This window comes from Lygodium microphyllum, chromosome 24, assembly GCF_053477565.2.
Source record: "Lygodium microphyllum isolate KBCC chromosome 24, Lygodium_microphyllum_v1.1.10, whole genome shotgun sequence".
NCBI lineage: Eukaryota > Viridiplantae > Streptophyta > Polypodiopsida > Schizaeales > Lygodiaceae > Lygodium > Lygodium microphyllum.
Window position 1 is genome coordinate 71,224,460 of NC_141158.1, and position 144,179 is coordinate 71,368,638.

A 144,179-nucleotide genomic window follows, 5' to 3' on the forward strand; every position below is an offset into this window, starting at 1 on the left:
TTCACCACAGAATGGGGAACCTATGCTTACCGAGTGATGCTATTTGGGCTCTGCAATGCCCCTACTACTTTCCAACGAGTCATGATGGCTGCATTTCAAAATCATCTACACGACTTTATTGAGGTATATCTAGATGACTTCTGTGTCTATAGTTTGATCTGTGAACACTGGGAGCACCTGGAACAATGCTTTGACCGATGCCGGGAGTATGGGATTTCCCTCAACCCCGACAAATGCATCTTTGGGGTCTCTTCTGGAGTCCTGTTGGGCCACATTGTCTCTGCACAAGGGATATCAACAGACCCTGCAAAAATCGAAAAGATTGCAGCTCTGACAGCACCCACCAACCTCAAACAGTTGAGGGGATTCCTAGGCCATGTGGGTTACTACAGAAGGTTTATAGCCCATTTTGCGACAAAGGCAACCTCCTTGCACAAGCTTCTGAGGAAAGATGCAGAGTTTACTTGGACGGACGAATGTGACAAAGCCTTTCACATTTTGAAGCAGTGTCTGATTGAGGCACCCATTTTGCAACCTCCTGATTGGACGAAAGAGTTCCATGTACACACTGATGCATCAATTGAAGGCTTAGGTGCTGTCCTTTGCCAGAAGGGCTCCTCGAAGTTGGATCAACCGATCTACTACGCAAGCCGAAAAGTCACTGATAGGGAACGGAACTATACAGTGACCGAGCTGGAGTGCTTGGCAATGGTGTTTGCCCTAGAGAAGTTTCGCCATTACCTCCTATCTACCCACTTTAAATTTTATGTGGATCATGAGGCCCTGTCCTTCCTGATGAACAAAGAAAATGTGAAAGGACGAATGGTGAGATGGCTCCTTCTATTCCAGGAGTTCGACTTTGAGGTGATTACTAAGCTTGGTCGTTCCCATGTTCTGGCTGATCATCTGTCGCGTATCCCACAAACTGCATACGAGGAGCAGGATGATCCAAACCTCCCTAATGCTTCCCTGTTCTTGGTAGAAACTGTCACTCCCTGGTATGCAGACATTGCCAACCTGCTGGCAACCCAACAGTACCCTCCTCGTATTTCTAGTCGGGAAAGGAAGAAGCTCATGCTAGAATCAGCCCCCTACACCCTGCTAGGCGGTGCACTGTACAAGAAAGGCAAAGATGAAGTGCTCCAAAGATGTGTTGCAGGAGATGAGATTGGGATTGTTCTGAAGGCTTGCCATGACGAGCCATGTGGAGGTTACTTTGCAAGAGAAGCTACAGCCAGGAAGGCTCTGCTAGCAGGATATTGGTGGCCTACCATTCATAAGGATGCCTATGATTATTGTAAAAGATGTGATGCTTGTCAAAGAATGGGGAAACCCACGAAGACAAGTGCCATGCCACTGCAACCTATCCTTCCTTTGAAGCCGTTTGAGAAGTGGGGTATTGACTTCGTAGGACTGATCGATCCTCCTACCAGAAGGAAACAGAACCGATACATCCTCGTATGTACGGATTATGTTACAAAGTGGTGTGAAGCTAAAGCCCTAAAGCGGGATGATGGTAACAGCGTGGCCCTGTTCATGTACGAGAATATCATCACCCGTTTTGGTAGTCCCTTGGAGCTGTTAAGTGACAGAGGCACTCATTTCCTCAACAAAGTCATGGAAGAGTTGACAGAGTTGTATAAGATCCGCCATCGCAAGTCCACTCCCTATTACCCCAGAGCCAACGGCCAAGTCGAAGTCACGAATCGCATCCTCTGCTCGATTCTGACAAGAACAATTGCCGCACATCGTCGTGATTGGGACGATCGACTTACAGAGGCCCTCTGGGCATACAGAACCTCCCATAAAGCAGCAACGGGACAGACACCTTTCCAGTTGGTGTATGGTACAGAAGCAGTTTTTCTTGTTGAACTGGAACTACCCTCTTTGAGAGTGGCTATCAAAGAGCGTTTGGGGGATGATGATTCACTGCAACGTCGTCTCCTGCACTTGGAATGTTTGGATGAAATTCGTAGGATGGCTCTCCAGTGCATGGAAGCCACGCAAGCTCGACGTAAGGCTTACCATGACAGCTTCATCAAGCACAAGGAGTTCAAAGAAGGTGATTTGGTCCTAGCCTATGATTCACGATTTGGCAAGTTTCCTGGCAAGCTCCAGCAGCGGTGGATGGGCCCCTATAAGGTACTTGCCGTCAACCCGAATGGTTCTGTCCAAGTGCAGACCATTGATGCCTCTGATGATCCCTTTCTGATCAATGGATATCGCCTGAAGAAGTACTTCCCTCCTTGGGGATCTTGACAATTACGGTCACTTGATCTTTTCCCTCGTTGGCACAGCACTGTACTTGTTATGATGCTACTTCTGATAGTCGTTCTTCAGCCACTTCTGATGAGGTGCACGCAACCCTCTGTCCCCTCAACTCCACCCTCCAGCCTTGATCTCTTATTCTCTATTTTCCATCAGCGACAATGGCGAGGTTGGTCTTGATACATGGTCTTTCTACCATTCCCTTGTTCAATTCGAAAGAAAAAAAAAAGAAAAGAAAAGAAAGAGAAGAAAAAAATATACATATCGGTCATGGGAGAAAAGGACTTAGGTCCCTGTCATGCCGACCTATCCTTTGAGAAAAGGAGGAAACACCCTCGGGAATAGGGGAAAACAAGAAAAGAAAAAGAAAAAAAAAAACAAATCTGTTATGAGAGAAAAGGAAGAAATTCCCTGTCATAGCAGGCCTCGTTCCAAGCAAAGGTGGTAAACACCCTTGGGCGGCAAGCTGGCTATGGAAAAGGTGGCAACACCCAGCAGTCCAGAAAGTGGATTCATTAATTGATATCTCCAGGATCCAATTCCGAAGCTGCCTCCCTTGGTACGCTGTGTCCTGGGTCTCTCTACAAAGTGACTACCTGTCCTCTAGCAGACGACATGTTCCTGTCCAATACAACGTTTGATTTGATGGCTACCTCCCTGGGAATGCCTCTTCAACAACTGATGACGCGATCTTCATCGACAAACAATAGAGTGACGTGAGCTTTCATCCTAACCGGATGGGGAAGTGAGTATGGTTGCCCTCTGTATCTATCAACAACGAGTGAGATAGAGGGTGGGGCGAGAGACCAGTCTTTTCCCTTCAAATCAAATGAGAGGTGAGAAGTGTGAATGAAGTGTTGCACGCACGGGATGGGCCTCTCAAAGCACAAAGCACAATTTGTTTCTATGCACTGCACTGTAAGGCTCCCTTGCCTTCCTTCTCGCACCGTATGCCGGCACAAGGCGGGATGCACTGTTGCACCATCAAATGCGCACAAGGCATACAACCTTTGCACAAGTGACCGTGAGGATTACATCAATGGGTTTCAGGAACAAGCTGCCCTTCTGTATTTATCAACAGAGCGTGAGACAGAGGGTGGGATGAGTGTGACTGGAGTTTCTTCAATCAATTACCGAGAGGTGAGATTGAGGGACGTTACGACACTTGGAGTTAGGTATGTTCCACTTTCCCTGTGCACCCCCGGGATGGGTCTTTACCGGCAACACAATACACGTCACCCTGTTCTGTACACTGCACTGTAAGGCTCCCTTGCCTTCCTCCTTGCACCTATGCCAGACGGGTTGGACGCACTAATGCACCATCAACTGTGCACCCTGGCATACTCTTTCTGCACCATTCCCCCTTGTTGATTTCTAAACCGGGTATGAGATATGGGTTTTAATCATTCTTCCTCGAGTGATATTAGTCATGGGACGAGTGACTGTTCTTTCATTTCAATTGAGTGATTGTGAGTTGAGTGTAGTATCCCTCATCCTCGACGAATTTCCTGTGATTCCTTCCATCAGCTACCTCCCTGGGTGCTGCCGCGTAGTCCCTGCCATGACGGACGTGTGCCGAGAAGATGCCTTGGTCCCTCCAGCACCGACAACCACACTGGACGTGCCATCGACACTCAACCTTGATTCTTGACGAAATGGGCCAAGTTTTTCTAACCCTACACCTTCTGTTTCTTCATGACGGTCATGTTTTAAGTGTGGGGACGTTAGTGGATGGTCTGCGGCGTGGTCCTAGGTCCTTGTTGCTCGGTTAACCCTATCCGTTAAGGTCTTAAGTGTGGGGACGCGTCCCTACGCGTCTATATTGGATACCCCTCTGCATATGCCTTAACCTGCTCATGCATGATTGCCATGACTTGCTTTTACCCTCATGGGATCCCTTCCCACCCACCTGGTTATGTTCCACCCACCCTTGGGGCTGTTCCCCTGCAGTTTTCCTTCATTCCCTGATTTTGCGGTCCTGTCCTGTGAAGGTACCCTACGTTCACCAAAGTCCCAATCCAACCTTATAGCCCTGTTCCTCCCTTTGAACTGATCATTTTTTCCTCTTACCTACCCCTGTTCTGGTGCACGGTTTTTGCATTATTAATTTTTGACACATTTTGCGCAATTTAGCCGGTTTCCCATGTGAACGCGCTTTTCTTGCTTCGGAACCATGATCTGACGTCATAGCCCTGACAACCACTTTTCCCCTGACATTTTTCCTTTTTATTCCGCATCATTCCGATACACGGTTTGTCCAATATTAATTTTTCGATTTTTTTTAACGACTTTTTCGTGCGTCTTTTTGACATTTTTCCATGTGAACCTACCCTGTTTGTATCGGAATTCCACTTTGATTTGACAGTCGTGTTCTCCGTGTCTTTCCCTACCTGTTTCCTTTTTCCTCCACCCTTTTTCGACTTCCGGATTTTTACTTATTAATTTTTAAATATGTTTTCGGGAGTATTTTTGGTGTTTTTCGCATGTGAACCCTTCCTACTTCCATCGGAACTGCGCTTTATCGTGATAACCCTGTGCCACTCCTTTTTGCGGACATTTTTCCTTCATACTGCATGTCATTCCGGTGTACGATTCGCCCGATGTTAATTTCCGATCCCATTTTCGGGTTTGTTTTTTGGGTTTTTCCCATGTGAACGCGTCTTATCTCCGTCGGACTTATGTTTTGATGAGATAGGATTGTCGGGCACATCTTTCTGCACAGTTTTTCTTTTTTCTACACCTCATTCCGATGCACGGATTTTTCGATATTAATTTTTAATTGCGTTTGTTGGTTCGTTTTTTGTGCTTTTTGCACGTGACCTCCCTTTACCCCTCCTGGAACTTTCGTCATATATTTTTATTGATTTCTCCCTGTCGTCCTGCCCACTTTTTGTTTTTACACTATTTCGTTTTGACGTCCGGATTTGGTGTTATTAATTTTTCTTTATTTTTACGTGTATTCGCGCGCCCATTTTGCGCGTGAACGCGCCCTTTTTCGATTTTATGCGTCTCCACGCGCCCCGGTCGTGTCCGCATAACCCGTACCGTCATCCCATCATCCTTTCAATCCCGTCACGGCAAATTTTTTTACCCCGCCCCGTGCATGTGCGCGGGACGGGGGTACGTACCCTTGTCCCTACCCTACCCGGCCCACCCCCTACCCTACCCTACCCTTGTCCCTACCGTACCCTGCCCACCCCCTACCCTACCCTACCCTTGTCCCTACCCAACCACCCCGCCCGCCCATTGCCCCTGCCCATCCCTTCCCCCCAACCGCCCGACCCCTTCCCTCCAACCCCCTCCCTCTCCCTCTTCTCCCTGCGTACTCCTCCTACCCTCCTCTTCCATCTCCTCCTACCCTCCTCCTCCATCTCCCTCCTCCATTCCCTCCCTCCCTTTCTTCCTCCTTTCCTCCTCCTCCCTCTCCACCCGCTTCTCCATCTTCCCCCCTCCTCCTTTTCTCCTCCTTCCTCCCCTCTCCTTCCCCTCCTTCCTCTCCCTCCAGCGCAGGCCGCTCGTCTCCGCCCGCCGCCGCTCCTCGCCAGCGTTCCGACCGCCGCCGTCGCCCCAGGCCGCCGTCAGACGCCCGTCTCCAAGCCCCAGGCCGCCGTCGCGTTCCGTCCCGCCGCTCCTCGCCAGCGTTCCGACCGCCGCCGTCAGACGCCCATCTCCAAGCCCCAGGCCGCCGTCGCATTCCGTCCCGCTGCTCCTCGCCGGCGTTCCGACCGCCACCGTCGCCCCAGGCCGCCGTCGCGTTCCGTCCCGCCGCTCCTCGCCAGCGTTCCGACCGCCGCTCGCCTCCGCCTCGTTCGACAGCCGCCCACCGCCACTCCTCGCCAGCGTTCCGACCGCCCGCCGCCGCCATCCACCTCCCCTTCCTCCTCCTCTTCCTCTTCCACCTCCTCCCTCAGGTTAGTGTTAACTAACTTACTTAGTGTTAACTAACTTAATTAGTGTTAATCCTAACCTAACCCTAGTTAGCTAACCTAACCCCACCCACTACCCTAACCCTAGTTAGCTAACCTAACCCCACCCTCTAACCTAACCCTAGTTAGTTAACCCTAACCTAACCCCACCCTCTAACCTAACCCTAGTTAGTTAACCCTAACCTAACCCCACCCCTAGTTTACTAACCCTAGTTAGGTTACTCTAACCCTAAGTTAGTTACACTAACCCTACCCTAGTTAAACTAACTTTAGCCTAGTTACACTAACCCTCCTTAGGTTAGTCCCCACAGACCTAACTTAGTTTACTACCTTGACTAACCTACCCTGACTAACCTACCCTGACTAACCTAACCTGACTTATCTAACCTGACTTGACTTAGTTAGACTAACATGACTTCCCCACACTAACCAGACTTAATTGACTTATTTCTACTTGACTTATTTGATTAACATGATTTATGAGATTTAATTCATTTCTAAATTAATTTTTCCATTTAAAAAAATTCAGAAAAAATTCTAAAAATTCCTTTTGCTTTTTGCCCATTTTTGGGAGTTTGTCCGCTGGCCATTACCTACCCTACAATTTCTGAAAATTAAATCTTTTCTAATTAATCCCCCAATTGCCAATAAATGTGGAAAATTCATTTAAAAATAGTACAAAATTCTCAAAAAATTCTTAAAATTTTCTCAAAAATTCCCCTCACCTCCCTTGCTCATTTTTCCTTTATTCAACCATCAATAATCACAACTTAATACCAGCAAAAAATAATAATAATATCAAAAATAAAAAAATATAATAAAAAAATAAAAAATAAACATAAACAACCAACACAAACCAAATCCACACATCTACTAAGGTGTTGTCGTTGTTGTTTCATCAGTGATCTTTACTTTTCCTTTATTGGATTCACTTCTTTTGGAAGACTCTTCCGTGCGCATTTCTGCATTACATACACACCCCTTCCAGGTATTTATTTTATGTGCTTTATTTATTTTTCTTTTCCCCCTTAATCACAAATTAATTGTTAAAATGAACCCTTTACTTCACCCACAGTTTCCACGCGCATTCAGGCTATACACACATTTTTTTTAATTAAAATAAACCTGCCGTTCACTTAGCACGCGCTACGTGCGCTACAGAGGCACTTTAAAATTTTAATTAAAATGAACCAGCCGTCACATGAGCACGCGCTGGCAAAAAAGTGCTCCACATCACCTTAATTTGTAATCAATGAATTGCATTTAGAGACCCAGTCGGGTATCGAAGTCCGGGAATCGAATAACTGCACCGCTTCACCTAATAATGGGTAATTTAATTTATAATAAGGAACCGCCGTTTTCTTGCTAAGGTTTATCACCTAATAAAAATTCACCCATTTTTAATAATTGATTAAAATCAACCCTTCATTAAATTAATTCCCCCCTCACTACACTTACTTTCCCTTTTTAATGAACCGTTTCGTGGGATGGGTATGCGCAGTTATTAGCGTTATTTTCCATGGTCCAGTCTTGGTTTATCCACGATATAGTCTTGATATGTGTCGGATATGGTATTGTTTTGGTTTCCTGTTTTTGTTACGGTTACGGGTACGGTATGCAGTTTTTTTTCTTTTATTGCCTGATACGGGGTTCTGGGTGTTTGTCTGATGCATCGCATGAAGCTTTCGGTCGCATTTGTCTCAAGGTCATGTCAAATTTTTTCTAGGATGTGGTTTGCTTGGGGTTAGTTGGTCGAGTCACGTTTTCTTATTTGGTTCTTCTCTTATCCTTGGTTTTTGTCTGTTGCTTTGCAGGCATTCTCCTTGATTGTCTGTGTTTGTGGTGTGTGTGTAACTATCTAAATGGCGCCTTCTCATGCTCCTCCCCCTATCCAGTACGTCCCACTAGTTAGTAGGTATTACTCTTCCCTACTTACTTTTGAGCCTCTCACGAAGGCGGGACTTGCTGCTTTTGTGGCCACTCCTTTTCCATTGCTTCCAGAGGATCCGTCATTATGTGATGAGTTACTGGCCTCTTACAGCAAGAAGACAGGACTAGTCCAGGGCATGTCTATGACGTTGACATCTCGAGGCTTAGGGAAGGCTCTGTCTTTACCCTCCAAAGGTGAACCTTTTGTGACCACTCGTCAGCTTTTCTCTAATGAAGAGATTCTCAAGCTGTTGCAAAAGCAGACAAGGGAAATCCTCGATGTTAAGAAGGTGATAAACTCTTCAGGAGTTTCCTTTTCTATGATCACTGATCCCGTATGGAAGACGATCTGTCAGTTCCTTCAGGACAGGTTTATGCCTGCCAAAACGCCATCCCATTATTTGTCCAAAGAGCTTTTCACAGCTTCCAGGATGGTGTTGAAAGGAGTTGCTATTGATTGGAGCACATACCTCCTCACTAAAATGGATCAGCATTTTGTTAAAGTCACCAGGGGTAATGTTACCAATGTCACGTATGGATCATATTTGTCTGCCTTCTTGACCTATTCAGGTTTACAGAAGACTGTGCCTCCACCTCCTCCATCAGATCCCATACCTCCTCCTCCACCTTCAGAAGAGTCAGAACCCATTGACATAGAGGATGATGATTCTCCGCCTCCCCTGGTCATACAGCGCAAACGCTTGAAGAGGGTAGCGGATAAAGCTCCTTCTGTACTTCCCTCAGTGCCTATCCCTGCTACCTCTAGCAGTGAACTCCCTGGGTATCTCACTTGTAATAACCTGTTCAGAGCACATCGAGAAGGATCCTTGGACATATTAGTTCCTTCCCTGAACAGTCTCGTCTCAGGAGATGCCATTCCTTTCCTCTGCAAGGATATTCAAAGTTCCATTGAGTTGTCAGTGACAGCCTGTGTTCAACAGCTGTACGCGTCTTTTTATGAGGAGCTCATGCAGTCTAAGGACCAGTTGCATAAGGCAACATCTGAGTTAGCTTCTGCTAAGGATACCCTAGCAGATTTATTTAAGCAAATGGAACAACAAACCCAACTGGTTGCCACCCAAAGCGATGAGATTTCTTCATTGAAGACCCAGTTACTCGAGGCTCAATCACAGGTTACTCGCCTTTCAGAGGAGAAGGAGAGGATGTCCAGAGAAGCGAAGGAATTCCAAGCTATCTTAGATGACAAGCTTTCAGCTTTACAGATGGCTAATGACACAGTGGCCAACCAAGCCTCCCAAATCCAGCAGTTGCAAGATCAGCTTGCAAAGTCCCGCTCTGCTACTCCAAGCCCTCATGTTCAATTGATTCCTTCTCTTTCACAGCAGGACTTGGCTGCTCTTCAGAGACAGGCTACTTTGTGCCCTCTATTCCAAGATAAAGTGGAACGATTGCAGTCCAGAATGGACTTGGTATGGTCTACCTTTGAACAGTTTCAGGAATATATCTTACCAAACCATTCTTTCTTTGTCCACTACCACTTACAGAAGTTGGTCTTCTACATGAAGCTTTCCACGATGGATTTACCTTTTCCAGAGGATGGCTGGAGTGGGGCTTGGTCTGCTGAGTTGTTGACAGAGGTAGTCAGAATGGTCTTTGAAGATTCTGTCATGCCAGAAACCATGTTGATGTCATACATGTATCTACGCGGAGATTTGTTAATTCCAGATGAGGTAGATATGGCATGGTATGTGGGGGATGTGGTCTTACAGGCTATTTTATATGTCAATCATTTGGAGTTGCGCATAGCTGACATGTTCCAGAGTTATTCCTCCAAAGTAGCTGATTGTCATGATAATTCGTGGCATCCCATGATTGATTCGGTGGTCCTCAATCAAAGACAAAACACAGCTCCTACCTTTGCCCAGAGTACTAATCAACTGAGGATGGATCTCTTAACCTATCTTTCCAAACATAATCCATTTGATGCTACCTTCTTTGATGCCTATCATCGACGATCTCTTTTAGGACCTTCTGTTCCTACCCTCCTCTATTACCAACAAATGGCTCACCGCTATGCTATATATCTTTCCCTTTGTCAATCTAATTCCACAATAATTTTACCCCTTCTTTTCCAACCTTCATTTTTCCCTCAAATTCCTATTTTCACTTATTGTTCCTTTATTGAGGATAGGGTATTTTCCCCTTCTCCACCCTGTCTTTCTCCCTCCATTAATGTACCCTCCACATTTCCTATTTATCAGTTAACACCGTTCCTTAGTGATTCCTTCCAAATTTCTGCCACTCCTTCTTTAACCTTTTCTTCCTTTTATGATTTTTCCTATCCTTCCCTACATCCACTTTCCCTTATTCCACTACCCTCTCCTAACACTTCCATATCTCAACCACCTCAGTTGGTTAGTGACTGTGATGGGTTTGATAATCAGATTTCGAGAAGACGGGGATGGAGTTCGGATGATTGCCTTACAGGACCATAGATTAATTGGCCAGTCATTCCCGGAGAATGGACAGCTTCCAGTCAAGCTTATCAGAACTATGTTCATTTTGCCCAGCAGTATTCACAGTCTGCAGATCCCTCAGTGAGATTAACTGCTCACTTTGCTTGGTACCTGGCGTATATGCATAGGCACTCTCATAATGATTCAAAGCCTATTCCAAAGTTGTGCATGAATGTCAATGTTAGCATTGATTCCCAACAGCTGGAGATATTGTATTTTCATGCCCTCTGTTTACCTAGCAGATACTTGGTCCTGTTGGAAAGGATGTGCTGTCTCCAATTTTTTCAAAATCCTCCCAAAAACTTTGTAGATGAATCCTTATCTATGGATCGATTCCGACAACATCAATCTTTTAAGAGGGATCATCTTCATTGATACCTTTCCAATGTATGGTGGAAGCTTTTTAATGTAAAACTCTCTTTTTGAAGGAGTCATTCAGATTTATGTCAAATGAACGTGGTGGTTTCCTATTGGATTTCGTGTACGAGCTACGTTTTGGAGATTTGTGGTGATGGGGTCGCGGTTGGAGAATTGAAGCAGATGCAGATGAAGAAGAAGCAAACTCTTATATCCTTTATAAATTTGTTGTGATTTTTAGTTTGATAAGAAGTGTTAATGTATAAAGAGTTTTCCTTTCTTTGTATTTTTATATCAGAAACAGGTTATAAGTTGGGGTCGTGGTGGATGAATTCTTTTTGAGAAGATATTGAAGATTAAAGTTGAGCTTTTACCTGAACTTGTATTCCCTTTTTCCTGGGTCGCGAGGACGCTTCCTTATTAAGTGTGGGGATATGTAGAGTGTTGAAATGACTTGTTTTTTGGCTGATTTTTGTTGTTTTTGAGAGCTGAATGGTTGATTTTATGAGATGATTGATTGATTTAGAAGTGGTTTGAGAATGTTTTGGATGATATTGATTGTGTTTTGGAAGATCATGATGTTTATTGGTGGTTCTGTGATGTTCTGATAGGTTCTGATAGGTTCTGTATACCTTCTGTTTTGGTCTGTTTTGTTCTGATGGTCTTCTGTAAGGAGGGATGGAGTATTGATTGATGAAGATTGAGATATTGTGAAAGTTTATTGAATGGTTTGTGAGATTTTGGAATGGTTTGAGAATGAGTTATGTGGTTTTGATGATCTTCTGTAACCTTCTGTAGGTCTTCTGTAGAGCTTCTGTCTTTGTTCTGTTCTGGTACTGTTCTGTAGACTGTTCTGTATGCTTCTGTAAGTGTTCTGTGGAATGTATGTGTGACTTTGGGAAAGTTTTCTAGCCTTGGAAAGAGGTGAATACAAGTGCAAAAGAGCTGAAAGAAGTGGAAGAAGTAGCTGCCAAAGACTCAAGTGAAGACTAGAGTAAAGTGACAGTAGTGAGCTATGAAAGGACACTGTAGTGGCTCTGGTGGCTCTGGTGACTCTTCATATCAGACATACCTCTTGGGAGGGGTATCCACGACCTAAGAAGGATTATTGAGAGTGATTTTTGAGAGACTGTAGTGAGGATATGATGTATTATTAAGGGAGAGAGAGAGAGAGAGTCAAAGATAGCCAATTCTACTGAAACAGAGTGATTGTATATGAGAGATTGAGAGAGAAGACTATGAAGATATTGAAGATGAATACTATGTGATGTATTTCCATTCAAAGATGGTGTATTCCTTTGCTTTCTTTGTTCTATTGATGGATTTTGTGAAGATGTTGAAGAATATGGTTGATTCTATTAAAATCCGTGGGAGATCTACATGATGCTGCATGAAGATTTGTTGTGCCTGGTGTTCTTTTCTTCATTGTGATCATATAAAACATGATAAACAAGCTTGTTGATGTTACAAGATAGATTTTCTTGCAAGAGAATTCCCTTTTTCTTGGTGTTCCTCTTGGGGCTCCATCTATCGATGTAGCACCCATAGCGGTGCCACCTGCAGATGGCTAAGCAAAAGTCGGAGTAACTGGAGTAGACGTCTCCATAGGTGTGACAAATCCTGGAGGTGACACAACTCCAGCAAAACGACAAGACGGAGACACCGCGTTCGTGCCTCCACAGCAACCACCTGAGCCGCGCTCCCTGGAACCGCCACGAGAGCGAGGAGTTGCACTTGTATCCCGTGCCGACTGCGGGTTCACTGCCTCCGTATCTCTACAGCATCCCCTTGACCCTAAAGCACTCTCTCCCTCTGGCCCAAGTCTGGAGCGTCGACCTCGTCTGCTCGAAACTGAAGCATCTGATCGCGCCAAAGTAGATCTAGTAGAGCGGCCTGACGATGTTTGAGACAGCTCCTGGTCTGCCATATCTCTGAATCTCACCATCTAATCTAGAGACATGCGCGTGAAGATATCATGCAACTCCTCATCGCTCATCCCTCGACTCATCTTGATGATCTAAGTATCCACAAGGGTCACCTGCACAAACAAAAAATGATGTTAGCATAATCAATTTAAATCATACAAAGCACGGTAATATAAATCTTAAAAAAAATCTCACTTAAAATGCATATCTTATGTAGCCTTATAAGCGATTAGTCAACGAATTGAGTAAGTGGATGCTCCAAGTATGAAGTATCCTATGGTCCCATGTCAATCTCCTGACTCCGCATACACTGGAAGGTCGATAGACATGTCACCACAAAAGGATGAGTCTACCTCGTTCTCAAAGAATTCTTGGACTCATGTATTTCCATCATTGTTAACCGATGCTAGCTCCTCTACATGCTCCAAGCTTTCGGCAGCCTCTACTCCTTGCAATATCGACCCCTCTATTTGCATATTGTCCTCATCTATACTTGGAACATCGCTTTGATCATATACTCTCACACTTCGGGGAGCTGAAGGTATAACATACCACCATCGAGGTTGTCGGGGGTTTGGATAGAAGATTACATGTTCACAAACACATACAAGAGAGAATAAACTATTGTGACATATACCAGCGCATTTTGTCAATATGCTCCACGTGAAAATGTCGTCCGTACGACCACGCTGCACTATATATCTTGTACTATACATTGAAACACTCAAATTAGTTGTCGCATATAAAATATAGATACGAAAAATCCTAAACATATCATCACCTTTGGACTATATCCCCTCAAGAATTCCCACTCCTCCATTGAGACCTCCACCCCTTCGCGAGACGCTGCGGTCAAAGCTCCATGCAACCATTGCGTTGACATGAACCGCGGCATCTCTTCCATGCCCTCGGGATATCGAATCGGTCGATGGCGCATACTACGTCGAAATTCAGATCACGTTTCCTCTCGATCTTGCCTAGCGATCTGGTACCTAGCGAGCCACATCTGCATAGAGGCATGGTGCAACATACAAAAGCGATTCACCTTCTTCTCCATTGCAGCATCCATTCTTTTTTCTACCCCATTTCCAACCACCACATCTCCGGTCAGTTTATCATCGTCCTTCAACGACCATAGCATTTTGTTGTCTGGATCCACCGTTGGTAGCCATTGTGAAATATGCACTAGCGCCTCAGACACCAACCAACCTTCAACCATGCTACCTTCTGGCCGAGCTCATTGTCATACAAAGCCTTTCAAGGTTTTCATGAAGTGCTCCAAGAAGAACATCCATCGCGTATGGACAAGTCCAGCAATCTCCACTTCATCTACAAGATGCACAAGAAGGTGGATTTATATCATGAGCATGCTGGTAGGCATGTATTTCTCAAAGAGACAGACCATCTCCACTGCTCCCCGCCTCACGAATTCAATAGAGGACGTATTAATCTCCTTCTGTGATATCCATTGCACCAAAGTCGACAACCTGTAAATGGCCCCACGTATTTCTGGAGGAAGGCATCCTGCAATCGCGATCGGTAGTACAAACTGCCACAAATGAGAAAGCATTATAAATAATGGCTACACTCCAAATAGCAAAATGTACACACCAATTACAATCCATTCGTAGTACAAACATGACATATCTTATACTAGTCATGGGATTTTAGCCCTGATAGTTGGTTGTCTTTAGAAAATGCAGACCTGAGAGAACGCATCATACCCGTCAAAGTACGGATAGACTTAACTACTTGCTTCACAATGCGCTCTTCTTTAGTGGACAAAACCCAAGAAGCACGAGGTAGTTGCACGCGACCATCAGCACTCGATTGCGGCCAAAGCATCTCCATCTTACCTACCTCCTTCAAATCCATTCGTGCCCCTATAGTGTGTCTCTTTCCTATGATGTGGTCCCATAGTAAGCTGCCCACACACTGTAAGAAGTTGAGCGCAAACCGAATGGGTTCACGCCAGGGAAGGTAGAGTCAATGTGGCTCCATGTGCATGAATCCGCTAATATTCGTTGAACTCCATCTATGGACCTATTCTGCACATGCCACTTTGTCAAGCTCACCATGCCGGACGTACGAAACATGTGGTTTATGCAGGGGATAAGCGGAAAGTGCCTAAGAACTTTTTGAGGGATGGTTTGTTCTTGCAAGTCCTGTCGATACCTGTGAGCACCACACTTTGGACATGTCTCCATAGTCTCGTATTCTCCTCGAAACAGTATGCAATTGTTGATACATGCATGGATGCTGTTGTAGTCCATGCCAAGCTTTCGTAAATCATGTCCTGCATCATCACGAGACTCAGGCATGGTATTTGCAAGTGGTAATATATGATATTTCAGTAACCTTAAAAAAATCATAAAACACCTTGAAAAAGCACAAATGTTTTTAATGATAGTGCCGAAAAGAAATCAACGAAGTGTACGTACAAGGTACCTAAAGAACTCGGTCACACTCCCATCGCTCCACCCGTATTTTGCTTGCACACTTAGGAGTGCAAGCAGTGTCTTCAAGCAAGATACTCGGCACCCATCATATAATGCTATGGATACTTCCTCTCTAAGCGGATCAGAAGTCTCGACATCCATGGGAATCAATGCATCGATCATTGCCTCCATCTCAGGCTCCAAGATTGTAGGTAGGTTTGGAAGGCTGCCTATCTCTTCTGGTATTGACGGTATAGATTGGGTAGTGCCTTCCAAGTGGTGGATTGACTCAGGCACTCCATCCATCGCACGCCCACGAACTCTTCTAATTGACCGCAAAGGATGCACTCCTCCTTGGGACGAGACATCACCTCCCTGGATAGAAAATTTGCCAGCAACACCCAATCTTCTTGTATATAGTATTCAATTAGCTTGCGAGTACAATGCATGATTGATATTAACTTTTCTTATCGTTTGCTGAAAATCCAAGATCGTCTGATCAATGATCTCAGATTGAAACTCGCCGAAGCGTCATACGTGTTCCATAGACAATCGACGTTTTCATCTAATTGCCAGCTTGCATTGAGAGCAAGGACATGGGACGCACTGATTAAGATATGCCTCGCGATATTGAATAACAAGACCTTCATCGTTTTCCATTTTGTCTACGTTACGACAAACAATTTGTTTTTGTTATCATTCTTTTTTTCTTTCTTAAATTGTTTGAGAATGGATTTCTTTTCTTGTAACTCAGCAAAAATTAACGTATGTAAAGTCTCCACCCACCCACCCACAGATTAACATATATATGTCGGAGTGTTTCCCATCTCCTGGTGTTGTACCGGACCTCGCCACCACTCTCTCTTTGTTTTTTATCCATTCATTATCTCCTCTCCTTCCATCTCTCTCTCTTTTTCTCTTTCTTTGTCATTATCTCCTCTCCTTCCATCTCTCTCTCTTTTTCTCTTTCTTTATTATGTTGTATGTTTATTCCCTCTCTCTCATTTCTTCTTCTTTTTTCTCTTCCTCCCCCCCTCATTTTCTTTAACGATCACGGCTACGACTACGATGAAGATCATGACCACGACTATGACTATGACTACAACCACAACAATAAATAAGAAAAAAAGAAAAAATTACTACTACAAAAAAAAAATAAGAAAACTAAACAACAATAAACAAGAAAAGAAAAAAATACTACTACAAACAACAACAATTAATTTTATTTTCTCTCTTCCTCTCCCTCTCTCATTTCCTCTCCCTGCCTCACCCTCTCCCTCTCTTTCTCTCTTTTCCTGTTAGGTTTAATGTTTTTTCTCTCTTTTTCTCTCTCCTCTCCCTCTCTCATTTTTTTCTCTCTCTCATTTCCTTTTCTCTCTTTCTCTCCCTCTCTCGTTCCCTCTCCCTCCCTCATGTTCTCCCTCTCTTTCTCTCTTTCCCTATTAGGTTTAATGTTTTTCTCTCTTTTTCTCTCTCCTCTCCCTCTCATTTTTCTTCTCTCTCCTCCCCCTCTCTCATTTCCTTTTCTCTCTTTCTCTCCCTCTCTCGTTTCCTCTCCCTCCCTTACCCTCTTCCCTCTCTTTCTCTTTTTCCCTATTAGGTATATGGGTTTTTTCTCTCTCTTTCTCTCTCCTCTCCCTCTCTCGTTTCCTCTCCCTCCCTTACCCTCTTCCTCTCTTTCTCTTTTTCCCTATTAGGTATATGGGTTTTTTCTCTCTCTTTTCTCTCTCCTCTCCCTCTCTCATTTTTTCTCTCTCCTCTCCCTCTCTCATTTCCTTTTCTCTATTTCTCTCCCTCTCTCGTATACGCTCCCTCCCTCACCCTCTCCCTCTCTTTCTCTCTTTCCCTGAGAGGGAGAGGAGAGAGAAAAAGAGAAAAAATATTAAACCTGATAGGGTCCCTCTCTCATTTTTTTTCTCTCTTTCTCTCATTTTTTATCCCTCTCTCATTTTTTTCTCTCTTTCTCTCATTCTCTCTTTCTCTCCCTCTCTCATTTCCTCTCCCTCCCTCACCCTCTCCCTCTCTCTCTCTTTCCCTATTATGTTTAATGTTTTTTCTCTCTCCTCTCTCTCTCTCATTTTCTTTGCTCTCTTCCTCTATTTTCCTATTATGTTTAATGTTTTTTCTCTCTCCTCTCTCTCTCATTTCCTTTTCTCTCTTCCTCTCCCTCTCTCACTCGCTCTCCCTGCCTCACTCTATCCCTCTTTCTCTCTTTCCCTATTAGGTTTAATGTTTTTTCTCTCTTTTTCTCTCATTTTTTCTCTCTCCTCTCCCTCTCTCATTTCCTTTTCTCTCTTTCTCTCCCTCTCATTTCCTCTCCCTCCCTCACCCTCACCTTCTCTTTCTCTCTTTCCCTGTTAGGTTTAATGTTTTTTCTCTGTTTTTCTCTCTCCTCTCTCTCTCATTTCTTTTTCTCTCTTCTCTCCCCCTCTCATTTCCTTTTCTCTCTTCCTCTCCCTCTCTCATTTCCTCTCCCTCCCTCACCCTCACCCTCTCCCTCTCTTTCTCTCTTTCCCTATTATGTTTAATATCTTCTCTCTTTTTCTCTCTCCTCTCCCTCTCTCATTTTTTCTCTCTCCTCTTCCCTCTCTCATTTCCTTTTGCTCTCTTCCTCTCCCTCTCTCATTTCTTCTCCCTCCCTCTCCCTCTCTTTCCCTATTATGTTTAATGTTTTTTCTCTCTTTTCCTCTCTCTCTCTCTCTCTCTCTCTCTCTCTCTCTCTCTCTCTCTCTTTCAATGTTTCCCTCTCCCTCCCTCTCCCTCTCTTTCTCTCTCATTTCCTCTCCCTCTCTCTCAATACACACTAATTATACCAAAAACAAGTAAAAGAGAGAGAAAATGCAAAAGCAAAGCAAGAATGGACAATACACTCCGCATAAAGGCTCGAAGAAGGGTTTGGCGGCTCCTCTTCGCCCTCCGTACACCTCCTTCCTCTTCTTCGTGAACGGTGGCGGCACTGGCGGTGAGAAGCCTTCTTTCTCCTTCTTTCTCTCTTTCTCTCCCTCTCAGCAAGATGGTCGCTCTCCCTCTCGCTCTCCCTTTCACTCTCTCTTTCGTGAATGCAGGAAAAATGACACGCTCGAGTTTCGGCCCGCGTTTTTTCCTCTGGGTACCGTCGCTATTAGCGTCGCATTTGCGACGCAAATAAAGACGCCGCTATTTGTCATTGCTAATAGGTGTCGCTATAGCCTCATATCCTTATAGTGCTAGATTAAATCTTGATTGAATTAAATATTGAAATATATAAGAATTGAGGAGCCCTATGCCTCCCCCAAGGATAGGTGCCGAATCCCCATACCAAGAGGGGATGTTTTTACCACCGCGAAAGCATGGACCGGCTCCGATGGCGAGAGGTCTCCCAGCAGGGATCGTATTAAGTAGGAGGTGGAAGGGTGCCAAGGGGGCTCTGGCTAGTAAATCCTTTTTCGCACCTAGGAACTACTTGATCCCCTGTATGGCCCGAGTTCTACTTGGGACACCTATGAACGCTAGTGGATTTGATCTTGGTGACGTGCAGATGCGCCGAATGAGGCAGCACATGACGTGCAGATACACCGGATGAGGCAACACGTGAAATTGTAATTTTTCTCCTATATGGGTGGGAGAATACACATTATGAAATATAATCAATGAATTGTTTTATTTTGATTGTATGTCCGTGAGTAAATTACGTAAACGAACAATTGTGCATATAAGGATATTAATTAATAAAGCTATTTTTATATGTTTCACGTAATGTGGTAGGTAATTAGATAACTAAGAACTTCCATAGAGGGAAGCATGTGGATGGATTCCCGACGAGTCCAATACTATGGCAGGGTGGTCTCGGTTAGCCAAGAGGTTTCCCCAAAAATAAACGCTAGAAACAAACTCTAGGAAGGTTTGATTCGTTGACTTACTTAGGGTTTGGTCTCAGAACCCGAACTGTAAATTATCTTAGGGGAAAGGTACGGCGGCTATGCCAGAGCACTGCAAGGGATTTTATAAATCCTTAGCCTGCTACTGGAAAAAAGTGTTGTACTCCATGAACCAAGGGTAATGGGGGCAGTTGCTCCTTCCGGACAAGAAGCCTCTCAAGGACACCTCCGGATGTGAGTTAGTTGTTGATAGCTGACTGTTAGGTCAATTAGGAACCTTCGGGTCGGTCCTCCATGGGTAACGGCAGGACGCTTCCCTTACGGGGTAGACCTAGGGTTAACTAGCCAGACAAAATCTAATCATTCTGGTTAGAGTACGGATGGTGACGGCTGGAAGATAAACTCTAGGTGACTACTAAAACGTTATCGTCACATAATCAAAGGTGGGTACATCACAAGCGCATTGGTTATTTTGCTTTTACTCGAATTTGATTTCTCAGTAGTCACATGAGGAGAGGGAAATCGCACTAAATGACTAACCACTTGTATCAAGGCTCGGATATCCAATGAAGAACTTGCAAAGAATAGCATTGTGGATGATCTTTCTAATGCACACTTATTTGAAATTTCCAAAAAGAAAAATCTTTATAAAGTAGACCTTACCCCATATTGGGCTGATGACATTGTCAAAGTCTTAGAAAAAAACGACCTGATCACCCAAAATAAAAGGCTTAGCTTTGCCGCCTCATGATCCAAGCACAACCCTATTAGGACACTTGTATAGGCTAGGCCAAGATGGCTTGTTGAGAAGGTGCATATGCAAGCATGAGATGGGGAATCAACTTTGTTAGGTCTTAGATAAGTCTTGCAACTTAGTATTCACAAGCTAGGTGTATCATTGTTGCAACTAATTATCTGACCAAGTGGGTTGAGGCCAAAGCTACTCAAATGAGTGATGCTAGGACAACATTGAAATTCTCGTGGAAGTAAGTAATCTCTCAATTTGACTACCTCATCAAGATCATGAATAACCAAGGCACATATTTTGTTTATGAGATGATCACACACCAATTGTCCACATATATGTTCATTCATCAAAAGTCTTCTCCCTACTATCCACAAAGCAAATGTCCAAGTAGAAGAAATGAAAAAAATATTGATCAATGTGCTAACCAAGATAATATAAAACCGCCTAAGGATTCTCTGTCCATAACTATATGGTTTCTTTCAGTTGCTATAAGTCTCATGCTAGCATAATACATGTGCCTAAACCATTCTACAGTTTTCTCTTGCATCAAGAGAACTCTTAAAACAATATTAGAAGCATCCACATATACATGAAAATGTAAATCCCACTACGGAGGTTGCAAAATGCAAGCAACAACAATCATTTTCTTCAACATAATGAATGGTTTATCATGATCTTAGGCTCCAAACAAATTGAAAGCCTTTCTTTGTTAGAGTAGTTAGAGTGCACATGTGAGCCAAGTATCTAAGATGTTTGATATGCCATTTGATTTTGCCAATGAACCTCATTACTTGCACTATTTAGTATGAACTACGACTTTTTGAAGTGATTGGATCTTTTAAGGGTTGTTGCTCATCCCTTCTTTAGAAATAATATACCCAAGAAATACTCCTCTTTTTGTAACAAAAACAATTTCGAATGGGTTTAATGACATATCAAACTATCGACATCTTTCAAAGCATAATATAGGGTGCATAAATGATCTATCCTTTTACCAATTATACAAAAATCACCTACAAGCACCATTTTAAAGATTATAGGATAAAGATCAAAAATTTTGTGAGCTACTCCTTGAAACTTAGGCAGGTTGTTCTTAAGGCCAAAATTCATGATTGTACTTAAAAATGCTCCCCATTTCATAGTGTACTATCTTGTCCTTCTCATCATGGTGCATCTTGATTTGATTGTGACATGAAAGTACATAGTAGCATCTTTGCATGAGGAGTTTTTGGTACTCGCCATAGTAGATAGGTTTTCCACTGGCTGGATGATGGAGTGCATGCGTGCGTATATGTAACACAGATGATCGGGAGGCATGCAAGGCACTTAAGAGTGGGGCCTCAAAGCCTGAGTGGCTAGACGCAGATGATTGGCGTTGACTCAGGGAGGAGGCTACAGATTCTCCAGGATGTTGGAGATAGCAGCACGAGGTGGCGAGGGCACGGCTGGAGGTAGGAGTGGTCCATCATCTTGGGAGTGGCAGTCACAAGACTTATCTGGAGGACTTTGTAAGTTTTTTTTTGTTTTGCTTGCTTATTTTTTTACAATATCCCTTGTATTGACAATCGTGTTTCTAACAGTTGTATTTTGTTTTCTTTGCAACACTCCATTACAAACTGTGATCCCACCGGCCTAGAGACTCGATATGCAGAGAGACATGGTCTCACTGCATTAATCGACTGATTGTATGGACGCGGCGGCCTAGTAAGTCACTCATCTTTTTTGTCCGTAGTTACTAATTTTAATTAAAATGCATTATTGTATGGTGGACTGATGTGTAGTTATTCGATGCTCCTTTGTGGTGCGACAAGCTTTCGGATGGCGAGGATCTATAGCTCGCCCTTGGATTCTTGGAGTGCACATCCTCTTCTTTTTTGGTCATGTGATTTATGTAGCATTTTCTATGCACTATATTATTATCATCCTTTGTATCTTGCCATGATTCTACCGTCGCTTTCATTACGCGATCTTGTATTTATTTTATGTATCTGTCTTATGGATTCAAGTACACTTTTCTTTCATTTTGACGAGCATTGTACACTTTATTCTTTTGTATGGCCCAAATAAAGTACAAGCTGCCCTGCCACAATTTTTTTTTGCCTGTAACTATTGCTATTAGCGTCGCAAATTTACTACTCGTGTCGCTATTAGCATTGTAGTGTGCATCGCAAATCGTTGCTATAGACGTCGCTATTTGCGACGCTGATAGCGACGCAAATAGCGATGGTTCTATGGCGTTGCTAATACCAACATTTTTTGCGACAACGAGGGAAAATTTTTTAATGAACGTTTTCATCGCTTTGAACGTCGGTATGAGGCCTTATCTTGTAGTGACTCTCCCTTCTCTTTTCTTATGGGATACGTTTCATGCATTGTAGATAGCCTCTTTTGGGTGCCAACTCATCCATTCTTATCCATTCACATATCTTTCCATTCTCTTAGACCTAGCTCCTATATATATGCATCAAATATGCTAACATCTCATGGGGCATGATGTCATCCTCTAATAGTCTGTTTAGGGGTCAAGGCAAGGACTTGAAATGATGTAGGAGGCACATCAAAATGCAAAGGGGTTAACTTGGAAGAAGTATAAAGTTCCTTAGGAATGATGTTAACCCCAAACCCTCTATCTAATAAGACCATCCAAATAGAGTATTTGGAAGAAAGTTTGATTGTGCCTCATGAGACAGAGAGTCAAAGGTTAACATCATTCCTAAGGAACTTTATCTTGCTCATAAGTTGAAGGATTAGGGCCAGTACCCTTTCAAATTCAAATGGCTTATCAGAGGAGACTTCATTCTTTAGGAATTTTGAGGAACTAGTTGATCAAAGTGGTAAATATGATATTTAGAGTCAACTTTGTTATGCATGGAGGGGTTAGGTGACTCTTACCAAATGTAGTTGGGGAGACCTTGACCTAGGTTATCCAAGCTTAGTAGATACAGTGATTACCCCTCATGACTTTAAAGAGATAAAACTTTAAACAAGTAATCACGTAATTTTGAATCCCAACTTTATGTATCCCTAGAAATATGAGATGATGATGACGAATTGTTTCTTCAAAACTAACCCAACTATGATTCTAGTGTTGAAGTGGATGTTAAGAAAATTTTTGCCAAATATAATAAGTCCCCCCAAATCCTATGTAGCAAATTGCAAACTTGCTATAAAAATTTGTAAATCCAAGCTACAAAAAATTGATAACGCAATGCAAAAAACAAAAAATTTTGAAGGAAAAATCGAAATTCTTAAGCCAGAATGTAACATGAGCAATTATAGAATCTACCAGAAAACCAATGAACAAAGAATTAGGAGGCCTTGGACAAGGTCAATAAACAAGCTTTTGTTAAAGGCGAGTTGAAGTTTGAGCATACTATGATCAGATTCGCTAGAAAACTAGAAGATGAGGTGCAATAGGTACAAATCGGCTGGAGTATTGGAAGGTGAGGTGCAACACATAACCTTAAGATCATGTGGATAATTCTAAACCCATTAAGATGAGCATCTATCTGGCTAAAGATTATAAGTAGCAGTTGGTGCAACTCTGTTAAGAATTTTAAGACATTTTTGGTTGGGAAACACTAATATAAAGGGATTTGACCCAAAGGTATGCCAATGTCAAATTAATCTCAAAGTGGATGTGAAGCCCATTATGCAAAACTGGTATAAGAACCCCAACTATGAAAAACAAGTTAAAGAGGAGATTGACAAACTGCTCAAAGTTGAATTTATTAGACTAATTAATGACATTACATGGTTGTCAACTATTATTGTTGTACCAAAAAAGAATGAGAAGATTTGGGTATGTGCAAACTACAAAAAGTTGAATGAAGCTACAATTATGGACCCATTTCCTCTTCCTTTCACTAATTTCTTTATTGGATGATGTTGCACCACATGAGATTTATAATTTCTTGGATTTGTGTTGAAAAACTTGTTGACACAACTCTCTTATACGAGAAGAGCCATCACCCTCCTCCCCTCATCATTCATGATGACGGCTCTTATCCTATCATCTACAAGGTATCCATACCCCTCTGGGGTATGCCTAAGATGTGTCCTCTTCCACTTGCAACCACGCTCCTGGGCATATCCAAGAGACCCTTGTACATCTGGTGTACCTACGGGGGTAGTATCTCTCGGAGCTACCATAGGCATGCCACTTGTGGACCGCTGAGCAAAAGCTGGAGTGACTGAAGTAGACGTCCCCACAGGTGTGACAAATCCCATAGGTGGCGCAACTCCAGTAGAACGACGAGATGGAGACATTGCATTGGTACCTCCACAACAGCCACCTGATCCATGCTCTCTCAAACTTGCACAAGAGCAAGGAGTAGCACATATATCCCGAGTCGATCGCGAGCTCACTGCATCCATGTCTCCGCAGCATCCCCTGGAACCACTTTCTCCATCTAACCGCCGAAGTCTGAAGCGTCAACCTCATCTACTGAAAATCGAAGCATCAGAGCGCACCAAAGTAGATTTAACAGAATGGCCTGATGGTGTCCGAGACAACTCCTAGTCCGCCATATCTCTGAATCGAGCCATCTGATCTCAAGACATACTATAGCTCCTCGTCACTCATCCTTCGACTCATTGTGCGGATCCAAATATCCACAAAGGTTACCTACACAGACAAAAATTTATGTTAGCATAATCAATATAAATCAAGCAAAGCACGGTAATATATCTTTAAAAATGATCTTACTTAAAATGCATATCTTATGAACCCTTCTAAGTGATTCATCAACGAATTGAGTAGGTGGATGCTCCAAGTATGAAGTACCCTATGGTTCCATGTCAATCTCCCGACACAACTCCGCATATACTAGAAGGTCGATAGATAGGCCATCACAAAAGGATGAGTCCACCTCGTTCTCAAAGAATTCCTGGACTCCTGTATTTCCATCTTTGTTACCCGATTCTGGCTCCTCTACATGCTCCAAGCTTTGGGCGGCCTCCACCCCTTGCAATATCGACCCCTCTATTTGTATATTGTCCTCACCTATGCTAGGAACATTGCTTTCATCATATACTCTCGCACTTCGGGGAGCTGAAGGTACAACATACCACCATCCAGGTTGTCAAGGGTTTGGATAGAAAATTACATGTTCAAAATCACGTACAAGAGAGATTTAACTTTTGTGACATGTACCATGTTGTAATAAAATTTTTAAAAACATGAGTTTATACACCTGTTCACAATAGGCTAGCAATACAAATGTGACACGCAAATCCATCAATCGTTTTTCGGAATCTATTTCGAGAAATCCAAATAAACCTCGTCAAATTGTTGCCCCAACTCCTTCAAGTACCACTTTGAACCATTGCACATCGAATAGGATCATGGAGAAGCTACGGTAATCCACCATAATAATACTTTGTAAGTTTTCAAAATACTCCATCTCATCTATAACAATGTTTGGATTTGTTGCTCGTCGTCAGCTCTCTTGCTCAAACTTTGCCATGATACCACAATCTATTGTGGAACGCATTTTATCGATATACTCGACACGAAAATGCCATCCGCGCGACCATGCTGCATTGTATATTTTGTATTGTACATTGAAACAATTAATTAGTTGTCGCATATAAAATCTAGATATGACAAACCCTAAACATGTCATCACCTTTGAACTACATTCCCTCGAGAATTCCCACTCCTCAGTTGAGACCTCCGCCCCTTCGCGAGATGCTACGGTCAAAGCTCCATGCAACCATCGCATTGACATAAACTGCAGTATCTCCTCCATGCCCTCAAGATATTGAATCGGTCGATGGCGTGTACTATATCAAAACTCAGATCTCACTTCTTCTTGATCTTTCCTGGCTTGCTCGTTGTCGCATAAAACCTTTCAGGGTTTTCATGAAGTGCTCCAAGAAGAACATCCATCGCATATGGAGAGGTCTCACAATCTCCACTTCCTCTATAAGATGCACCACGAGGTGGATTTGTATTATGAGCATACTGGTGGGCAAGTACTTCTCAAAGAGATAAACAATCTCCACTACTCCCCACCTTGCGGATTCAATAGAGGATGTCTTTATCTCCTTCTGTGAGATCCATTGCACTAAATCTGACAACCTGTTAATCGCCTGCGTATTTCTGGAGTAAGGCATCCCGCAATTGTGATCGGTAGTACAAACTGCCACAAATGAAGAAGCATTACGAACAATGACTAGACTCCACATAGCAAAATACACATGCCACTTACAATCCATTCGTAGTACAAACTTAAATCACGTTTCTTTATAATGAAAGTTTGGTAATTTAATTGATTAAGCATATTTTGGGGCTATTTTAAATGGCTAATCAGCATAATGCATTTTATGCTTAAAAGACGCATACAATGTGCACTAAATGCTAGCAAGCAACAAAGGAGCTCTAAGACCTTACTAGGCAATAAACCCTCTTGGACACCACTGCAATATGATGTCTATAGGATAGCTAGCAAAATTGGCTGACCAATTGGCAACAGCCATAGACATAGCCAACAGCTGCATGAAACCCAAGAAGATCAACAATCTCACATCTACCTGTCACATGGCACTTGCCCTGTCCATAATAAGGTGCATGTATATTGTTTTATATAAGCACAATTGTATAATAAGAGTTACAAATATGAGAACAATATCATAGATCTTTGGATATACTTAGATGAAATCACGTTCATATAGTCATGGGAATTTCCTAAAAGGAATCAAGATTTTCAAAAAAAAGCATGACATGGTCCCAAAAATTTAAATGTCCAACCTCACTCACTTTACCAACAAAAGATATGAATGCTAGCTTTTAGAATCACCCTATACAATACACACACACATTTTGACTAATATGTCATGTTTTCTATGATATTTAATTAATGACACATGGTCAATTGGCATTTTTCCTTCATTTTGAGTGGTTGAAGGACTATGTTTGGACCTTTGGAAATGAAAGTTATGATATTTTTGAAGTTATTCCAACTAGTTCTCCAATAAAAGTACCTAAGGAAGCAATAATGCATCAAGATATACAAAGTTAGGCATCTTTCATCTATATTGAAGACATTTTCTCAAAATTATACTATATGGGAAAGTAGGGAGGTTATGACATCATGGATTTACATATCAATTTTTATATATCTTTTGCAAGTTACATTTAAAGAACTTATGATTTGCGGGCTTAAATAGAATGTAAGATAGTCATATTTATTGAAGTAATATATGAAGTAAGAGGAAAAAAACCATTAGCTCATGAGTTTCAGCTTGAGGGTTTTAGCTTAGCAAATATGCATACCCTTAACATTGTGTGTGTGTGTGTGTGTGTGTGTGTGTGTGTGTGTGTGTGTGTGTGTGTGTGTGTGTGTGTGTGTGTGTGTGTGTGTGTGTGTGTGTGTGCACATGTGCACACCTTGAGAGGAACATGGTAAAAGCTATTGATTTGGAGTTAGGAGGAGACCAAACAATAACTAGTAGGTGGACCCTACCAGATCAAGCATCAAAGGTCTTTAACAAAATCGAAGCAAACTTGGAGATGATATTTGAGGCCACACTTGCAAATATTAGTGTTAAGTCGAAGATCCATCTGAATATGTCCAATTTGGAGAGCCCCAATGTGTGTTGAAGAGGTTGAGACATCCCCTTCTCTTCAACCATTAAATCTTATCTCAAGTTGGATACACCTTAGGACATACATCTCATTCTTCCTTCAAGACATTTTCTTTAGAGATTTCTAGAACCCTTGGACTATGGTTCTCATTCTTAGACCTCCCTCAACACACTGAGAGATATAAGTTACACGAATATAGGGAAGGCCAATTCATAAAGCAGACTATTTAGAAGGAAGTTCCTAAGGAGTGGAGGACAAATATATGGACTCAAATTGTTCCTTACTCAAAAAAGAATTAATTATTTTCAGTGATAAACACTAGAAGACAAGCTTCCTTTTATTTAATGGCCCAAGAGGATGGAAACCTTGCGACAGAGGAGGTTGACTTGCAAGAGCATACTAGTTATAAGAGACAAAAGACCGAAGGAGTAGCACATAATGACCCAAAGTTGTAGATTGACTTGGGCATAGTAGCTTGTTATACATAGAAGGGGTAGAGTTTTTCAACATACTTAAGCAAAATTTGCAGAGACAAAGTGGAATCTAGGAGAGCCAATTTAAAGAGAATCATTCTAAGATAGGGCTCCTTATATTTCCTTTTAACACTATGCAACCGAATTGGGGAGGACAATTTCGATCATGTTGATGATGTTTCTTCTTGCAACCACTACAGAAGTCTATCAGTAGAAAGATGGTTCAAAATTGGTAGAGGCCAAATTGCACATTGGAGATGTAGTGTAGTATAAGAGACTCGAACGGATTGCATTTAACACCACCCTAAGGCTCAAGAGCTCAAAGGAGAGCCCTTACACTAGCATCTCCAAGCACTCATGGTGAGCTAATTGTGATTTGGGCAATAACACGGGTCACAAACAAAGGGCCCAATTTTGGGTACAAAAGTGACAGCACCATAGCTTGGCACCCCTAAATAACAAGAGGCATATGAACAACATGATATTTATAGTCTAGATGTCCTCAACCACATGGATAGAAATAGGAGAGACTACATGGTGATGGACTGCCAAATTGGCTGTTACACTAGCCTTGAAAATATATTTATTATCCCTCCCAAAGCACAAAGTCAAGTAGGTGCCATACCTTTTTGTGTATAGAGCAATTTTGTATCTTATGTTTTCAATTGCATCCTGGTTGCAAATAATATTGTAGTGACTTTAAAAGAATCTCTTGGAAAAGAAAAATGTCCGCTTTTCATGTGTGCCATACCCAAATGCATAAATGTCTTTTATTTCAATGTCCATGCTAGGCCTCAAAGTCAAAAGGATCTTTCTTGCCTCTACCAAGTACTAATAGTCTCCCTATCATACAATTCACCTAAACTGGTGATGTTTATAAGGACAATCCACACTCACTAGTCTATTCCAAGATATACCATGGACCAATAATATTCATCTTTCGGACTCAGAGATCATTTCAACCTTTCAAAAACCTGTGTGTGTGTGTGGTGTGGAGATGGAAGAACACTGATCTATTGGAGTCAATAGCGTTCTGATGGATCTGCAAATGGTTTATGTTCCCAAGAGTTGCTATGATTCCAACAACTTTCTGCCTTGGGAAAACCTTTTGCTCGGATGAACATAACGTGGAAATCATTAGTATACAAACATGCAAAACCCTCTCTCTCTCTCTCTCTCTCTCTCTCTCTCTCTCTCACACACAAAAAAAGAAAGAGACTTCACAAAGTCTGAACTAGAGCGAGTGAGCAAGATACCCTCTCATGTAATCAAGAGGCTACCCTCATGGTAGACCACTTATTTTATTGACCCACTGACCCAGGTTCAAATCTCCCTTTGCTACACCTATACCAAAAGACTCTGCAAAATGTAGGAGTTGAACCCAAAACCTTCTGGTCACCACACGTTTGTATTAACCAAGCTACATCCATTTGCGCACTCTTTTTTTTTTCGTAATCATTTGCACTCTCTCTCTCTCTCTCTGTGCATGTGAAAAAACAGTAAAAACTATGCCACTCTTTATGATAATCGAGTATTGTCCTTGAAATCTCACTGAGGCAGATTGATTCTAAGCAATGATAGTGTAGATAAAAGTACAATGAGGTGAACTTTCATATTTACATCATAAAAAGGGTATCTCCCCCAAAATAAACTCCCTTCTTTCTCCAAAAAATGTCCGGAGTGCTGCTGGTAAACTACTTCCGCCTGATCTTAGGAAGTCGGTGAGCCCTGAAGCTTAATTTCAATGAGAACCAAGCAGGACTCATGGAGGGAGATCTTGCCTGCTTGCATGGAAGTTGCCAAATGTTGGGATTCACCACAAAATTATCTCCAACCATATCTACATAGAGATACATGTTTGCAAAATCCAGTGCTCAAAAAATGGATTACCCATTTATGGGTAGTTGCCTGAAATCTGCCTCAGGGCAATCTATTCATTCTGTCAGGTGAATGTATGACTAGTCGTGAACCTGTTGGTAGAAAGGTGATTTGGATATCATACGTATGCTGAAACCCATTTTTGCTGAGTTTCAAGAAAGTGTGGCACCACCTGTTGAACCCTAGAGAGTCTTTCACACAAAGTTGCCTCAAACAACATTGCATGATGATGCCTCAATATTGTACAGTGTGTAAGAACTACAGATGATCCCTAATGTTTTATCATTGACTTGTTGCTCAACAGATGCTTCAACTGTTTTAGTCTTGAAGGTCCTCATTCCAAGGTCGGTTTGCTATTGATCGGCTGCAGGTCCACCTTGGTGCAAGTTATTGTTTCTATACCTCACGAGTATTCTTGCAGTCCATGCCACAAGCCCAGTGGCTGTACTTTGCATGATACTTCAGGCATTAAAAGTGTTTGCCCCGCATACACACAAATGTGGCCTGGCCCCTGAGTGTGCAATCTGCACTCATCCTTTCTAGGATAGAAAGTTAGCCTCACACTGCCCTCAATAGACCATCATAATATCAAACTCATTCACTCCCAGATGCTGAAGATTGGAAACGTTCATCTTCTTCTTCATCTTCTTCACCTCTCATCTCATTGTCAAGCTGGTCTTCTTCAACACTATCCTCAGCATATCCTTGTTCTTATCCTTGTTCTGCATAATTCCCAGGTGTATAAAATCTCCCATTATAATCATTGCCATAATCATCAAACATTTGGTCTTCTTCCTGGCCAACATCACTTCCACTTTCCTGGTCTTCTTCCTGGTTAGCTTCACTTTCACTTTCCTGCTCTTCTTCCTGGCCCATATCATTACCAATTTCCTGCCCGTTGAATCCACCAGTCTCATTGTCTTCATTGTAGTTCTCATCTTCATAATAGGTATCTCCATGTTCTTTGAAACCTCGATCCTCCTCCCATTCATCACTCTGATGACTGTCCTCATCACTTTGGTCCTGTTGTATCACTATTAAGTTTCTTTTCGTAGACATGGACTGTCTGCCTGCCTTCTTTACAACCAGAGACTGTATGTTGTGACCACCCCGAGTATTACATCCACGTCCTCTTACAGTGCTACTACGACCACGGCCACGGCCACGGCCACGCCCAAGGCCCCGCCCCCGCCCCCGGCCATAGCCTTGATCCCGACTTCTACCTTTTCCTCGACCTCGACCACCACGACCCCGCCTTTGTCTTCCTTCTTTGTCAACCTGATGATCACTCACAGCATCTGCTTCTGAGGACTTGGCCTTGCCTTTGACAACTTTCGGTGTATCACGGACAGGGAGACTCCTTGAAGAACTGGATCTCTTACTTGAAACGTTCACTTCTCCTTCTGAAGACTTGGGCTTCCTCCATGTTACTCTGGATATCTCACTTCCAACAAGATTTCTAGAGGAGCTGCTTCGACCTCGACCTCGACCTCGACCTCGACCCCTGACACGGCTTCCTCTTCCACGGCTGTGCCCCATTGGTTGGTTTGTTGTTGCTGTAACTGTAGCAGCTTCTTCTTCGTCTTCTTCTTCTTCTTCTTCTTCGTCTTCTTCTTCTTCATCTTCATCTTCTTCAGAAGTTGAATCTTCTCCAGTCTCTTCTTCTTTGACAGACGTAGTAGCTGGCACACTTCTTGCTTCAGGAGCCTAATAAAATGAAGTTTTCGGTATTCAGGAATTAATCTCAAGAAAGAACAGAAAAATTTTTAATAGCTTAAATCCAGCTTAGAACCACTGGTCTGAAATACTCATTTTCTAGATTCTTAAAATAGGAGGATCTAAGAGAGTTGAGACTAATAACCCTAGGTGAACATTTTGCTTGATTTCCAAAATTGACACCAATAAAGCCAGTTGAATACACTACTAAGCACAAGCTGTTAAGGAAGAAAGTTTGATAAAAATTTACATCAGACAAAGACAATACCACTTCAGTAGAGCTCTTATTATTCCCCTGTTTTAAGATCAAGTCTTTCTGTTCTGGACTGTAAAAGAGTGCTGCATCAAAAACCATCAAACGAAGAGCTGCTGCAGCTGTTGTCTGTGGCAACCAAGGGAGTAAGGCAGGCACACCATTGACACCCAGACATTCTAGCCCAGTACTACTTCTTTCAGAGTGAATGCTCAAAAGCTCCTCTGTGGTTTCATATGATGGAGAAATCCAATCCCTCTTAACAGCAGCCTCAAGCTCAGAAATTGCCTGCATCAAATACCACATGATTACAGCATTAAACTGCAACATTTTAAGTCCAACAACACATAAATTTCAACTCTAGCCAATTTCAAAGCAAAGAGACAAAAGGTTCCAAGTGCTTTATTATATGACAGCAGACTATTAGAAGTGTTAACTTGCTACTCCTCAGAAAGTAAACCTGAAGTAGCTCTCCAGGAGATGTTAATTGCTTTATCTTAAAGGCCCATGCTTTTCGTTTTGCTTCTATCCACCCTGACTTTAGAGCCTCACTTGGTATAGCAGCCTGTAACAAAAATTTTCAGAATTTTTTGAAACTAGAAGGAAGTTCTAGCAAAACTTGGTATTAAAAGAAACCTCTAACCTCTACGACAAAAAGTTCTGCCTTCAGTAGCTGAATCCTTGAAGGTAGTACTCTCAGAAACATCCAATCTGTTGATCTATGCTTCTCACGACATTGCTGTGTGTGCAAAGAAACCTTTGATTCCATCTTTGCAGCTCCTTCAATGACCATATGACAGTAAGAACAATGTCTGTCCCTGGGCCAAAAAAGGTCATGGCATGTATCACAGCTATACATTAAAACTGCACGTCTTTTTGTTCCATACTTCATGGCATTCAAGCTAGCATTTCCTCTCATGCATTTGCTCCATAACCATGTGTCAGAGTCACAATAATGCTTCAGAGCATTCTCCCTTTCAGCCTGACCTGCAGAACCTCCAATACAAAATGCACCAACTGCTTGTGGTGTCTCACCATCTCCAGCAATTTTACTGACAGAATCTACACTGGAAGGCTGTGCTGATGTAAGGGGAAGCCTGGGTATGTCAGTTTGAGACCCAGAGGAGCATTCTTTGTCGCACCTGTCCTGAAACACATGAGATTTCTGCATCCTCTCTTTCAGCTGGTTTTCAATCTTATGAAAGACTCCATGAAGATGAGCTTCTCGAATTCCTCGTGTATCAAGAGAAGCAATCAATTCATCATAAGCCTGCACAAAAACAAACTCAGGTTGCAGGATTTCACTACTCACAATAAGTTTTCTGCATTCTTGCACACACTTGAGATGATAGATGTTAGTAAAAAAACGTTTTCCTCTTGTAGATACCAATGCATACAAATAAGAATTTACCCAACGGGAAAGCCTTCAAATAGAACATTTCAACGAACTTAAATTGTATGCTCATGACCCATGAAAAGCCGTTAGCACTGACATGAAAATGACCACTCACACAAAGGTCCAGATATGGCATCTTAATCCATATAATGCAGACCATAGTGGTGTGCATGTGCACATACATGCATCTGTCCCTAAAAGCACATGCAAGCACTGATATTGTATAGACTGCAGAAGTATTGGGCTCTCATGGTTGCAGTGTATCCAAAATACACTGCACTCTTTAGGCAGATGCTGATTGATAATTCAGAAGTGTTGCTTGGATATGAGCAAGGCCAGAATCCTGGCTGCCCTTACACAACCAGATTAGTTATAGCTTTACAATATCCCCATTGGTACAGTAAACCTCCATAGACAGAATTCCATGCAATAGGAAAACTGTGACATTAATGTGACATTAAAAGTGATATTTAATGTCACGTTAAGGTCATAAATATGGAATGTGACATTAAAAGTGACATTTAATGTGACATTAAGTTAAATCTAGGGGAACATGCACGAGAATGACCGTCCGGGCTCTTGGGCGCCCGAACGGGGTTAAGGGGAGCCTAGAGAGTAAGAGAGTCCAAGAATAGTAGGACTCCAGAGAAGTGGACGGCTGGCAAAGGAATACGGATGAGAGGGGCCAGCACTTATCTAGGCGTGGTTGGGAGGAGAAGAGGGACTCGTGCTCAAGGTCTTAATGGTTTTTCTCTCTATCTTTCTCGAAGCCATTTATCATTGGTATCAGAGCCGTGAGGATTCCTGGAGGTCTTCAACGAAAGGGCAGTGACGGATTCGCCCGCAATCTGTTCAGTCGATAATCGATGGACCGTAAATTCGTTGGTCAGAAGTGACGTGACACGGCACGAAAAGAAGTCGCTGGTCAGACGAGACGTCGACAACAATCGACGGACCCGTAACGACCCGTAAGTCACTGGTTAGACGTGACGTGACACGTCACGAAAGTTAACGTGACGTGTAATTCTGGCCACGAAACATATCGAAAGGGGCAGCCATTCTTTTTTGCGCGTTTTTTTTTTTTTTTTTTTTTAAAGCTGATCATGAGCCATCGTAAGCTGATCGTGGGCCATCGAATTTTGCCCACGCCTGACTGTGAATGCTCCTCCATGAACATACCAATAAGACACGCATTTTCAGCCTCGACTGTATTTATATCATAAGTACAGGTTCAGCAGGAAGCAAATTCAGGAAAGCGACATTAATGACCAGAGTGATTATTAAAGAAAAGGGGGCTGAATACTAGTTGCTCTGCAAAGAAGCTCCATTTTCTGCGTGACCGACTTTCTTCGGGCGATAAAATTTGTTCCTTACTCTTCGGATTTCTTTCCAAATCAGCAGCCACTGCCTGCCATTAAAATCAGGGAAGTACTTTACTTTGTATGCAAATTTCTTATCTTTGCTTTCCAATTCCAGTGTATTAATGGCAGAAAGAGGGAAAGAGAAAATAATGGAAGGTTCTAGTTCTGGGGACCACCCTATGGTAGATCCCCAGGAACCAAAAATGCAAGAAGAACAGTGGGAAGAATTTTTTGCTACACGAGAGCAATTTGATAATCTTATTGCTCGTGTGCAAGCTCAGGGGGTTCAAATGGAATTTTTAACTCAAACACTCACTGAAATAAAATCTCAATTAACTTTATTGTTGGAAAGAGATAAAAATAAGATAGACACCTCGGATGTCCCATCTTCATCGAAAGATTTAGATGTGACTATGCGAGATCCTAAGAAACCCCAACCTTACCATAAATTGAGGGATAATCCAGTTCTAAAGGATATGAAACCACCTCAATTTTACGGGGAGGAAAAAGATAGGAATAAAGACATAATTTTTAATTTCCTCCAAAAATGGGAAGATTTACATAAATTAAAAAATACCCCACCACATCTTCAAGCACTTGAGGCTAGTTTAACTTTGGGGCCCAAAGCATATAAGTGGTGGCGAACTTTAAAGGAGGCGAATAAAATACCTGAAACCTGGGCTCAATTTGAATCCGTCTTTTTGAAAGAATTTCTTCCTGAAAATGAAATGGAAAGAAATTGGGAAGATTGGGATTATGTCAAACAAAAGGGAAGAACCCTGCTGACATATCTGGAGGAATATCGTGAGATAATCCTCAAACTGGAAGGAATAGATGAATTCCAAAAAACAAGAGGATTCATTAGGGGACTAGATAAAGCCTGTAAAAAGGAAGTAAAACGGAGTTTACCTAAGACGCTGGAAGAGGCAATTAAATTTGCATTAATTTATGAAGATAGTATGCGTCCAGGTACACTCACTAGTCTCACTGATACGGAGCCCAAGTCTAAGGAATTGGAAACCTCAAAATTTGTGGGCAAATTTAAAAGGAAAATGCCATTTTTTAAGAGTAAAAAACAACCTTTTGAAAAGAAACCATATATGAGACCAAAGTTAAGTCCTGATGACTTTGATAAGGCCAAAAAAGAAAAGTTGTGTTTTAATTGCCTATCCCCTAACCATGCTGCTTGGAATTGCCCTCAAAAGAAAAAGGGGGAAGACAAAGGAAAGGATAAGGACAAGGGCAAAGGAAAAGAAAAACAAATCCATGTAGTGTAGACCTTAGAATTAAAGGGGCATGAAACGTACAAATCTTTAGAGGTCTTGCACATGGATATACAACATAAGTGTTGTATGTCAACTTCTATATGGCAGCCTACTTTTGGGCCACATGATTTACTTAGAGTACATGGATTGATAGCTGGAAAAAGGATTAGAGTCATGATTGATAACTCTGCCACACATAATTTTATAAATTATGCACTTGTCAAAAAATTGAAACTTCCCCAACAAAACAGTGAGCATCAATATGTTGTTCGTATGATGCAAGGCCAAGACAATAAAATATGGGATACAATGGTATCCAATTTGGAAATTGAGATTCAAGGATATAAAGATAAGCTTGATTTCCAAATAATGAACATGGAAAGAGCTGATATTGCTCTAGGGAGGGAGTGGCTATGGGGATTGGAACCATCCTTTAAACGTAGCTATCACCATAATACACTGGAATTTGAAAGGGATGGTAAGACTTTTGTCATTCAAGGTGAACATGAAGTATCTGATAATCCTTTGCTGTGTTCTACTGAAGTTCAGAAGTTGATAAAGAAGGAAGTCTGTGAGGTATATATGTTATGGTCTCTTCCTGTACAGAATACTTTTACTTTCTGTAATATTAAGCAACAATTTTCTTATGTTTGTGAGTTGAATGTTAATAATGAATTGAATAGTTTGTTAGATGATTTTAAAGATGTGTTTCCTTCTGATTTACCAAGTGGCCTTCCACCAGATAGGGGTGATATAAATCACCCAATTGATATAAATAAGGATACACACCCAATTTCAAAACCACCGTATAGGTTAAGTGAAACACAGAATCAAGAAGTTGAAAGACAAATTAAGGATTACCTGGATAAAGGGTTTATTCAACCCAGTAATTCACCTTGGGCTTCACCAATTTTATTGGTAAAGAAAAAAGATAGTTCTATGCGACTTTGTGTTGACTATAGAGCACTTAATAAAATAACGGTGAAGAATAAATTTCCTATGCCCAGAATGGAAGATCTTTTTGATCAATTGCAAGGGGCAAAATTCTTCACAAAGATAGATTTAAGATCAGGCTATCACCAAATAAGAATTAAGCCACAAGATATTTCCAAGACGGCCTTTCGTACTAGATATGGACATTATGATTTTTTGGTGATGCCTTTTGGCCTCACTAATGCACCAGCTACCTTTATAAAGCTGATGAATAGTGTTTTACGGCCCTATCTAGGACATTTTGTAGTAGTCTTTTTGGATGATATCTTGATCTTTAGTAAATCAAGAGAAGAACATTTGGAACACTTACAATTAGTATTCCAACTATTAAGAACGCATTCCCTTTATGCAAAGAAAACTAAATGTGAATTCTTTGCACAAGAGGTCAAATATTTGGGGCATATTATCTCGAAAGAGGGAATCAACATGAATCCAGAAAAAGTAAGGGCAATTATTGAATGGCCACCTCCAAGGAACCTGGAAGAGCTGCAGATCTTCCTAGGTTTATCTGGATTTTATCGTAGATTCATTCGAGATTATGCCAAAATAGCTGTTCCAATGACAGACCAACTAAAAGGGAAAGGGAAAAGTTTTAATTGGGGAACATATCAAAATGAAAGTTTCCAAAAACTTAAGGTAGCTATTGCTACAGCTCCAGTATTATTAATAGTGGATCCCAATAAACCATTTGTGGTTGAAGCTGATGCCAGTGATAAGGCGATAGGCGCGGTCTTATTACAAGAAGGTCGACCAGTTGCTTTTAAAAGCAAGAAATTAGATCGTGCAAAACAGAACTATTCTGTTTATGAGAGGGAGCTGTATGCAATAGTACATGCAATGAAGAAATGGAGGCACTATTTGTATGGTGCCAAACTTTTGATTTTATCGGATCATGAAAGCATTAAGTGGCTTAATGATCAACCGGATTTACACGGGCGTAAAACCAGATAGGCCGAACTCCTCCAAGAGTTCGACTATGAGATAAGATATAGAAAAGGAAAGTATAATATCGTAGCTGATGCACTCAGCAAAATGCCCATCATTAATGAATTGAGTTTTACTCAATTCACTTCCAATTTGCTTGAATCTTTAAAAGGGAAATGCCAGGTTGATCCGGCATATTCCAACATATGGAAAGCAATAAAAAATGGGGATCCAAATGAAAGTGCTTCTACTAAGGAAGGAATATCTGAGGATGTTCAACAAGGAAATGGAGCATCAGGGGTTACTCAAACTGGATTCAAGTGGAAGAATTTTACCATTGATAATGGTTATTTACTCTACAAGGGTAGAGTATGTGTCCCGAAAGATACAGAAATAAGGCGCCAGATACTCTTTGAGTGTCATGATACCCCTAGTGCGGGACATCCAGGAGTTAATAAGACTTATAGTCTTATTAAAAGGCAGTTCTATTGGCCTGGAATGAATAAGGACGTCCTTGACTGTGTGGTCAAATGTAATAAATGCCAGGTTAATAAAGCTGAAAGATTAAAAATGGGAGGACTTCTCCAATCATTAGAAATTCCTTCGGAAAAATGGGAGAGTATCTCCATGGACTTTATTGTTGCTTTACCTAGAACACAGAGGGGGCACGACCCTGTGTGGGTGATTGTGGATAGGTTAACCAAAATGGCTAGGTTTATTCCAACTTCAACTGATGTTAAAACACCAGAATTGGCTAGATTGTTCATAGAGAACATATACCGATTGTATGGCCTTCCGGCAAATATAGTTTCTGATCGGGATAGAAAATTTGATAGCCATTTTTGGCGTGCGGTATTTAGGAAATTGGATACTAAACTTAGCATGAGTACAGCGGATCATCCGCAAACTGATGGGCAAACTGAAAGGGTTAACCAAATTCTTGAAGATATGCTTAGGGCATATGTAAGTAAAAGGCAAACTAATTGGGAAAAGTATTTACCGATAGCAGAGTTTGCATATAACAGTGCCAAGCACTCTTCCACTGGATATAGTCCATTTATGTTAATGTATGGGTTTCAGCCCAGAGCTCCTTTTGCAGTAGAACTGCATAAGGACAAGGTTCAAGCAGCTAAAGACTTTTTGGAGGATATGAATAGTATGTTAAAATTTTCTCAAGAAAATATTAAAAAAGCTCAAAATCGAGCTAGAGCATATGCAGATCCTCACCGAAGAGACATCTCCTTTGAAAAAGGAGAATTGGTCTATCTTAAGGTGCCTGAACAAACTAAAACTATGAAAAAGGGACAATGTCCAAAGCTTTCACCAAGGTATTGTGGTCCTTTCATAATACTTAAAAGGGTGGGAGAATTGGCTTACAAGCTCCAACTACCTGCTGGTAGTAAAATACATCCAGTTTTTCATGTAAGTAAATTAAGGAGAAGAAGCTGGGTGATTTGGATAATCTAATCTTAAATGATGATATTGAGGAGCTATTCAATGACCAATCTAATCCACATGAACCAGAAAAAATATTAAATGTTCGTAATAAACGAACAAGGAATACTATTTATCAGGAATGTTTGGTTAAGTGGAAAGATTGTTCAGAAGAAAGCTCAACATGGGAGCGGGTAAGTACTTTAAAGAAAAGGTTTCCCGATTTACAGTTAGACCTTCCAAGTATCGTTTTTGAGGACAAAACTGATTCTTAAGGGAAAGGAAATGTGACATTAATGTGACATTAAAAGTGATATTTAATGTCACGTTAAGGTCATAAATATGGAATGTGACATTAAAAGTGACATTTAATGTGACATTAAGGTAAATCTAGGGGAACATGCACAAGAATGACCGTCCGGGCTCTTGGGCGCCCGAACGGGGTTAAGGGGAGCCTAGAGAGTAAGAGAGTCCAAGAATAGTAGGACTCCAGAGAAGTGGACGGCTGGCAAAGGAATACGGATGAGAGGGGCCAGCACTTATCTAGGCGTGGTTGGGAGGAGAAGAGGGACTCGTGCTCAAGGTCTTAATGGTTTTTCTCTCTGTCTTTCTCGAAGCCATTTATCAAAAACATATCTGTTCATTGGCAGTTTGAGCTCCTTGATAACCTTTATTTGTTGTCTACAAAGGAACTAGAACCCTTCAACATGCTGTTTCACCTCAAGAAGGGGTTTTATCTTTTCCACAATCTCCAAGAGGATGGAGTTTGAGCATGCATTACAAGCCAGCTGACATTTGACTTTAGTATGATTGCAGCCTTTTCAAGACGGTTCTACATCATCCTGTTTAGGATTGGTGACAGCAAGCCCACAGGAATTCGTCTGCATTGTTCACTCTCAAGATTTCTTGATATACAACTCACTAAATGCTCCTGTTTTTAACAGAACACTTTTGATTGTCTACAACAAGCCACTTTTGAGTCGCAATTAATCTTACTCCTCTCCAAATCTGTGACAATAACTATAAGTCAGCCATCGACTCTGGCAAATAGACCAGTATGTAGATTTGACCTCTACTAGTTGTATGTGTGCAGCCACATATTGAGGCCTCTTCTCATTATAATAGAACAAAATAGTGCCTCTTCTTCCATTGTCCGTGCAAAAGTGCAGGCATGGTACTACCTCAACGAGAAAAGCACTTAATCTTACACTTATCATGCTCCTCCAGCCATTCTGGTGTGAACATTCAATTTGCACATGGGCATTCCTTACATTATTGCTAAAGGAAGGTTTTTCCCCCCTGTGAACACCCATTAGGGTGTGATACCATAGTACCTTAGGGTTGTACTTTCATTTCAGAAATCTTACATTACTGGATGTGACATTTCAGCAATCTCTCTCTTTTTCTTGCTGTTCACTCTCTGTGTGCACGTGCTTGCAACTAAGCATCGATCCAACAATGGTATCAGAGCCACCGCAGCCATCAGACTCTTCAGCTGCCACCATTGCCATTGAGCTTGGCCTCCTTGCAGCAGAGCTGCCACTAAGATTCAGCAAGCTCCATCTGCTCCTGTGCCGGCCTCTACTGGTCATTGCACCATTGCCACCCAGTCATCCAGCTGCACTGCCACTTCCAGGCTGCCACCCAGAACCGCCTCAACACATTGACATCAGCTGACAAACACCCACCAGCCTGCTACTTCAGCCACCTGTGCATCATCACCAGCATAGGTGCCACCCCTCCTGCACCTATTTCGCCAGCTCTTCCATACCCATAACTGCCTGTTGCCTGTGAGACTAACAGGTCCACCAGTCGTTGAAGTACCTCCAACCCCTGTGCTCATGCCACATGTGCACATACTGTGCCGCCAACTCCTCCCGTGTCCACGCCCTACTGCACCACTTGAGCGCTTGGGCTTCTTGTGCCACCTGCTCTGCCTCTGCTCCAGCCCACTGCTGCCCATCTGGGCCACCCTGCCCATCCCCTCTCCAATGCTACCAGTGCGCCTGCCACCAGATCCAACACTGACATACAGCACCACCTTCTTGGCTCCAAGCCAGTGCTGCCCGCCTCGCCCTCTGGCCACCTATCATAGTCAACACTGTCTGAAGCTGTAAATGCCTCTAGTAGTTGCCACCTTCTTCACATCTTGTGCTAGCTGCTGTGTACCCTGTACCGCCTTCATCAATACTGCAACCACCTGCACACATGCCTTTTGCTACTGCTCAGTGACACCAAAATTTGGGGCTTATACCAAAATTTCAAAATTCCTCCATCAAACATTGGGGATTTTGTGAATCTTGCTAAGATTTGTTGGAATTGAGCCTTAATTCATCATTTCATGCTAAATTGGGTGACATTTGCAGCCAATTTCCTCAACGTTGGCAGCATCGTCCTTGGCATTTAGCTTCATTGTCTTCAACTTAGCTGAATCAGTACGTTTTTGAGTTTTACATTCCATTTCTTGTGTTCTATCTACACATATTCTTGGACAGCAGGCAGTTGCATTTGTCCATATACATAGTGACAAAATGGCAGCTCAATGTGATTTTCCTAACATGTTTGGGGATAATGACAAGTTGGATGGTACCAACTATCCAATGTGGGCATACATGATGTGTCATGCGCTGGTTGCAACTATCCAAGAGAAACATTGAGTTGATTGCTCAAGAATGGATATGGGAGATTAGGCATTTGTAACCAGCCATAAGGGCAAAGGAAAACCATGGCAACAATCTAGTTCTAAAGCAAAGGGCAAGGCAGCCACAAATTTTGACCCTTATGCCACAAAGAAGAGGATAAGAAGAACTGTGTTAGAATTGCCAATTCTAGGCAAAGCCCAATGTAATTCATGTGGTGTGTGGACACTTATTAATTAAAGTGTCAAAGTGTGGTGTGTCTTTGGACTTTAATGTGGTGACTGAAGGCCCTAGACTTAAGTTAATTCGACTCTAGTTGGGGGTGTGAAACGTTGGTTAGATCAACCTTAGACCTTAGTTGTACTTTCACTGAGAACATTCATTTGTGTTGTTCACTTTTGCTAATACACTCTCTTCTCACACTATCAATTGTCTATTGTCTGTCATTACTCTCCTCCATAGCCAGCTGGTCTCTCACATTTGGTCTCAGAGCCACCTCGAACCTCGCTGCCACCGACTCTGTTCATCAAGAAAGAGCTGAGAGCTGCTATCAGTTTTCTGTCTGGGAGGAAGAGCAAAAAGAAGAACCAGCTGCACTACAGCCAACTCAGTCAGCACTGCCCTGCCAGCACAACCAGCTGGTGCAGCTCTACCAACCTGCACAGACACCCTGCATAGCTCAGCTCCCGCCGCCAACTCTGCCAGTCACTGCCAACTTGCAATGTTGCCCAGCCAAGTTCCACCTCCCCTACCAATCACTGCCAACCAGCAGCGCTGCCCTGCCAGATTCTGCCTGCTCCACCTCCAACCCTAGTGCGCCCTCTATCCAATCCCACTTGCTGCAGCACCACCTGCACCTACTATGCTTCATGCACCACCCTGCCAGCTTCATATGTGCCAGCACCAGCTCTGCCTGCATTATTCCCCTACCGCCGGCTTTGCCACCTTGTGCCGCCCTGTCCAGTCGGCCGACAGCTCTGATAACACTACTCTGCATTCTGATAGTTTGTATTGTGCCTCAGCCACCATGCACACTACTACACATGGTAACTGCGAAACATGTTTCGCTCCCACTGAAATCCGCCTGAAACACTAAAATGTTTCACTGAAACGCAAAGCACCCTAAGTGAAACGGTTGACTAAAACGTGATTTTTAAATTTTAATTTTTTCTTGTTTTTTTGAGTTTCTTGGACACTATATGTAAGATACACATCATTTGTTGATATGAAAGGATATGCATGGTATAAATGTGTTAAGTTATAACTCATTGTTCATAAAGAAAACCATCTCATATGTATTATTCAACCATTTCACTTGGCATTTCGCTTGGGACTTGCCCAAAGGTGAAACGTTTCACGGGTAGAACGTTTCGCAGTTACCTTGCGTGGCACGCATTATGAGGACTCGAAAATTTGAGGCTTTTGCCTTACTCGATGTCCCATGCCTACATCTTCACATAAATCACAAACATTGAACAATTTCTTTGGCATTTCCATGAGAAATTTGGAGCTTTTGTGATTTTTGGGTCGGGCATGCATCTCGAGGTGCTATGAAGTTATTGGCTGCTGTCAACTCGCATCTAGCGGTGACATTTCATCGAATTGTAAGGCTGTAAGTATAAAATTTCTTCAATTTCTCAAAATTTCTTCGAGGAAATTTAGGGTTTTTGCATTTCATGCAAATAGGTGCAAGTACAACATTCATTTGCTATTTGATAAAGATTGGGCACAGAAATTTGTGAAATTTTGGGGATTTACAGCATTAAATTGCTGAAATTGAGTTTTCGGACACATATTCCATGATAAAGCAATCTATTGATGTTTTATGCGGTTTTGCATGCTTTACAAGGCATTTAAGGTAGATTTTGCTTTGAAACGATTTTGGGACAGTTTTTTGATTGCATGATCTATCCCATGTAGGAATTTCAGTACTCACGGGAGTACATTTTGCACTTCAGATTGGAAGTGTTTGGTTGCAGACTTTGTGCATTTTATTGCAACAATGGCACAATAGGGTCACAATAATCAAGGTAATATTTGGGTGTCCTTACTCAAGAGGACAAATTGGATGGCACCAAGTACTCCTTGTGGAGTTTCATGGTGCGCAATCTATTGGTTGCTATAGGTCTTTGGGATTTTGTGACTAGTGATTTGCATAGACCAAAAAGGTTTGCTCCTCAAATGTCTCAAATAGGGGCTAAAGAACAGCAAGCTGCCCCCATTCCTCCTACAAACGAACAAAGGAAATAGGACTCCACAAGCCTTATCTGTAATTGCTCAATCAATCAAAATGTAATGTCCCCAATACACTTAGTTTATTTTAAGGTGTGTATACGTAGTGTTGTACGTCCACACCAAAAAAAAAAAACTGCAGAATCTCTATAGGATTTACAGGAAGCAGGATTGGTTGACTAGAATAGTCTGAAATCTCTAATATCATGTTTAGATGACTTAGTTTCCGCTTTAGATGGATTTAAATATATACTGTGACTTATTTTGAAGGGAATAAGTTGTCCAAGACAAAAGATGGATAAAAATAACGCGATTTATAAAAATCATCATTTTCACCTAATTTTGATGGATTTTCGTAATTCTGCCCGTATTACCTTGTCGAACAGATGTATTCCGATCGTTTTAAGTACGTGAACGTCTATATTTGGAGTTCATATGACGAAGTTATGATCAAAACAAGTTGCACGGCAAAAAGAAAACAAAATCTTGTCATCGATGATGTCATCCAAAACGCCAAAAAGCAGGCGCCCTCTCTTTACCCCTCCCCCCCCCCCCTTTGCAAAAACTATAAATTGAGGGCTTGGAGATGACCACAAAGAGCAACAAGAGCAATCTTGACGAGGGCAAGACACTGATTGAGAAGGAGGAGCAACAAGAGCAATCTTGACATGGATGAGACGCTGATCGAGAAGGAGGAGACTCTGTCCGAGATATGCTAAAGGTCTCTCATCCTCTTCTACTCTAATCCGAAAAGAGAAGACACTGAAGAACTCTATCCTATTCTATCATATCTCTACTCTCATCTCTATTCTATCATGGCCCCAAAGAAAAAGAATTCAGAAGCGGAAATCGCAAATAACCCTACTAACGTAGAAGCAACAGTTGGAGTTGCGAGCATAGGAGTCACAAATGGAGTCGCGGCTGCGAATGACAACCCTTTACCAACCACGATACCACAAGGTTTTCTTAAAAAGTTCTATCCAAATAAGATAAGTCTCTTGAGAAATACTGACTTAAGGCCTAGAAACTTGGTTACAAGAACTAAGAAGTTAGAGATCCCAAAATCTAGACGTCCCTAGTTAAATTCCCTAGGGGAAGATTTCATTATGTGAAACTCATGTGTCGATTGCTACTAGAATTAAGCATCACTTGAAAGTTGCATGATTGATTGAAGTCATAACTGCTTGCAAACATCAATCTTATTTGTGATTTTCTAGATTAGATCTTGATTGAATTAAGTATTGAAACAGATAAGAATTAAGGAGCCCTATACCTCCCCCAAGGATAGGTGCGGAATCAAATACCAAGAGGGGATGTTTTTACCACCGCGGAAGCATGGACCGGCTCCGATGGCGAGAGGTCTCCCAGCAGGGATCGTATTAAGTAGAAGGTGGAAGGGTGCCAGGGGAGCTCTGACTAGTAAATCCTTTTTCGCACCTAGGAACTACTTGGTCCCCTGTATGGCCTGAGTTCTACTTGGGACACCTATGAACGCTAGCTATAGGTGGATTTGATCTTGGTGACGTGCAAGTGCGCCTAATGAGGCAGTACATCACGCGCAGATACGCCGGATAAGGCAACACGTGAAATTGTATTTTTTCTCATGTATGGGCGGGAGAACACACATTATGGAATATAATCAATGAATTGTTTTATTCTGATTGTATGTCCGTGAGTAAATTACCTAAACGAACAACTGTGCATATAAGGATATTAATTAATAAAGCTGTTTTTATATGTTTCACGTAATGTGGTAGGTAATTAGATAACTAAGAACTTCCATAGAGGGAAGCAAGTGGATGGATTCCCGACGAATCCAATCCTATGGCAGGGTGGTCTCGGTTAGCTGAGAGGTTTCCCCAAAAACAAACACTAGAAAGAAACTCTAGGAAGGGCCGATTTGTTGACTTAGGGTTTGGTCTCAGAACCCGAACTGTAAATTATCTTAGGGGAAAGGTATGGCAGCTGTGCCAGAGCACTGCAAGGGATTTAATAAATCCTTAGCCTGCTACTCGAAAAAAGCATTGTACTCCTCCTCTCTCCTCCCATCTGCTCAGTTCATCACCTGCCTTGTGCCACATCAACATCGCCATCCTGTTTCTAACACCATTGCCCTATTTCTGACGCCACCAGCTCCTCCATCAGCTCTACACCAGCTTAGCCCTGCTCCCGTCACCCTGATTCCTGCGTAGCTTCCTCAGCCTGAACCCAACTGCCACATCAGCACGTTTTCAGCTCTGTAGTCATGGTCAAAAATCCTAATCTGCAGAACAACCCCAGACTGCCACGTTAGCAGCTGGTGCCAGCATATTCCATTATTTTATTCAGAATTTCAGAGCCAAAGCAAAGGGCTTTTGCAGGGACAGCTCAATTTTTGCAAGGAGAGCTCAATGCACAAACTGCAGAAATTTGCAAGCATTTGGTTCGCAAATTTGGGGCTTTTGTATCTTTGGCAGACATTGGCACATGTATTGTGGTTTCAGCCTAGAATTGACTGAAATTACGCACATTGGACAGTCAAATTTTGGGGCTTTTGTGTTTTTAGTGTTGCCAAGCACTCTTATTGCATTTGGCAGCATGTTGCTTGCTGAAATCTCAAAAATTTCAGCACATTGAGGTAATAGTGGTCAATTGTGACATGATTTAGTTGATTACAGCTATCACGAGGACGTGAAAATTTGATGCTTTGCTTATGTTAATTGACATTTGATTAAAGGATTAATCAAATGTGCAATTAAAAGATGCACATGTGAGGTGCAAGCTACTTTTTCACAGTTGAAGGCTGAAGGACCCTGTGAAAAAGATGGGTGTCAAAGGTAAAAGTTGTAACAAGTTACACTTGTTAGATTCTAGGTGAATTTTGGTGTCAGTTGCCCCTAGGACCATTAATTGGCCATTAAGTGTCAGTGGTGACACTAGGGACTAGGCATTAATTGATGGATGGGCCCACTTTGAGTTGCAAATGGCCTAGCCAATTAATTTTTGGATGGGCAAGGTCAATTTTTTTGGGCATGGATTAAGGGCTGAATTAATTCTGAAAATTAATTAAATGGCTGGAAATTGCTGAAAATGGATTAAGAAAGCTGCCACTTGGCAAAACTTTCCCATGCAAGTGGGGGAAAGGCTAAATAGGGCTGAAGGGAGAGAGCGAAATCTCGTTTTTTCATTATGGAGCTGTTGGAAAGAGGTGTTGGACTGTTGCTGCCAGCTTTTGGGGCCATTTCCCAGCCATTGGAGACCATCTTGGTGATGGAGATTGCATATTCTTGACCTTGGGAAGTTGGCAATTGCTGCTGATGCACTTTCTCCTGAAAATCACAATCTCTGATGCTCCTATTGTTGTTGGTGCATCTGTTTGGGGCTGGTACAGCAGGGCAGCAGCAAATTTTGATCAATTCTTCGTGACAAATCTCAAAATTTTCTCTCTTTACAGCATTCTCTCATCTCCTTCAGCCTATGCTCAGTCATTCTCAGCAATTCTCAGCCATTTGGAGGACATTTCAGCCATTTTTGGTGGGCTAATCTGTAATTTCTGCAATAAACCCTAATTTACAATAGAAATTAGGGTTTAGCAGCCACCTTGGGATCCGTGCCAGATATTGAAGGCTCAAGGGACTGAAATCAGCTCTGATAATTGAAGATACTCAAGGGAATTTAGGAGCCAACCCATCCCAGATTGATTTGGGGCAGCATTTGGCCAGTCAAGGGTCAAATTGGAGAAAAATTCCTAGGTGAATCAAGGGGCAAATGACCCAAAAGGTTTGCTAGTCATTTATGACAGCAAGAGCAATTGGTTAGCAAGAGGAGATTGAAGAATCTCAAGTTGTACTCCTTCCAATTGAATGAAAGCTAAAGAAATACCACAAGGGGCGCCAATTTTAGGGCCAACAGGGTGTCTACTCTCCAAGAATGTTATGGTAAAGTGTGTATTTCATTTTATGTGCATTTATTTATTGCTGTAATTAACTCTTAAATCAGGTTATCACCACCCTTTCCAAGAAGGAAGGCTGGTTTCATACAGCTTGGCACTTTCTATGATTTCTGGAAAGTTGAAGATTTCCAAGTCAGCCAGCTTTTGCTATTGCTCTTGTGCATTTGATTGAGTGACGTCTATCATGGTAGCTCAAGGACTAAGTGATGTCTTCACTTATGTATCAAAAGATGATAGATTCGATGGCAACAACTATCCTCTATGGTCCTTCATGATGAAGAATGTGCTTGTTGAAAAAAGCTTTGGGATTATGTCAATGGGGAAGAAGTACATCCTCATGATTTGGCTCCTACAACTCCTCCACAAGGAGGTTGTGGCCAAAGGCAAGAGGGTGTAGCTGCAACCTCTCAACAAGGAGCAGGACATGGACAAGTTGCCACTCCGCCACCACTCGAAAGAACAGTTGCATAGAAGGCTTGGGACACTAGGGATGCCCAAGCATTGTCACTTATTGCATTGGCAGTTTAGCGGTCGATAATCCCGCATATCCGTTTTGCTGCTACTTCACGAGCAGCATGCCTTACACTTGCTGGAACAAATGATACTCGCATTTCTTTTTTGAAGGAGCTTGAAAATGTAAAGATGGAAGAAGATGATGCTATGCAAGATCACCTTAATAAAATTCAGGACTTGTGCCAACAATTGATGAATGTAGATGAGTATTATTCTAATGCTCAGATGATTTCTACGACTTTGAACTCTTTGCTACCTTCTTATTTGGCCTTTCATATGGCATTGAATCTTACAATGTGGGTTTCTACGTAGCCACTTACTTTTCTTCAGTTGGTTAGTTTATTACTGCAAGAAGAACAAACAAGGAAAAACAGTGGAGTGCATGTTGTAGCTTATGAACAAGCTTTTATGGCAAAACAAAAGGGAAAGGACAATCAGCCCAAGAATGCTCCACAGAGTTCTCGAAGTTTTGGAACTTCATAGAACAACAAGAAGCAGAGGGGCACACAAGCCAAGGGGAAGAGCAAGTACCATTACTGTAAAAAGCCATGTCATTATATCACAAAATGCAAGAAACGCATTGCCAAGGAGAAAAAGGAGTTTGGGATGTCAATTTTAGATGCACCTTCTACTGCTACTGCTACAGAGTTCATGTCGTTCGTCATTGACCATGACTACTATTTTTATACTTGCAGTTATGATTCTTCTTGGGCAGATAGAGCATTCAGCTCTACAAAGGATGCTAGCACTTGGTTTTTTGACAGTGATGCTTCTAAGCACATTACATCCCGCAAGGATTTATTTACTTCTGTTGTTATAGCTCCTGTTGGCAAATCAATGCAATGTGCCAACAATGCATCTTATCCTGTTAGAGGTATTGGAGAGATTGTTTTGAAAGCCATTGATGGCTCTACTCTCTATTTGCAGGAAGCTTGTGCTAGGGATAAAGAAGAATTTGCGATCCATTTCTTCTTAACAAAATGTGAAATGCGAGTCACTTTTGATGATAAATTCATGGTTAGGAATAAGGGATTCTTAACTTTAGTACTCACTGGCACATTATGGCATGGACTTCATGAGTTAGATGCGAAGCAGTTATGTATGCTTGTTACATTTTGAATGGGTGCCCTACTAAAGCATTGAAAAATATAACACCTTTTGAGGCCTAGAACAGTCGTAAACCTTCACTTGGTCACTTTCGCACTTTTGGGTGTCTTGCATATACTCATATTCCCAAAGCATTGAGAAAAAAGTTGGACAATAAGGTTGTCAAATGCATAGTTGTGGGGTACAGTAGTGAAAGCAAAGGGTATAGATTGTACGATCTTGTTTCCAAGAAAGTTTTCGTTAGTAGAGATGTGATTTTTTGTGAAAATTCAGAATCATCTCTTGCTGGCTATGACTCATATCAGGCTACAAAAGATGTGTTTGAAGGGCTACTACTTATTTCTTTTAGTGATATAGCTGGAGCTTCATTAAATGAACAAAATGTTCAGCCAGCTACTCCATTAAATAATGCAAAAATTCAGCCTATAGCTGATCTGACTATTCAGCAAGATGTTGAACAACATGTTCATCCAGAGCATGTATATAATCACGAGGCTAGACACATATCTAGATGGTACTTGTAGATGAAGGGGGTGATATAGGTGTACTGATGTGATGGTACACAAAATAAAAAGAATGTATTTATATGTTAAGGTACATTAAGGGTGCGTTCACACACGTAAGTCTATTTACACGGAGACAAAGGGACTTTACACCCAACAACCTCCCACTTAAAGGCCCGAAGTGGTACCTTTAAGCTAACCAACTCCCACTAAACGAATGCAATGCTCATGCTGAGCCTTTGCAAGAGACTTAGTGAGAACATCTGCAAGGTTATCTTGGGTTTTGACCTTAGTCAGTGTGACAAGACCATCATCCAACACCTGTCGAATAAAGTGATACCGAACATTTATGTATTTGGTACGCCCATGAAACATGGCATTCTTAGCCAGACATACTGCACTCTGGCTATCACAACCAAGCACTGGAATACGTGAAGAAAGACCAAAATCCTTGACCAGATAGCCAAGCCAAATAGCTTCCTTAGAAGCTTCTGTGGCTGAAATATATTCAGCCTGTGTAGTACTTAGTGCCACAATTTTCTACAATCTTGAATACCAAGAGATAGCCCCACCAGCCAAAGTAAAAACATACCCATTGGTAGATTTCCTAGTGTCAAGATCTCCTACCATGTCTGAATCACAAAATCCCTGCAACTCTAGTGTACCCTTTCCATAGCATATACACTGTTTTTGTGTACCTTTCAAAGGTCTGAAGATACATTTCATTGCTTCCCAATGTGGTTTGCCAAGGTTAGACATAAATCTGCTAACAACTCCCACTCCATGAGCAATGTCAGGGCGAGTTGCAACCATGGCATACATCAAAGATCCACAAGCTGATGCATAAGGTATACCCTTAATGGCACTAGTAGCTACATCATCCTTAGGGCAATCAACTTTGCTAAGCTTTATATGTGGCAGTAAAGGCACACCAAGAGACTTAGCATCAGCCATATTAAACTTGTCAAGTACTTTGCTGATATATTTGTCCTATGAGAGAAACAACAAATGCTGCCCTCTATCTCTTTTAATGCGCATGCCCAAAATGTGTTCAGCTGCCCCCAAATCTTTCATAGAGAAGGCTGAACCAACTGCCTTTTAAGAGCATTCAAAGTACTCTTATGATGTCTTGCAATCAGCATGTCATCCATATATAAAACTGTAAGGCAAGTTTAGGCACGGAGATTGAGGTAGACAGACCTTACGAGCAGTGAGAGAGAGACAGAGAGAGTGTGAGTGAGCAGAGTAGAGAGTGAACACGTTTTTCGATACAATGACAAGAGTATCACTTTAGGTTTTAGATAGATATATGTATGAAAGTACAATGTGCTAAGGGTGTGTTCACACCCGTGTACATATAAAAGGCACGATGGCCCTTTATTCCCAACAACCTCCCACCTAAAGGCAATGTGCCTTAAGAGGAGAAAAGAATCAACTAAGTCTAAGTATGTACAAAGCTGAAATAAATACATCTATCCAACTCCCATCATCTATCGGCAATGAGCAAACCGCTTTGCTAGAAGACCCTTCGTGAGAAGGTCTGCAAGATTATCATCTGTATGCACTTTGACAAGCTCAATGTTCTTGCTGTCAAGTATATCTCTAATGAAGTGATACTTCACCTGTATGTGCTTTGTCTTTGCATGAAAGACAGGATTCCGTACTAGCATGACAGCACTCTGACTATCACAATGGAGAACAGGTAACTCTGTGATGCCAAGCTCTCTCACCAGACGTGAAAGCCATAAAGCCTCCTTGCATGCCTCAGTGGCAACTACGTACTCTGCCTCTGTAGTAGACAATGCAACACACTTTTGTAGCCTGGAGATCCAAGAGATTGCTCCTCCTGTGAAAGTAAACGCATACCCAGAAGTGGACTTCCTGCAATCCGCATGACCAGCATAGTCTGGATCCATAAAGCCAACAACAGATGCCTTCTGCTTTCCAAAGCAAATGCATAACTCCTTTGTGCCTTTGAGGTATCTCATAATACCTTTCACTGACTCCCAGTGCTTCTTGCCAGGGATTGCCATGTATCTGCTAACCACTCCTACTGCAAAAGCAATGTCAGGACATGTAGCAACCATAGCATACATCAAACTGCCAACAGCTGAAGCATATGGTATCTTGGCCATTTTACCCTTCTCATCATCAAATGTAGGGCTGTCCTTTGCACTGAGTTTCACATATGGAGGCAATGGAACCCCAATTGTTTTCCCCCCCTCCATATTCAAACGCTGTAAAACTTTGGAGATATACTCCTGCTGAGATAGATAGAGTAAGCCTTTAGATCTATCTCTAATATTTGCATGCCAAGAATGTGATTTGCATCACCCAAATCCTTCATGTCAAAGCTGCCATGAAGACTTTGCTTCAATAAATCCAAGGCATGAGTATCCCTGCCAGCAATCAGCATGTCATCAACATACAAAACCAAGATAATCAGGCTGCCATCTGCTGCCTTCTTGGTGTACAAGCAGTGATCCACTTGACTTCTATGAAAGCCTTGGGACTACATGAATGTATCAAACTTATGATACCATTCTCTTGGTGCTTGTTTCAACCCATACAAACTCCTTCAGAGTTTACATACCATTTTTTCTTTCCCTTGTTCAACAAACCCTTCAGGCTGCTGCATATATATATCTTCATGCAAATCACCATGTAAAAACGCAATCTTTACATCCATCTATGTGAGCTCCATATCTTCAACTACAACCAAGCCCAAAATGGTTCTCAATGTAGTCATCTTGACTACAAGAGAGAAAATCTCATCAAAGTCAATTCCATACTCTGCTTGTACCCCTTTGCAACCAACCTTGCTTTGTACTTTGGTGAGGAACCAGAAGTGACCTTCATTTTGTAAACCCATTTGCATGGAAGGGTTTTCTACCCTTTAGACAACTGCACCAAGTCCCAAGTGCCATTTTTTTCAAGAGATTCCATCTCTGACAGCATGGCTTTATACCATTTCTTGCTGTCCTGTCTATCCATTGCTTCCTTGAAGCAAGACGGTTCACCACAGTCCGTCAACATGACATACTCAGCCACATTAATTGCACCAGGAACAAATCTGTCAGTTTGTCTAGTAGCCCTAGACGATCTCCTAACCCAATGGTCATTGTTTGCTAGCTGTTCCTGCAAATTTCCCTTTTCAGCATGCTATCTTGGCATTTCCGCCTGCAAATCAGCATTAACAGCTTGCTGTCCTGGCTGTTCCTACACATGTAATGGCTCATTTTTATGGGCAATAGCTGGCTAATCATTTCCAACACCATTTCCTGCATTTACAGGTTCATTTACAGCAGGTATTTGTTGCTGTACAGCGGGCACATTTTGCTGTCCAAAAGGTATTTCTTCCCGGAATACAACTCTATGGACCTCCTCAGTCTTTTCGGGCTGTTTGTGCATGCAATCTTCCTGGAAGATAACGCCATTGCTGCGTACTACTTTTCTTTTCTCGGGATCCCACAATTTATACCCCATTTCACCCTCGTCACCATATCCTAGGAAAATGCATTTACAGGACTTTGGCTCAAGTTTGTTGCGTTTTTCTTTACGAATGTGCACAAAAGCCTCGCAGCTAAACACTTTCAGATGAGCATATGAAGGTGGCTTGCCCGACCTTGCTCCTTGGGGAACTCCCCCTCCCAAAGACCTGTTTGGTGACCGATTAATCAAGTGAACGCCTGTCATAACAGCCTCTGCCCCAAAACCATGGGGTAATGCAACATGAGACAGCATCGTACGGACCTTATCCTGTACGGTCCGATTCATACGCTCTGCAACTCCATTTTGGGGTGGATTATGAGGAGCAGTGAGCTCCCTCTTTATCCCTTTGCTGCACAAAATGCCTGAAAGGCTTTGGACACATATTCCCCACCATTGTCAGAGCACTTCATCCTTGCTACGAATAGGGTAAACACATACTTTCCGTGTAGCATCATCGACAAAGGTGACAAAATATTTCTTTTCCCCTAAAGATAATCCTAGCATTTGACATACATCCGAATATACCAACTCTAGAGGAAAAGATTTCAAAGAAAGAGACTTTTTGTGAGACATTTGTGCATGTTTGCCATAAATGCAATGATCACAATGCTCAAAGTCAGCATAATGAAGACAAGGCAAGTAACCCAAACAAGAAAGCACTTTCATTCCTGTTTGACTCATGTGTCCCAACCGGCCATGCCACAAAGAAACACTTGGGTGCTCGGTCACGGCAACAACATGGTCACGCACACTAGATACTTGAAGTGGATACAACGTATCACTCTTGCAACCTCTGGCAATAACCCTAGATCCCTTACAGATTTTTCATTTTCCATCACCAAAGGTGATATGAAAACCATCATCATCTAGCTGCCTTGTGCTAATCAAGCTCTTCTTGAGCTAAGGTACATGCCATACATGCTCAAGTGTAAAGACAGAGCCATGCAGAAACTATAATTGCACACTGCCAATACCTGCAATCTCACATGCATAGTTGTCCCCAAGATGTACAACACCATGTCGACCTCCTGTATAGGCGGAAAACCACTCAGGATGAGGGGTGACATGAAAGGAAGCACCTAAATCGAGAATCCAGGTATGCATGTCATTATCTGTATCTGCAAGTAGAGCATGTGCACCAAAATGTGAAGAGACAAAGAGTACATCACTCCCACTGTCACTGTAATGAGTGACTGCATTCACCTCTTCAATTTTTACACTGCTCTTCTTAGGCTGACTGTCCTTCTTCTCTTCCTTGCAGTCATCTGTCTTCTTGCCTTTTCCTTTCTCTTTCTTCCATTTGTAGCAATCACGTTTAAAGTGACCCTTATTGCCACAATGATGGCATTCAACATCTTTTCCACGTAATTTACCGCATCCCTTGCCATCATATTTGCCCTTTTGCTGTGATCAACCCCTAGTATGCAAAGCACTGGAAGACTCACTGGATGCATTGTTCTGTCGATTCATCTCTTCCATAAGTAGACCCCTCTCTACATCAGCATACAAAAGGATCACATTAGAATTGCTCATAGCAGTTCTGAATGTATCCCACCTCTCTGGTAGAGTGCAAAACAAGAAAGTAGCCTTAAATTCCTCATCAATCATGAACTTCAAGGCAACCAGCTGGCTGAAAATGGAGTTAAACTCACTCAAGTGAGTAGACATTGCTGTACCTTCTTTCATACGCAAATCCATAAGCTTTTTCAGCCAATACACTTTACTTGCAGCGCTCTTCTGTGCATATAGTTCTTCCAGTCTAGTCTATATAGCATATACAGAATCCAAACCTTCAATGTTGAAGAGCAAGGCATCAGAAATCGATAGCTCTATGGTTGAGCGTGCAAGCTCATTCAACTCATCCCAATCGTCCTGATCCATGTCCGCAGGCTTTGCCCCTTTAGTTTTGATCGGCTTTGCCTGCTTCTTTTGTAACACGATATTGTAGCACTGCTTTTGCCACACTGCAAAATTCTGTGCGCCTTCAAGCTTCTTTATATGCATCAAATTACTGCTGTCATTGCTGCCAGCCATGGTTTTCAGCTCAAATGTGACCAAAAAACCAGTAAATGGAGGCCCAAATTGTCACCCAAGTGACCAAGGTACAAACAAGTACCAATCAGCAATAAATGACCACGTAGAAGTACAGATTTCAGATCTGTAATTCAGTTTTCAGAAGCACCAAACCAAGTGCTACAGCATTATCCAACTGATTACAGCTGTTCCAAAGGGCATGTGCATCACATTACATGAGAAATCCCAAAATTTCAGCTGCAATTTCTGTTGTACGTGTACCCACGGGCATAAAATTCGACACGAACGGTCAAAAGCCCCTAAATTTTGTGCTCAAAAGCGTCAAACACACATCTGCATTTCCTCTTTCATGCATAGGACTGTCCAATTTTGCCAAAATAAAGCAATTTCAGCAAAACCCCCAAATTTCACCAAGTGTTGATATCCAAATTGCGCGGAATTCAACCTGCATATACATAAAATGACCAAATGCTGCACAAATTTTGCCCAAATCGCAAAAGCCCCAAATTGCACGGGATCCAATGTGCCTCAATGTCGAGAAATTGGGTCAATTTCAGCCCAATTTGTGCATGTACATGAAAAGCCCCAAATGTCGGGGACAAAATGTCACAAATTCTTGCAATTTCTGAGACAAATATCACTGTTGCATCTTGCTCGCACCAAATCTGGACAAATCCCCAAATTTTCCAAGTCCTACGTGCACTAATTAAGGTGAAATTGAAAGAATTTCACTAAAATGTGAAAAAACCCCAAAATTCCCGGGCAAAAGTGCACCGACTTTGCAATTTCTGAGTTAGATTATCCAATTTTGTGTTGAGATCCCCAGATTCGAGAAAAGCCCCAAATTTCTGAGCCGATTTTGCACAGATCTGAGATCTTGTGCTTACGCGCACGAAACCCCGTCAGTGGGTGAAGCAATTTTTCAACAAAAAAAAAATGTTGAATTTTGGGAAAAAAAAAATCTGACGAGGACGGGTCCATTGACCCGCCAGGCGTCGCCTAACCGTCACGCCCGCCACAGCTGGTCGTGCTCGTCAGCACATGCCGCAGTCCCGTCGCCGTTCGCACTAGTCGCCGCATGGCCCGTGTGCCTGGAACCCCGCCGGCTTCCGTCTGAAGCGCGTCGCCTATCCGTTACGGGCTGGTCGTAGCTTGTCAGTGCCCGCTCGCTGCTCCCCAGTGGTCGTCAGCAGCTATCGCCTGGTCCCTACTGGACTTCCCACCCAATCGTGGGCACCCATGCTGGTCTTCTGTATGCGACTTCTTCCTGCGACTATAGCATCTGGTCAACAGCTTCTCATCTGTCGGGCTTGCAACTGGCGACTAATGCTTGTGGCTTGAGCGAACCATTGTGGCTTTGATACCAGTTTGTAGGGCAAGGTTAGGCACGGAAATCGAGGTAGACAGACCTTACGAGCAGTGAGAGAGAGACAGAGAGTGCGAGTGAGCAAAGTAGAGAGTGAACACGTTTTTTGGTACAATGACAAGAGTACCACTTTAGGTTTCAGATAGATATATGTATGAAAGTACAATGTGCTAAGGGTGTGTTTACACCCGTGCCTATATAAAAGGCACGATGGCCCTTTATTCCCTACAAAAACCAGCACAATAAGGCTGCCATCATCAACCTTTTTACTGTATAAGCAGTGATCTGCATGACTGCTTTAAATCCATGGCTGAGCATAAAGGTATCAAATTTTTTGTATCATTGTCTAGGGGCTTGTTTCAGCCCATATTAGCTGCGTTTCAGCTTACAAACCAAATGCTCTTTTCTTGGAATAGCAAATCCTTCTGGTTGTTTCATGTACAGCTCTTCATCCAAGTCACCATGAAGAAAAGTAGTTTTCACATCCATCTAATCCAACTCTAAATCCAAGGATGCAGTGAGAGAAAACAAAACATAGAGCGTAGTCATCTTCACCACTAGTGAAAAGACCTCCTTGAAGTCTATGCCTTCCTTTTGTGTATAGCCCTTAGCAACCAACCGTGCCTTATACTTGGGCTTTCCATCAATACATTTGACTTTGTAAACCCATTTATTAGGAATAGCTTTCCTATCCTTGGGTAAAGGTACAAGCTCCCATGTGTTATTTGCATATAGAGACTTCATCTCTTCTTGCATAGCAAGCTCCCACTTTCTCTTGTTTTCACATGACTGTGCCTCTTTGAATGTCAGAGGCTCACCCTCATCAGTCAACAAAATGCAATCCAAAGATGGCTGAAACCTTTGTGGCTGCCTTCTGACACGTATAGACCGTCTTACCCAATTATCTGTATTATCAAGCAGTGGGCCTACATCCTGAGGAATGTGCATATCATCACCAGGTGGTTGATTTTCAGCATTTTCTTGCTGCTGTAATCTATTTTCAGCATGTTCTTCTTGCTGTCCTATTTCATCCTGTGAATCTATTTGCTGTCCATGATCTTCTGGCTATAGCACAATAGGTTGTTGTTCATTTTCAGCATCAAAAGGGACAGAATTTTCAGCTAATGGCTGCTGAATGGCTGGGTGTTCATGCTGAAATTTGACCTTCTTTTTATCAAGATCACCATGTGTAGCATTTTTCAGCAACTTTGCCTCATTAAATACTACATCTCGGTTGCGTATTATCTTCCTGCCCTGAGGAAGCCAAACTCTATAACCTCTCTCTCCCTCATCTCCATATCCCATGAAGATACCCTTGATGGATTTCATGTCTAGTTTGGTCCTCTGTTCTACAGGTACATGCACGAAGGCATCACAGCCAAAGACACGCAAATGGTCGTATGAAGCAAGTTCGCCAGACCAAACCTCTTCAAGAATGCCATTTTCCAATGCACGATTGGGAGAGCGATTGCATACATGAACTGCAGTTTTAAGAGCCTCTCCCCAAAACTGCTGCAGGAGATTAGCTGTGGACAGCATGCATATGACTCTCTCACAAAGTGTGCGGTTAAATCTTTCAACCATGCCATTTGATGCAGGATTATAAGGGGCTGTCAACTCCCTCTTAATGCCATGCATCTCACAAAACTTGTTAAATTCTTTTGAGACATACTCACCCCCATTATCTACTCTTATGGCTTTCTACTTAAGCCCCTTTTGTGAGGTAACAAAAGCATGAAACTTTTTAAAAGAATCCAATACTCCCTTTTTGCTCTTAACTGCATACACCCATGACTTTCTACTAAAATCATCAATGAAAGTAACAAAGTACTGTGCACCTCCATACGAATTAATAGGCATAGTGCACACATCAGAGTGTACTAGGTCAAGAGCATTAGACTTCTTAACAACACCAGAGTAATAAGGAGACTTCACTTGTTTTCCATATAAGCAATCATTACAAAATTCGAGACCATAGCCTTTTACATCAAATCTCCCTAAAGAGAAGAGAACCTGAAGGCCTTTCTGGCTCATATGACCAAGTCTTTTGTGCCAAAGTTTCATCTGCGAATGGACTTCAGTCACAGTCAAGAACTTGCCAGGTAATGCTTTACAATGCAAATAATATAAAGTCCCCCTTTTGCTGCCTTTAACAATCAGCATAGAGCCCTTATGGACCTTCCAAGATCCACCACCATATGTAGTAAAATACCCTTTAGCATCAAGCTGCCCAATTGATAGTAGACTCTTCTTTATGCCACGTACAAATCTGACATCCTGCAAAATCAGCTCTTGGCCATTTTCAAGAGCCAAGTGAATGGTGCCAACACCCTCTATCTCACATGCATAGTTATTACCCAAGTAAACCTTGGCTAGGCAACCTGCAGTGTATTCAGAAAATGACTCCAAAGAGGGGGTAACATGAAAAGAAGCACCGTTGTCCACTATCCATGATTGTGATAGCCCATCATGAGCTGAAAGTAAGGCATCAATTACCTCCTTTTTGGTGATGTGCATATCACATGTTGCTGCCATAATATCTCCATCATTAGATGAGGCTGCAACAAGTATCTCTTCAGTGTCAGGAAGCTCTTCAATGACCACACTAGATGCAACATTTGCCTTTGCAACTTCTTTTGAGGAAGAGCTGTCATCATCTTTCTTACCCTGTTGTTTCTTTCTTTCTTGCTCTTTCCTGAAGTACCGACAATCGGGCTTTTTATGCCCTTTACACCCACACTGATAGCATGTGACATCCTACTATGTGCCCTTGCTTTTGCTTCTACTTTTACCTTTACTGGCTGCATTACCCCTCTTTTCAGACCTGCCTCTTACATGGTAAGCTAAGCCACTACTTTCACCACTAGACTTTCTTCCAATTTCTTCATTGAGGATTGAACCTCTTAACACCATCAAAAGTCAAAGCGGAGTTGTTGCTAAGTGACACAACCAAAGATTCCCAACTGTCAGGCAAAGTCATCAATAAGAAAATAGCTTTCAATTTATCATCAAAAGCCGTCAAACCAGAGTCCTACAAAACTGACTCAAAAGCCCTGTGAAAGTACTCAAATGCTTAGATGTTGGCTTAGACTCATCCAACTCCATGTTCACAAGTTTACGCATAAGATGCACTTGATTCACAAGAGTTGTATTTTCATAAGTGTCCTTAAGCCTTTTCCATATAGCATAACATGTATCAAGACGCTTGATGTCTGTAAGTACATCATCAGACACTACCATCTTAATGTATGCAATGGCCTTCTTATTAAGTCTAGCCCAATCCACATCTGTCATAGTTGCATGCTTAGTCTCCAAGAGAGCATCTTCACAGTCCTTGAGAAACAAAATGTCTTGTATCCTATCCTTCCACAAGTCAAAGCCAGTGCCATCAAACCTCTTGATTTTAAAGAGGGATTTTGTGTCTCTGCTGCTAGAAGCATTTGCAGCCATTTTTCAGCAATTGTAATATCCCCCCCCTGTACCTTCCCCATAAGAACCCCCTTAAAAAATTTTAAATTTAACTCAAATTTTTTTTACTCTCCCCCTGCCGACAGCATGGCGGGGAGAGAGAGAGAGAGAGAGAGGGAGTAATGAAAGAGAAGAGGGGGCATGCAGCCCCCCCATGTAGAGGGTGGAGGTCGTTAATGGCCGTCTCCCCCCCTCGTGAAGCCCTCCCTCCCCCACCATATAAGGGACAGCAGCCCCCTCCCTCAGGGTTGGAAACGCAGTGCCCCCCCCCCCCCCCCCCGGTGATCAGAAAACCCCCCCTCCCCCCTCCTCATCATCATCACAAGAGAGAGAGAGAGAGAGAGAGAGAGAGAGGGGGAAGTTTCTGGAGGATTCTTCTTTCTCCCCCTCTTAAAGGGAGATCACACCGCCCTCTAATATCTCTGAAATTACACCCCTCCCCTTCATTATCTTTTCTCCACTCAAGAAGAGGCCGCAAGAATTTACTTATAGTTGCATAGGAGAGTGCCAGAATTCTATCTCTCATACACGCGTCTTCGAGTATGGCCCCGAAGCATAGACCCACAAGGATGGCCGGAAACCCTAGAAGTGTGGATGGTGGTTCGAATCAAGACGGCATTGCAACCGCGAACGGTTTATCAGGCGTAAATACCACTGGAATCAAGACATCACTCCAAACCCAGGTTGCTCTATTATTAAATCTTAGATTATAATTATCATGGTGAAAATCATATTCACGTGCATCACATTGATTGCGCGATTGATGGGTAATTGCCTTGGTATGAATTTAGTTGTGATGTTTGTAACAAACAAGATAAATTTCGTTGTAAGATGACATCATAATAGGTGAAATTGATTAGGTAATTGCATCGTAAATTACCCAAAAAAATTCTTGCATGAATTCTTGCATAAAGTGCATTGCTCCTTGCACAAGTTCTTGCAAAATACATTTCAGAGGACATCAAAAGAAGCAAAGTGCATCTCCATATCGCAAGATGGATTCTAAGGTACATGTAATAAATTGCATAAAAGATTAAAGCACAACTAGACTCATACAATAATCACATAAAGATCAGATCATTCAAGAAGGTTACAGAAATTAAGGAAGCTGCTTTTGCATGTCAAACATAATGTGGTAGGTAATTAGATAACTAAGCAACCCGAGGAAAGTGCGGTGGACGTGACTTGGGTCCTTCCTATGGAAGGGTGGTCCCGTTTAGTTGGGAACTTTTCTCAAAAGACATGATAACGGAACTGTGAAGACCTAGCGTCAGTAGAGTTAGAATCCCAATTTATGTTGTTTTAGGGGAGCAGAATGGGACTATGCATTATGGGTAGAGAGGTTGAGCTTCGCATCCCTCTCGTTTCCCATTCTCCATGAACCAAGTACAGCATAAATCCGTTTTGACTCTGTTGTTCCTACTCAAAGTGGGTCATCTGGAGCTCAATGCTAGCTACTTCCTAGATACTTTACTGATAGGAAAGAAACCCTGACTTCAGGTCGGTCCTAAGTGGGAAAGGCCGGATACTTCCGCTCGGGACAGACTCAGGAAGACCTAGATCGCAAACCCTGTGATATTCCTTGCGAGTGCCAAGTGGCGCTTTCTAGACTTTCTTCCCGATGGGCTGCTAAGACGTGTCCCACAAGAGGACGAGCGGACACGTTACAGCAATACACCAGAAATTAAATGCTGCAATTTATGACAGCAAAAATGAGCTGAATATTCAACTAATTTCAGCCATTTTTCAGCAAATAATAGCAAGTTTCAGTCCAAGTACATGTATAGCAGTAGAATGAATGACTTTCAGCAGTATGATTGCAATTTCAGCATGCAATAAATGCATACATCACTGCTAGATAACTCCCACTTCAGCAATATCACCAAAAATACATCTGCACCAATCCCACATCTGCAAATGATCACTAAGACTGCTGCAACATGAATAATCAGCAATACATCAACTCAATGGGAGCTGCCCAACATGTGTACTGCAAACTTATGTGCTCGCATCAACTTGTGATACCCCAAAACACCAAGAATTCTCTCCAATTTCTCCAAAATCGCACAAGCGGGAGATAAAAATGCTCAAATCACTCTACTTATGGCAACAAGATTGCTTCAGAAATATTCCCAAAGTGCATTTCATGCATTAACTTTGCCAAAATCCACAGATTTCAGTAAAAACCCCAAAATTTCACTGACCAATCTGCCCCGATTGCATTAATACATGTTCTCGAAAGCATAAAACGGGCAAATTTAGCAAAATTTCACAAAATTTTGCAAAAGCCCCAAATTTCTCGGGTTCAATTGTGCCCCAATGTCAGCCAATCTGACTCAGCTGACCAAAACTTCGCCAATACAGCAAAAGCCCCAAATTTTATGGGTCCAACGTTGAGAAATTTCACTCGGATGAGTAAAATTTCAGGAAGTTTGGCGAAATCCCCAATTCAAACGTGCACAATGTCTGCAATTTCTAACGCAGATGCCTCGATCTTGCATGAGTAGCACTCAATATGGAAAAGCCCCAAATTTCTGGGCATAAACCTGCACAAATCTGAGCTCTATGCCTCCAATGCGTGAACCCTTGTTAAGAGGAAGGGGGTAACTTTGAAATTAAAGAAATTTTTATTTCTTTTTATTAAAAAGAAACTGGCGAAGTTGCGAAAAAGGGGGATCCGTTGACCCTGCCCTAACGACTGTCATCGCTTGGTCGTCGCCTGTCGGCGCCTGGTCCCAATCGTCGCACTACAGAGTCGCCTGCCAACGCCTGGTCGTGTCTTGGTCCTAGTCGTCACGCTGGACACGAACTCCAGTCGTCTGCCCCGTGCCACCTATTACAGACAGCCGCCTGTCGACTAGTCCACTGCCGTCCTTGCCACCTGGTCGCCCGACTGTCGCCTGGACTGTTCACCACCTGGACTGTTCGTCACCATGCAACAAGTCGCCTGCACACACTGCAGTGTCACCTACGACTTGACTGTCGCCTATGAGCTGCCAACTACTCGTATCCTTTTGGTGGTCTCGAGAAGCACACGAAGCCTTAAGCTCTGATACCAGTTTCAAGGGATGAGGGTACACAATGGCGTGCAAGGTCAAAGCGTTAGCTGAAGAGCAGAGAGGAACTGAGAGTTAGAGGAAGAGTGAACGCCGAGACAAGTGTACCGATGTGATGGTACACAAAGAATAAAAAGAATGTATTTATATGTTAGGATACATTAAGGGTGTGTTCACACCCGTAAGTCTATTTACACGGAGACGAAGGGACTTTACACCCAACAGTAGACTCCACAAGATAGCCATTTGGATACTCCTCTTGCCAATCGTACTCGAAGACAAACATGTCTGCATGATCATGCTAATGCTATGGAATTCGTTATGGCAACAAACACACTTGATGATGATGAGCCTGATTCTTTTGAGGATGCACAACAGAGTGTGCATTGGATGGCAACAATGCAAGTTGAATATGACTCTATCATGAAGAATCAAACATGGGATTTAGTAACATTGCCTGTTGGAAAGAAAGCCATTGGTACTAAATGGGTCTATAAGCTAAAACAAAAAGCGGAAGGATCCATTGATAAGTACAAGGCCAAACTTGTGGCAAAAGGCTATGCACAAAAGAAAGGTATTGATTATGAGGAGACATTTGCTCCTACATCCCGCATGACTACGATCAGGTGTATGGTTGCATTGGCTCCCCATTATGGTTGAATTGTGCACTAGCTTGACATTAAAAATGCATTTTTACATGGGAACTTTAGGAAGAAGTGTATGTTCAGCAGCCCATGGGTTTTGCAGTTAAAGGATCCCAACACTTGGTATGCAAGCTGAAAAAGGCTTTGTATGGTTTGAAACAAGCTCACGAGCTTGATATGCCAAAATTGATGCCTTCTTACTCACCAAGGGTTCATTAACAGCCCAATTGAGTCTACTCTTTACGTATGCAAAGAGGGGGATCCTTGCTGGTCATTTGTATTTGTGTGGATGATCTGCTCACAAGGCCACATGCTGGTCAAATTTCAACATTTAAGAAAAAATTGCAACAAATTTTTAACATGTCAGATTTGAGGCCTTTACATTACTATTTGGGCATTTAGTTTATTCACAATACTAGAGGCATTGGATTGTCACAGTCCAGATATATTGGTTTACTATTTGGGCATTTAGTTTATTCACAATACTAGAGGCATTGGATTGTCACAGTCCAAATATATTGATAAACTCCTTGAGAGATTTGGCTTCCAGGATTGCAAGCCAGTAAACACACCGATCAAGACTGGACTTAAGTTATCTTTGCATGATGACAATGATATGTTTGACATCCATACATATGCTCCAATAGTAGGATACCCTATTTATTTATGCAACACAAAGCCAAATATTCAGTTTGCAGTTTCAGCCTTGAGTAGATATATGCACAGCCCATGCATGTCACAGTGGCAAGCTATGATGCGTGTTTTATGTTACTTGCAAGGCACTAGGACTCTTGGATTGCTTTATGCCGGCAGGGGGGGGCCGCGCCACTGCAGTTACATGCTTACAGCGATTCTGATTGGGCTAGAGATTTTGATTCTCATCACTCTACAAGTAAAAATTGTTTCTTTCTTGGCTCTTCTTGCATTTCTTAGCTTAGCAAGAAACAATCCATTGTTGCCACATTGTCTTGTAAAGCTCAATACAAGGCATCTTTCACTATTACAGTTGAATGTGCATGGCTAAGACATTTGTCGGCTAACCTTGATGTATCTGTCACGGAGTCTACTCCTTTGTTTACTAACAGTCAAAGTGCCATTGCAGTGGCACAGAACCCAATGTTTCATGCGCACACACAACACATTGAGATACATTTGTCAGAGAGAGGCTACATGCAAGGGATATCAACCTTGTCTACTATCCTACCAGCAACAATGTGACAGACATCTTCACCAAAGCTCTTCCTTGCAACAAATTTAAAGCAATTCGCAATGCTTTAAATTTGATCTCCTTTGGTGGATGATCCTTATATGCTAATCACTAATCACTCCAAGGGGGTTTATTGGGTTTTACTCACGTCTATGCTTACACAGGAGTGTCAGTGATCCGCATGCAAGACATCAAGGCACTTTTTACTCTCCATAAGAGAGGTTTTTCCCCCAATCACATTATTTTTCATCTATGTATTTATATTACACATTTTGGTCACTTACTGCACATTACACACATATGTGTGTGAACACACTTTAAGTCACTTACACAACCCTAAAGCCTAAGGGCTATATTTTGTACTTGGTGTCTTACTTTTAAATCTATGGAGGGTTGAGTTGTGACCACACACTCTCTCTCTCTATTATCATATTCACTCTGAAGCTTTACTATTGTTCTTTGACTTCAACACACCCAACAATCAACATATCATCCACAGAGTACCAAAATCATAAGGTTGTCATCACGCGCCTTCTTTGTGTATAAATACTAATCTATAACAATGCAGGTATATCCCTACAAGTGCATGAAAGCATCGAACTTGTGATACCATTCCCTATGTGCCTGCTTAAGGCCATAAAGGCTCTTTCTCAACTTGCACACTAGATGTTACCTGCATTTTTCCTCAAAACCATTAGGTTGCTGCATATAAATCTCATTATGCAAGTCCCCATGTAAGAAAATCGTCTTGACATCCATCTGATAAAGGTCTAGATCTAGTTGTGCAGCTAAAGTCAATACCAAGCATAGAGTAGTCATCTTGACTATAGGAGAGAAGACTTCATTGAAGTCAACACCATGCTCCTACTTAAGACCCTTAGCAACCAATCTGGCCTTATAGGTGGGCTTGGGACGTCTAGGGGTACTTTTTAACTTGTACACCCACTTGCATGGCAAAGCACGCTTTTCACTAGACAAAGGAACCAAATCCCACATATAATTTTTTCGCAATGAGTCAAACTCTAACTGCACAGCCATTTTCCAAGAGAGGCTATCATCTCTGCACATGGTCACATCATAGGTAATAAGCTCACCAACATATCTATCACCATAACATAATCCATAGATGATGCAAACCAATCAAGCTGACATCTATCTCTAGTAGACCACCGCAAAGCAAGCTGGGGGGCTTGTACCTCTAGTCTAACATCATGGTCCAAGGCCACAAGAGCATTAGCTGGTACAAGCTATCTAGGTGGCTGTACAAAAACAAGAGGCTCCTCCTGAAATATCACCCTGCATACCTCAACGACCTACTCAAGCTGCATATGCATTTTCTCCTAATGAAAAACATCATAGCTATGAATGACCTTCTGAGCCTGCAAATCCCATAGGTGATAGCCCATCTCACTTGTATCCCCATAACCAAGAAAGATGCATTTCACTAACTTAGGACTTAGCTTATTGTGCTTATCCTTGAAAACATAGCAGAAAGCCTCATAACCAAAGACAGGCACATGAGCATATGATGGAGGTTTTCCAAAACATATCTCCTCTACAACCTGATAGTCAAGAGTAGTGCAAGGGGATCGATTCAAATGTACGGCAATAGTAATTGCCTTAGTCTAAAAGTGTTGTGGGAAGCCTACCTGGCTAAGTATACTACACACTCACTCCTAAATTGTCGTATTCATGTGCTCAACCATACCATTCTGGGATGGGGTGTACGGGGCAGTCAACTTATACTTAATAACGCTCTCATCACAAAATTGCTCAAAGGCTTTAGATACATACTCACCCCCATTGTCAGATTGTAGGCATTTCAATCTATACTCAAACTGGTTCTCAACAAAAGTAAGCCAACGTTGAAATGTAGCCAAGACTTCCAATTTCTGCTTTATGGAGTATGCCCAAACCTTATGAAAGTAACGAAATACTTCGCACCACTTGAAACCAACCTTCCTCCTCGGATAGGGTGGTAAATCCCCGATTACAACTTAATTACAGCAGCAAACAATAAATGCAAATCTGAAAATACAAATTTACCTACTGATCTTGGACAATGCACACCCGATTGGCCCTAAAATCGGTGCCCCTTTTGGTATTTCTTTAGCTTTATTGAAGAAAAAGTTGATTTACCATGGGATTCTCCCAATCCCTTTCGGTATTTCAACTCCCCTTGCTGTCCAAAGTGACCAGCAAGTCTTCAATCTAATTTGCCCCTTGATTCGAGCACTTCATTAGCCTTCATCCACTTCATAGACGGTGGAAATGCCCCAAATTCAATGGCTGGCTAGTCCTCCACCTGAATTTAGCTGAAATTCATCTTCAGCCCTGAAAAATCCAAGTCTTGGAGCTTCCAATTTCTGACACGCTTTCTGAGGTCGCTGCTAAACCTTAATTTCTGCTGTAAAATAGGGTTTACAGCAGAGAAATTTGCAATTTCTCAACCTCCAAGGGTCCAAATGCTGAGATCTTCAGAGCAAGGCTGTTAAATGGCTCGAAGATGAGAGGGAAGGCTGTAGAGAGAGAAAATTCAGAGTTTTGTTGCGAAGAATGACTGAAAATCAGTCAACTGCAGCTGCTGCCCTGCCACAACAGCATGTAGATGCAAAGAACTGGAGAAAATCAATCATTTACTGCTGCTACCCTACCTCAACAACCTGTAGATGTTGTCTCCTGCTGTTGATTGGTCTTCTTTTACCCCTGGCTGCCTCAGAAGGTCCTCCAATGGCTGCAAATCAGACCAGCAACCTCTCCTCCCTCTTTCTTACAGGCTGAATTTATAAAAATGCCCCTCTCCAGTCTCTAAAGACAACTTTCAATCTTGCATGGGCATTTTTGGCAAGTGGCAGCCTTCCCAAATGGTTTTTCCAGCATTTTTCATAATTAAATATTAATTTTCAATCTTTAAATACTGAAAATCAATCTAATAATTATTTCGATGCCCTGAAAAATAATTTGACTTGCCAATAATTAAATTGGCTGGGCAACTTCCATTCCCAAGTGTCTCTGCACCATCTTTGACCATCAGATTGGCGTTAGGTACCATTAAACGCCACTTCTCTAGTGTCACCAAACAACTGACACTTATGGCCAAATGAATGACCTAGACCAACAACTGGCACCAGATACCACCAAGTACATGTGTGGCATAATGTATAGCAACTTTTGCCTTTGACATCCTGTGATTTCTTCAGGTTCCGAACTCGTAAATTTACTTTAACCCTAGTTGCACCTTACATGTGCAACATTTACTTAATCATGTGATTAAAAATTAATCCACATATTAAGTGAGGTTTCAAAAACACATGTTCTCATGACACAAGAAGCACATTCTTTCGATTAACCGCTTTATTTAAAAGTGCACCCTCTACATCCTGTAATTTCAGTCCATTAGCACGCATATTTATACACATAACAGTACGAAATGTGTCCCATGACTTTATCATCCACAAAGATTGATAGAAACAAGCTCCAAGGATGCTGAAGATTGCCTCGAAGCCTTGTTGGGAACAGCATCACGAGTCTGCTCCCCACAGATGCTAGATACACAAGGCTGCTAGCTCACCACAATATTCGGCAAACCTCGAACAAGTTGTCCCTTAGACACCTTCTAAAGGTAATCGTAATTGAGATGGCCAAACCAAGCATGCCAAAGCTCGAACTGAGTTTGTGAGATAAGAAGAAGAGAAGTCAAGGCAGAAGAAGACCACAACTTATAGACTCCATTCTCTTTATAACCTAAAGAAAGAGCCTCTCTCGATCCTCGATCAAGAATCTGAAAAGAATCCTCATTAAATTCAATCAAAAGGCCGAGGACACAAATCTTGTGCACCAAAAGTAGATGGTACCCCAAGGCCGGCACATATAGTACCTCGAATGTATGGGCACCACCACGTCCATCTGGAATAAGATGCATGTTGTCCCGTCCTTGTATAGGAATAGACGAACTATCACCAATGAGAATCTAGCCATGGAAAGGCCGTAAATGAGCAACACTTGCTAAATAATAAGTCATGTCCCGGGAGGCACCACTGGCAACAATCGACTCCCAAGTGTATGGGAGCCGTCAATGCAACATCAAAAAATAGCGCAAGTAACTCCCACTAGAATAAAATCGAATGTCAAATAAGCAATGCAAGCTCAAACCATCAACTACATAACATCCAAGTATCCAAGATATATGAAACATAAGCCGAGAGCATAAAACCAATAGATTCTTCAAGCCTGTAACTGCGTAAGCCACTGAAATTACCAAGGCATGTAACCACAACCAAGATAAATGGCACCAAGCTCAAAATTAAAGCTCAAGAGCATCCCATAGCATATTCAAGTATGTAGACCTATAAGCTCAATACATCCCATAAAGCATCTCAAGGTGTCATAGGGACGTGAACTTTTAAGATGCTTTAATCTTGCCGATAACATTTAATTAAGTTATTAATCAAATGTGCAAGGTTATTTAGCACATGTGATACACATAGCAGTTATTTTATGGTAACAAGCCAAGGACCTTGAGGATACAATGGATATCAAAGGCAAAATTTGTGATAACTTATGCCAGTTGGGCTTTGGGAACCCTCAGGATACAATGGATATCAAAGAAAAAAGTTGCGATAAGTATGCCAATAGAGCTTTGGGGATTAGTTGATGTCAGTTTTGATCCTAGCACAATTATTTGGCCAATATGTATTAGTGATGACACTAGGGATTGGCATTAATTAATTGATTAATACCAATCTAAGGATCAACAGAGGTTAGAAACCACTCCAGGTTACAAATGGCCAAGCCAATTTAATTATAGATTGACACATTTAATTTTGGGTAGGGTCAGAATGGATAAAATTCATTTTTTGGATTATTTAATTTTAAAATTTAATTAAATGACTGGATAACGCTGAAAAATGAGTTGGATCTCAACCATTCAATTAGTTACAACCTGGGGGGGGGGGGGGGGGGGGGGAGGGGGGCTGCTAGACCGTTTTCTAATCAAAGAATAGTAATTTGCTGCAGCAAGTAGAGAACAACAAGGAGACACCTTCCAGGGGCTGGCAACAACAACATTACTAATCAAGTGATAGCATTTTGGAGGTGCCTAGCAATAGGTGACTGTATTAAATGTAAGCTAGAGCAGACAACAAGCAGATTTTAGGGTTTTCTTGCGAAAGTAATTAGATTTCTCTCTCGTCTTGGCTTTCTCTCACCTTCTCTAGTAATTTCTCAAAAGATCTCAACATTTCTTTGCCATTTGGAGCAGATCTCAGTCATATTTGGTGAACAGCATGAGAATTTATGCTGTAAACCCTAAATTTCTACAGAAATTCGGGTTTGACAGCCACCTCAAAACCTATGCCAATAGGAGAAGGCATCGTACACTGAATTCAGAACCTGAAAATTGTGTAATTGTCAGGGAATTCAAATACTAGCCCATTCATTGTAAATTGGGGTAGCATTTGGCCAATTCATGGTTCCAATTGTGCAAGTCCTGGGTGAAAAGTCAAGGGACAAATGGTTCAAAATACTTGCTGATTGTTATAACAGCAAGGGGCTTTTGGAACAGCAAAGAAGATTGTAGAATCTCAACTTGTACTCATTCCATTAGCAATCTAGGGGCAAATCATCCTGTTGGTGCAAGTTTTGGGGCCAATAAGGTGTCCAATGTCCAAGATTATTAAGGTAAATTGTGCATTTTAATTTATGTTTATTTATTGATTATTGTAATTAACTGCTTAATTAGGGAATTACCCCCCTCTCCAAGAGGAAAGGTTGGTTTCACAAGGCATGTCCGAATGATGTACCGAAGGTTCAACATCAAATGAGCACCAAGAGACATCAATAACAGCTCCAAAACTCTGAGAAATGGACTGTTCGAGAGGTATTACAACAGACCTATCATAAACAGTGAGACAATGGCTGATCCCAGGAGCTCCAAATGATGCCCAAGTTCATGCCAAAGATACTAAGTACAATGCCAAGTGATTGCCCAAGGCCAAGAGCAAGTGCCACAAGCTGGAGATGAGGTGAGATGGATCATATCTTATCAAGAAGGGGGGCTTGGCCTGTCAGCACAAATTGCGCCTGTTGTCTTGGGAGAACTACAACGGCAAGACACCACACTAGAAGCTCAAGCAAAGCTCGATAGAGCCTCGGGGAGGTCCTAGATAGGGTGGGATAATCCCAAAGCAAGTGGGAGTGTCAAACTTTACCTCTTTAAGCTAAAGCCATAGCTGCCATTGATGAAGGGTTGAAGCTTTTCAAATCTGGGCTGAAGTAAACTAAAGGAGAAGCTCCTCAATCTCAGCTCTAATACCAGTTGAAGGGAGGATGTCCCAAGTGGAAGCCCACAAGCAGAAGAAAGAGCTATGGTGAAAGAAGCAACAAACACAAGATGTGGAAACTCCAACAGTCACAATGTGTGATCGGCCTTTCCTTATTCAAATGTTACTGAAAGAATAAAGAATAAAGTGACAGTGATGACACCCGCCATCTACAATGTATAGGTGTGCAAGTACTATCAATGTAATGAATACACAGGCGGTTAGGCACAAGCACCTTTACCCCCAACATCTATCCTACCAATGGTGCAATCAATTGATAAAGTCCCATAGCAAGTTTATCACAACTTCGCTTCACAATCGTGTTGTCTTGATATGTCATGTCAACCCTTTGCAAGAGACTGCCAGAAATTGCTACCTACCATGCTATCTAGCAAGAAAAGCTACAAAAGAAACCTATATATTTTGTGGTCTCAACAAGGCTCTACAATGTGGGTAATTTCATAAGCCGTAACTAAACCTATGAGCTGACCTTGGATCAAGGACGCACCATGGGAGCACAAGATTCTGTCTTTTTGTTTTTGCATAGTGATCAGATCTTGACATTGTTATCAATTGGCTAGAATGGGTCCCAGTACAAAAGACTAGTCGTTTTGCATTCTTTTACCTTAGGACCCCCATTTTGATCCTGGTAGCATGGGTGACCATAAAAACATTGCCAATGTATTTTTATCAGCTGGCTAGAATGGGTCCCAGTACAAGAGACTAGTCATTTTGCATTCTTTTACCTTGGGACCCCCATCTTGATCCTGGTAGCATGGGTGACCGTTCAAACATTGCCAATATATTTTTATCAAATGTTTCTTCCTTTGCATGATTGTCAAGCAAGGTGTTGTATGTACGTAAAGGGAGTTTCCCTACTCCTGGTTCCAAATGCTAGTTAAGTGTCAACAACCAGATAGCTTCCAGTGTTCCAAACATTGCCTCAATTACTGGAAACCTCTTGCTTAATATAAGTTTCTAGCCTATTGTATACCCCAAGTGTCTGAGAATGTCATCCTACTGTAAAGCCCCAAACAAAGACAAAGTATTTATAAGTACCTTAAAAGAACACACATGCGCTCACACCTGTATACATGCAACACAGAGACAGAGACAGACGGAGAGAGAGAGAGAGGCGCGCGGAAGGGGAGTATACGAAGAGACCTCTTGTGTGTCAATGACATGCCATCCATCATCCTCAGAAGTTTCGAAAAATATTCTTCCACAACCAGGATCATAGTCATTGTTGGAAGTTTTGAACTGCCAGTAGCGGTTATATCTGCGATCAAAACCAAGTGGAAGAGACCTATAAACAAACAACTCCTCTGCCCTTATGCTGATTTCTGCTTTTAACTGGGCACGAGACTTTTCAGCAGGACCTCCATGGGGAAAAGCTGCAGGCATGTCTTGGACTGTTCGAAGCCCTTGGTTGGATATACTCTTTTCTGCTCCAGCAGGATCACTTTCTGGATCAGCTTGTTTATTTACTGTATCTAAGGTCAAGTCTAATTTTGAATCTCTTGTTTCCGCACCCTTTTCAGCTCCACCAATTGGACTTTCAAACGCAACTTCACCATTTCTCACAGTCTCGGTCTTGAACCCTTCATCCTGTTGGAGAGACACCTTTAAAAGTTGTTCTTCTTTGCAACGCCGTTTGTCTAGCTGTGTTTCTGCCCACAGTTGTTTCTTCAAAAAATTTGCTGCTTCTAATCTCTCCTGCAAGAAATGGGTTATATCAGCAAATCAGCTGTGATCATCCATCATGAAAATTGTGATATGAAACCCATTGATGGACTAAGGTACAAGTACATATCCAAATTCAATTTTTTCACTTGACAAGTTTCATCGATTTGTGAGATAAAGCTGAACGCTGACTTGAAGAACCATGAACATTCAAGTACAGCATACATATCTACAATCGTGATCATAAAGCAGCAAGATATGAACAAACCTCAAGGGCCACTCGAACAGTATTGCCTTCATTGACCACATCAATCAATGCTACCACAGCCTCTAGCCTCTCTTCAATACTCAGATCACAATACTCTCCATCGGCCAAACCTTGGACCCAAGGTTCCCCCAAGTGATTTTCATCAATCTCTTCATGAATCTTGTTTGACACCACTTTATCAGTCACACAAGCTTCTTGTCCAGAGCTTGTAGAATCATCGATATTAATGCTTCCACCCTTGTTGTCCTTATTGTCTCTTTGTGTAAAGGAAATATTCATGGATGGTGTTTTTTCAGAAATATTATCATATGTCTGCTGCTGTGCGTCGCTTGTCAGAAGGCCATGTTGTTGAGTCCCCACATGGTCCTTATTTAAATTAGGCTCTGCCTCAGTCGGCACTCCTTCAATTTCATCTCCTTCAACATCTTCAATATCTTCATCAGTATCCTCCTCTTTTTCAGCCTCATCAGCATTATCTTGCTCTTTTTCGACATCATCTTCCTCTGTACTTCTGCTTTGAAACAGGCGTATCTTTTCCCTTGCTGTTTGCAATATATTTTCTGCTTCTTCTGGATCTTTCCTGTAGGCCACCCGAACACAATAAGTGGAAGGAGCGACCCTCTCAAAAAGCTTCGTGTCCCTGGATAAAGCAGCTGCAATTGATGCTTCTGGTGTTCTACTTGTGCTAAGGTCACGCAACCCAGATTGCTGTAGCCAAAGGGATTAAAACATAAGTAAGAAAACAAGATCAAGTACTACTTTTCTAAGCAACATAGCTTTCACAATTAATTTTTATGACTAGCTTTAAAATCCTGGTAGCTAAGACACTCAAAAGAATATGCCCTTGAAATTCTAGACAAGGCATGGTTCTCTGATATGTTTTTGGCTTTCATTAAATCCAATATTTTCATGTGATAAGACAAACCTGGATACGTTCCGCAACTTCGAGGATTGACAAACCACTCTCCCCTTCTATAGAAAGTACATGAAAAGCTGCAAACTTCACTGTTCCCGGAGTTAAACGATGGCGCTTTTTACGTCTGCGCCCCCCTTTTCCCTCCATTTGAGAGACAGCATTCTCAACTGCCTCTCCAGACCGCAAAGTATTGATAATAGCTTCAGCCTCTTTTCCCTGAAAAGAAATTGTAAATAAGACTCTCATTACTTCCTCCCGACATTATTATTGACCAGTAAAGAAGCCACCTTTAGATCTTGACATCCAATCCATGTACAAAGGAAAGCCCAATACCTACCTCATTGTCTTCCAAAGTACGGTCAGGTTCACTTGTATGTTTCTTCCACCTGGGTCCATAACCAGCAGATAGCCCAAACTGGCGCAAAATCTCCGGCCATGTCTGTGGATTCAAATGCTGCTGCCACTCACATATATCAAATCCCCATGCAAATGCCTGCAAAGGAATGCATTCATGATGAAGCAATAAAATGTATAACCAGTTGTTGAAAGTTCTTTTCCTAAGTACATAAACAGTTGGTATTCAGTTTTACTCAAAAAACTGTCAACAAATGCAGCCTTTCGTCATCAACTGAAACTTACAGCTTCAACAAGAAGAGGATGACCACCTCCAGAGAATCCAAGGACAGTCTGATTGCCGCCCAATCCAACGGATGAAGCCTCAGCAACATCTCTAACATCTTTAACTATTGTCTTTAGCAGCGCAATGTGCACTTCCCCTAGCAACCTAGGATCCTGCAATGTCCAAAAATCTCCCTCTCTCTCTCTCTCTCTCTCTCTCTCTCCGTAAATCTGTGTGTGTGTGTGTGTGTGTGTGTGTGTGTGTGTGTGTGTGTGTGTAAAGCTTGCTGAGCCAAAGAATAATCAGATGTACAAGGGGTCGTCTGGCCAGCATGCAAAAGCCATGCTCACCACTAGAAAAACAAAACCAAAAATATGTCTACTAGCAAGAAAAAGGATACCTCTAACCATGGACCAACTAGATAATGGATGACCACCCCTATTGATTTCATAGAAGCCACCTACCACACTAATAAGCCTCTAATGTGACCAATATGACCATGAATTCCAAAAACAAAGTCAAAGATAATACAATTTCTAGTACGCTAGATGTGCCAAAGTCCAATCCAATGCAAGTGAACAAATGAAGACATTGCAGCTGCAATGTGTCAATCTTGGGTAATCTTCCCAAGAACCATGCTTGATTAGTAGTTCTTTGAATTGTCATTGAAGTCCCAACCTGAAAAATAAAATCCCAATCTATCTAGCAATCAGGAAGGACATAGAAAGATGAGATGCTGTTGAGCTAAAAAATGCATTACAAACTGATTGCCTCTTTATTACAGCCCCAAAACATGATAATTACCCAAATTTCCTAGAGAATGTTCGTATCCCATAAGACCCCCCCTAATTTGGGAGGACCCACATGTACAAATAGGAGGCTGCCCTTCCATTCAGCCTACCTCCAGCTGGCACCTACTTCACTATTGCCTACAGCCCTCTATGGAAAATACCTCAGTTCATGGCCTTGCATCAGCTCCTAACAACCAGCCTTCAGCCTCCAAGCCTTGCGTTCGCTGCTGGTGGCAGTTTTTCAGCCCGTCTGCACTATCAATCAGCCATAGCCATCAGTCTCCAGGCAGTAAATACTTGTGTTTGCTGCATCCCGACAATCTGCAGGCTGCTTTGGCAGTTTTCCAGCAGTCACCATCTCTCCAAGAGCAGCCTGACTGCTTCATTTGCAATCTGAATCTGTCGCCATCATCCTCCTAACTCTTCTTAGCCTGTTGCCCACTATTGGATGAGAGAGAATGCTGTATAGAGAGAAATTTCAGAATTTCATCGCGAGAAACACTGAAAAGCTACTACTGCCCTACTCAAGCAACCATGGAAGCTATCACCTACAACTTAGGAAAAAGACTGCTGCCCCTCTTGTATGCTGTCATCTGCACCAAAAGGACATTGGGCTACTGTCACCTACTTGTGACGGGCTCCAAACTGCTGTCACCTGCTGGAGGACTAATCCTTGGTGGCTGAAATCACACCACCAGCCTCTCCTTGCTCTCTAACAGCCTCCTTCTTTCTCACGATGGCTGGAATAGACTCCATCAACCCCTAAAAACGTTTTTCCTACTTGCATAGGTAAGTTTTGCCAAGTGGCAGCCTTCTAATCCCATCTTCTAGCATTATTCCACTTATTAAATCTATTTCAAAATATTAATTCTGAAAATTAATTTAATAATTAGTCTAGTGCTCGAAAAAATAGTTCCACAAGTCAAAAATTAAACTATGGTCAATTTGTCTTTCAACTATCCTTGAGTAGTTATTATTGACCCTTGGATTAGTATTAATTAATTAATTAATGCCTAGTCTCTAATGTCATAACTGACATTAATGACCAATAAATTAGTCTAGGCCCAAATCTAACACCGGGTACCACCTAGTATCTATCGGCATAACTTATTACAACTTTTTCCTTTGACACCCGTTGCATCCTCGAGGTCCTTGGCCTATTACCATGAAATAATTGCCATGTGCCAACAACCTTGCACATTTGATTAATAACTTAATCAAATGTTATCAGCAAGATTAAAGCATCTCAAAATTTCATGTCCCCATGACACATACTCTCTGTCTCTCCTTCCACTCTGATGTCAGGTTCACAATTGTTTACTTCTATTTCTGCTCCTAATGTTTCTACTTCCATACAAGATATTGGTAATATTCAAGGATAAGATACTCTTCAATCTATTCACAAGGGTCTAAATCCTGAAGAGAATAGATACTTTTATGTAAACACAAGAAGAGATGCATATTAAAAAACCATTGGTTTTCCTTTAAGTTTTGTTTCTCATAGCCAATCTGAAGTTGGTGAATCATCATTTCCATCATCATCTACTTTTCAATTTCAACAAAATCATTTATCTTCATTCACATCTATCCCCTCCACACCACAATTTCCAATCCCACCCATCCCACTCTTCTCTTCCATGGCATCCACATCTACATTTACACATTCTTTGCAATATCTTTCACCACTCCACCTGTCCAACCACACGCTACACTTAAGGGATCTTCAAACATAGGCATATCCTTTCCCTTTAGTTCATCAACTTTTGCACAGTCAGGTAGTGGCTGTACACTGATAGCCAAGGTTTATCCCCCCAACCAATTCTATCCCACCCATGTGTCTCAAGCCCCACCCTTTTCTCCCAACTCCCAAGTGGTGGCACACTTTTGCCAACATGTCAATACCAAGTGGACCAATCTACGCCTTTTCGGTATAAGGATCACATGCCAATCAATCATCTCCTTTGTAAGACACATCTAGAGTCACCATGCCAAGCACTTCAATGCCATATGTAGCATTTAGTCACCCACTCTTCTATCCTATGCTAATAAACCCCACTTGAGAAGCATGATAAAGATAGCGCTCCGATCACATGCAGATGAGCAATTACACTCATCGCAAACAACCTCTAAACTTTGATATCATTCCATTGAACTTTTCAGATAGGCTAACCTTTAGCTCCTCCTTGTAACTAAGAGAGCAACTACAAGATGTCCAAAAACCTTATTGATGTAGACTTGTCTCTCAAAGTTCTTGGGAGTTAATTTCGAAGAACTAGCATGGCTAACCCCAAAGCTTGGGTTTTCTCCACTTGTAATTGTGCATTACTTCACGAAGTTCTTGAATTTGTTCTTGAATATTTTGTAAAGTGACGATGATATTTTCCATCATCATATCCATCACAACTAGGCAAGATCAAGTATGCAATCTTGCTTGTTATGAGGGCAATAAGAACTTGGGAAAGACAAGAATTGTTGCCTCACAACTTATAAGAGAATAACTTGAAGAAAAATAACTTATTTCTTTATTATAAAAGGATGAAGTACGACAATATGTTTCTTGATACAAGACAAGACCTCAATATAATACTAAATCAAAGACAAGACAAGACAAAAACTAGAGATACATGGCTTGAACTAGAACTAGAGAGGACTTATCTCGTAGGAGCCTCACAACTCATGTTAGCAAGACTAAAGGGCTTGTAGCCCAACGTGAAGCTTAAAAATGCATTACATGCTGATTAGCCTCTTAAACAGCCCCAAAACATGCTTATTTATTAATGAAAAATCCCTAAAATGGGGCGTGGTTCAAGAGAGTTTCTATGAAACCTTAATTTGGGAGGGTCCATCCACATCTATAAATAGACAGGCTGCCCCCATTCAATCTCTCTTCCTTTGTGCAAGTTTTTGACCCTTGTGTGCAGATTTCAGTCATCAGTCTCCCTCCACATGGCTATCCAACCTTTGCCAATCCTGCCATGCCACCTTTTGCTGCCCCTACTACTGGGGACTGCCCCTTGGAGCTACCACCCGCTGCTTGAAGGCCTTCCCCTCGCTGCATTCGGTGCTAATCAGCCATCGCTAGCATCCTCACCTCCTCCAACTGCTTGTGTTTGGCATCTACTGCCCAGACATCAGGTGGCTAATCACTCTCCTCCCTTTGTGTTGCTATGTTTGCCTACATTTGGCATCCTGGTACCCAAGCAACAATGTTAGCACCCTTCCTCCATCAGGCGACCCTCTGTCTGCTGTTTTTGCAGTCTTCTAGTGCCATCTTGGTTCTTTTGCATCATCATGGCTAGCGTTTGGTTCTCAAGTAGCATCTCGCCTCATCGGTTGGATGCATGAGGCTCCATTATATCATTCTTATTTCTATACATCCTCTTCTTTATTGAGCAGTCATCAAGTTGTGTTTATTGTGTGTCGTACACTTTGTATTTCTCTCTCTTTGCCCTAGCATTTTGCTATCAAAGTTGGGTACTCTTGACTAACACTTGATCCATGATTCAAAGAGCTTGGCATTCAAGAGCACACAAAAACACTTCTATAGATGTCTCAACCAACCTCACCAACGCACTCCTCTCGAAGCCTACTCCTGATAGATGCAATTTCCCCCACATTATAGTCTCTACAAGATTGATAGCTTGACTCTTCAACCATGACTCAAAAGGAGTTTCTCTCTTAGTAGATTCTTTATTCCAAAAACCGTGATAAATACCTTGAAGTTGTGATGAAGAGAATAGAGATAGTTAGAAGAAGCAAGACATCCCTCTGTTTGAATTCACCTCATAATACTCGTCCATTAATATGAATGAGGAATGCAACCCTTAAGAATTGCTAGAATGTGTTTTTGAACCTCTCGACCCTTGAAATGGCCATTCATGTTTCTTGACCCATTCCCTTTCCCTAGTCACCTGTAGTCGGCCAATAGAGTGCTCTTGCACAATAGACCATAATAGGCCCCAAAGGTTGGCACCCTTTGCAGTATTTCTTTATCACTATCAAAGCTTACATAAATCACAAGAGACATGCTATCACAAACAGCACTCTCAATGCCAGTGATTCCTAATGTGCCTTGCTCATGGACCAAACTTGTCTCTAGCGCATTGTCCTTAGTTGCTCTCACCAACCTTGACCAAATGCATGACAAATCTATCCCAATCAACTTACTCTAGCAAGTATACTATATATAAACACGTGCTATTCTCAGTCCAATTGACTTGCGGTAAGTGACATTAGGTGCAAACTTGGTCCCACATTGTTGCACACTGCAAACAATGTACAATGTTCGCAAAGCTCAATTCCAAATGATTTGATTTGTTGTATGAGACCTCAACCATGTTCGTGCATCAATCCTGGAGCTTTGCCCTAACCTTTGCATGCCCACTCATTGTCACAACAAAGGTCCATGTTTATAAGAGAAAATATGGATCTAGCAAAGAGGACAAAGCTAGACTGAGTTTTGGGAGGTTGCTCTATGGATTGGGGATCAAATTATTGACTCCTAAGGCTGGAACCATAACCAATTATATGTCAGCTTTTGTACTCTGGACAGCCAGCTCTTTTGTGAATCTAACGAAATTACCATGAGGGGCACCAAGCTCAAGGGCAACGAGCGTTATTATGCCAGTGTGAGAGCACCATGACTCCACTATTGGGAGTACTTTGCTTGCTGAATTTCAGTTTTAATTTAATTGTGTCTGCAATTTTATGTTTCTACTTCTCTTTAGCTCCACTGAAGGCCAGTTTTTATCAGAGATACGAGAGTTCTCCATTGTAATACTACGCCCTATATTTTAAGATAGTAGAGGCATGAGCTCCTTGTATACAGACACAGCTTCTATTTTTACTTCTTTTTTGATCCACATTAAAAGATACACCATGGATTAGCTGAAACATCATTTAGTCACACAAGTCACTCTAGCATTTAGCCAATGTTAGTATAAGCCTCCCCTGCTCCCCTGTCACTCCCCCACTCCCTACCTTTCTGCATTTACAATATTTTAACAGATGGTGCATGACACTTTTCTCGTCACATAAACCAATTCAGTCTTCAGAAGACATAAATTGCATGTCATAACTTTAGCCCTTTTGGCTTCTATCTTGCAAGTCAAATATTGACAAGTTAAGCATGAGAACAACCCATACTATATCAGGTCCAGCAAAGCAGCTAATAACCTCAAACTTTTCACAGACTTGCATATTGATTCACTGCTACACTCTGCAACTTACATAATCATGAAAAGCTTGCACAAGCTCATCCAATGTGAAACACCATATACCAAGAATATCAGCAAACGCAGTCAAAAATCGCCACACCTGTAGGGAAACACAGTAAAACGATTTAATTGCTAGAGGCTGGAATTATCTCAATTCCAAAAACAAACAAAAGAGGGAGAACTTATCATTCATTGTATCCCTAAATAACAACGGAACATGATAGTATGTTTTTGATAGCATAAATAAGTTGGGTGTGTCCCATTTAGAGCTAACCATTATCTTATTTCCCATTAGCATCCCATAGAATCATCACAACTCGAAAAGCACTAATCCACTCATAAGACACCAGTAGCAGACTGATATGTCAATCCATCTCCACACCCTATACATACATCTAAACTTGACTCATCAGTTCAAAATATATTTAAGATTGAGTCTAATCAAGGTTAGACCAGTGCAAAATTAAAATATTCGAACAAATCATTTAATGGTACAACCGTCAGCTAACAAATACCACCAGCTAAAACAGCTAAAAGTTAAGATGGCATGTGAGGTTCATTCAGCTTCGCAGAAGCTCTATCTCACCCTCCTACAATGGTGAAGATCTACCAAGTACATCCTGGTGGCTTGTCTTTCTTTTTCCCAAGAAAAGAAAATACTATAAAATGTCAATCATCACTAAAGGAAGAAACAGAGTGCATAACTCCTGATTGCAAAATAATGAACATAAGCACAGAGAATAGACATTTCCCAGACTGGCTGCTCTGAAGGAAGAACTTTTAACATAATGGCTGACAGAATAACCAGTCTGGTGGTCTACAATGGCATCCATATGACGAATCTCTAGAAGCAAAAGGGTGCCAGAGTCCCAACACTCTACAAAAGTATTTCTGGTCTTTGCTTCCTATAGGCTATGACAAAACCAAACCTGAAATCCTGTGTGCTTTCTAACCTCATCTCACACCAAATAATATATGTACTTGAACATCTATTATCATTCTTCCTTCTACATGCATTTTGGTTGCAATACAACAGCCCGCATGGACACTCAAGAGGCGGCTAAGGCTAGCAGTAACCCTCATCAGAAAGAGTCTGACCCACATAGACATCACAGAAAGTTCACATGGACCAAGAGCCAAGAACCGATGGACAGCAGGATTGAACTGAGAATACTGAAAGAAACCATCGCACATCTTTGGTTGTTTGTATGGTGAGCAGAACAGTCAGCAGAATTCAGGCACAGCTGTAGTCAGTCAATTGCAGCAAAAAGCAGCCATGAATGCTCTCTCTAACTGGTCAGAAGAGCATCCTGTCCTGGATTATTTTGTTACAGCACAAGTGTATCATTTTCTCTATTACATTGATTTCCACGTGTGCTGCAGCAATATCTCATATCTGCTTTGCAGTCCATAACTTTTGCATTGAATAGCATGTATAAAGACGTGCTGTAGCAATGATTGGAAATCGATGAGCGATAGTTTGGCTGTTGATTAACAGGTGAAATGGTTGGCTTCAGTTACATGATCGGTTTCTAACCTTCAAGTGACAGCTATATGTAACGACCTTGTTTCTCATGAGCAATGCTTTCACCGAAACCTAGAAAGTTTTCTTTTGCCAACTATCGGCATGGAGGAACTAATGCACCCTTGGCTGGCCGAGTTAGTATAAAAAAATACAACCAGGGGCTATAGAACAGGTAGAAGAAAGAAACATTATAAGGTTTTATTGTTCTCAATGTCAACAAATGCTCAAAGAACAAACAGTAAGAATGTCCAGAACATACCATAAGCAGATTGCCAACGTTCTTTTTGGAATCTACCCACGGTTGAGAAGCAAAAGGCTTTTTCATTTTGACCGACACTGGTGGAAACTTCTTCAATGACCCTGCAAGGAGTATTTAATTAGTAAAATAGTATGGCTAAAGCAATTCGAAAAACACATCCAGTCAAGTCAAGGATACTGAGATCAATTTTCTAAGCAGACCAGCATATGCATAAAAAGTTTTGCAAGGCTCAACAGCAGGTATGTCATCTCTTTGGAAAAAAGGGGGGCATATGCCTGACATAATCAGATCCAAAGCACATGATGACGATTGCTTCCAAACATGCTGCACATATGCATGCACATAGTCTCAATAGGACCATTGGTATTCCATAATAACAGAGAAGTTCTCAACAAAAGGGTTATACAGCATACGGTACAAAGTTTCAAACAGTGGAAATCAGGCAATAATGTTGCTAATCAAGTTGTTCTTACTTCAGGCAGTCATAAAGACTATCTGGGAAAAATAAAGAAGGATGAATCATATGCATCTTTATAGTATGTAGGAAATAAATATGTATGCTGACTTGCAACAATGGCTTTGGTAAACATAACCAATAAAGGCAAGTATCAGAAGCAATGTCATCGAAGCAAACCTTTGTACTGGTCCAAATCATTCAAGGTCTCACCATCTAACAAATAGATGGATGGCAAGTCTTGATTGACAGCAGCAGCCTCTAATAACTCTAAACGTTCATCATCAATCAGTTCAATAGACTCTCTCGCCAATTTTTTTTGCAATGCTCGTTCATTAGCAACTTTCAACCGTTCAACCTCCTTCTGCCTTCTACTTTCATCCTTCTGCCGTTGTCGTTCCACCTGATACAGTTGCATAAGAAAAAAAGGATTGGCATCTTCACTAAAAATAATCTAAACCCCAGTAAGAAGTGCAGCATACATACCCTCCTGAACTCTTTTTCCAAAACTCTTTCCCTCCGTTCCATTTCCCGCCGATGCTCCCGAAGAAGCCGTTCCTCCTCCCGCTGCCTATCTCGAATGACCCTTTCAGCCTCTTTGCGCTGTTTCTCCAGCTCCTTGCGTAGCTGTTCATCCCTCTGAAAGATAAGACCAAAGCAGTCAGAACTGTATTAGAACTCTACCATTGAGTTTTACCAAGACTGAAGAATCCAGGGAACTTAGGTATTTCAAGGCTTGTCAACCAGACAAAACTCTCAGGTTGAGAACAACCTGGGATAAACTCTTACAAAGGATGTGGGACTGAATAACTACTCAAAAACTATTCAAAAATCAAATCCTGAAAACATAATCAGAGGCCTTTAAGGGGAAAAAAAAGGATCTTAAATTGCAGAGAAAACTACAAGAAAAAGGATGCTGCAGTGCCTAAATTTTGATACTTGCCTTCCGCCTTGCATTGTCTTGCCTTTCAATTTCACGCCTGATTCGCTTCTCATGAGCTTCAACCTCTTTTGCAATCCTTGCTTCTTCAATCTAATGAAATTGATGGAGCACGTGTGGAAAAACACACAGCTTTTCAATAAATTGTTACATCAAAATGTAGCAAATATTTTAGCAAATAAAAGCCCACCCACAAAGCACAAGTTGCCCAAATTTATTCTTACCTTCCGCTTTTTGTCCAATCTTGCTTGGTCTTGCTCATGCAATTGAGCTAAGTTATCGGAATTTAAATAAGAAATTCCATCTGATAACAATTGAAAAGATGCATGATTAGACATAATTTGATTATCAAAGGTGAACCCAGGGATCAATTCCTGGCGCAATCCATCAAAATTGAGTCCACCTTTACTGAAGAGACCACCTGCGCTTCCATCTAATGGAGGTAAAGGGCTGTTTGCTACTGTACCAGTTCTGTCTTGAAAGCCAACTGAAGTTGCTAAGGCATCATTCCCATGAAGGAAAGATCCTCTGGGAGTTACACGATCAGCAGGATGACTACCACCAACAAAAAAATTTGGCCGAGTCAAAATATTGTCTGGGTGAGGATTCTCAAGCTTTCCCATTGGCTTGTCAGGTATAAACTTGTATTCATGCACAGCCCTGTGAGCCTGCTCATTGCCTATATTGAATGAACCTGATGTTCCACTCCCAAGACCTGAAAACTGAGCTCCTTTTGCACTCTACGTGTTTGCAAACAAAAACATCATGAAAATTATAAGAGTTTGAATACGCCAACAAAATGAAAATTGCACAGGATAATAAAAAGCTAGCACCACAAAGATAAGCATAACTCTGGAAAACTGTAAGACAATCAGTTCAATTAGTTTGACAACGGTATCACAAACAAAATGAAATGAACTTTGGAGTACTGAATTTACATTTTGAATGCAAGGGCTGTGAAAACCTTAAAATATGTTATTTTTAATTTTCCTTGTTCTTTGATCTGTTTTTGAAGACATGTACCTTAGCTCTTTCTTTTCATACTGTTTGGACACATGTAATCACTGCTCTTTAATGAGGCACTGCAAGTAAAGGCTGTGTCTCCTTATACCTTTTTAATTAGGTATTCTTTGAATTATGGCATCATCTCTCAGATCGAATCACCAATTCACAAGGATATTGAAGTCTAGAACAGTTATGTTGGCATTTGGTGTCAGAAACTAGATTCTGTTGCACCTCTATTTGTTAGACAACCAAAGTCTGATGGCCATTCACTATGTCCTAGAGGAAGTTGAGCATGTGTGCAGGTATGATTTTGGAATTTTAGTAAGATTGTGGACCTGTTTTAGGATTCCCTTCGACTAGTTTACCTCTATACCATGCCTTTTGTCATATGTGTTTGCTTGAGTATGCAAACATACGTTATTTTTGGAGTATATCTGGTCAAAACATTCTTATTCTTTTAGCTTTCAAAATCTTTTAAAATCTTTTTGAACCTTTTAAAACATGTTTTCGGCTACAAGAAGAATGTTTAAACAAAGCACACTGTTAAACTAAAGAAGGTGCATTAGCACTAAACCTTTCATTAAGCTCATTAAACAGCCCCAAAATTCAAATGCACAAAGTGTGCTTCATGTCCCAAACATAAAACCCTAAACTTTGGTTGGTTCCATCTCTATACATAGAAAGTGTGCTAAGTCATTCGCATCCTGGTTCCGCATCAGTCTACCCACTCCAATGGCTGCCATCTTCATCGACTAGCTGCAACCCATCACTTCCAGCTGTTGCAATGACCATCTACTTCTTCCGCCCTGATCATCTAGAGCTGCACACATCTGCATTTGGTTCCAGCTGCTGGCGTCATCATCCAATGCTGTGTTTTCTTTAGATTGAAACCACCCCAACTGCTGTTTAATTCTGCTGCCTCTCGCCATCAGTAGGACAGGCTGTGTTTTACTGTTCCAGCACTCCCTTATCATCGCCCAACTGCTGGTTCACTCTTGGATAAAGCTGTTCTTGGATAAAGCTCAACAATAGTCCAGAACTGTTGCCAGAAACTCATCAGATGCATCCCAAACTCTTGTTTCTCAATAGTGCTGACTACACAACCATAGTAAAGCATAAACCGAGCCAAAACCATGGCTGAATTGTCAATGGCATTCAATACACATGCTGCTGTCCATAGAACCAGCTGAATACCACTAAAATTAATGATCATACACTGAAAACCAGCACTCGGTAATCAATCTCTCATGATCATAACCTGATGCAAATGTACAGTTTCAGAGCTGCAGTGAAAACCATACCCATCTGCATACATACCACAGTGACTAGTACACTAAATAGTGACCTCATGGCAGACATACTGTCAGCACAGTACCTTGGATGCATGCTGAATACATCTGAGATCCACTATACACGAGAGCAGTTCATTCCTGGAGGAGTGGAAGTGCTACCTCCCCCTTGAGTATCAGGTGGTACTCTAGACCCTTGCCTTGTTGAACCTGAAAGAGCCCAATCCAAAGTCGGCTCTAAGTGAAAGGCATCAAGGTAAAGCTACAATCTGCTCAGATACCAATATCTTATTCAGCTCCTCTACATTGGACTAAATTTCAGCAGATACATCCTTAGGCACATCACCATAAAAAGGCCTCAACAAGCTCACATGAAAGGCATAGTGTATCCGCTAGTGTAGAGGCAATTTCCATGATAGCCAGCATTAAATAGAGCATTTGCATGACCAGCACTTATTCCTTGAGCCCCAAAAGCACAACGGGGTACCGATGCTTGCGCATATGCGTGATTTTGCACACCAGGTATCATACCAATGCCGCCATACATCGGATTATGCATTCCATGAGCCATACCCGAGTACATTGGGTTATGCAAACCATGCATTGGTTGCTGAAAATTATGGGGAGGTGTGCCATACATTCCCACATTCGGTCGCTCACCCACCATAGCATGAAAAATTGTACTACCACCAAAGTAAGCTAGCTGCCCCAAATTCTCATGCAAACCTTGCTGTCCAAAAACCATAGGATTAGCATTTACATCATGAACTTGCATTTGCATTTCTTGCCCATCTGGCACCAACTGCTTTTGACCATGAGCATCTTCTCTTAGGAGCATCTTGAGAAGGCTTTGGCTTGTTCTTTGGTGCATCTAACTGTCCCGAAGTTCTAGAAGAGGATTTTCTCTTCTTGCCCTTGTTGTCCTTCGTAGGAGTGTTCAAAAACCGAGTAAACTGAGGATCTTTTGCCAATTCAGCAAAGATATTGGCTGCTGCCCTCATTCGATTCTTGAATGCATCATCGAATTCCATTTCCCCTTGTTGATCATCATCCTCTTTCTGCATCGAGGGTCCAACATCTTGGCCTTCAACCACATTTTCAGCATGTTGTCCATGATTCGTGCCTTGTCAGATCAGGCATTGCATTTCCTTCTTTCACATGTGAATGTGCATCATGAGAGGCATCATTACTGCTTGATTGCATCCCACTATACGAAGACATCTTGCTGTAATTTCTCAGCTGAGCACAAAGATCAACACTAGCGCAAAGCTTTGGCTTGCAATCAGGTGCCTCGAGCCCACCAAATCAAGAGATTTGATGTATCCCGGCAATGGAACCATGAAACCAGCCTTCCTTCTTGGAATGGGTGGTGATAAGTTGATTTAAGAGTTAATTACAGCAATAAATAAATGCACATAAAATGAAATATACACTTTATCATAACATTCTTGGACAGTAGACACCCTGTTGGCCCCAAAACTGGCGCCCCTTGCAGTATTTCTTTAGCTTTCATTCAATTGGAAGGAGTACAACTTGAGATTCTTCAATCTCCTCCTGCTAACCAATTGCTCTTGCTGTCATAAATGACCAGCAAGCCTTTTGGGTCATTTGCCCCTTGATTCACCCAGGACTTCTTCTTCTCCAATTTGACCCTTGGCTGGTCAAATGCTGCCCCAAATCAATTCGGGATGGGCTGGCTCCACTGATTTCAATCCCTTGAGCCTTCAATCTCTGGCACGGATCCCAAGGTGGCCGCTAAACCCTAATTTCTGCTGTAAATTAGGGTTTACTGCAGAAATTACAGATCAGCCCACCAAAAATGGCTAAGATCTCCTCCGAATGGCTGAGAATTACTGAGAATGGTTGAGCATAGGCTGAAAGAGATGAGAGAATGCTGTAGAGAGAGAAAATTCTGAGATTTGTCGCAAAGAACTGATCAAAATCAGCAGCTGCCCTGCTGTACCAGCCCCAAACGAATGCTTTTCAGGAGAAAGTGCATCAGCAACAATTGCCAGCTTCCGAAGTCAAGAATATGCAATCTCCATCACCAAAATGGTCTCCAATGGCAGGGAAATGGCCCCAAAAACTGGCAGCAACAATCAAACACCTCTTTCCAACAGCTCCAAAATGAAAAAACGAGATTTTCCTCTCCCTTCAGCCCTATTTAGCCTTTTCTCCACTTTCATGGGAACGTTTTGCCAAGTGGCAGCTTTCTTAATCCATTTTCAGCAATTTCCAGCCATTTAATTAATTTTCAAAATTAATTAATTCTGAAAATTAATTCAGCCCTTAATCCATACCCAAAAAAATTGACCTTGCCCATCCAAAAATTAATTGGCTAGGCCATTTGCAACCCAAAGTGGGCCCATGCATTAATTGACCCTTGGACAAGCATTAATCCATTGATTAATGCCTAGTCCCTAGAGTCACCACTGACACTTAATGGCCAATTAATGGTCCTAGAGGCAGACTGACACCAAAATTCACCTAGAATCTAACAAGTGTAACTTGTTACAACTTTTGCCTTTGACACCCATCTTTTTCACAAGGTCCTTGGGCCTCCAATTGTAAAAAAAGTAGCTTGCACCTCACATGTGCAACACGTTCATCTTTTAATTGCACATTTGATTAATCCTTTAATCAAATGTCAATTAAACATAAGCAAAGCATCAAATTTTCACGTCCTCGTGACAGCTTGAGAGTGGACGTAGGGTGGAGATAAGGCAAAGGAGAGCTTGAGGGAGTAGGGGTAAAAAGCTTGAGGAGAGAGTTTGAGAATAGAGAACTTGAAAGTTGAGCTTGAAATTTGATTTTGAAATGAGAGAGAGAGAGAGAGTATATTGCTGAAGGGGGGGGGGAAGGGAGGGAGAGAGAGAGAGAGAGAGAGAGAGAGATTGGGGGTATATACACGTGTTGTGGGAAAGGAAGGCTAAACAACACCTAGAACTTACCCCAAATGGTCAAAAACAGGCACTTTAAAACAGTTGGACAATCTCCATCACACATAATCAAACGTGTCATACTGGACGGGATGGATTGGACGAGTCGATCTATCTGTCACACATGGACAACTAGGATCCTAACTGCCATGTTATCATTCCATCACACGTGATCAGACGTGTCATACTGGACGGGATGGATCGGACGAGTCGATCTATCCGTCACACATGGACAACTAGGATCCTAATTGCCATGTTATCATTCCATTTGCCAACTGCTTCATTTTGAGTTTTACAGCTCTTTTCAGCATCAGCCTAATCTATGTTTGCATCTATAGCAGGTCATTTTTGAGTTTCACATCACGTTTTAGTATAATCAGCTAGTGTTGTTGCACATAGATATCTTTGAAATCATGTAATGAACTCGTGTTATTTACACAAAATTATTCCTATGAAACTTTTTGTCTATAATTGCTTTCTTCCTATGAAACTAGTATTATTTGTAATCAATGTACTAACTATTTCATAAATATTATTATTATGATAACTAATCAAGTGGAAGAGTAGGCCAAAGGAAAAACAAAATTAAATCCCCACAATTTAGGGACATCAATGATCATACCTTGAACCTTCCCATCTACATTGAGGTCTTTCCACATGTATGGCAAGGCCTACTTAAAGACTTAGAGGTCCAAGTTCTAAAGTTCATTGCCAATGGCATCCACTAATAAAAAGAAATGGTATGTTGTCTCTATCCAAATAGAGTGATAGAAGCATGAGAATCTCCTCTAATAGATTGCGCAAACACAAGAGGAGAGATTGCAAAAGAACTCAGAATAGAGATGCTCAAGAAATGGAACCCATACACCAAGACAAGACAATACAAAACAACAATGAGTCATTGGTTGGCTATGTGGGCACTGGCACCAGCTCCCTCTCTTCAACAAGAGCTGCAATAATGATGTATGCTGAAGATGATCTGGAGAAGGGAGCAACGAGCCTATAAATAGGCCAGAACTGTGATCATGTAAGCCAGCATAAAAATGCCAATCAGCCAAAGATCAGGCACCCAAAAATAGGCAAACCACATCACTCTCTATTAAAATAGTACCTAGCCCACATGGACATGCACAAACTCGCACATGAGTTGATAAACCCGCTAACACCCTCTTTCACATCATGGGTGATCCGGTACAATACAACATACAATGATAATGGCCCCTATCATGAGGACATGTATTTTTGAAACCTCACTTAACATGTAGATTAATTTTTAATCACATGATTAAGTAAATGTTGCACATGTGAGGTGCAACTGGGGTTAGAGTAAATTTATGAGCTCAGGACCCGAGAAAATCACGAGATGTCAAAGGCAAAAGTTGTTATAAGTTATGTTGCACGGATACTTTGGTATCTAGTCTCAATTATTGGCCTAGGTCATTCATTTGGCCATAAGTGTCAGTTGGTAACACTAGAGATGTGGCGTTTAATGGCACCTAACGCCGATCTAATGGTCAAAGATGACACAGAGAGACTCCGGAGTGAAAGATGCCTAGCCAATTTAATTATTGGCTAGTTTGATTATTTTTTTGGGCACCGAAATAATTAATAGATTAATTTTCAGTAATTAAAGGCTGAAAATTAATATTTAATGTTGAATAATGTTGGAAAAACCATTTGGAAAGGCTACCACTTGGCAAACTTGCCCGTACATGCTGGTAAAGGCTAAAGAAGAGGAAAAACGAGATCATTCTTGATGTAGCAAATGTGGGAGAGCTGTGAGCAACCATGGCCAGCCTATTTTCAGCCATTACAGCCAGCCATGACTGAGTTTTGAGGAGGCAATTACACATTCAGACCCTCCACAGCTGGGCGATCACATTCAGGTACAAGGTACAGCTGATTTGGATGTCCCATCTGTAGGCGACAACATTTAATGCTGCTGTGTTAGGGCAACAACTTGATTTGACTGATTTTAAGTCATTCTTTGCGACATCAAAACCCTGAATTTTCTCTCTCTACAGCTTTCTCTCTCATCTCCTAGCCATTTCACAGCCTTGCTCTGAAGATCTCAGCATTTGGACCCTTGGAGATTGAGAAATTGCAAATTTCTCTACTGTAAACCCTATTTTACAGCAGAAATTAGGATTTACAACCTCGGAACGTGTGCCAAAAATTGGAAGCTCCAAGACTTGGATTTTTCACGGCTATTTCAGCTAAATTCAGGTGGAGGACTAGCCAACCATTGAATTTGGGGCATTTCCACCGTCTATGAAGCGGATGAAGGCCAATTAAGTGCCCGAATCAAGGGGCAAATCAGATCGAAGACTTGCTGGTCACTTTGGAGAGCAAGGGGAGTTTGGATTGCGAAGGGAATCGAAAGAATCCCATTGTAAATCAACTTTTTCTTCAATAAAGCTAAAGAAATACCGAAAGGGGTGCCAATTTTGGGGCCAATCGAGTGTGCATTGTCCAAGATTAGTAGGTAAATTTGTATTTTCAAGTTTGCATTTATTGTTTGCTGCTGTAATTAAGTTGTAATCAGGGATTTACCACCCATCCACGAAAGGAAGGCTGGTTTCATGGTTCCATTGCCAGGATACCATCAAATCCTTTGTATTGGTGGGCCCATGGTACTTGATTGCAACTTGGGACTATTGCATTATTGCTGAAATTGTTCTCAACAATGAATTACAGCAAGCATGTCTTCACATGGTGATACGGGATCAAGTGGAGAGGATGCATCACTCCTTGGTCAATCACGTGGTGAAGGGGGAAATGCAATGACTGATGTTGGGCATGGTTCTCAGCATGGACAGCATGCTGAAAATGTGGGAAATGACCCAAATGTTGGCACTTCAATGAATAAAGAGGCTAATGACCAGCAAGAAGGACTGAAAGGGACGTCAATTTTGGGGCCAATTGGGTGTGCATTGTCCAAGATCAGTAGGTAAATTTGTATATTCAGATTTGTGTTTTTTGTTTTCTGCTGTAATTAAGTTGTAATTAGGGATTTACCACCCATCCACGGAAGGAAGGCTGGTTTCAGCTCCTCATAGTACATACCAAGGCTACCTTGTTGTTTAATTGATGGTAAGCTTAAAGGTTTTACTTATCTCACTTTGAGTGCCATAATGAAAACATGGTTTGTGCAAGAGCACCTGTGGTATGCTATCTCAGGAGCTATTGTATGTACCAGGATTCCAAATCCTATTCCATTAGATTGGGACTGTGACAACTACAAAGAAGCAGAGTACATATGCTATATGAGGCTGCATTGACCATGCACATTGTGACCCTCTATGGTCAGCTCTAGACTATGCAGTTCGAGCATAAGGATACAATCCATTCTTTTCTGCTTTGGATTACACAAGTATATGATCAGCTTTGGCACATCCAACCTACTCTTCCTGAGGCTCATCTTGTGGGAATTGTGGTTTATAAGCTCCCTTCGGAGTTTGATGGAGTAGCCAAGACTTTACGAGCCCAAACATCGTTGACCCCCATCACCTTTACTCATATGTCCTCTATGCTTAAGCATGAGGCGTCTTCACAACTATAGGGGGAAGCCCCCATCTCACTAAGGGGGCCAACATGAGGCTTTTGTAGCTTCAGAGAGGGGTGACATGAAAAAAAAGACAAAGGCCTAATGCTATCACTGTGGTAAGAGGGATCATCTATGCAATGATCACAAGGAATTACCGGCATTGCAAAAGGAGGAGTAAAGAAAGCAACAGCTAGATGTGAAATCCTCTGAGCCATCATCATCCTCATCCTCATTTGACTCCAACTTTGATTTCGACCCTCTAGCAAAGGCGAAGACCAAGGTGTGGAAGGGCTCATCTTCTACGATCAAGGGGAAGGCCATAGCGGCCCCTATTGCTGCCTCACAATTATGGTGATGTGGTCATCCCTCACGACTCTCTCGTGCTAGAGAGGGAGTGTGAGGGGGTGGTAGAGATGCAGTAGGTGAGCCTCATTCATATTTTTCATATAAGTGCAAAGGACCAAGAGAGGTTCTTCCCTTCTGCATCAACCAAGTCTGGCAAGTTTTGAAATCTTGGAATTGGGATTGACATCCAAGTTCATGATGAGCTGTTTTGCTTGACAGATTGTGGGATTTGCTCCTCATCCAAGCTCATGGGAGGGGACGCTTTGGTGGTTTGGCCAAAGGCAAGGAATCTATGGTCATATACGCTACTACAGAGGCATTGTTGACATGCATGAGAGGCTGCTATGACTACTTTCTATTTTTAAATCCACTAACAGTCTCATCAAGAATCCGGTTTGCACATACTTGTCCACGAAGTAGTGGGCCTCAACATATGTAAGTCCCCCCAAACCTTAGGTAAGTATTAACCATTTGTGTCAAAGGGTATTGTAAGAACTTCAATATTGAAGTCAAGTCATCCCATAGCTATGAATGTACTTGCCATTTGTAAAGATAGCTGGGTGGTGGCTCAATTTAAGGCCTAAAGGTTCTTAGCATGGTTGAACTTGGGTTAGATATAGATGGCCCCCCTTGCCCATCCAGCAATAGCCTAGCTCCTTAACAATGTCATTTAAAGGCTTGCTATACCCCAAAAAGTCTTAAGCTCTGCACAAGCTTTCCAAAATACAGAATGTTATCTTTTCAGAGCTCTCACCTTCAATAGAAGGTGACAGTTTCAGTTTTTCGTTGGGGAATTGATGAATTCAAAATTCCTAATGCTTATTAATTACATCAATGAATCTTTCATGTGAAGCTGCATACACTTTGGCATCACTAGACTACAACATAAATATAATATTCACAACATAATACAAGGGTTCCTGAATATGACTGATATTTTGCTTGATTGATCCATTTAATATAAACTACGGGCAAGAATCTTACAAGCAATATAGGCACGATCTGTTTCAAATATTATAAGATAAAACTGGACATGATGGCTGTGAGAACAATTACAAAGTAGTACAGATCTCAAAGTAATACATACAATACAAAGTAGAACGGAAAAATGATGCAGGGTATGGCCAAAATGGAACATTTAAACGATTTCCTTGCCTTATGAGCTAGAATGTGAGTTTGCTCAAATCTTCGATCATCATCACAAGCAGCTGATTGTACTGCTCCATAACTTTTTTCAAGTCCTTGTATGGTTGATTGTGTTGCTCCGTAACTTTTTTCCTGAACATGTGAAGTCATTTGTGGCACTCCATAACTGGCCAGAGGAGCTGCCAACAATGCAAATTACCAGAAAAAGAACATCCATCATAAACTTTGTTATGGTTTAAATTTACCCAAGTAAGCATGTCAAACATACTCATATATTAACCAGAGATGGCCCCTCCTTTGAAACAATCAATGCTTGCATTTGGTGGCAAGAGGCATTAGAAACAAAACAGTCAAGTTTTATGTGATGTCTAGTATAAAGCAAAACAGTTAAAGTCCTTTGTGATATCTACTGTAAAACAGGTTGGGAAAAAAATGGCATTAAAAACAAAACAGTTGACTTTTATGTGACATCCAGTGCACATCTCAATAGGCTACTTGGGGATAAAATACAAGATATGCACTACAAAATTAGCATGGCAAAGAAAATGCTCATAATTGGAATCTCTAAACTCACAACTTTCTCCATTAACTTTCAAATTATGACCACAAAAATACCTGCAATCAGCTGAACTCTGACTCACCTGTAAAACTACTAAAAGCATCTCGCGGAAGTACATCAAACTCAATGCCAAGCATAGGGCAGTCTTCTCTCAGGGGTTCGCCAAGCTGAGCTTCCACTGCAGCTATTGCTCGCAACTCAGCTGCTCTGGTAGAATCCATGTTGCTGAAAAATGCATGTGAGGGTTTTTTCCTGGATGCATTGTCTTTCTCTTTACCACTGCGTTTACCACTTTGCTTTCTAGCAACAGCTGCATTATTAGAAAACTCAATTAAGTTATTTTTTGATGCATTCTCATGCTTATATATAGGAGGCTCCATTAGCCTCCAACCCGGAACCACAGCTCTATAGCACTTTCTGCATCCGTTTGCTTAATATCGCTGCCTGTAAATCTCTCTCATAAAATTTACGCCTCTTACTGCAGATCTCAACTGCCCTTCGTCAAACAACGTACACTCAACATGACTAAGCATCAACTGCTTCATAAGTGTGGAACATCACTGTAATCAAAAAAACATATGTTTGTACGGTACCTGACCTACTCAATAAAAAACATTACTACACTTTGTAACAAAAAAACAGAAGAATGATTCACACTTCTTGCAATGTCCATATATATGTCAAAGGTCTAACATATAGCTGATGCATGAACCTTTGACCAGTCAACATGCTTTTTTTTCAAAAATCATATACTTTGTGCAGGTTTATGTCACTTCCACCGATTGTTGGACATTAAAAGGTTCACTTGGGATTGTGGCTTCTATTTTCAAACAAAGTTATACTGCATTAAGTGTCAAATTAATGTTTCTCTTGCCAATAAACCGTTTTGTGTCTCAGCAGCAAAAACCTGTTGCTCAAGGATATAAACAAACAGAGTTTGCCTTAAAATTATTTTCCATATCAATAGCTCAGAATTAGATTCGTAGATAAACCCAGTTATCTCATGAGGAGGAAACCTCCCACTGGCAATAAAAGCTGTGGGTAAGATGCTTGTTAAACAAAATGCTTTGTGTGACTGCAGAATCTTCATTGCACTCTTAAGATGCTTGGCCTGCTTTTCCCCTGAATCATGTCTGAGCACTAAGGCCATTATTGCATCCATAGTCTGTATCATCACTCCTTGATTGCCAGCATTCACTTTTGTAAATCCAACTGATTTCCAGATAAGGACGGTAACTTCTATCTGCTTGTGCTAGGGATTAATCGAACAGGTAAACATGAACTGTGACCTGTCTTCTGTACTTATCAAGTTGAAATCAAATCAACACTAAGATGGCTGCATGTGCAATAGCCCAAGACAGCAATGCTGCTGGTATTTTGGTAACACATTACTTCATGGCAACATGACTTACTAACTTACGAAGTGTTACCACTTGATTCTTGTGAGTCATCAGTACACGCACTTAGTGAAGCATAAGCCCTGCAACCTTGCTGTTCTCCTGAAGCATGAAACCTCCCTGCTGCAGCTCTTTAGCCTTGCTGTTACCCTCAACTATGCTGATTGTTGCACAATTTCTACTATACTTAACCCTTGCTGTTACCCTTCACTATCCTGATCATTGCACAATTTCTAGTATACACTGTGATTCAGCAATCTTCCTCTCGTACAACGTAAGCATGCTTCAGCCACCCTCCCTCTTTAAGCAAGCATGCCAGATATGCTGCATGTGTGGATGATGAAATTACACTAAAAAGAACTGATAATTTAGGTGCCGCAGAAGGTAATTTGTTCACAGATTTGAAGGCAAATGCAACCCAAACAAATGGCCCAAACTAAGAATGGGAGCGCAAATTTTCCACTTACCAGGAAATTGGCACAAGATCCAGCTCAAGAATTGAGCTCATTTCTGCAGCAGATTGGGGGGTCCGATTTCCAGAATCAAAACAGGGTACCCAAAAAAGCCATCAATCTGCAGGGGGAAAAGAACAGAGGAGGGAAAAGAAGAAGACCCAAATCTTTGCTTCAATGCATTCTTCGATCAAGATCCATTCCTGCAGCCCCACTTTCTTTTTTTCCACAAAAACCTAAAATATCCACACCCCACCTTCCTTTTGTGCGAGCAACCCCAAAAACAAAAGCGATGGAAACTGCAGAATGGTAGAATAATGATGATGATGATGATGATAATACTCCTAATAATAATAATAATAGTAGTAGTAATAAGAATAGCAGCAATGCCAATTGGGTAGTACAAAAGGCAACACATAATTCGTAGGTGAGAAAGAAAAATCATAAAAAAAATTGGGTTGCGAGGGATTAAAATTTTTCCTTCGGGGGGGAAAAAACCCATCGCAGAGAGAATGATGGGTTATATAAAAAATTTATGGTATTGATTAAACGGGGCGCCTTTTAATGCGACAACCAGCAGATGTCGCTTTTTTTTTTCTTTGTTGTGCCCACGGATTTAATCTCTTTTGGGCCGTAAAAATCATGCAAAAGAGAGAGGGATTCGACTTTATTTTTTTGGGTTTTGTTGGCAAGAGAGTACGAGAGAGAGAGAGAGAGAGAGAGAGGAGGACGGAGCGAGGAAGAGGCGGATAAAATTTTCTTTTTGTGGGTTATGGGGATTCATTGGAAGAATCGATTCTTTGCCGCTGGATGGGCTGGAAACTTGCAAGGCCTTTGATGATGCTTATGGTTAATCGAAGTTTAAGCTCTTTTCTGTCGATATCGGCCCCCGTCCCCCCGCCTCTCTCTCTCCTTGCTCTTTCCCCCCTCCGCGTCTCTCTCCCTCTCTCTCTCTCTCTATATATAGGCGTCATTGAACCCTTTTTGGGCACCCCACCTTCCCTTCCCAACTTCTAAAGCCGGCCATTCACCATAAGTATAAGGCCATGAACCACAAGTATAAGCTCAAGGGCCAAGGCCCGAGAGAGAGAGAGAGAGAGACTATTGTCTTTTGTGGCAAAGGTAGCTCCCACCATTGGAGCATGTTGATTGCTTCAAACCCTTTGTTTTTTTACTTTCCATCTCCCCGATTTTCTATATTTTATATTTAAATGTTTACTCATACTTAAAATACATATATGGAAAAAAATATTCATATTGTTAAAAGTGTATATGCTTATACAATGGTCAATGACTCCACACACACACACTCTCTCTCTCTCTCTCTCTCTCTTCTTGATATACACTCATAGCATGCTAGATAGGACTAGACTAGATAATTTCTTTTCAATTTCTACACAATACCTATGACATGAATTCTTGTGTATCTATTTGTCTTATAAGTCAATTCGGCTTGTAGTAAATGTTAACGTCTCTCATCTTGTTATTCAGTCATAGCATGATACATAGGACTAGAACAAATGATTTCTTTGGAATTTCATATGAGAATGTGATATAGATTGTTATATGTCAATTTGTATATAGGCCGATTTGGCCTCTAGTAAACTTTAACCTCTCTCTCTCTCTCTCTCTCTCTCTCTCTCTCTCTCTCTCTCTCTCTCTCTCTCTCTCTCTCTCTCATACATATATCATATGAAATGTGTGCCACAAATGAAAAGTGAGACTTTCAATCAATCTAAAGCCTTGATAAGCACTCGTTTAAGTTAGTTCGCTATAAGTTGCATTATAAGTTGTGTCCATGAAAACCCTAGGCTCAAAGTCGAATACATTCCAAACTCAAAATGTAGATAGATAAAGGAGTCATCATTGTAATCATGACCATGAAAACCCTAGGCTCAAAGTAGAATACATTCCGAACTCAAAATGTAGACAAATAGAGGAGTCATTCATTGTAATCATGACCATGAAAACCAAGATTTAGTCTTAATAAGGTTCAAGTCCCAAAAAAAATCCATTTTACTTTTTTCTTCCTACTAAGTGCTAGTTTTACCTAAGCCCAATCAAATGAACTTGCAAATTATCAAAGGCAAAAACTTCTAACTTGTACACCAAGCATCATGTGGAAAAGTATGACCCATGTTGACTTTGTACATCTACGTAATTCTTATGGAACGACTATACTTGTGAGTTAGTACTTAGCCTCAAAACATGTTGTTCAATGTCAAATTTTGCAGTGAAATGGTGAAGCTAGTTCAACACTATTCGTAACTTGACAAAAACCAATAGTAGAGTTGTTTAAAAAGTTTATTTTTTCCATAGCCCACCCAAAAAATTGTATTTTCGTATAGTTTTCAAATTCTCATTGCAATGTCTAGTTTTCTATCGCTTAAGATTATACATTTTCACAAAATTATCAATCTTCCTTATTGTAAAGCCAACAATCTATCCCTAATCACTTGTGGGCTTTTTTTTTTATAACCTTAACTAGATTATATCACTTTTCTAGTCGTAAATCATTAGTTATTTTGAAACCATGAAACTATGCATTTTAAAATGTATCACTTTTCTAGTCATAAATCATTAGTTCTTTTAAACCCATGAAACCATGCATTTTTAAATGTATGATACCACAATCATCCTCCATAAGTTAGAATGTTTGCGTAACATGCCAAAGGTTGAATCTAGGAACTTGGCTAAGGGGAACTTTCAAAGCACACTTCCTCTTCTTTTCTTAGCAAGCAATGTACCAAGCATTGATTACCATCTAAATGTGTTCTTTAATGGCCAATGCAAACTACAAAGCGTTTAACACTATTGCTTGACATAATGGAAATAGTTAAGAGTAGTTTTGTAATCAATCTATTTCAAGTCCTTATGTGAGATGAGTAATGCATTAAGCTTTGTGCTCCATAAATAACCAGTTGGTATGCACCTAATTAACACAATTAATGGTTTGGCAATTTGGATAGACAACATAGTTAATAATCATTATAACATCACCACGACAACAAATTCAAAAGGATAATAGTACTTGTACTTTAGGGTTGAAAGATTTAAAGAATTAGCACTTACTTCATTTCTTATTGCTTTCCGATAAAAGGAACATTTTTATCCTCTTATTATAATTGTTGCTACTATCTTGCTTGGATCTTGCTTCATTATGCTACATTGGGAGTCAAGTACTTTGCTAGTATAGAATCAACAATACCAACCAAGTTTGCTAGGCATTCGTCTACCACTATGGCACTTACCCTTCCTTCAATCACCATAGCTCTAAGACTTAGTTCATTTGTGTGCAATATATTACGCTAAAATTGTATGGCCTCATATTTGCAACCAAACACAGTGGATGATAATACAAAACATTGTTTTTGTACACTCCTTTCTTTTATTTTAGGCAAAACATCTTAATCCATATTTTGTAGGGCCCTGATCAACTATACTTTGTTCAAATGCATATTATGAGTCTAGTGGCCTTCAAAACAATCTGGCCTATTTAGTCATTGCAGTGTGAAAATTATCACAATTAAACACATGCATGTGCAATGTGTATCAAGCATACTAGCCTTAATCTTAGCAAATTATAACATGCATTATTAACTTCATCCTTACCTATTATGTGGGTTGGCTCCCAAGAAAGAAAAAAGAAGAACAAGTTTCTTATATTGTAGATTAAGATTATTAAACTTATTAATCACAAGGGATACAACTTGATTTCCATGCCCCTTCTTACACCTTGTCATTTAAGAGTTATTTTGTACTACATCTAACTTCTCAAAATTTCACATATGCATTCTTTCGATATTGTCATTCAACATTTAAAACAAGATGTCAAATCCACATGGAATCAAAAGTGCTCCTATGGAAGCAAAGCTCCTTTAACTAATTTCATAAACTATGATTTTGTGGTAACTTTGGAATATTTTAAAAGCATGTCAATTGTCACACATATGCATTATTTTAATCTATTTGGGCATTTATTTCTTAATTTTTGTGGGTTGACAACATTTTTGTGTATGTACGTCTATTCTAGTAACTACAATATGTTGGTCATGAATATTAATAATATGTGCATTGGAGTAGAACTATTATTATATATTTGTGTATGAGTTTTTTAATGCAAATGGATATTAAACTTAATGAGATTGATCATAAAATAGAAGATTTGCAAATGATATATCAGTTAAGAGCCTTAATTTATCTCTACTTTCCTAAGTAGCCCAAGCAAATATGTATTTTGACCTTGAGGCATCAAGGGGCTAATCCACTTCTAAAGCATTTCCCCTTAACACTATCATCGCTTTTTGTAGCCAAATATCCAAAGACCACATACTATTTGAAGTCAAGGTTCAATGAGACTCCAAAGAAAGGCTCCTTTAGTATGAACCACAATGTCTCTGTAAATCTAGGGTCTCAAAGAAATGTAAAAAACAAATATCCTAGGTTTCTTATCCTCAAATTAGAAGCTAGCACAACCTTGCCAAATAAAGAAATGGTCTTGCATTTTTTAAAACCCTTCATCAAGTATGCTAAGTTTTCTTACATGTAAACCATCTTTATAAAGCATATAGATATTTTGTATTCTTGATTTTGTTGTGTTTTACAACTTAGTTATGACTATATGCATATGGTTATTGTTCCAACTCTCATGCATATTTATACAACATAATGATTGCATTTTATTAATTTTATGAAGCTCATCAACACATAGCTCAAATGTATTATGCATGTGGATAACAGATTGATATTAAGCTAAGCTATAGAGAGAAAGTGGGATCTTAAATGTCTAGATATTTCATGCATATAAGTTTCTTTCATGACCTCATTAGCCTTGTTGATGAAAGTACAAAACAAGATAGAAGAGATATCAATAGGTAAAGAGGGAAGGCTTAGCCATAAGTGTGTCACAATCTAGCTAAGAAAGGGGGGGAGAATGCCATTCTTCCTTCTTGTGAGAAAGTATATTTTCCAACCAATTAGCTTCCCTTGAATCCAAAGTCATTAGCCAATTGATGAGGGTCCTTGACAAGGAGTTGCAACTTGTTCCACACATTCACTCATCTCTAGACACCTTTAGCCATTAGCAACTTGAAAATGTTGGGACGTTATCATATCAATTTGATTTTTTCATGAGTTGAGCCTCCTACATGGGTCAAATGCACCTAGACAATGAGGGGTCACCCTTGTTGTTGCTAGGGCCGACTCAGCTATAGTCATTCAGTATGCAACAACAAGGCCAACTCAGCTACATTCATTCAGTATTGTGAGCCATTCAAGGACTAGAGCTTGGCTACTTCCAATCATGAGCTCTTCATTTTAAGAGCCTCATCGTAGATTATGTCCTTCCATGAGAAAAACTATTAGATTCCCCTAAGTATATTGGCTACTTGAAAAAAGTGCTTGAGAAAAATGGCCAAGGGTGATTCTCCTCCATCCTTCTTGACCATGAGGGGTTCATCTTGTTGGCCTTCTCTTTAAGGGATTTGAACCCTAACCTCTCTCAACATTAGGGATGTTAATCAAAAGGCAAGAAATTGAGTGTGCAATTTTGCTAGAAGGACCAAAAGAAGGAGCACAAGAGCTTATTGATAATCTCCTATGGGGACTTGTTCTAGGGGATGACTATGGCAAGGAAAACAAGGGAGATTGAAAGGATATTATTGATGACCACTAGCTTACTATTCAACTTTGACTTGAGTTTATCTCATACCTAGAGGAACCTTCCTTGGAGGTGATATTGGTACCAAGGGGACACCCTAAATAGCAAAAAAGTGTTACCTTCATTGGTCCTTTTAAAGTTGTATCCACTCAATGATAGCTCATCATCCTCAAAATTGTCAAACAGGAGCCCTATCTTATGAATGGTGACAATTGACCCTAAAAGTTTGAAAATTTGTTCGTAGACATCTATCGAATCCTTGAGAGAATTTGTTGAATTTAGGGTCATGGGAATGCAAGTATGTAGCTTGGATAAGAAGAAACTTGAGAGAACTCAAGGTGTATTGAGAGGTGTCAGCAAAAGATATCTACAAGGTCTATGCTTAGTATGTGCATGGAACACCAAATTCCATGCAACTACCAATTCGTTTGGACTGTTAGTGAAGATGGCGAAGGCAGATGACTATCCAATACCCAAATCTACCTAGGGATGTTTGAGCCAAACATGCTCAACTATAGTTATGAAAGTTGCTCTATACTCAGCTTCACAAATAGAAGCGACCATAGTGGGCTACTTCTTACTCAATCACAATATGCATGAGTTGCCAAGTATAGAGCAAAAACCACTTATGGATGCACAAGTATCATAGCAATGGGCCCAATTAGAATCAAAGAAGACATCTAAATCTAGTGGTAATGATCCCCCATTGGGATAAAACAAGCCAATGTGCCAAGTACTACTCAAGTAGTAAAAGGTTCACTTCACTACTTGCCAATGCTTACTGTTTGGGCTATGCACAAACTTGCTCATTTGTGAGACTACACATTGAAAAGTCTCGTAATATAAGCATCTAACAAGTTGTTGATAGAGAAGGACATAAAAGCTACATTCGCCATGATGAAGGCTCAACTTTAAACTTGTCTCCATAAGTGTAGCAATAGGCTTCTAGTCTTTTGGACTAGATCTTTGCAATGATGTCTCTACATACTTTGTTTGACACAAAGTAATACCTCCATTAAAATGCTTAAATTGAATGCCCAAATAATGATGTAGTAGATCCAAATTTGACATGTTAAAAGTAACCTTATATTTAGCAATATGTGTCTCATTAGGACCAGTAAGAAACATGAATTCAAGATAAACCATAATGATTAGAGGCACATCACCCTCGTGTGTCTAACAAATAGGGTGCTCTCATGTTGAAACATTTGAGCATTATTGTATTCGTATGTGCATGTGCAGTGCCTTCTTGTATGAAAAAACCAATATGAACTACCAAGTAGAGAGTGGAAATATAAGAATGAGTGGAGTAGATGGATAAGCACAATGAGGTGTCAAGTCAAAGAAGTTTGAATACAAAGTACTAATTGTAAGAATTCCGCCACGTAGCAACACCATTAGCCACCATACAACCAATCAATGCCACCCTACTCCAAAATGATAAGGCCTTCATTTTTTATCTAAGTTTTAATAAGTTAAAAACTCTCTTCCAAATATCATATGTTCACACCTTCCTCTCTCTAAAATAATTCACACATAAGCCTATTCACATTGAGCTTTCTAAACTAGTTCATGGTGAAACCATTTTCACAAATTGGATGTTTTGAACTAGTTAAACCTAAATTGAATTTAGACCAATTAAGGTTGACTTGGACACTTTGAGCCTTGTGTGGAATTGAAACAATTATTTCTACAAAGGGTTGGTTATATGTACGCTTTAAGAAGTCCTTCATGTCAATAGAAACTGTTGTTCTCATCATACCAAAACTCCTTGTGATTTCCCAAATATATTGCAACACAGTTAGACACTGCCAAGTATTGTTATAAACTTGGTAAGACCTCTCCACAAAAATCATGTCTTCAACTTTCAAGATTTCATTTGGCATTGAAAAATTCGAGGGTAGGAAGAATATCATACTTGAGCAACTCAGATGTAGTTTCTACTCATGCATTAAAAGACTATGGATTGTAATTCGAGATGACTCGCCACCACAATTAACTTGAGAATGGATAGAGAAGGATGAATAAGCACTTGCTTTATTTGGTTTACATCTTGTTGCCGGCCTTATCCATCACATTAATATCAAAGGAACTACAAAGGAGGCATGGGAGAAGTTGAATAAAAATTTTAATGCAAAATAAAAAAATATCTGAAACACCACCAGGGCATCTTTCCATCCCTCGTATAGTGTTGCAAAGCCCCTTTGCAACCAATACATGACACATTATATAATCCCACGTAGATAGTTGGTTCCATCCAACTTATCTCAACAATCAACATATAGAATACATCATTGTTTCTAGCCTCGGCCATTGACTGTACTTGATACAAAAGTTGCTTATATAGAGGAAAATATGCACAAAACCAACGTGTGCTCTATATCACAATATAAAGGAAACTCTAAGGGCTTTTAGTTGCAAAATTGACTAATGTCAAAAATTCTACATAAAAGGGAAAAGAGAACATATGGATGAAGGTGATTCCATGGATAGTTTTTTGACAAAGATCAAAGATCTTAAGGAGTGTTGGATTTTGTTACAAATCAGATTTTGACAGATAGCTCACTTGTGTAGATTGCTCTCAACGATCTTCTTGATTCTTATCAGGGTTTCACATCTACTCTTTGTTTTATGATAAAAGACAATTCGAATACTTTGTCATTTGATGAGTTGGTTTCTATTTTGCTTTGAGAAGAACAATCTAGATAAAATAACTCCATTATGTGTGCTATACACTAAGTTTTTGTGGCTAGTCACAAAGATAAAGGAAAAGCTTATTTTCCTACTAGTAAGCAAAAATATGCAAATATTTCTTAGACAAAGGAGGTTGATAAGGACAAGAAGTAAAAGAGAGTTATATATTTTTTACAGGTATTGGACAAAGGATAATGTCATGAAGGACTGTTCTGAATTGGCTATGAAAGAGATTAAGAAGAAAAGGCTAGTATGGCTGTTGCAAATGTCTCTCCTTTTTAAGTTTGAATCTACAAATATTGTGCATTATACAAGGTGCACATTTAGTGCACAATATAGTTATGAACCTTCTTTACATGATTCTTGCATGTATGTTGTGGATTCATTATATGGTACTTTGATAGTAGTGCCACTAAGCATGTTACTTCTCTACATAGTCTATTCACTTCTCTTAAACTTGCCCCCTAAGGGTAATATTGTGACATGTGCCAATAACTCCTCTTATCTTATAAAAGGATTTGAAAATTTTGTGTTGAGTATAGTTAATGGCAGTACTTTTACACTTATGGATTCTTTGCATGTACTAGAGATAAAAAAGAAATTGCTATCAATTTTTGCACTTGTTAAGATTGGCTTGATTGTGAAGTTTGTTGACAATAGATGTATAGTTCATGATCTCCCTTGTGGTGATATGATTATTGCACTTGATTCAGTATGCCATGGGTTGTATTAGCTCAATAACTATGAAATATGTATGGAAGACCTGGCATTTGCTATTGAAGATTCACATGCAATTTCAAATGCAAGACTTTGACATGCACGATTTGATCATTTGATTTTTACTAATTTACTATTTTTGTAGAAATTTGATACATGACTTCATTTTCTACTCTTGAGGCATCTAGAAAACACATTTTCGAGGGTTGCATATTGGGTAAAATGTATATGCTTCATTTACAAAAGATGGTTGGTGAGAGCTATGTAAACTACAACTTATACACAATGATACTTATGGTCCAATGCAAACATCATCTTTTGGCAACTACATGTACTTTTTGACTTTCATTAATGACTATTCTAACCATTCATGGATATATGGTTTAAAAGCTAAGTTCTAAGTGTTTTTGTGCTTCAAATAGTTTGTTAGCATGGCTAAAAATTTGTCAGCATGTAAATTGGGCACTTTTTGTTTTGATTGAGGGGAGGAATATATGTCTAAGGACATTAATGTAGTCTAGCTAAAGATGGGATAAACGGCCAATATACAGTGTCATATACAACATAGCAAAATGGAGCTTTTGAGAGGAAAAACGAATCACTCATGGAGATGGCACAATGCATTAAGAGTTAAGCTTTGCCACAGTTTCTAGCTTGAAGTTGTTTTATGTGCAACATATATATTTAACAAGTATCCCATGAAGGCTTTGCAGTCTATCACTTTGTATGAGGTTTGGCATGGTAAAAGCCATATATAGCTCACTTGCATGTTTTTGGTTGCCTGGTTTCTTTTTAGTGGTGTGCAGTTACATGCAATGCCAAATGAGGTAGTTTTTCATCCCATGTAGGTTTCTTATTATAACATAGATAAGCCTATATCTATTGAAGATGTGAATGATGCACTTCTTGATGAGAGAGTAGAGATTGAGCATTTTAGGACTATACCAAAATGGCCGGGGTAAACATTGTGTGACATTAAGTTGGATGCATTATTGACTAGTCATACTTGTTAGGGTTCTCATAGTGCCTTTTATGCATTAAATTGTTATGCATTGGTTGTTTCTAGTTTGTGTGATGAGGATGAGCTTGTGAAATTTGAAGAGGCACACAATTCAAAAAATTGGATGGCCACTATGCAATCTAACATTGCTATTATTAAAAATGGTACCTAATTCTTATGTGATTTGTCTTCTATGGCAAAAATGCCATTGGTATCAAGTGAGTTTAAAAGCTAAAGTGTAAGCTAGATGGTAGTGTTGATCACTACAAAGCTAGACTTGTGGCAAAGGGTTATGCTTAATAGAAGGGCTTTGAGACATGATACTTCCCTATACATGAGTGCCAATCTCATTCATAGCATCACTCCTAGGGGGAATTTATTACAATATTTTGGTTATGATGTGTATAAACACACTTAGGACCATTGGGACATATTTTTATTTCTTTAGGAGGTTTTTTAGCCCCTAGCCTTGTATATATTTCTTTTCACTTTTAGGGTGCATTTAGTCTTGTTAATGTTCTCTATTGATATCTCTTAATACACTTTGGGTTATGCTATCTCGAGCTTCTTTTTCTTGAATTAGCTATGTATATGCATTCCTACCACCCTAAATCCAACACTTGCTTCAGACCATACAAAGCCCTTCTCAACATAAACACTTTGTTTTTTTGCCCCTTTTGCACAAAACTCTCTCTCTCTCATTATTATAATAGAACAAGTGGTGCTCTTGTGTAATATTTCCATGCAATAAAAGTTAGTTGGTTAGTTTAAAAGTTCATTAGGCAATTAATAAGTTAGTAAGGTTAATAACTGAAGTAAAAAAAGTAATTAACATTAAAAATAAATAAATAAGTAAAACCAGAGTCGTAATCCAACATTTTTCTCAGATTGACAAGGACTGTAGCCACCCTTTAGGGAAGTTACAACGTGAACGAGAGTTATGAGCTATATTAATCACTAGTCTTAATATGTATAGTATGGATGGTCCAAAAATATTAGATTTTGGGCAAAACTAGCATATTTTAGATATTATCCTAAAATGATATGGAGATTTCTAGAACTGGATGTCATTTAAAAAAAAAGACGTGACGTTTTACTTAGTTTTGGAAAAATTATAAAAACAAAAAAAAGAGATTGGCGAAATCACGCTTACCGCGATCGCAATCTAGAAGACAAAAAAATCACTTCGAACACAGAGAAGAAGAAGGAGTGAACTGAAAGATTTTTAAGAGAGCATCTTGGAGTTTTACCCCACTTTTAAAGCCAATGGAACCATTAGATTTATGATTGAGCATCAGATCACTAATTTTTTCAAGATTCCCTCCACAAAAAGCTCCACTTCTCAGCCACAACTCTTCTTCTCTAATTCATTATAAATAAGAGGCACGGGGAGCAGTTAGAGAGACATAAGGAGACCGAGAGGCTGCAAGAGAGAGGTAGAGAGAGAAAAAGGTAGAAGGATACCCCTCCAAGAGGCTGCAAGGGGAGAGAGAGAGAGAGAGAGAGAGAGAGAGAGAGAGAGAGAGAGAGAGAGAGAGAGAGAGAGAGAGAGAGAGAGAGAGAGAGAGAGAGAGAGAGAGAGAGAGAGAGAGAGAGAGAGAGAGAGAGATTACCCCGAGAGGCTACGAGGGAGGAAGTTAGCTCAATTCCCCTAACTCAAATTTCGACTAAGCCATCTTCTCTTACGCTCTCTCATCTCAAATCTATTTTACCTTCCCTATCTCTTGAACCACCTGGATGATGGCTCCAAAGCAATGAAGTGGAAAGACCATGGGAATGTAAGAAGCTAAGAATAAGGAATTAGTGTAAATAATATTGATATTATGCCATGTCACACTGACATTGGTATAAAAGGAGAGGACATGTAATTTTACATATCTTTTGATAAATTAATACAATTGCAGTCTTTCTCTCCCTTCTTGCTCACAGATTCTATGGCTTCTCCTTCTTTCTTGTCTTTCTCTCTCTAAATCTAGTCTTTCTCTCTCCTCATCACTCTTATTCTCTCTCTTCCTGCAGTCTTTCTCTCTCCTCTTTCTCTCTCCCTGGTTCTCTCTCTGACAAGTGGTATCAGAGCTTTAGTCTTTGATCCATTATTTTCTTCCAATTTCAGTCTCATTTTCCTATTTCAAAACCAATTTCAGACAAAAATGGTACAAGACAGTGACTAGTGGAGTGCTGAAGGACACCTACAATTAGCAAGAGACAACATCTGGAGATATCCAAGGTCAGATATGGCGGGTAAAGGCTTAAATGGCTGGACGTCATCAAATTTCATGCAAAAAATGGAGGTACACAAGTACTGGAGCAGTAGGGGAGTTTCCAAAGCATCTCTGGACCACAAGGACTGCATGCAGAAGCATTAATGACAGCTTTCTTGGGAGTTTACACCTCTGGACCACAAGGACTGCATGCAGGAGCATTAATGGCAGCTTTCTTGGAGTCTTAAATGGAGTTTGGACCAAAAATGAAGGCAGACAAACAAAGATGGCCTCCATTGCTTTGCATAAAGGTGTTACAAAAGCAGCAAAATCGTGTGCTTCTCTTGCACTTAAACAGGGAATCAAAGCTGCCTCACTTTCTCCTCTAGTTACAAGTCATTCCTCTTAGCCTCAACTGCTTTGCCAGAGCATTCTTTTGCTTCGGATTCAAGGTGCTGTGCTCCTTGAAGCTCTCCTCCAACAGAGACGACTGCTCCTTTGACAGCCGCGGCTTCTTCCTTGTGAGAGGGCGACGACGGCCTTTGTCGAAATCGGGAGGCGCAGTTCCACCACCAAGGTAGCCCGCATCTTTGAGCCTTATTGCATTGCCATAGCTATACGTACCCTTGGTCTCGAATAGCCATCGTGCATGGTCGAACTCTGAGGTATGCTTCTCCATGAGCAACGGCGGATTGTTGGCCTTGAAAGATTTTAGCAGAGAGAGCCTTCCCTCGAGGGTTTGCTCCTTGGTCAAAGGCGGCATGTGGAATTGATCCGGCTCTTCTTCCTCGTCGTCTTCTTCATCGTGACTGTGCCTGTCAGAGTCAGCTCCCGTCTTATAAGGATGCTTGCAGTTGTTCCTGATTTTCGTTGACAGCCAGTTCCTATTATTCATTGTTTCTCTATGAGCTTTTGCTACCAGTTCTGCTTTCCTTTTCTCAACAGTGCCCTTCAAAGCCTTCAGCCTGCCTCCTCTTTTGCAGCATATTAGCTACATTTTCTTGCTTGCAGCCGTCCTTTCTGACCGAAGCTGTTCATCTATCTCCCTGAAGTTCTCTCTCAGTTCACAAAGTGAACCTTCAAGCTCAATTTTATCAGCAAGCATGACCTGCTTCTTTCCCAACAAAGTGATCTTCTCCATGCTTAAACGAGATGAATCTTTCCTCAGAAAGGCTACTTCAGACTGCATCTTTTCATTCTCTAGTTGAAGATTCTTGAGTTCGGAGGCCAAAGCGAATTATCTACCAATAGAGGGATCTTAATATCTTTCAACTCTTCATCTTCATCAGCATCGGTCTGAGTTTGTAGATTGTTTACACTCTCTGCCAGCTTTTCTGTTTGTGGAACGTTTTCTAGGTCCCTGCAGCCAAGGGATTCTTCAACAGACAAGGATGTCCTCCCAGAGATTGTATCATGGGACTGTGAAGCTGTGGTACTAGATCCGCATGATCTCTTAGCCCATGCAGACGAGCCTTCCGATTCCTCAAGACTCATTTTCATGGCTGAGCCTAATTTTGGTGTGCATGCTTGATTATCTTCTTCAGAGCGTGCAAATCGAAAACTGTGGCAAGATTGCAAGTTATCTGTGCAGTCTCCTTCCCACTTTAGCAAATTTGCCAGCTCTGTCAATAGAGCATCTTCTTGCTTCGGAGAAATGTCTCCCTTGTAAAGAAGCTCACAAGGAAGTCCAGCAGCCTCCCTTCTCCTCATCTGCAATTTTACCCATGTTCTCAGAAACTTTATTCAGCTCCAGGTATTTGCCATCAGGTGAAGATATAGGTAATGTGTGATTGCGAAGGCATTCAGAGGCTGCATCCAGATCAATGGCTGCACCTCACCTAAACATTAGTTCTATTCGAAATCTTTTGGGGTCGTTGAGAGCGGCTGCTGTGTTTTCATACATCCTCAATACAATGTGTGTCAGATAGTCTAGCTCCTTGGTACAAAATATTCTGTGCAAAGCTTCATTTGAAACAAGTCCTCCTTCACCTTGTACGACTCATCCAAATTGCAACACCTCAAAACATTCATTAAAGAATGAATATATGATTCCGATGTGAAGTATAGGCGAGTGCGAACATGTCGCTCAGGTGTTTTCACATCTGCATATTTGGGATCTAGGCGATCTTGTGTTATCGTCTAGCACCTTTGCCAGATTATAATCTTGTCCATGTTTGACCTCTGCAATGTTCATGGCTTCCTCTTGTGTATTATGAAGATCAATCAGAATTTTACCCAGAAGCTTTCGAGCAATCTTGGAACCAATTTTCAACTTGTGAGCTGGGTTGATCCCATATTCATTAGGTATAACCCCATCTGCAAGTTCCAGACTCTGGCCTTAGCTCCAAGCCACCATACCAACTCCTAATTTGGACACATCCACATGAACCAGTCCTGTCATTCTCAGAAAGTGCTCGAAGCACATCTACTTCGATCATAGGTGCCTCCATAGCTGCCTCCCTGTACTTCTCTGCACTTCGAACAACTTTGACAGCTACAACCTCCTCAGTTTCAAGGTCACAACACTCAAAGACACGACCAAAAGTGTGAAGAAAAGCTGCTTCTCCATTCTTTGGGCCTCCCATTTCCTGCCTCTATATCAGCAGAGATATCTGACAACAGTCCTGGTCGATCAGTGTCAGTCAACTTTATGGATGTGTGTTTAGTAATTGATTGAACACCCAGAGTTGATCTGTAACATGGAAAACATCCATGAACCAACCACCATCTGAGGATATATAGGCTTTGGGGATGCAATCTTGTAATGCCATATTCATGGAACGTTGTTTCCTACTCATTTGAGTGTATAGGCATTGGGTATCGACTCAAGTTGGATAAGAAGTACTCAAAACACTTGGAACAGGGCTAAAACAGGGTGCAGTCCAAACAGGGACAGATTTGGAAAAGTTGCTACAGAAATTAGTAGCATCATTCTAACGACAAAGGAACAATTGGAAGTGATACTAGATATCTTAAGCTTCGAGTGGAGCCATCAAACGTCTCTTTTGGACACATATTTCTCGGGCTAGAGCCTATTTGGTACCGGCAGTTCACTAGCAGTTTACTGTGGACAGTTCTGGAAATTCTTAAACAGAGAGGGGTATTGCTACTCCTAAATTCAAACCAGGATTTCTAATTGATACTAGACATCCTAACCTTCGAGCCAAGCTATCATACACCTTATTTGGACTTCTATTTTTCAAGGAACAACATATCTCTTCAACTTGATTGCAATGGCAGCCGAGAACAATAGCTCCAGCTTTAGTGAACAACGTTGGCTTCAAATACAGGCTAAAATGGAAAAACTTGGACAAGGTTGGCTTCAAACACAGGCTAATATTGATAAACTTGGACAAGGTTGGCTTCAAACACAGGCTAATATTGATAAACTTGGACAAGGTTGGCTTCAAACACAAGCTAATATTGACAAACTTGTAGTTTCGGTTGATCAGTGTATTGCTCTTATAAAGGCGGTTATGGAAAAAACAATAAGATCCGAATCAAATGCTTATGCTTATGGCCAGCATAGACCTGAATCAAATGCTTATGCTTATGGCCAGCATCTATATGATGATGGTACACTTGGATCAAATGCTTATGCTTATGGACAACATGTATATGCTGATGGTACACACTATGATCTACATGCATCTTATGAATATGAACAGCAACAACATGCAAATGAATATGAGTAGTATGCAAGTACATCTGGACAGCATGTTAATGCTTATAAATATGATGTACCATATCATAATGCAGAGTATCATTCCAGTGAACCTTGGCAACAGAATGGTTACTATGGTCAACATGCTTATGCTTATGAGCATCCATCTCTTCAACAACAAGATTTGGATAATGAACAACATGATCAACAAGAGGATGAGCAAGAAGAAGACCAAGAAGATGTACGAGTCCAAGAAGATGTACAAGAAGTGAACAATGAAGAGCAAGATGTACAAGCTGATGGCATCTTCGTTGATGAATCACATGAAACACTTGCAGATGTAGATGGTCATGTTGAAGGTTTTAGACTCTTAGAGAAATCTCATGATGATATTTTTGGGCATCAGTTTACACTTAATCAAGGTCTACAACAGCCATTGAACGCATTTGATAATGAGTACCTTGATCATGGTTATGATGATCGGCACATGTCTGATGATGATATAATACATGATTTGGGCATACATGAATATGAAGATGGCATTGTGCTTCCCTATAATCCAGGGGATTATGGATGTGATCATGGATTTGATTATGGGAATACTTCATCATATCCATTTGATCCGGGTGGATTGGAGTATGTGGTTGAGAGGCATTCTATTCTCTTGGACAATCATTATGATGGAATACCTTTTGATCCAGGAGGTTTTGAGCAGGATTTTGCACCTTCATTTCCCACTTACGATCCTCTCCATTACTTAGTACAAACTAGTGCTTTTCCTATTTTTGTAGCCCTTGTATCAGAGTAGTACTCTGTTTCATCTATCCTTTTCTAGTCTTTCAGGTTTGTTTTTGAGGACAAAAACTTTTGGGAAGGGATGGATTGTAAGAAGCTAAGAATAAAGAATTAGTGTAAATAATATTGATATTATGCCATGTCACACTGACATTGGTATAAAAGGAGAGGACATGTAATTTTACATATCTTTTGACAAATTAATACAATTACAGTCTTTCTCTCCCTTCTTGCTCACAGCTTCTATGGCTTCTCCTTCTTTCTTGTCTTTCTCTCTCTAAATCTAGTATTTCTCTCTCCTCGTCACTCTTATTCTCTCTCTTCCTGTCAAGATTGGGTTCAATCTCCTGTCCCCTTCCCCCCCCCCCCGACATGAAGTGGGCAGCTCCCTTCATGGAGTATTTATAATAATATTACGAAATCTTATTTGCCTAAGATTTAGGCCCTTTACAATGACTCTTTGCATAAAGAGTTTGAGTGAACTGAAAAAGAGATAGAGTAATTTGAATTAATGGATGCTAGCAGTTGTGCATCCCACAACTCTCTAGAATTGATATTTTATTTGGACATATCTTCTAAAAATCTATTTTGCTAATAAATATTTACATAGAGGCTATGCGCACGCTTTATAAGAAATAGCGGTGCGTCTAATATAATAATCCAATAATTGCCAAATAAATTCTTGAGGAAATAATCTTTAGAATTCTTGCGCATGGCGCACCTTTCCAATTCTCCTTGCTCTATACATCAACTGCCAAAAATTCAAAAAATCATGTTAGAATAATAACCAGCTGAACAATTGCAGCTAGCCACATAAATCAATTAATTTGAAATTCCATACAATAATTAGTTCACGAAGACGTTAATACTTGTGTGGATAAAATGGTACCACCTACGTTCACACTTGCATCGATGCCCGGAAAGGATAGGTGTCCCCATTGACTTTCCGCCTAAGACAATTCTTAGGAACGTGCCGCGCATTGACGAAGAACCATTTAAGGCGCTCATCCCGCTAATGTATACACAAAAGGAGAACCATTTAAGGCACTCATCCCTTTGTGTAGGTGCCACCTGGCAACAACCTTAGGATAAGGTCTACCTTGGCTATGTGAAGCTGTGAGCTGCACGATGGTGTGATTGTCATTGCATCATTTGATATATGTTTGAAAGGACTCTTCGTGTTTGCTAGAATCTAGATCTTTGATTGAAATTATTGACAAATAGAATAAAAGGAAGGATCGTGCTAGGCTACCTCGAAGCTAGTTGTGAGATCCTACTCTGAGGGGATCAGAGGCTTAGACCGACTCCGTTAGCGAAAGGTCTGTCAATAGGGATAGTCTCAACAGTAGGAAATGCGGGTGCCAGGGGGGACTCTGGCTGTAAATCTTGCATCGTTCCTAGAATTTGATGAGCCCCTTCGTGACCCAGGATGGGATCCTAGAACCCTAAATACTAGTTATAAGGGTGGAATCTTGGTGGACAAAATACCCTTGTGGAATTCTGTGCATCTTTCATAGAGTTGAAAATATGGAAATTTTAATGAGCTTCCAATATAATAAAGAAGTTTGCTTTATTCAAGGATTGTTTGAATTGTATGCATGTCTATGAGATAAATTACGTGAATTAACATGTGATTTAACGGACTTATTAAGGAAGCCAGTTGTATATGTTCCAATAAATGTGATGTAGGTAATTAAAAAACTAAAGATGATCCCGATCAAAGGAAAGTAGGTGGGCATAACCCTCGAAGGGTCCTAGGGTGGTCCCGGGTTAGTTGGGAGCTTTTCTAAATCGGAAATAAAAATAGCAAGACGATAAATTGACCAACTAGTCATTAGGTAGAACTGACTTGCATTGTTTTAGGGGGCCGGAATGGGATTTTTCCTTATGGGCAAGAGGGTTGACGTACCGCACTCCCCTCCATCTCCCATTCTCTTTGAACCAAGTGCAATGGCAAGTTTGCTTCAAATCGAGTAATCCCATAAAAGTGGGAACTCGAAATCACTGATGCTAGCTAGTTGCTAGGAGACCCATCTAATTTTAGAAACCCAAAAATTCAGGTCGATACTAGTGGGTTCGACTGAAACTCTCCTATTACAAAGTAGACTCAGTAGGGCCTAAGTGACAAGCCCCCCGTGATGTTCCGAGGGAGTGTTGGGTGGCATCATTTTTGGAAAAACCTACTGATAGACTACTAAAAGGTGTGCCGTGGATTGAGTCTGGCGGACACCTCACAGTTGCTATCAGAGCCCACGTTAGGATAGAATACAACCTAAGCTTAAGAAAAATATTTGAAAAAAAACATAGCCTAGGACACGTTTCCTTCTCTTTATTAATGTATGTTTTTGAATTATGGCACATTAACGAATCTTGGAAATGATTCTTGATCTTCCAAGTAACGTGTATGTCAGCTATGTATTCATCTAGTTTTGCTTGGAGAATTTAGATGATGCGGATACTAGATCAGTTGTACAACCCCCCGCCTCTATTTAGTGAAAGATGGTGGATGATCAGCAGAGGATATTGCTATATCAATGTAAGTTGCGTCTAGCTTATCTTCAAAATAATTTGAAAAGGGTAAAATGGATGGAAGATCTTAAAGTTGTTGAGATCTATCTATTTTATGAGGCCAATGTAAACTCAACCCTGTATACTAGAGGCAAGAAGATCAAACTAAACCAGTATATCTATGAGAAAGTTACTAAGATCCTTCCAGGTGATAAAATAAAAGTCGTAGGTCGCTCTAGCCATTGCAATTACAAAAAGGACGGATTTCTTGAACTCCCTAAAAAATATAGATTCCTAGATATCTACTCTTCGAATCCAAGTTACTTCATAAAGGATGTATTAGAGTGTCATGCTTAGATTGTAGTAGGGAATCCTTTTTTGGAAGAAAATAAGATGAGCATGTGAACTATTTGAATAATGTATTTCTTTCCACCCAATTACCTTGTACATCCGTTGTAATAAAGATTGATTGATACTTTATCAATCAGAGAAATAATGCAACCTTATTTTCCCTTGAAACCTTTGAAATTGCAGTTTAATATTAGCAATGGGAAGAGAGTTTTATTTGAAAATTATTTCAATAAAGTAAGTGAGAAATAATGTGAGTATTGAACTCTAATATTGACACTATATAAATTTCGAAAAAATTAACTTGCAAATTGTTGAAAATTTCCCAGAATCTCGCACCCACAATAATTTCCAACGAAGCTCAAGAGAAAATGAATCTTTTGAAGCAAGTCAAACCTCCGGAATTTGACGGGAAAGGCGAGAATGTGAAAACCGATGCAGAAATTTGGATTGAAATCATGGAAGATTATTTTACTGCTGTTGGAACTATCCCAGCCAACCAAGCCATGATAGCTAAGCTAAAATTAATTGGCGAAGCTCGACTTTGGTGGAAGTAGTGGTGTCGAGATCAAGGTGTCCCTGAAAATACCATTACTTGGGATATGTAAGAGGAAGATATTTACCTCCAGCTTATCACACCCAGAAGATGAACGAGTTCTTTAATTTAAAGCAAATGGGACTGACCTTGGAAGCATATTACTCCAAGTTTGTTTCTCTTCTTAAATATGCATCCCCCATGGATACTGTTCAACAAGTGTCCAAGTTCAACAATGGGCTAAATTATCCTTTGAATACTCGTTTGGAATCAATGCACCCAATAGACCTCTAGGATGCTTTGATTCGAGCTGCTCCTATTGTGCACGAAGTACAAACAAAGCCCGAAAATAATAAGTTATGGAGCTACAATAACCAGAACAAAGGAGGATTCAAAGGTCAAGCAAAAAGAGCCCAAGACTAATTTTACCAAGGTCAAAAGAAAAAGGTGAAATCCAACACAGTTGGAAATTTTGTTTCTACCCAAGGAAACATGGATGGTCTTAAGTGCTTTCACTGTAATGAGTCAGGACATTTCAGGAGAGGCTATCCAAAGCTTGGTGGAAACCATCGGTAAAGCCAATTTCAAGGTCAAGGCAGAACTGCCCAAGGCCATAGTCAAGTAGCTATGGCAAGAGGAAGAACGTCAAATATTACCCTAAAAGAGACTAATAGGGAGGAAGACCCTACTATGGAAGAAGATGTTAAAAGAGCAATTGTTTATGTTGCATTCCACAGGAAAGGTCTGAATTATCAATATTTGGACTATAGACACCAGCTAGTCACCAAGGTAAATCATCTAAAGTATTGACTGCTAAGGTAGACTTTAACCTAGGAGAAAACCTTTCAAGAATGAGGTTCAGAGTAATGAACTTAGGAGCCTATGAATGTTTACTGGGAACGGATTGGCTGATTCCCAATGATGCTCATATCCGTTGTGGAAAAGGTCAAGTCACATTTCAAGATTTGAATGGTGAAATAGCAACTACACAGGGTGAAACAAGGAAACCTAAAGTTCAATTAGCAAAAGCTTCTCGAATTATGAAAGGCTTGAAGAAGGGATTACCTGTTTACTTGATCAAGCTTAACAAGATAAATCAAGATGGTCACAGACATAAGAATAACAATCCTGGCATAGACAGAAGAAGAACCATCCTGGTTAAAAGAGTACATCGACATATTTCGTGAAGAGCTAACCGAGTTACCTCCGGAAAGAGAAGTTGATTATGAGATCAAACTCGTTCCAGGAGCTGCTCTAGTGGCAAAGAGACCTTACAAAATGTCTATTCTTGAAGCCATTGAACTAAAAGAGCAACTTAAGCAAGTGCTAGAACAAGGGTATATTCGGCCAAGTAATTCACCATGGGGAGCCCTAGTATTATTCCAGAAGAAGAAATATGGAACTCTCAGTCTTTATATCAACTACGGAGGGCTAAACCAAGTAACAATAAAGAATAACTACCCAATCCCGAGAATAGAGGAGCTTCTTGATCATCTACAAGGAGCAAAGATCTTTTCTAAGATTGATCTTTGTTTAGGGTATTATTAGATTAGAGTCAAGAATGAAGATATTCCAAAGACCTCCTTCAACACAAGATACAGTCATTTCGAATTCATCGTGATGTCATTTGGGTTGACAAATGCTCTAGCTACCTTCAACAGGTTAATGCATGACATTTTCAGACCTCATATTGATGATTTTGTTATTGTATTCTTTGATGACATCCTAACTTATTCTAAGGAGGAAGAAGATCATGAACCACATCTTCGCACTGTCTTGGAGACAATGAGAGCACACAAGTTGTATACCAAGAAGAAGAAGCGTGCCTTCTTCAAAAGGAAGATTGGGTACTGAGGATTCATAGTGTCTGTTGGAGGTATATCAGTAGATCCTGCCAAGGTCAAAGATATTCAAGATTGGCAACCCCCAACCACTATCAAGGGAGTGAAGTTTTCTAGGTCTAATAGGATGGTATAGGATATTCATAAGAAACTATGCCCAAATTGCAGCACCTCTTACAGACCTACTCAAAACGCAAGCTGCCATTAACTGGATGCCAATTGAGCAGTCTAGCTTTGAGCAACAAAATCATAGTTTGGTAACTACTCCTGTTTTAAGGCTACTTGACTTAAGCAAGGAATTTGAAGTTGGCATAGATGCCAGCTCTCTTGTATTAGGATGCATACTAATGCAAGAAGGATATCCTATAGCTTACTCTTCAAGAAAATTACCCATGAGAAGAGATATGCTACTCACGACCTGGAGTTGTTAGCTGTGATTTATGCTCTCAAATTATAGAGACAATACTTGCTTGGAAATAAATTTTCCTTAGTCAGAGATCATAAAAGTTTTAAGTGAATTTTTACTCAACCTGATCTTAATATGAGGCAACGACAGTGGGTTGAAATTCTACAAGAGTATGACTTTGAAATTAAGTTCAAACCTAGCAGTAGCAGATGCCCTTAACCGTAAAGCCTTCCTTAATGCTCTTATCATTGAAGAACCATCCAGAGAAGAAACTCTAGCTACAATGGTATCAATGCCAACTAATCTTATCATTGAGTTGACCAAGGATGAAGCAAATAAGGACCCAGACTATCAACAATTGTTTTGGGAGGTTTAGAATAAGGAACAAGATCCCAAACTCAAGATAAAGTATCAATAACTCTCTACAGATGAAGACGAAGGACTTGTTCATTTCAGAATGAGACTATGCATTCCTTCAAGTCAAACTCTCAAGAGAAGGATACCTTGGAAAGCATATGATTCTTCTTTTTCAGGACACATGGGGTATGCAAAAACCCTAAATGCTGTCAGGAAAAGCTATTACTGGCAAAAACTCAAGGGTGATGTACTTAAGTATGTCACTGAATGTGTAAATTACCAAAGGGTAAAATCTGAACACGTCAAGTTACCACGAAAACTCTAGCCACTTGACATTCCCCAGATGAAATGGGTATTTATTAGCATGGACTTTGTAGTTGGGTTACCTTTTGTACAAGGAGGATATAACTCAATAATGGTGATAATAGACATGCTAACAAAGATCGCTCATCTTATTCTAACAAAAACCAATTACAAAGCTTTAGATATTGCTAGAATTTTTGTAAAAGAGATTTTTAGGTTACATGGGTTACCTAAAAGGATCATTAGTAATCGTGATTCTCTTTTCACATCATACTTCTGGAGGAGTTTATTTGAAGCCATTGGAACCCAACTTTGTTTCAGTACTGCTTATCATCCACAAACTGATGGGCAGATAGAACGAGTTAATCAAGTGATTGAGGATATTCTACGTGCATATTGTAGCAAGGAACCTAAAAGGTGGATTCAATATTTATCCTTAGTGGAATTTGCTTATAATGCATCCTATCATTGGAGCATTCAAATGACTCCATTTCAGGCACTATATGGTCAAGATTCCCAAGAATAAATCTTCAAAGAGGAAAATGGTCTTCATCCATGTCCATCCAAAGAAGAGTTCTTTATCTTTAGGAGAATTTAAGAAGCTAAGTCCAAGGTATTGTGGACCCTATAAGATTCTCAAGTGCTTAGGACCAAGCGCTTACAAGATACAACTCCCTGACAATATAAAAACCCATGATGTATTTCATGTCAGCTTATTGAACGTAGCTAACCCTAACTATATCCTTGATGATCAACAAGTTGTAATACCTAGCCAAGGGGTCCTTGAGCTACAACCTGACAAAATAATTGATGTAAGGGAAAGAAAATTGAGGAGTAGAACCCTTAGAGAATACCTTGTCCAGTGGAACGATTATCTTGAAGAAGATGCTACATGGGTAGATGAGAATGCTCTTCATCAACAATACCCACGATTTCTCTCGAGATGAGGACATCTCAATTTCTCTAAGGAGAGGAGGATGTAATATTTCCATGTAATGAAAGTGAGTTGGTTAGTTCAAAAGTTAGTTAGTCAATCAATAAGTTAGTAAGGTTGCTAACTAAAGTAAAAAAATTAACTAATGTTAATAACTAACTAACATTAAAAATAAATAAATAAATAAAACCCAGATTCGTAACTCTATATTTTTTTTCCAAATTAACAAGGACTGTAGCCACCCTTCACGGAAGTTACAATGTGAACGGGAGTTATCAGCTATATTAATCACTAGTGTTAATATGCATAGTATGGATGGTCAAAAAATATTAGATTTTGGATAAAACTAGCATATTTTAGATGTTATCCTAAAAAGATGTGGAGATTTCTAGGATTGGATGTCATAAAAAGAGAGAGAGGGAGATTGACGAAATCGCTCGCATTGCGACCACAGTCTCTATAGATAGAAAATATCACTTCGAACATGGAGAAGGAGTGAACTGAAAGATTTCTAAGAAAGTAACTTAAGGTTTTACCCCCCTTTCGGAGCCAATGGAACCATCATATTTATGACTTGAGCATAAGATCACTGATTTTTCCAAGATCCCCTCCACAAAGAGCTCCACTTCTCAACCGCAACCCTTCTTCTCTAATTCATTATAAATAAGAGGCATGGGGAGCAGTTAGAGAGACACATTGAGACCCCGAGAGGCTGAGAGAGAGAGGTAGAGAGAGAGAGAGAGAGGTAGAAGGATACCCCTCCAAGAGGCTGCGAGAAGGAGCTTGAGAGAGAGAGAGAGAGAGAGAGAGAGAGAGAGAGAGAGAGAGAGAGAGAGAGAGAGAGAGAGAGAGAGAGAGAGAGAGAGAGAGAGAGAGAGAGAGAGAGAGAGAGAGAGAGAGAGAGAGAGAGATTACCCTGAGAGGTTGTGAGGGAGCTCTTGATTTTCGACTAAGCCATCTTTTCTTACGCTCTCTCATCTCGAATCTATTCCGCCTTCCCTATCTCTCGGACCACTTAGACGATGGCTCCAAAGCGACAAAGTGAAAAGACCATGGGGACCACTGCAACCGGTCAAGCAATGGATATTGCCAAAGATACGGAAGTGCCCGAGGTTGCCGAAGTTGCAACTACCAACGCAACATTGGGTGTGACTAAAGCAAGTGCGAGTAAAGATGAAATTCCTAATGTCATCATGCTGCCAAATCAGGTTATTCATTACTAGATTATTATTTTTCTACATAAAATAATTACATAACATATTGGATTGATAACTTCATCTAGAAAGCATACTAGTACAAGCATAATCGCTATGAATTACAACTATATTAATTGAGATTCTAAATTGTAGAATCATGTTAGAAATAATTGGCCAAGGTTGTTGTAGGTATGTCTTTATACGCATTCGATATAGTTATGGTCAAATGCGACAACGTTAAGTATTGACTAACGCTTGTTATAAAAACTGAATGTCTATTTAAGAGTCCTATAAGTCATCTCATTGAGTTATTGGCACAATATATTCCTTTAAAGAATTTCACTTATGTTGCGTAAGATAGCCCAAACGGGAAATTGATGCCTTGCTTAACATATTATAAGAGATGTACTCAACACTTCTTTATGGGGAGGAGAATCCTCATTAGAATGTACGGTTACCTTAGGATAAGGTCTACCTTGGTTGTGTGAAGTTGTGAGCTGCACAATGGTGTGATTGTCATTGCATCATTTGATATATGTTTGAAAGGACTATTTGTGTTTGCTAGAATCTAGATCTTTGATTGAAATTATTGATAAACTGAATACAAGGAAGGATCGCGTTAGGCTATCCCCAAGCTAGTGGCGAGACCCTACTCCAAGGGGTTCATGGTTATCGCTTCAAGAAGCTTAGACTAGCTCCGTTTTAGCGAAAGGTTTGTTAATAGGGATAGTCTTGACAGTAGGAAATGTGGGTGCGAGGGGGGACTCTGGTTGTAAATCCTGCATTGCTCCTAGAATCTGACGAGCCCCTTCGTGACCAAGGATGGGATCCTGGAACCCTAAATACTAGTTATAAGGGTGGAATCTTGGTGGGCCTAAATACTAAAGATGATCCTGTCATCAAAGGAAAGTGGATGGGCATAATCCCCAACGGGTTCATCCAATGGTAGGGTGGTTCCAGTTAGCTGGGAGCTTTTCTAAATCGGCAATAGAAATAGGAAGACGATAAATTGACCAACTAGTCATTAGGTAGAACCGACTTGCATTATTTTAGGGGGCCGGAATGGGATTTTGCCTTATGGGCAGGAGGGTTGATGTACTACACTCCCCTCCGTCTCCCATTCTCTTTGAACCAAGTGCAATGGCAAGTTAGATCGAGCAATCCCATAAAAGTGGGAACTTGAAATCACTGACGCTAGCTGGCTGCTAGGAGACCCATATGATTTTAGGAACTCGAAAATTTAGGTCGATCCTAGTGGGGCTGGAACTCTCTCGTTGTGAAGTAGACTTAGTAAGGCATAAGTGACAAACCCCATGATGTTTCAAGGGAGCGTCGGGTGGCATCATTTTTGGAAAAACCTACTGATGGACTACTAAAAGGTGTGCCATGGATTGAGTCTGGAAGACACATCACATATCAGCTTGGCTCCAAAGTATAGGTTTTGCAAGTTGCTTGTTTTATCAAAATATTTAACAATTTTAATCAAGTTATCACAAATTTTCTTGACAATAATAATTATCCTACATGGATGTTCCGGACGACAAATTTCCTGAAGGGTAAAGGTGTTTAGAATTACATTGAAGGGAACATAGTAGTGGCACGTGAAGTCTCTCAACAAAATGCTATTGCAAAACATATAAAGATTAAGAATGATTCGGAGAAGACATATATAGTAAAGTGATGTATTGGCTATCAGTGAATGTCACAAATAGTATGATGGGCTATTTGCAAGTATATGAAACCCTTACTTGCTTGGAAGAATTTGACAAGGTTGTTTGAGGTAAGCACAAAAGGCCAAAAAGATGTAGCTCAAGTTACAACTAAATCAAGTTAAAATAGGGAATTTCCATCAAATGACTATGCATTAAAAGTCAAAAGTATTGTGGAAGCTCTTGGATCTATCGATATAGTAGTGATGATAATGATCTTATACAAGCGTGTTTAGATGGGCGTAGAGATAAGTATAAGAGTTTTGGGTCATTGATGAATAATAGGGATAATATCTCAGATTTTGAAGACTTGATTTCTATGCTAATACTTGAGTAGAAAAACATTGGCTTGAATTTCTCTAATTTTCAAAGTAAGAGTAAGTATGAATAGGTGTAAGGTTGTAGACATGCCAAGTGGTGGTTGTCATCGAAGTTATGGTGCACATAAAAACAGCAGAGGACAATCCTAAGGAAGGGGGGGCTAAGGAGGACAAGTTACAAGTTTTTATTGACCACATAATTTTGGTGATAGTAGAGAATGCTAGTACTCTAGTGAGAAAGACCACATTTCTAATAACTGTTTCAAAAAGAAGATCGAAATTAGAAATCGAAAAGAGTAACAAGGTAAGGATGCTTGCACTAGAAAAATAATGAGGATTATTGATGACTACTATTGATGGTTCATCTAAGAATGGAGAATTAAAAACAAGAAATTAAAAGTGAGTAGCTCTTTGTCATAAGCAACATTTGAAGAGTACTATGAGTATAGATGGCTTATCTACGAATGATATATGGTATGTAGACTCAAGTGGATCTAACTACATGACTTCTCATCCATAGTGGTTTAAAGAGATGTGCAATCTAGAGTCTCCACATTATGTGGATATAGAGAATGATATTGCCCATTCCATTACTCGTGTTGAAAATATTCCATTGAGTATGAAGGATAGTAAAACAAAGTACTTAGTTGATGTATTACATATACTGAACATAAAGAAGAATTTGGTTTCTATTGGTTAGATGGTAGAATAGGGATTGTAGGCTTGATTCACATGCGATGGTTATGTGTAGAGAACCCTGGAAATGATTGCAGGTTGATTGTAAAAGATAAGTGTACTCGTACATTATTTACTCTTGATATAGATATACCTAAAGTGGGTGTTGCTATGTTTGCACAAGGTTTAGGTGTTATGGATGACATTGCAATTTGGCATAAGCGGATTGGTCATGTAAATGTGTAGGATTTGAAAAACATATAATCAAAACATATTGTGGATGTCTTACCAAAGTTTAAAGTTGATAGAATGCATTTGAAGTATATACAACATGTCAATTTGGAAAGCAACAAAGACATGCATTTCTGCATGAAAAACATATGTACAAGAAATCAATTGATACGTTTTGATATGTGGGATCCTACAAAACAAACTTGTCCCACTTGAGAGTATTCAAATGTATTGCTTATGTGGATATTCTTGATGAGTTGCATAGTAAATTGAATCTCAAAGTAGAAAAATGTGTATTTGTGGGATATTCTCTTCAACAAAAGGGATACAAATACTATAACCCTATTACACATGAGTTAATAGTCTGTATGGATTTTGTCTTTGATGAAATGAGTAGTTGGTATAGCAATGTATAGAGTATAAATAGGGTTGATGTTAATGAGAGTATGGCTATGTAGGAAACATATCAATAATTATAAAAAATAAGTGGGCCATAGGAGTCTCCTACTCATGGGCCTATGGATAGACCTTTGAAGTGGTAGATCTAGAGTCACAAGTCACTCCACCAAGTACATCACAAGTGTGAATGAAAGGTAAGGAGAAGGTTGGGGAATCACCTATTATGATTGATTTATTATATGGCTCCTCTCACGTTATTTATATGGTTTTGAGAAAAGCCAAGATGAAGAGTTTGGGATTCCATCTATTCAGACAACTAGTATGAGAGACACAAGCGGATACTAAGATAGCCAGTAGTGATTTAGGTCCACACAAGTCAACCAAAGTAAGAAAGCCCATATAATGATTGACATTTGATAACTATGTGGCATTTCACAATGCATACATGTCCAAGGATGTGTAGGATGTACATATCACTAGTTTTGAGGATCTTGTTTGTAATGATCATTGGGATAATGTTGTGCATTAAAAAAAGTGAATGGACTTAAGAAAAATGACACATGGGGTTTGGTGCCTTTACTAGAGGGCAAGAAAGCTTTTGGTTGAATAGGTTTACAAAGTGAGGCATAAGTAATATGATGGATTAGTTGAGTGTTATAAGGCAAGGCTAGTTGCTAAAGGATATGCATAGTCTCATGGCATTGATTATATGAAGACTTTTGCTCTAGTGGCTAAAATGACTATTATGAGGGCTTCATAATAGTGGCTACATGGATCATGCATCAAGTGGATGTTGAAAGTGTTTTCTTGCATGGGGAGTTACAAGAAGAAGTATATATTGTGAGAAGCCACACGGTTATGTGGATGAGAGGTAACTTGATGATGTGTGCAAGCTTTGTAAGGCCTTATGTGGACTAAAGCAAGAATCTAGGGTATTGCATGACAATTTTAGAGAAGATCTTGTTAGCATTGATACCATAAAGCATAATGAAAGTAATGCGAGTATTGTCGTGAGACTACTATGTATGTAGATGAATTACTCATCTCATGGATGCAAGTGGAAGAGAGATTGATTGTGCGAAGAGTCTTCTCAAGGATAAGTTTGAAATGAAGGATTTAGGAGAGCCATGCTATTTTGTTAGTATAGAAATAATCAAGACTCTAGAGGGTATATGGTTGTTATAAAGACAATATGCTTTGGATTTGTTGAAAAAGTATGGTATGGTTGATTGTAAGCCAATCTTGATACCTTTGGATATCAATACTAAGCTTAGTACACATGAGGATGATGCGATTGAGGATGTCACTATGTGTAGAAAGATTGTAGGCAGCATTATCTATTTGATGATAATTAGGCTAGATCTAAAAAATATAGTTAGTTTGGAGAGTCAATTTGTGTAGCTTTCATGGACTCTATATTTGGTGTTATGAAATTACATTTATTGATTTTTATTATTGTAAATTTTTTCTATTTGCAACATAGTCCATGACTTATTGTATAAACACGTGCATACGGTACTAGTCGCATTATGCTTGGTAGATAGATGGAAGGATACTAATGTGTTTTGTATTGTAGCAAGTACAAAATAAGACACAGTTAAGCAAAATTATTATTTTGAGATACACATTTTAATGTGTAAAATTTATGCACTTCATAGTGTGGAAAAATATTGGAAGCATTATATTTTGTATGCACCTATTAGTGCAAGGACTTTACGTACACACATATATAATAGATTTATTTTGATGTACTTATTAGTAAAAAAATATTATTTTTGTAAAGCTATTAGAACAAAGTTGATTTTGATTTATTTGCACAAAAGCAAGTTGTGCGAGGTGAGGAAAAGCAAGAACTCAAAAATGATTTTTTTGGATGTATTTTGAGCACGAAAGCTTAATTCAATATTATAAATATATGCACGCGGCATGGGGGGATTGTACCCATTCTTATGTCATGCAAGTTTTCAAATTCTATTGTCTTTTACCATTTGTTCTCTTTTGATTTTATTCTTATTATTGACTATTATATGGTGAAGGCAAGAAAAATTGGTATTAGAGTGAGTTGATTAGTTTTCACATCAACATCAAGGTAATAATCCATCTATCCATCCACATCAAGAAGGTAATAATTCATCCATCTTAAAGATCATCAGCATCCACATCAAGCATCACTCAAATAACAAATAAATGAAAGTTTTATACATTGATTTCTTGTATTAAGTTTGGAAGGGTGGTTTCCAAGACACAAAGGTCGGAAGAGACTTATCAAAGGTTTTTTCCTTTCTCTCTTTTTGTAGCATTCCCCCCCCCCCCCCCCCCCCCTTCCCGCCGTATGACCTCCCCCCCTAAATTTTTTTTTTTGGAAAAAAAGAATTAATCCCCTTGGTTATGCCGCCAACTGGTGAACGGTGTGAGGGAAGGGGGCTGTTGTTGTCAACAGGCTACGGGGGTTATTGTGATGTCAATGGGGGAGGGTGCCACGTGGCGAAGGAGGTGGCAGGGGGGGCTGTTGCGTGTCATGGGAAGAGGAGGGAGGGCCCCCATTACTAATTCCCCCTCCCCCCCCGCGCGCGGCCCCAAGACCCTATAAAAAGGGATTAAGCGTGGGAGGAAGGACCTTTCAAACTGGAGAGAAAACAAAAGAAAACAGAGAGAGAGAGAGAGAGAGAGAGAGAGAGAGAGAGAGAGAGAGAGAGAGAGAGAGAGAGAGAGAGAGAGAGAGAGAGAGAGAGAGAGAGAGAGAGAGAGAGAGAGAGAGAGAGAGAGAATGAAATATTTTTTTTCTTCCTCCTTGAAGAACTCTGAGCTTCTCGTCTTCTTTCTCCCCCCTCTTGGAGAAGGTCCTCGCAGACGAGTCCCTTTGCGAGGAGCTGTCTCTCTCGTAATCTGGGTGCATAGCCGCGAAGCAAAAGCCAAATCATACGATGCCTCCCAAACGAAGTAAGGTCCAATCAAACACGAATCGTGCCTCAATCAATGGAGCTACGGGTCAAGGAACCGCGCCACTTGGTAATTAGGTGCGTTCCATACATCCTACCCTGTTGGGAGGTCTTAAGGACATAGACCAACTTCATTGGGAAGGGAAAGCTATTTGGTGAAAGTCTATCATAACTAACCACCATTTAGTTTACATCATTTTATCATATTGGAAATTATGCTTGTTGAGATATCGAGCTCCACTCGTGATACGCCAAGGTGACCGTTGTGTATTTATGTCACCGACTTGTCAGTTGCAGACGCGGTTGGTACACCGCCCATGAATAATAGCTACATGATAGCTATCCTTATCTACTCTAGTTTGTGGCTCAGTTAGTATGCCACCTTAGTTAGTTGAGTTTGGTTTGAGACCCATATATAGGGTTCTTCTATTTCTTTGTACTTGAGTTCTTTTTGGCTTACACAACTAAGAAGAGGAAAACTGTTTTCAACCTCCACCTCTGTGTGTATTCCCCCATTGTGCAAGCAAGAAAGCTACAAGTGAGACTCCTTCCTTCTCTCCCACAATCTTGACATGGTATCAGAGCCTTGTTCGTGGTAAGGAGCTGAAGAAAGCAAGCCAAGCTCGCGGTGTTCTGGTAAGAGGAGCAGTGTTGCTTTCATTTTCTGTTTTGGGAGCAGATCTCTGCAGGTAGCACAGCCGGAAAGTGCAGGTGTGCATTGTCTCAGGTTGAGACGCCCTTCGCGGTGAAGCAAGAGGGCAGTGTATGCTGCGGGAAAGGCCTTTAGCCCTTGGCGACCTTGTTTTTTTGATTTGAGGCCATTTCGGGGCCTGTTTTGGAGGCGAAAGTTTTCTGCACGCACTCAGGAAATGGCCCAGTTTTATGCTGTACAGCCACTATTCTACAGGTCGGTGAAAAGTTACTGTAGAAATTGCATCGTATGCTTGTGCGCAGAGACATTGGGAGTTACAGAATCATCCCTGTTGCCTGTTGATGCAAAATCATCACTAGGAAGTGACTGTGTGGTCAAATACCACTTTCGTCAGTTTTGCAGATTTGCCTTTGTGAGGCTGAAGCTGTGTTCTTTGCAGTGATATAATTTTTTGCAGTGTTCTGTAATGGCATTTGATTCTCTCTCACAGATTGTCACTGAAAAGCTTGACAAGAACAACTTCCAAGCATGGAAGTTTAGAATGACGAATTTCCTTATGGGAAAAGGATATTGGGAATTTGTTGCAGGAAATGAAGAAGAACCAGTTCTTCCTGATGTTCCCAATCAACAGCAAATGCAGGCATTCAAAGCATGGCATGAGAGAGCCAGGAAAGTTATGTACTGGCTGTCTATCAGTATTTCAGACTCTATGATTGTGCATATTCAGGATGCAAGTACACCAAAGGAGGCATGGGATACTCTGTATAGCACAAATACGCAAGCCAGGAAAATGCAGCTCAAGCAAGAGTTGCATAATGTGCAAAGAGAAAGTATGAGCATCAATGACTACCACATGAAGGTGAAGAAGATTGCAGATGCACTTGCTTCCATTGGGTCGCCAGTGGAAGATGATGATTTAGTTTCCGTGACCTTGAATGGTCTAGGAAAGGATTATGCACAGTTCCAAACATCCATTTCCGTCCGTGAAAGATTTCCTGATTTTGAGGAGTTGATTGCTCTTCTAATTTCTGAGGAGCAGAGAAATGGTGATGCATCTTCTTCAGGAGGAACTTCAAAAGAAGCTGTCTTCTACTCAAATGCTGGAAGAGGTAGAGGCAGAGGTAGAGGAGGCCGATATGGAGGCCGTGGTAGAAATCAGAATATGCAGCAAACTCAAGAAAACCAGTCCTATGGAGGAGGACGTGGTAACTCTAGAGACAGGGGGAGCCAAAGAGATCGTGGTGGATGGCAAAGAGGCCAAAATGCAAACAGTAATGTTGAATGCTACTACTGTGGTAAAATGGGTCATATGGCTAAAGACTGCTACAAAAAGCAAAATGATATCATGAATGGAAAACTGCAACAAGGGAATTATGCATCTTCTAGTAGACAGGGTAATGACAGAAATGAGCATTTGTTTATGGTGCAGCACATGAACAATTCTGTGACAAGTGCAGAAGAAAGCAATGATGTATGGTATGTTGACTCAGGTGCATCAAACCACATGACAGGTCATGCAGAATGGATGGAGGATGCAAGGAAAATGGAAAATCCAGGATTTGTGGAGACTGATGATGAGACTGCACATCCTATTGTGCAGATTGGAAAAATTCCTTTGTCTATGCAGGATGGGAAAAAGAAATACCTGTCCGATGTATTTCATGTCCCGAATATCACCAAGAATCTGGTTTCTGTTGGTCAAATGGTTGAGCAGGGCTTGCAGGTCAGATTTAATCCTCATGGATGCTTTGTTGAGGATATGAAAAATAAAGGTCACTTGATAGCAAAAGGAAAGAAGAAGGGCAGAATGTTTACATTGGATGCAGACATGTCTGAATTGAGTGCAGCAATGTTTGCACATGGGACCGGTGTAGTTGCAGATATTGATATCTGGCATAAACGCATTGGTTCTGTTAATGTACAACGACTTAAATCAATGCAGGCCCAAAATATTGTTGCAGGATTGCCCAAATTCAAGGTTGCAGAAATGCATAAGGTATGTGAAGCCTGTCAGTTTGGAAAACAGGCAAGGAAACCATTTCCTAGACATGTTCAAGAGAGTGAGAAGCCATTGGAATTAATCCACTCTGATGTGTGGACTACTAAAGCTGCATCTCTTGGAGGCTTCATTATTTTGTCACTTTTATTGATGACTATAGTAGAAAAGTTTGGGTGTATTTTATGAACTTATATGATGGCATTCAAATAATGTTGAAGAAGATCGATTTGTTATTGTAAGAAAATTTTGGGAAGAGGTGATTCTATGTTCTCCATAATATCGACGTCATCGATGTTTGGAGGACCCAACATGATAGAAAAGTTTCAACACTCAAGGAATAGCCTTTAATGAATCATGTTGCATGTGAATAGTCCTCTAGAAAACCCACATAATAAAAGTCTCTATGTATGAAAGATCCCTTAGAGAATCCACAGAATTAGAGAACTTGAGGAATTAGATATCCTGCATATGAATAAGCATTGAGCACAGTATGTCTCTACATGTAAATAAAAAATATTCAAAAGCCCCCCTTCTCTATGCAAGAAGAATAGAGGCTTAAGAATATCTTCTTGTATGCTTGAACTAAGCTAAGAATACTTCTAATGTAGTACTAGCAAGGTTTATAGGGCTAAGGGCCAATGAGAAAGGGTTTATGGAGCTTAAGGAATAGACAATGTCCCCCCACCCCCTCCTTAAAAATCATGCAATTGTCCCCTATCCAAAAAATTTTAATAGAAGATTTAGGTTATTAATCTTTAGTCTTATTAACAAATATTTTTAAGCTTTGTAAAAAAATAGGCACATGAAATGTAAATTGAGCGGCAACTATTCATCAATGGCCATGGTAAAGACGGTGACAAGAAGGAGATGTGATGGTGGTTTTATACTAGGGTGGGGAATGGAAGAAAATCGAGTATTTCTCTCTCACTCTATGCAAAAAAACCACTTATGTGGGTAAAACCACTTGCAAGGATGGTTTTGGTTCAAATCTAGTGGTTTTGGTAAAGAAAAGTGTAGCGTGCCTGCCTATCGGCTGTCCAAGCACGTTTTTAGTGGTCCATCGAGAGACGAGTCCAAGTGACGCCGGCCCGGCACTCCCATGAGGCCTGATAACTTCACGTCCTCCACCCAAAAGAAAAAAAAGTATGATTTTCTCTTAATTGATGAATATGCATAAGTGTTTTAACAACCCATTTTTAAGCATGATAATGTTAGTGCATAATCTAAAGTATTACGAGCATAATCAATAAGGTCCTTGCTTCTTCTTCTTCTTTTTTGTGCATGAATGCGAAATCTTCCGTGCAATTTACTCATTCAAAAACATACCAAAGTGCAAGTAAGCATTGTCAAGATTGTGGGAGAGAAGGAAGGAGTCTCACTTGTAGCTTTCTTGCTTGCACAATGGGGGAATACACACAGAGGTGGAGGCTGAAAACAGTTTTCCTCTTCTTAGTTGTGTAAGCCAAAAAGAACTCAAGTACAAAGAAATAGAAGAACCCTATATATGGGTCTCAAACCAAACTCAACTAACTAAGGTGGCATACTAACTGAGCCACGAACTAGAGTAGATAAGGATAGCTATCATGTAGCTATTATTCATGGGCGGTGTACCAACCGCGTCTGCAACTGACAAGTCGGTGACATAAATACACAACGGTCACCCTGGCGTATCACGAGTGGAGCTCGATATCTCAACACTCCCCCTCGAGCTCAATCCCAATTCCTGCACACCAAGCAGGTCTCTGAACTTGCGCAGCTTCTCTGCGCCCAATGCCTTCGTGAATATGTCAGCTACCTGATCCTCTGTGCTGACATAAACTAGATCAATAAGACCTAGTAAAACCCTCTCTCGCACATAGTGATAATGCACCTCAATGTGCTTTGTTCTAGCATGATAGACTGGGTTATTTGCCAAGTGTATACTACTCATGTTGTCACAATAAATGACAGCTGGCCCATCTGTAGACTGATGCATATCATAAAGTAGCTTATGCAACCAAGCTACCTCACATGCAGCCATTGCTGCACCCCTGTACTCAGCCTCTGTGCTCGACAAGGCAACTGTAGGTTGTTTCTTGCTGCTCCAAGTGACTGCAGCACTCCCAAAAGAGAACACATATCCACTGGTAGATCATCTATCAGAAATACTACCAGCCCAATCAGCATCAGTGTATCCATGCAACTGTATCTGAACCCCAGTCTCATAAAATAGTCCATACTGCAATGTGGACTTCACATACCTGAGTATGCATCTAGCCGCATCCAAATGTGGTTTCCTTGGAGCCTGCATAAACTTACTTACCAATCCAACAGCATAGCTCAAATCTGGCTTGGTAATAGTCATATAAATCAAACTTCCTATTATGCGTCTGTACATAGTAGGGTCTTCTAGAAGCTCACCTGCATCTGTGCTCAGCTTCACATTCTGCTCCAAAGGAACTGAAATAGGCTTACAGCTTGTCATCCCATATTTGGACAGCATGTCCAATCCATACTGCCTCTGCAAGAGCTGTATCCCACTTGGTGATCTAAACCTCAATGCCCAAGAAATAACGCAGCTCTCCCAAATCCTTCATGTCAAACTTCTGCTTCAGTAGCATTTTCACATGAAGGATATCTTCATCACTGTCACCTGTCATAATCAAATCATCAACATAAATGACAAGTAGCATAATACATTTCTCTGTTTTTCTCACATAAAGTGAGAAATCTGCCTTGGAAATCTGAAAGCCAATAGTGACAAGATATTGTCCTATCTTGTCAGACCATGCTCTAGGTGCTTGTTTCAAGCCATACAAGGCTTTCTTCAACCTGCAAACAAACTCAGGATGAACAGCATGCACATAACCTGGTGGCTGCTCCATATAGACCTCTTCTTGCAAATCACCATGCAAGAAGGCATTCTTTACATCCATCTGATGTAAAGACCATCCCTTTGATGCAGCCATAGCAATGACTGCTCTTACGGTTGCCATCCTTGCAACCGGACTGAATGTTTCTTCATAGTCAATGCCATATGTTTGTGCATACCCCTTGACTACTAATCTTGCCTTGTATCTGTTCACAGAACCATCTGCATTGTGCTTCACCTTATAAACCCACTTACAGCCAATTGCATTTTTACCTTTAGGCAAAGGTACAAATTCCCATGTAGCATTTGCTTCCAAGGCATCCATTTCTTCATCCATGGCTTTCTCCCATTTTTCTTTTCCCATGGCTTCCTCAAAAGAAGTGGGTTCTGATTCCTGTATCACTTTAACCGTATATGCATAGTGAATGGTTGTAAATCCATCATATTTCAGCCTATCCACAGGATACCTAGCTCTCGTAGACTTGCACAAAGTAGGTTCACTCCCAGGTGCTCTCAAAACATCCCTGGTCTTCCTTACTCCAAGTGTAACAATAGAAGGAATACCCAACTCATCATCAATGCTCTGTTCTGAGCCACTGGATTCACCATCCACATAAGAGTGACCTGCATTCATATCAAACATGGGCTGATCAACCTTCTCTTTTCCTTTTCATGATACCTGCATACCACTATCTGCATTGCTTTGAGAAGATTCTCCTGATCTCAATCTACCTGTCCATGGCGAAGAATGTGAACCACTGCTAGAGGACGCTCCAGGTCCACTAATATTTTGTGACTGCTGCTGTGAATTCTGTGCAGCATTACCATTTTATGCATCTACATCACCAATCACATTTACTGGTTTATACTAGCTACTCATCTCATAAAAAACAACATCTCTGCTCACTGTAAACTTACGAGTAGAAGGGTTATAGCATCTATACCCTTTTTGCTGCAGAGAGTAACCAATAAAGATGCACTTCTCAGCTTTTGGATCCAACTTGGATCTCAACTCATCTGGCACATGTACATAGGTAATGCAACCAAAAATTTTCAAATGAGAAATATCTGGTTTCCTACCAGTATACCTCTCCTCTGGAGTCATTCCATGTATTGCTGCAGTGGGAGTCCTGTTCATTATGTAGACTGCTGTAGCAACTGCTTCAGCCCAATAAAAATCTGGCAAGTCTTTTTCATTGAGCATGGCACGAGATACCTCTCCAATATGCCTGTTTTTCCTTTCTGCAATTCCATTTTGTTGTGGGGTATGACTGCATGAATATTGCTGCTTTATGCCATGCTCCTGCAGGAACCTTGCAAACTCATTTGAGAGGTACTCTCCCCCTCCATCTGACCTTAGGCATTTTATCTGCAGGCCTGTTTCTTTTTCAACCATAGCTTTAAGAGTTTTGAAATGCCCAAAAACTTCACTTTTTTTGTCCTTCCCATGAGTATGTGTGATATCAAAATCATAGTTCTGAAAAGTGGCGACCCACCTATGTTTCTTAGGAGTGAGATTAGATTGGGATAAGAAACACTTGAGTACCCTAGGGTCACTTTTTGACTCTAAATAAGCTACCATATAAATAATGGTGCCACTTTTTAATAGCATGGATGATGGCCAGCATTTCCTGGCCATAGAAATTCATCGTCATCTCATTTTCAACAAGTTTAGAATATGGTTGAAATCAACATCCAACAAATAGTTCTCCTGAAACTCATCTATCTAGTCACTATGAAGTTCCATGATGGCTGAGACCTTGCATGCCCACATTGTTGATAGGGGATTAGCCACTATATTGTCCTTCCCATGAGTATATGTGATATCAAAATCATACTATTGCAAAGTGGCTACCCATCTATGTTGCTTAGGAGTGAGATTAGATTGGGATAAGAAACACTTGAGTACCCTGTGGTCATTTTTGACTCTAAATTTGCTACCATATAAATAATGGTGCCACCTTTTAATAGCATGGATGATGGCCAGCATTTCCTTGGTCATAGACATTCATCACCATCTCATTTTCAACAAGTTTATGGCTTTCAAATGCAATCACCCCATGCTCCTGTAAAAGTACTGCACCTATACATCCCCTTGTTTATTATCCATTCTTACACAGTTTGTTGTCTTGAAATTACCTTGCTATCTTGAAGCATTGAAGGTGGGTATGTGGGAATTTTAGGAGTGTTGAATGGCATATTACCATAATTGGACCCAAACCATCCTTGTCTCACAATAGCTCTTTGCTTTCCAAAAGATGATTGCATAGGCCCTCTTTGCTGTCCAAAATATGGTTGAGATACTCCCCTTTGTTGTCCATAATGTGATTGAAATGAAGTATTCCTACGATACTTCTAAGAGTACCTTTCAGCCAACCCAATGGCCTTGAAAAAATCTAAAGGAGATTGAGTTGAAACGTTAGCCAAAAATTGGGGATCGAGCCCATATATGTATTTGTCTAGCTTAGCATCATCACTGACTGATTCCACATACATGGTGAGGTTGAGAAATTGATTATTTGGTGTAGTCCTGAATAGTGAGACCTTGCTACTCTAGGCTGTACCATTGAAGAGCAAGCTTCTCTTTTTCCATAGGTGACACAAAAACTTGCACCATAAGTGCCTTGAATACATCCCAAGTGTCTACTTGTTGATTTTCTCTTTTTATATATTGTCACCACATGTGAGTGAACTCTTCCAAATGTATAGTGGCGAAGTGAATCTTTTGGTCATTGCTCCCTGGCAAAATGTCAAAGTAGTCCTCAAGTTTTGAGAGCCACTCTTCAAGTTTTGTGGGGGATGATGATTGATCATTGAACTTAGAGAAAATGATATTATTCCTTAGCTTCCATTCATGGTGAGAGGGCTATCCAAACTATCCAAATTGAGGCTGATTAGTACGGTTGCCAAGGAAGGTGCTATTATTGGAATAATTTCTTCCAAAAGAGTGTTGAAATCTTGTGGAAGGCATGGGACCTTGTGGAAATTGAGAAGTACCCGATAGTGCATTTCCCATTGGTTGTTCTTACCTATGCAAAGGCTCCCCATGCTCAAAATTGCTAGTAGGAAACCAAAATTTTCCCAAGATACCCTGAGAGCTTACATTTACTGATGGGAGAGTCACTCTTTTAGCATGTACATGTGATCTATCCTCTTGATCTTTTCCTTTCATATGAAATTTCATCGACTTAGTGAATTGGCCAACAAGGGTATCCATAGTGGCTCTCATTTGGTGCATTTCATTTATCATTTCTACATGTTTGACTGTGTTTACTGATATGCCCACCATCATAACTTCATGTTTTTCCATCATGGCTTCATGTATTTTAGCATCCCTTGTTTCGTGCAAACATTACGTGTGATCTAGAGCATTAAAGCTTCCCATGTCTTGCGAATACTCTTCATAATTGACTCCAAGGTTTTTTCTAGTTTCTAAGTCATTGGCATCCCTGATTTGTTGGTGTACATCCTCATTTGCCTTTGCTTTTTCCTTATTCCCTGCCATTGCAAAGTGCCATCCAAGTCAATCGCCTATCACAAAAATGGTAATATCTTGAGCTAGGCAACTTTGATTGCAAAACTTTCTAATTCAAATCAAAAGTTTTGATCCCCTCTACGCAATGAGCACAAGCATGCAATAATAGGTCTTATATAAAAAATTTTGTAATAAGAAATGTGTGGCTAAACCGTGTAGTCCAACATCCTATTTGCAGCTGTTGTGAGAGGCCTGTTTGGGTCTGTAAATACCCTCTAGGATCCAAATCAAGCTTCCAAATTGAGCAAGAGCCTCGGTAATACCTGTAAGCACCCTGTGAGACTTGGATCTTTACTCCTAGGATTAAGTACACCTCTATAATTGCAAGTAGAAAGTTCACAACACCCTATACGAGTCAAGGTTGGTCCTTTACTATATGATTGAAACCTTTGTCATAATGGCATGATACATTGCCAACATAGCCCAAATCATTGTTTGCATCGGTGTACCTCTGGTAAGCATAAGTATCTCAATGCCAAGATGACCAAGTTTAGGCATCTCATATGCAACACAAGCATAGGCATTCCACTGCTAATGACTACATATACATTCTCATGAGTACATCTCATACATCTTCAATCAAGAGTGCATCCCATACATAAGAGTGTATCCCAAACATGAATACATCAATGGCATACCACTTCCTTGCTATCGAAAGGGTTACTTGCATCTCCAAACAAGTTTTGGGCTTTGGATCATCAAGAGGTGGGCAAAGTCCCTGAGTTGTGCACCCTTTCACTCATGGTCTTTAATGGCAAGGGGGGGGGGGTCACCCCACTATTGACTTGCCATCTTGCTTGGCATTGCCCTTGATTACATCATCCGATATATATATGACAAACATTTTTATTTAAACAACCAGCATGAGATGCATTGAGGGATTGAGATCTTTACTTTTCATGAGATGCAAGGATTTAAAAATGGAATCAATTGAAGGGAATAGGGAAGGGGCTTACGATGCAACGACTCACTGATATCTTACCCTTATTACAATGGATTTTCAATAGTTTCTTTATAATCACCAACAATCCAAATGGTTAAGCTTAGAAAGAGTATCAATCACCAATGAATTTTTAGCATGAAGCAACTCTTTCTAATGCAAAGAAGGCATAATCATAGGACTGAAGTAGAATGGGTAGCATTCAAGTAATGAAACCTTCATCTAATGCATTATTTAGCTCCTGCATCTCTCCAACAAGTGGTTTAGGCTCAACAATAGGATGAAATGAGAGAGAGAGAGAGAGAGAGAGAGAGAGAGAGAGAGAGAGAGAGAGAGAGAGAGAGAGAGAGAGAGAGAGAGAGAGAGAGAGAGAGAGAGAGAGAGAGAGAGAGAGAGAGAGAGAGAGAGAGAGAGAGAGAGAGAGAGAGAGAGAGAGAGAGAGAGAGAGAGAGAGAGAGAGAGAGAGAGAGAGAGAGAGAGCTAAATACCTCTTAATGCTTGATGAAGAAGGGCTTAGTAACCATAGCCTCCAAGATTGCTCCATAATGCTCCACCATACTCCATGATTGTAATGCTCAACAAAGAATGGACATAAATTTCATTAGCTTCTCTTTGTTCAAATTAGCTCATGCTAAATTGTCTCCTACATACTTTCTTGGGGGGTGAACCTATAAAAAAGCATCTATATAATGTGTGTACAAAGGATATTAAGAAATATCCTTTCTTTACATGCTATAAGGTCATAAAATGGCCCCTTTTACTTTACTAAACTTATGTGTTTTTTCAAATTATAATTTAAAATATCTTTTGTAAATACAATCCTTTAAATTTTACTAAATAAAACACCCTTTCCTTTGAATTTATATGGTATCTTACATGTTTTATAAGGTGGACTCCTCGGGCATACGTTGTCCTAGCAAGGCTTAAGAAAGTATAATAGATGCATGTCTAAGTTTTTTCCCTTTATCCTGTTAATAGTCATTGAAAACTTTTCCCTTTGAGCTTGAAGATGAAGGATTCTTCAAATGGAAGGAAGTAATGGAGCTCTAAGATAGTTCACAGCTTGAATAAGAGAGCTTGGAAATAGAATAATCCAAAATGGCATTCCATAATGCCCTCCAGGTGTCAATGCCTCCCAAATCTTGTAAAGAAGCTCTAATATTGGTGTAGACCACCAATTTGAAGTCACAAGTCCAAAGCTTGAGTAGACCTTGAAGGATCATGAAGCTTCCATAATATGGATATGGCTGCCCCAAATGGAATGCTCTCAATCTTGCTTCAATCTTCCAATCCATGCTCCTTGATGCCTCAAACTTCAAATGTACTTGTAGATAAGTGATCCTGGGATGAAAAGAGACAAAAGCCTTCAAGTATTGAGAAGCTTTGAGCAAGAATCCATGGCTATCCTGGACTACACCTGTTAGGGTCTCAAGAACTCAAGAAAATGCCAAAGAGGATGAAAGAGACCCTGAATCCTGCTAGAAACTACTATGAGATGATGGAGTAGGCCACTAAGGATGAGTGTGAGCTACTAGAGGGGCTGGTTTGCCCAGATGGGATCAGCACAAAATGTGCTGAAAATTTTGGGGTTGGCCCTTGGAGCAACTATGGAGTTCAACCACTCAATCTCCTGCTTGGAATGATGCCTAGAATGGTCAGAAAGCTTTGACAATGTCCATTTGACCTTTGGGAGAAGATGGAAGGAAGAATGGGATGATCTTCTCCATGGAAGCTTGAGAGGAGCTTGAAAAGGAAGAGAGAGAAAGACTCTCTAAAAAGTAATAGTAACTATATCATCCATTAACCCTTGTTACCATAGTTTTAAGAGAAATATATTCAAAAATGGCATGAAATGACCAATAAGTTGCTAACTTTAGCCTTCCTGCCAACCACCAAACTTGGTCCAAGGCTCCATTAATGTTGTAGGCTTGCTGTCCTTTTGGTCTATGGACCTCTTGTCACTTCATTGTTGCTCCTTGTCCATGTATGTACCTGAGTACCTGAAAGTTTCTTGGATTTGTGTGACATAAAAGGGAGAACTAAATGAAATATGACTAATTGGATCAAGAACTTGAGAAGCTCTACTACCAATGGTCATGGAGAGGACTAGAGAGAGAAAAAGAGGAGAGAGAAGACTGCAAAAGAGAGAGAAGAAGAGATGTAAAAGAGAGAAAGAGAGTAACGAGGAGATAGAAATACTAAAAAAGGAGAGAGAAAGACCAAAAGAGATAGAAGGCAGCCATGAAGGCTGAGAGAGAGAAAGATGAAGGAGACTTATATTATGATAAGGATGATGAAAAAATCAAGTTCTTACACCTTTTATATCAGCGAGTGTAGCTAGTATTTTATCCCCATTCTTTTATTTTTCCTCTTACAAAAAAACAAATTTAAGACAAATAATAGTTAAATTCTATGTTAGCCCCTAAAATTTGGGCATATTATTCGGTGATACATCACTACTTTAAGAAATAGAGGAATAGTGCTTAAATTTTTATTTAATTTTTTTATCAAAAGTCTTTTTGATTGTAAAATCTTCGTTTAAAGAGATTTCTTTATATACATAGGAAATCTCATGTTTTTACAAGCTTTGCAAGTAGTTCTATTCTAGCATCTTACTTGAATTTACATAAAGCTTACAAATTGAAAAATCCAAATGGGATAAAAATTAATACATAAATGAGTCAAGTTTATAAATAATTTAGTCATATATATATATATATATATATATATATATATATATATAAAATTAAAGGCTAATCATTGTAATATGTTAGAGAAATTCTCATGTTGTAGGATGATTGTAATAGTTAAGAGCTTATTTTGTTGTATTACAAACTTTCTCACACTCCAAAATAAGTTTATAAGAAATTTAGAGTTGAAAATTGTTCTATTGGATTGAACGCTATCTCACACTTTAGAATAAGAAAGAGTAGAGAGAGAGAGAGAGAGAGAGAGAGAGAGAGAGAGAGAGAGAGAGAGAGAGAGAGAGAGAGAGAGAGAGAGAGAGAGAGAGAGAGAGAGAGAGAGAGAGAGAGAGAGAGAGAGAGAGAGAGAGAGAGAGAGAGAGAGAGAGAGGATATGATGAACACAATGGAAATGTTATAATCACTACAGTTTGAAACATAACCTTAAATAAAAATATAATTCTACACTTGAAACTTGAGACTTGATATATTGAATTATGAACTTAGTAAATAAAATGAAAGATATTTTCCTTTACATGTATAAAAGATTAACATTCATAATATCAATAAACAAATGGAAACAAAAATGTTAAACATTGCTAGAAAAAACATCTCATTGATCGAATTTTGGGTGTAGCCTATTAATTTTTGCAATCGGAATGCCTACACATGATGCTATAAATAGTAGAGGTACTAGTTCTTTTGCTATCTTTCTTTTGAAAGTATCTTTATCTAATCATTGTATAGCATATGATTTGAATTTTATAGAAATATCTTCATGAGTTTGGGGGCTAGGAGGTGCACGCTCTAGCAAATTTGTGATTATATAGGCAACACTATACATCTCTTAGTGCATATTATTATGAGGATGAAGATTCAAAAGAATATGTTGGGACTTACATAGTAATATCTTGTGAGAGAATCTCTTCTAATATAGGGATTTAGATTAGCGAGCTTTGGAAAAGTGCTAGTTGTAGGATATGTAGTAGATCATCCCTAATCTACTATTCCAATTTATAATTTGCCATGTGTGCCACTACGCAACAAATTGTTGCATGCATGAAGATCATTGTGCATAAAGTTATTGGAATGCATAAATTTAATAGGTGTAGGAGACCATTAATAATGATCCATATGCTAGATTAAATTTTTTATAGAATCCCTTCCATCATCATGAAATATTTAGGTATTAGCCTAATTGCATCTCCTTTCAGCATATTTAGCCATTGTTGTAAATGGCCTCCATTCCACTATTTGAAGATAAGCATCATTTGCTCAGGTTTGTGAACAAGCCTAGTGGAACAATAATGCCCATGTGCTTAAATGGGATGCATGTGGCTTTTTGCAGTGTGACCATTTCAATGCTCATGTGTTTTTAAACATTTTCCTGCATAAACATGGTCAAGAAAGGCTCTATTGTTGACCTTGACCTTGGAAAAGAATGCAAATGCTTCCTCTCCCAAATGGGGCTCAAATTAAAAAGAAATACAAGAGGGTCACAAAATGCATATGCTAGGGGCATTATATGACTCTATGTGGCCTTGGGGCTTCGTTGTGCTCTCTTGCACACCTATTGCAAATGCATCATCATTGCTTTTGGATCCAGTCATGCTTATTAGCATGAGGAGCCTTCTAATTTGCCTTTCCATTACACATTTGTAGGAGTTGATACACTAATTTCATTATTTCTTCAAATGCTAATTGTTGAAAAAAGGGTTGGGATAGTGCTATGACCAAAACTTAACCCATGATATGCCTAATTTCACTGCACCTTGTCATATGTGCCCTTGTTGTCACTGCCAAATATTGGTCGAAGATGATACTCATTGCATTCGTATAAATATTGACATACAATTTGACTAATGTATTTTCTTTGGCTCTTTGAGATGGTTATGTCACTTGCCATGTATAAGATGAACAAAAGAAAACTTAAGTGAATGATATTTCAAAATATGATAAATAAAATTTATTTGATATTAGATTAAAAAATGCAAGCAACAACGAGCATTTTCAACAGTTAGAATAACATTTAACTAGATTCTATTTAAAAATAATTATTTAACTTTATGTGATCTAAAACAAACAATTACGAGCACACTCATGTTCAAAACATTATTAACTCAAAATGTTTATATGTGTGAAAATGCATATATTCTCTAACACGTGAAAAAATGAAGGTTTTAATATTTATATGCTAGTAATGCCAAAGCCAAGGAAATCTTTTGTTTATATTGTAAGTGTAAGTGAAAGCCTCAAATACACAACAAATATAAGTTATGTCACCACTTGCCATGTATAAGATGAATAAAAGAAAACTTAAGTGAATATTATTTCAAAATATTATAAATAAATTTTATTTGACATTAGATTTAAAAATGCAAGCAACAACAACATTTTCAATAGTCAAAATAACATTTAACTTGAAGCTATTTAAAAATAATTATTTAACTTTATGTGATCTAAAACAAACAAATACAAGCACAGTCATTTTCAAAACATTGTTAACTCAAAACATTTATATGTGTGAAAATGCATATATTCTCTAACACATGAAAAATGAAGGTTTTAATATTTGTATGCTAGTAACACTAGGGCCAAGGAAATATTTTGTTTATATTGTAAGTGTGAGTGAAAGCTTCAAATACAACACAAATATAAGTATATTTTTATTTAAATATTTTTTAAAGCATGAGATAAGCCACTAACACATGCAAAAATGAATGTTCTATTACTTTGATTCAGTATGAAGTGCGAATGCAAGCTTCTAAGATAGGCAATACTGAATCCAAGAAAGTTTTTACTTCTATTGTGAGCGTGAGTACAAAGATCTTATGTAGCACAACACAAGCAATTAATCTCATTATCCCACTTTTGGAGTGTGAGGTAAGCCTCAAACACATATAGAATGCGAGGCTAAATTAGAAAATACTTGTTTCCTAAAATCTAAATCTAGAGCATGCGACAAGCCTCTAAATACACATAGAATGGGAGACTAAATATGTAACATACCTAAAAT

At 40.5% G+C, this 144,179-nt stretch overlaps 1 protein-coding gene across 1 annotated transcript; it reads right to left on the bottom strand.

Moving 5' to 3' along the window:
• Positions 1-30,578: 30,578 nt before the first annotated feature.
• LOC148015229 (homeobox-DDT domain protein RLT2-like) lies at positions 30,579-97,565 on the bottom strand. Its single transcript, XM_087665187.1, has 19 exons — positions 97,087-97,565; positions 95,305-95,782; positions 94,673-94,842; positions 84,796-85,132; positions 84,617-84,696; positions 84,396-84,485; positions 83,939-84,091; positions 83,633-83,855; positions 82,999-83,099; positions 81,228-81,314; positions 75,228-75,380; positions 74,926-75,081; positions 74,598-74,804; positions 73,673-74,380; positions 72,886-73,437; positions 32,480-33,106; positions 32,297-32,401; positions 31,852-32,124; positions 30,579-31,574 (listed from the first exon to the last, which is right to left on the bottom strand). The coding sequence occupies exons 2-19, from the start codon at positions 95,600-95,602 to the stop codon at positions 30,579-30,581; spliced, it is 5,316 nt and encodes a 1,771-aa protein (XP_087521313.1). The 5' UTR covers positions 95,603-95,782; positions 97,087-97,565.
• Between the last annotated feature and the right edge of the window lie 46,614 nt (positions 97,566-144,179).

Coding starts and splice junctions, on each gene's coding strand:
- LOC148015229 (XM_087665187.1), bottom strand. CDS start 95,602: ATGGAGCCTCCTATATATAAGCATGAGAATGCATCAAAAAATAACTTA. Junction 81,315..82,998: donor ACGTTGGCAATCTGCTTATG/GTATGTTCTGGA, acceptor GTTTCCCTACAG/GTGTGGCGATTTTTGACTGC. Junction 33,107..72,885: donor ATGTCATTGACACACAAGAG/GTCTCTTCGTAT, acceptor GTTTTTGTGCAG/GCTTATGATGAATTGATTGC.